The sequence below is a fragment of the Larus michahellis genome, chromosome 5 (assembly GCF_964199755.1).
Source record: "Larus michahellis chromosome 5, bLarMic1.1, whole genome shotgun sequence".
Lineage (NCBI taxonomy): Eukaryota > Metazoa > Chordata > Aves > Charadriiformes > Laridae > Larus > Larus michahellis.
Genome location: NC_133900.1, coordinates 63032158 through 63176336, shown reverse-complemented (window position 1 = coordinate 63176336; position 144179 = coordinate 63032158). Strand labels below are relative to the sequence as shown.

The following is a 144179-nucleotide window of genomic DNA, read 5'->3' as shown; positions in this document are numbered from 1 at the left end:
ATACCATAGAAGATTAATACAGATAAAAAGATAGTAAAGTACCGATCATTTAGGTAGTGAAACTCCCTAAGGCAGGTAGTAAATCTGATGAAATGTTTGTGGGCTTTTGCTTTTATTATTACTTTATAGCCACCTAGGCTGAGAGGTAAAAGTATGTGGGATATTGATAAAATATTATTTTAGCCTAATGGCTATAATTTTATCTATATTGAGTAACCCAGTTCATACTAAAAGGGGTTTAGTTACTGTGAGTACAGTTGTTCATATGCATTTGCAGAATACCAGCTTGCAGCACAGTGCTCTACTTTGATTTTGTTTTTAGAAAAGAAGGTTCAACTAAGGAAAAATATGAAAAAAATATAAAGGAAAAAAGTTCACTTTTGAAAAATCAAAGTTTTTCACAGCGCTCTTTAAACCAAAGAGGCTAAAATTTCTTACTGTTACTCAGAAACAATAATTATTTTATAATTTCCTGCTTCCATACTTTTTTTAAAGAAACCTTTGAAGACACATTTTTATAAGAAAAGAAAACATTTTGCTTCCCTCAGGACAACAAGAAGAAATTTCTATTGTGTAGCAAAAGTACAAAGTTCAAGCTCAGAAACATATGATATTTATTTATTTATTTATAATATTTTATCTTCTACCTTATATGGAATAAAAATAGCCTCAGAGTTCTTTCATCTTTTTAAACAATAGAAATTGTTCATGTACTGTGATATTGCTTCAGTGGTCTTCTAAAAATTGTTTTAGAACTTCTTTTATGAAAAGTATGTGTCATTTTTAACTATAAGAGTGTAATAAAACATTTAGTACAAAATTCTATAATTCTCCACTGAAAGGAATTATGAATCTTCAAAGGTCAGCTATAAATACCTTTTTTAATGCCTTTCTGACTGAAAAGAGATTCATAATAATGGCTATAATCTTTGTCCAGATTTTCTTTTTCAAGGAAATCACAAATTGGTAATTTCTACCTGTTAAATTGGTTTAACTCTCCTCTTTACAGGTGCTCTGCAAGATTCATCCTTTCATAGCAAAGAAAAAAAAATAAACCTGTTTAAAAGGAGCAGCTGGCATCATTGCAAAGTAGACTGAAAGACTATCTGCAGGGGGAACAAAAAAAAAGAGTTCAGGAAGACAGACTTCAGGGGGAAGAAAGTCAGTTCTGCTTCAGTGAGTGAAACAAAGTGAAACATTTCTTGATTAATACAGAGAAACACAGGAAAAACAGATTAACAGGTAGGATTGCTGTTTTCATTGTTTCTTTAGGTGGGCCTCACCCATAGTTGTTCCCAACACCAGAACAGATGTAAAATAAATCCTGAAGGACGAAAGAAGCTCCTGGCGTATCTCTCAAAATTATAGTCTTCAGCAGTTTTTATATGAAATCTATAATACTACGAACAGGTAGTGAAGTTGAAGACATTGCAGAGTTCTCATTCAAATGCATCTCATCTGCCATTTTAAGAGATCACATGGAGTATGTATTTCTCTGTCTATATAGTGCTCTCCTTAATGCAATAAACCAAACAAGACACTGAAATATGGAGCTTAGTAAATCAGAGTAAGGTGTATGCAAAATACTTAAATTCCCAACACCTACGGTCTGGAGTTGTTTGGGCATTTGGGCATTTCTGATTACCATCCCTTTCTTAATCTGAGCTGTAAAAATGTTATTTTGTGGCAACTAGAGGAGAGAGAAATACATTGACCTTTGTGGAACAAAAAGGTGTACTGGGATGGAGTTAGCCAGTAGTCTTACTGGCTATCTCACTCTACCTTTCCTTTCTTGTGAAGCAAAAATTCTTTGAGATATAGCTGTATAAATATCTCTAAGCATTTTCTATGTATCTTAGCTAAATATATATATATTTACTTAAGTCCTTACTGAAGATAACTATCACCAGGAGACAAACTACTCCTAGACCTTTCTGGATGACTCAAAAAGAATGCTCATGAAGGTGTTAATAACCAAAAAAAAGGACCTATACAGATAAAAGTGACAGAATTAGGAGCTTCAGTTTTATTTGAGCTGACACACTGAAAACAGTTCATTTAGCCTGTACTTAAAGACATGGAAGAACATAATTTTTTATGCCTCAACTACTTAGCCTTTAGACCCGCAGGGTACCGGTGTCTCTTTCAGGGCACTGGGTCGGACTTCAATGAGAATAGGAATCACCCTTGAGGAAGTTGTGATACGTACACTTATCTAACAGCAATCAAATAAGGGAAGATGAGATTTCGATCTTTTCCCTTCAGTTTGACTCAAAACTAGGCAGAAGAGTAGCATGGGTTGTTTTTTTTTTCCCAGAAGTAGTAGCACAAGTAATCAGTTGGCCCAAAAATCTTGCTTCTGAAGGCCTGCCAGCAACAAGTGGTGCTTGAAGGCTGTGTAATGAGCCAGATATCAGCCCTCAACAACCTGCCCAAGGAACGACATGAATATACAGCCGGAAGCAAAGTAATGCACCTCAAAATAACACAATGCAAGCGATCTAGGGGATAAGTGATCACTCACCACCACATGATGCCAGATACAAAAATGAAACTCAGCTGCAAAGTGGATCATCCCCAACCACAGCTGAAACTCAAAAAACAACCAAAGAAGTGCAAAATACTGCTGAAGTTTTTAAGTACAAGCAATGGGGGTTACAAAAAACAGATTAACTGTTACTTTTTTTTTTCCTGAGATGTCTTTCAGGCATTCAGTGCATGAAGCTCTGTTACAGAAATCTGAGGATTATTTCATGTCAAGGAACTGTAAAAGGGCACTAATTTTAACAGAGTGCTAAGTACTGACATTTCCAGTGCTCAGGTCAATGCAGCAATAATTCATTCGGTCTGAACTCTTGCAATCAGGAATGCAACATGACGCTTTATGTCATGATTCCCCAATTAGTTTAATTCAGTGTAGATCCACACTTGCTGTTGAAGGGGTTGAGCCTGTCTCCTTCCCCCCTTCCCAGTTCCTGTCCCCTCTCTTGTGCTAGCACTTGCACTCAGGAAGACACATGGTGCACCAGACAGAGATCTCATCTCCGTGAAAATTACATTTGGGGAGTTAGTTTCTAACCAGATCAGTGCTGGATCAAGCCTACCTTGCAACTGCATGAATGTTCACGTCTGCTCAAGGGAAGGGGCAAGAATAAACAACTAAGGCTATGCCCTTCAGTAGAAACAATGATTTATGCCAGTTAAATTGCTGTCGGATCCCCAGGTAGTGGTTGCCACAGAAAACCTTAACATGGAGTAAACAGGCTGTTGCCTACTGTAGGTTTGCATAGGATCAGTGATGGTAACTCCTCAGCCACCTCTCACAGTTTCTTTTTCTATCTGACAGTTCATATATTTTCCCATTATTTATCCAGTTGCAGTAATAACAGTTATTCCAGTCTCATTAACTAATGAGAATAATTGCCTATTCTCATCCTTATTAAATCCCTCCTTTTACTTCTTTTTTTTAAACAGTCATGTTTCTTACAGTACTTCTTTCCCCTAAGTTGAATAGGACGAGTTGATTTCCATAGCAGCTGCTAGAATAGGATGTTGGCTTAATAATTATGGATTAAATCCCTGTCCAAATTAAATCAAAAGCATCTCTGTCATTGCATTGCTGCTTTGATTAACCCATTGCCACTCAAATGCAACAATTCTGCTAGAACTCCTCCAAGCTTCTATTGTTTTCTGTCTAGGAATCAGCATCCTTACTTGTGTTGTAACTTCCCTGAGTCAATGCAGATTTTACAGTGCCTCCGACCTACTGTGAAGGGAGTTGTATTTTCCACCCCGCGAGCACACAGATCTTCCCTAGCTGCCCTTAGACTAATTTAAGGACACGTGGAGAATTGGGCAGAGACTATTACAGTGCAGTGAATGGAACCACTGTAGTTACTAAGGGCTTCATGAGCAAGCCCACATTACAGTATCATAATACAAACATATAACTAATTAACTAAATTATGAAGGGGAAACACAAAAACAGTTTCTTATGCCTGGGGAATTATAGAGCCTAAGGCTAAAATGGCAGCTTTAAATAAGTATTTCTTTGCTTTTGTTAAGACAGGTTGCTTTATTTTAATATACATTTATATTAAAATTAATTATAATGTATATTGGATTCTGTGGTTATAATTTGTATTTTCTGCCTTACGTGTCACTCTCTCATTAGTTTCCTAAATAACAGAGAACACACTTAGTCAGTTGGCATTTTCCAGTGTTTTAATTGCCTGCTGTGATATAATTATTGTGACATTTTGGGATGTTTTTAACATCCTGAATTAAATATTCTGACATCCCACAGAGCACTTCATGAAAACAGTCAAACTGCATTCAAGTCATTAGAAGTCTACAGTTGTCCTTTACTATTAAAATTATTTTTGACACAAAAAATGCAGTTAAAATTAAAGTATTTAACAACTTATGTCAGTTTTCATCTTTAAAATTGTAAAATATTATTAGAATATAATGAGTAACCACCGAGCTCAAAATACTGCATTAATTTGTATTTTCTTTTCTTTTCTTTTTTTTTTAAGAAGTAGAATACTATCTATGAAATCCTATCTACAAAGCTTAATTTTTGGTGAAGTCTCAACAGTAAAATATGCTACACTTATTTTCAAAGATAAAATAAGTAATTTATTCTATTATTTCACAACAACGGTCGTGAATCTTTAAAAATTATTTTACTTGCCACAAAAATAGTTTATGACACAACATAAAATGCTTTGACTTCCAGATTAAACTTCATTTCTGCAAACATTAATTGTTTAATGGATTAAACGAGAATGACATATGTCAAATAAAATTTTGTGAATTAGCTCCTAACAAGATGCAAGAATATCTAAAAATAAGATAAATTTACATAATAAACAGCCATTTCGCTGTCTTGGTCTTTGCCGCCTGGTTTTGCAAATGCATTGGAAGTTTCCTGGTACGTGCTAGGAGAACATGGAAGAGGTTTTGGGAACCAGAGACGACCAGGTCAGCTCCATTCAGCCCTCCATTCTAGCCCCTTCTGCCCCTTCCACCACTGATGCCGAAATGTGTAGGTCTTGTCAGGGATAGAAAAAGAAGTAAGGAGGCTGACGGAGAGTGATATTGCACACTGGCAATCTCCAATTAATACCTGGTCCCTAAAGACTCATATGCCGGCTTGTGCACAGCACTATATTAAATTGCACTACGATCAAGCCAGAAAACCAGACAGGCATAACCTGACACTTAACTTCCCCATGTGAAAGTATGGCTCTAAGACACAAATTGTGCCTTTTTATTAAATATACTTTCAAAGAGAGAGTCAATGATTTAATATATACCCAATGTTTCATTTATACATAGCACTGACACCCCCAAAACTCAAACAAAATCCTCAATTCATATTCTCACATTTCAAGAGCTTAATAGTGGGTTTTTTCTTAACTGCAAATTCAGTTAGTCTGTAACACCAATCAATTAAATTTCGAAAGATTGTCTGAATTTTCCTATAATAAAAATCAGAAAGGAATGCAAAACTGTAACATCAAAGTAATATTCCACAAATTGTAAATGCAATCATGTATGTTTATAAAAAATATAGTGGGATATTGAATGACCAAGACACAGTCCATGCAAGATGAATGATAGAATCAAGACTTTATAGCTTGTGTGGAAAGACAGTAGTTGCTAGTTATCAGAACTGAAACTAGAAGTGAGGAAGCAACAGTAAACAGCCCCATACTACGTTGGCATCAGTTTAATAGCAAGAATATAGGAAGTGAAGTTCTTTCTATTTCTTCGGCACAATACGGCAGAAATCTTTTAAATCAAATCAATTATCTGATACAAGTGAAGACAATAACAGCATTATTGAGCACAGTGTGTGCAAAATTAATGTCCTCATAACTTTAGTGAGAACCTGGAGAGAGAAATAATGGAGTTATGACTAGGGGACAAATCTGCAGCAAGGATGTTACTTTTATGTATACGATTACCTGTCTCTTCTGTGAATTATAGCTTTACTTATATGAGTATTTATTTACTTTATATCTTTCTGATAGTACACTGATGATTCATACTGACTTGAGCATGCCCTAGCGTATTTACTACAATAAAATGCACTGAAACAATCCCAATTATATGATCAAAATCTTCAATAACCCATCTGACATTTAATGCTGACACTCCATCCTCACGTCAAACTTCTATACAGACTTCAGAGTTTCCACTTTTTATATGTCTTTAAAATGCTTTAAATGAGTTAATCACCATTCCAAACAGCAGATGTGGGTTTTAACAGCTGTAGGGTTTGCACTAACAGGATATTTGAGCAAATATCTTGTTAACTTAAGTGAAACTTAAGTTTCACTTGCTTGCTTCACTTCGCTCTTGCAGAGTGGCAAGAATATGGAAATAAAAGACTACAAATAACATGGTTAAAATTAAGCTCATATAAATACTGTCCGTGTTCATAGCCAGGAACAGATGGGCACTGGTCTTATTTTAGCCCAGTTCAGAATCTTTCTTTAATATAAGATTGGTGCAAGCATCATTGACCCTATTGATCCTATTGAAGTCAAAAGTCCTACTACTTCATTTTAGCTGCTGTTTGGCCAGGCATCTAAACTAACTGTGCTAAATACATCCCCGTTCAAGAGAGTATTTAAGTATATGCTTTGTGCAGCTGAATCCAATGTAGATTTAAGCACCCACTTATAATGAGTGCAGTAATACATGGCCCTGAATTTGCTTTTCCTTCTACTTGTAAGTATTGCCAAGCATGAAGACGGTGACAGATCACTGGGACTGGGAAAAGATTATCCAGAACATCTTATTCAACTGTTCATTTTCAGGCACAAATTCTGAGGGGACAGAGTCATTTAATTTGAAATGTAATCAGCTGACATTGTACTCCATTGTGGTGTAGTATTAAAAAACAAAGAATAAACCAAATAACCATTAAGTGCCATAAACAAGCCTTTAAAAAGGCTTTCCAAAAGTTTTATGAGTGGGGGTTTTTTTGCAGGAACATCTACTAGAAAAAAATATTTTTGTATTTGTGCGTTGAAAGATGCTAAAAGACTGTCTCTTCATTTCGTTAGAAAATAAGCACCCATCTAATAAAAAAAACAATGTTCTAGTCATTTCATTCATGACTTGCTGAGATAGCATGGAGTTACCATCAGACATATCAAAGTGATGCCTGAGGTTATAAGTAAAATCACACTCATGTTTCAACACTGTCAGACAAGTTATTTTGCTATTAATAAATCAGAATTGTAACATTATCTTTACTGAAGGAGAATTATATTCGGACCACCTACATTAGCATTTTAGTTCAATCAAAAGTTAGTGTTTCAAGCATGTTTTCAAGCACGCCTCCCACTCATTGCCATGTACTATGCTCTGCTTCACATTACAGAGTTGTTTTAGAGTGCAAAAACTGCACTACTTTCAGATGAAACCAAGCTAGAAGGTATGTTCCAGAAGCACACCTAATAGTGTCCACTCCTGACCAGACAACTAGTCCATGGGGTCAGACTACAGCAAGTCCAAAGTTAAACCTCCAAAAATATAAATAATGGGGACATCAGACCTGATCGCCAGTCTGTATCTCCAACAGGTTCAATGGGCGAAGCCACTTGCTGATATGAACATAGCCATTCGGTCCAGAAAAACGCCACAGGGAGGTTTGATGTTTAAATGTATAAATCACTGAAAAACAAGATTTTTCAGAGAAATCATAAGCGTTATGGTGAGTAAAACAGCTAGCAGCAAGTTTTTCTCTTTTTAAGAGGTATATGACAATTCAGTGCAATATCATGTCCTCCCTTGCCAATGGTTCGGCTTCTAACTCCATGGGTTTCCCAAAATATCCAGCGATAAGCCATCCCAGAGACTTAAGCTTCCAGGTTATCTGTGACAAATCCTTCTTGTCAATGCATCTTCACCTCTTGAATAACAAACCAAACAAGGTGATCCAAACTCTACTCCTGCCTCCATCTGCAGTGATTTAAACCTCTCCTTCTCAAGAAATATGTATAACCACAAACTGGTGGGCAACCTGGGGGAGAAGGTGCTCTCTATCCATCCTACTGACACTGTGACATCACGCAGAAAGGAATTTCTGATAAATTGGACAGGAAAGAGAGAGCTCAACTCTAACTTACTGAATAGGAAATTTCTGTTACAGACAGGAATACTCGGTGACAGTCTGCAGATAGTTGTAGCTGCCATTACAGAAAGCGATCCCTAGAACTGATTTTGAAAAAACATTACAACTGCATTTTACTAAGGGCCTAATCCCGTAGAGGAGTATTAGGTATGCTCTGAGAATGCCTCCCAGATCAAGCTGCTTAGAGGATTTGGGAGAGAAACAGTTCCCAGATTGCTGCCAGGCTGAGGTAGAACACGGGCAAGCCCCCAGCACTCTTGGACATGCACAGAAACAAAGGTTTTGACACATTTGCACGTTTAAAGGCAAAGAAGCAAAGAAAGACATTCAAGTGCATCTAGAGTGAAACATCTACTGAGTGAGGTCTTTTGGTGTCATATTTTAGGATTCATGATCATAAGCCTTTTATCTGAGCTACTATGCTTCCTCTGATTTTGAAGTCTATTAGTACTTTCCCTACGAAAGAAATAGCAGGATCTTAGGAAAACAAAGAGAGGCAACGGCTTTGGAGAAAGCAGAGCAGACCAACAGAAGGAGGTGCCCACTGCAAGCTCCTGAATTTAACAGGCTTTACCAAGGCAGCTTGAGCTCTGCAAGCAAGTCAGTGAAATCACCCCAAGCGCCAGGCAGCTGTGGTTAGAGACTCTTACCAGCACCTGAGCAAGCTGCTTTCAAACTACCTGCTCTGCTGCAATCAACAGGCAGAGCCTAAAAATCGATCAAGGAAAGAACTTTTGGTATGCGCTTAAGTTCATTTCTAATTAGGAAAGTGGGTAAGTGGATGCTTGAAGTTAATCACCTACTTAAGTGCTTTCCTGAATTACAGCCATACACTGGTATAACCGATAACTGTATCTTTATGTAGACTCCATTTTATAATTCTATACAGAAGCAGAGAAGGAAAGTATTCAGATTAAAGGAAGGGGAATGAAGCTGAGTAAATTCTACGTGTGCTAGTTTTGTTGGCTTTCTTAATGCTGTCACACCAGTGTGACCTTTATTTAGAAATCTGATTTTTCTCATTTAAGATTGATATGTTTCTAAGCAATAGACTATTTCTGGAAAGAAAAACATTTCTTCCTTTCCCCCTCTGGGTTTTTTTTCCCTCAAATTATAACAATTTGTACCATTTCTTACTTCTATTCATAAATAGATACCGTTGTTAGGTTTGCAATAATTCCAACCGTAACTGTTCAGTGTATATGGCAGAGTGCTGTTTCCTGTCCCTCATCCTGGTGAAGCAGCTTTCTGAGTAAATATTTACAAAGAAATAATTTCAGTACAGTTTAATTAAAATGTTAATTTTAAAGAATGAGAAATATATAAAGATGATATGATTAAATAAAATGAAAAAAGCAAAACAAATAAGAAAACATGAGCCAGAGTTAGTATAATCCTATTGATCGCTGTAAACAACAGAACATTTATTCTTGAAAATAATCATTCAGTACAGAATATTTTATGTTCACTGAATTCATACAAAACCCCGTCCACACCTTTGTCTTTCCGCTTTTTATGAGGTACGGTGGGGAATGTTTAGTAGACAACATTAGTTAACTATTCTGAAAAAATCACAGGTTTCAGTAAAACACAGTTTATTCTGCTCACACCAGAATCAAGCCAGATGCAGTTCTAACCTCAGCAAGGGTACCTGTTAGTCCAAAGTTTGATCTTCATTCTCCAAAATTGTTGTTCAGGTTGTAAAATACTCACTGCGTTTCATTTCAGGGATAGGAAAACCATCCCTGTGCAGATTATATTTCACATTTGGTGTTACTCGTTTCTCCAGAACAAAAGATACCATAGATAGCCTCAGCCTTGCATATTTTAAACCAAGCTTTACTAAAAATTCACCTGTGAAAAAGTCACAAAAAAGGCTACAGAATGACAAAAGAAATAATTATTTTGCAGATACAGATCTGAGTAATGAAATGAGAATACGAATATCTTTATTTTTCAGCTATGTGTATATCCATCATTTTGTGGTCCAGTAAACTAGGATGGAATTTTTTGAAGATGGTATAAGTGCAAACACTTATCAACATAAATTGTCTATCAGGATCAAGGCCTAAACTTATTCAAAAAATGAGCCCAAATTCAGCCAGAAGCTCAATTTCAGTTTTTTTAAAGATAAATTCACCCAAAGATGTTATAGATTTATAATCCCTAAAAAGAGGTTCCATTGGACAAATAATAATGAAGCAGAACAAACTAATCCTGTAACTAGAGCAAATTCAGAAATATTGAGACATGTGTTTAAAAAATGGTTTGAGAACAAATCTGTCACCTACCTGCTGAGCCCCTAGAGGCTATGACCTTTCTTGCAGGCCATTTTTCTTACACAGAAGTTTCCCAAACTGAATAAACTCTGCATGATCTCCTTAAGAAAGCCAACCTCTTTCTATTCCTTCCAAGACTTAACTCTTTGAGCATTCACATTACCGTAACTTAACCCTAACTCTTTCACAAATTTCTTTCCAGTTGCAAATTCACTGTGTCTTCTTCCTCAGACTCCTTCTCACACTCCTAGAAAAGGCAAGATTTTTTTCTCATTGTGTAGTAAAGAAATCATTTATTGTAATGAACCTATTCTTTCACACCTAAACCTTCTCCCAGGTGAACACAGTTAACTGCTCCCAAGGGAACTACCTCCCTCTCCCCTGTGGGCATCACCTGCTCAGAGTGCAACAGCCAGAGCAGTACAGGTAGGCAGCTACTGTCTTTGTGCCCAGCCACGGACTTATTAACAAAACACAACACACAATAAGCTGTGAACTGAAAGTTCAATTGACTCTCGTAATAGGACTGGTTATAACTCTAAGTTTTGGTGAGCAGGTTAGATAAAAATAACCTTTGTGTCCTGTCTTCTGCTGTGAAATGTATTTCAGAGAAAAAGAGGTGCTGATTTATAGGCCTCGTTTAGGGAGTGATTAGCTTGTGTTTTGCATTATTCTGTGCACATACTGGGTGAGTACTTTAATATTTTTTCCTTTGAAGATAGCACATTAAAGTTTTTTGATTCTGTATTATTATTTTTTAATTTTAACAAAGATCTGGTATTGCCTACAGGGCAGACAGCATGTGCTGGAGATAGGAGCATTGGATATGTTAGAGGCAAGTTGGCAGATCCTCAAGCAACCTTTCCATATACTCCAGGATCCTTACCCCTTCTCAGGGAAAGAAGCAAGATGGCTACCAGATCACTTAATGTTTTGAGGAAAGATGATTATTAAGTCGTCATTCCTCAAGCAAGCTATATCAAAATGAAATAAAAAGTTCACTAAAATGAAATCTCAAGAAGCTTATATAGCTAGGAGGCTTGTGTAGCTTGTACCAAGACAATTTCCTTATGTTGTGGTTTAGGCTTAACTGAAAAGTAAAATTACTGAACCAAAAACTGATTCTGTTCTACCTCAAACCAGGAAACCTTACAACCTCTTCCTCTATCTACTCTTGCCTGTCACACAAAGAAGCAAAATTTGTTCTCGATATACAGAAGGAAAAAAAGTTGTCATAATGACCCTTTCTTTATATACTTTTGCTGAATTGGTAGGAGCATATTCCCTTCTCTCTCTAATTCTGTCGTATTTATAAGAAGCAATGTGAAAGTGGAAAAACTGTTTAATAATATGTTTCAATATTCCTTTCTCTTGACTTTTGTTTTCATACTGAACTTTGCTTGCATGATGAGGGATTGCTACTGGTTTATGTGTGTGTACATAGGGATGTGTGTGTGTATATATGTGTATATGGCTTTATTTCTGAAAGAGAAAAATGTGTTACAGGTCACCTGGATTCTGCATGGAGCTGAAATGTTTCTTCACCATTATGGTTGTTTTGTTTGTTTGTTTTTAATGTTACAAACTAGCATTTTAAGGACGCATATTGGCTCTTGAAGACTTATTTTAAATGCATTTCCCTGCTCTAAGGCATGTTATTGCTTGACTGAATACCTCTGTAACTCAGAGGAAATGTCTTTACATATGACCAAAAGGATGACTGTTTCTCATATCTAGAGTCGCCACCATTACTTAAATTTTTATCTTTAGATAGACCTACTACATCATCATTTCTGTTTCTAGTGGAAGCATAGCTGTGCTTCCAAGAGTAAATTCTAGCTGTAGATGGTATAGCCACTTCCTGTGTTGGCTAAAACAGTTGCATCAGACACTGTACAAAGGGTCACTGTGAAGTGCACAAGAGAAAAACAAAATCAAATCAGATGTGATGCCTTAAACATCTCGAGTACATCAAAAGTTTTTGACAAATGAGAGATAAAATAAAGGGGAGAAGAAACTTCACATACCTTTAAAGGAGAAGGTCTTAACAGATATTGAATTTATTTACCTCATAGTATTATTAAGTCCAGAAGCCCAGACTTGCAATGGTGAGTGAAATTTCATGTGTTTTACACTAAAGCATTTTTGTCTTTTACATTTTGAAAACTATTTAATGCTCTACTTACTTAACTACCATTCTCTCTACATTAAACCACAGATAAAGTTATTGACTGTTGAAATAAGAAGGGAACAATTTATAAATTGTGACACTTTATACTTTTGTATTTGATTTTATCTTGAGTTACATTGTTTTATTAGAAACATAGCATATTTTTTTTTAATCCTCATTTGAAGATGTGAAGCATTTGACAATATAGTGGTTAATAGGGAATCTTTACTGAATAATTTTGTTTCTGAAATGACATCTTTGTGCACTTTTAACAAAGGCTGGTCCAAGGGGGTAGGAGGGGAAAGGGCAGCTCTGTCATTTGGTCATATTTTCCCTCCTAAATAGTCTATGATGTTCACCCAGATCACGGGAGACACAAAGCACGTTATCCTCCACCCTAGGAAGTTAGAGTAGACATCTCTGAATACCGAGAAGAGCCTAATGGCTAGCGTATCACCGAGGGCTTGGGGCAAAGCTTGCTTTGTCTGCTGGCTCTTGTGCTCTTTCTTTTTACAGCTGCCCACTTTGTATGGATTAGCTAAATAGTTGCATTGCCTATTTGGTGACTAGCTGTATATCCGTGTAAGGTCCTATCATGAGGGCTGATCTTAGTTCAGGCTTCTGCTTCATTTGTTTCTCCAGCTTGGTTTTGTTTCATACCTTCCCCTCAGCTTTTTGTCCTCTACCGTGTATATGTTTCTCATCTTATCGTAGACATGGTTCTTGTATCATCTATCACATCACTAACATCAGCATTATTTTATTAGGAAACTCCAAGGTTTCACTTCTGTGAAACAAATAAAATGCATCCCAAGTAATATGCCCTGTACAAATTGGTGATAGAAGTGGTATAATAATACTTAACACTTAATTTATATTTTTATAAATTTATTTAATTTATATAATTTAATACAAGGATTCTCCATATCAAGATGTCCTTGGGCAACATTGATTTGTCACTGGGTCACATGCTATATAAGACTTAGTTTGTGGCAGTTTTGATCAAAAGTACTCAAATTTAACAAACAATAAGGCCACAGATGGCAGTTAATCTAGTCTTTGACTAAATTAATTGCTTTCATAATTGGGTACACATTGAGCTGTTTAAACATTAAGCACAGTGCTCTCAGGTATCTTTAACATGAGAAAGTATGGGGGTTTTGAGCAAATGCTTTCAGCAGCTGAGAATAACAGGAGAGCATGTGTCATAGGAAAAAAACAGAATGCTGTGGCTGAATTTAGCTCTGCAGAGACAAGAAACAGCAAGATTAGAATTGGCATGTTTGCTTAAATTTGAGAAATGTTTTGTAACTGCACAGAGGTAGGAAACTCGTTATTGTTATCCCCTCACTGAGCACAGAATTAGCTTAAATGTTTGGGAGATAACATGTTCTATCAGTTTCCCCTACCAACTGATTGCCTGCATATGCAAATAAGGGGAGAGGAGTTTTAGTTTCTACTTGCACAACCTTTCTAGTGCTGGAGTGTGCAAACCTTGTTGAAGCTCTGACATATCTAGCCAGGGACCCTTTGTGGGGAGGATGGTGATAGCCAGGGTTAAGCACGATAAGCTGTGGTAAGGGAAACCTCATAAGCACTAGAATACCAGGGAGCGGGGATTTTGCACTGATGAACTTGTACACTTACGTAGCACTTTACACGTAAAGTTACTTGCGCGTTACAGCAAGTTATGCTGATCTTGACTGGTTTCTACCTGACAAGTCAAGTTCTGTCTTGGCTCATCAGGTAGTTTTGGGGAGATCATTTTTCACATACGCACAAGCTCCTGTCTAGCGACCTACAGATCTATACAGAGCTACAGAGGAATTCCCCAGCAGCAGACCAAGCTCCTCTCTTGCAGGCCACACCTGGTAAGGCTACACCAAACAGAAGCACATCTCCACTGAAAGTCCTAATATCCCTGAAAGCACAGTGAAAATTCTGTTACTTAGACGCTATTTATATTCCAGCTAGTATGTTCTTCCTATCCTTTCCTTTTCTACAAAGGACATGCAAGATGTTTTAAAATATAATATTTTCACTGATAAGAAATATTGATCCGAGCAGTGAAATGATGCTATTTCCAATAATCTGTTGCCAATAATCATGCAAAACAGTTGTACAAGGTCAACGTGGAAATGGAGCTGAGATTTATTTTAGAAGTAGCACTCCATGTATAAAAGGAGAACTCACAGGGGACAAGGCCACTGCTGAGGAGCTTAATGAGTTCTTTGCATCAGTGTTGGAGGTGGGAGAAGCTAGGGAGATCCTTACGCTGGACCTTTTATTTCTGGGAGGAGGGAACTTGGCAGAGGAGTTGTTTGAAATCAAAGTGGCTAAGCAAGAGCTGTGGAACAAGTTGCTGAAATAAACACTAAAAAAAAATCACCAAGACTTCAGTAACCACTAGAGTTCCAAAAGAATTCCAGATTGAAATAGCTGAATTACTAGTGGAAGTGTATGACCTCACAGCTTTTCTGAATCTGAGGACTGGAGATAGCATCCCTAGAGATTTGCTATCTTCAAAATAAATAAAATTTTAAAAGAGGCAAAAATCAAGATCAAAATTGCCTTAGATTTTAAAAGCTTATGTGCTTTCTACAATGAGTTTGTAGCTAAATCTATTCCAGTTTCATAGTCCTGTAGATATAATGATAAAAGATTAGAGCCTGATAAAAGATTAAGAGCTCTTTAAAAGAGCCATTCCTAGCACCTCCTTTGATTCTCCAGTGTGAATGACTAGTTGAATCACACTGCAATCTGTTTTATGGCAGCAACACCTGGTTGATAAATGTTGAGAAAAGCTGATTGTGAGAATGCCTAAAGCCTAAGAAGATGAGAAATAATCTAAGTGGGGAGGGCTCGTTATAGGGTATGAAAAGTACTCAGTATGAAACCTTGTCAACCAAATCTGATGAAGTGGTGGTACAGCCTTGGCTTGTAACAATATTTGTATATAACTTAAGTCTATGGTTAATTTTTCATTTTTAATAGTAAAACACTACAGTTAAGATAAAGTCCCTACCTTAAAGAACAAAACATTGTCCGCTCTCACACTTGTATTATAAATTCTATTGTTTCTTTAAGTGCAAGACTGTAGAATCAGTGAAAACAGGAGCCTCTTGGCTTTCCTTTGAAAGAAATTACGCATATAATAGTGCAGAAAAGGTTGAAAACATACCTTGATTCAACCCTACGCAGAAAGGCAAGAAAAATTGCACAATGGTTAAATAATACAATAGAGAGACGGGATAGGGAAGGAATATATTTGAATCACTGTGGCACCGTGCCCAAACTTGAAGGAGCAGGATCCCAGCATTGCTCTGAAGTGGTTACAGCACTTTTAGATCCACACCAGTTTCTTAGCCATCTTGCTCTGCGCTGTGGGGAGGCATTGCCAGGGTATATGGCTAGCTAGCTGTGAAAGCATCCTTCAAGGCAAATGGTGGGACCTTAACCACTTAAATTTTAAACAAGGGGAGGAAAGGGAAGAAACAAATATTTGGGGGTTTAGAGGAAGTGGACTTCCTTAAGAAAGATACAGAAGGAGAAGATTAATTCTGCTTGCATCTGGACCCATGAATACTTGGAATGAAAAAGGCCTTTCCAGGGATGATCAAATTATGGGAAAGGACAACAGTAATGTTACATTTTTTCTTATGATGATCTGCAGTAGATGTACACTGCCGTCTGCTTTTCTCAGCAGGAATCCAATGAGGAACTGTTCAGTCTGTCGTATTCAGCCTACTGTGACTTAATTTTTTTTTTATTAGCTGAGGGGATTACTTCATGTAGCCCCAAAAAGGAATGCTTTACAAGAATCTATAATTATTCTGTTAATTTGTCTGCATTAACCTAATACATAGTCAAAAAACAATGTGAAAATGGTCAGACAGTGTAAGAAAATAATAAAATCAAGTTTTAAAAAAGCTACTTGAGAAATAACATGAACCAAAAAATCATTCCATGTGGTTGATTTTAAAACTTAAGTATGAAAAAAGGTACAATAAGAAAATATCTTGGTTATGTTGAATTAACTGCCTTTGCAAAATAGAAACGTTATTTTCTGTCCTTTTGCAGCACTACTGAGATTGATTAAAACCACATGAAAAGATACCTATTGAGAACCAGCAGAAAAAAAAACCCCAAACATTTCAAGAATGCAGTTATGTGAAGCGATAGAAGGCCATAGCAAACTAAAGCCCCCAGCACTGATCTAGTAAAATAGCTGCATTTCAAAAATAACCAGGTCCTTATTTTCAAATTATTTTGTGTCTGGGAAATCCTGTTGCTCTCCACTTATTTTGCTAAAAGGGTGGTGAATTTCATCCACAGTATTCCTCCTTTCTTTTCCTTCTCCTTTTTTTTTTTCCTGATTCAAGATGTTTAGCTTGAAAATGGAAGAGATGGAACTGGTGGGAGAGGAGGTAGAAGGGTGTTGAGTGGGGGATTCAGAAAATAACATAACCTAAACCACAGACAACTCTGCTAAAAGAAAGGTTATAGATAAAATTGATAAAATGAAGCTTATAGATGTAATAAAAATGGTTGTTCTAAATCAAACCATGAAGAGCTCTAGTTCAAGAGGCAATAATTCTGCAAGTGATGTTACAGGAAATAAACTGTTTTGCTCAAGTGACCGATGAGCCATTCAGTCTCATTTCCTACCGCCCTTCCATGGTGGATGTTGGTTAGGTTGGCAATAAAATTCCAGCCTATGCTGGAAACCACAGCTGGAAACAGTTGCCAAGGAGTCCAAAACATGAATTTCTGGAGTAAAGACAACCCCTGCCCCCCCCGCCCCCAAACCTGCTACAGGCATACACATTCCTCCTCCCAGGATCACACACACATCCCCTCCTGGGGAGATGCTAGAGACCCAGGAGGTGGTACCCTGTGCTCTGCTTCCCGGGCAATGACTCAATTGGAGCAGTCAGCTTGTGAACTGGGTGTTACTTATGCGATAGTCTCCCTCTCTATTTAGATTGCAGTCCTTCTGGGAGAAGGAACCACATCCTCTGATGCTCCATGTGGGCTGTATCTTGTCACATGCTCTATTGGCACTACTGTCATGCAGGGAAACCCACCCAGTGTGGCATTCCACACAAGGAGGAGCAGTACTGGGGGGAAAAATTTCTTCTTTAGCTTACATGGTAATTAATCTGTGGTCTATAGCAGAACTAGCAGCCCTTGTATTACTTAGCTCAGCAAGTACTTAGCTAGTGTAATTGTGAAAGTCATTCATGAAGACAGTAAACAGTTCTTTGTCTTTTCAATAATAGAGTAAGTTTGGATTACCAGCGCATGCTCTGATGGCTGGCTCGGTATTTCATGTCTATCTCTAATATTAAGCTGCAATTAGTGATCTATTCTCTCTGGGTTTAATAGCAGTATATTTTCAGCTGCAGAGTTGCTCTGGTGATGGCATACTTAAATTCCTTGGCCACTTGGGAAACTTTAGAGAGAGTGAGTGACATTATTCAGCTGTGTGGAACATAGGATAACAGTTTAAATGGAAGGAAAAAACAGCCATATTTGATAGATAGGGCCATGGAGACATCACTTAGGAGTATATATTGGATTTTACCTTCCCTCTAAATTTAAATTTAATAGTCAAATAATGACATGTTAAAACAGCAGTCTAATCTATAGAAGACTAATTTGTTATATTTTGGCATTTCAAGCTGGCTCCTTTCACTTACGCACCTTTTTCTGCCTGGCTAGTACTGAAACATAGGATGTATCATCCTCATAAGAACATTTTAAGAATAATAAATGTTTTAAATTACTACTGAACAACAGTTTCTCTATTTCTAGTTGAAAAATATTGGTTTTATAAGCTAAAACCATAGAGTCTTTCCTGTAGTTTGCAGTTTAGCATTTGATTTCAGCTTACAAGCCTGTATTGTTTAAGCTGTATTTTCTCTACATTACCGTGCACTGAAATGTAGCTCTGCTTTGTGAAGTGACTCTGTAAAGTAACATTTTGGATTCCACCTGATCAAATGTGCTCAGCCCACCATAAAAGTTGCGTGATTTATTTTTTTTTCTTCTAGCCTAGAGTTTTGTCTAAATGTAATGGAGCCTTCATACATGTGTGCTCTTGTGTTGCAGATCATGTGTGTGTTGAGACCACGGCCCTTTGGCCACAGTATCAGCAGACCCTTAATCTCTAAAGAGCAGTGGTAAACAAAGATCTGAAAATAACCTATGAAAATTTCACTGTGTATCCTAAAATGGCATGAACTGAAAGCTCTATGCACGTTTTAGTTACCCATGTAAAACAGAGTGCATCTGTTTTATAAACATTTACTGTAGAGTTTTATTATAATGTTTGCTTGCTACAAACAAGGCTAGTTTGATACATGGAAGTGACATCTCTATTAAATCATCTAGTATCGTTAATGTAGACAGGACATGAAGAATATTGGTGTTCTTGAAAGCTTGGCTGCTTTTTGCTAAATTAATTAGATGGTCTGATAAGAAAACATCCCCTTGGATAAAAACTTTGTTCTGCTTATTTAGATCCTCACATCTTTAAGAACACTACTGCTAGAACATATGGTAAGAAGCATTTTCCCATTTTTTACCTTCCTGTACAAGGGATAAAGATATTTGTGGGAAATGGTCATGTGCCTGCCATAATATGTTTCATGTACTTAGAATTAGGTCGATAACAGGGATGCAAATACAGTGCTGACTTGATTGGCTTAGTGCTGCCTTTCTACTTGTGGAAAACTTCATTAATTTCCTGGTACTTTTCTCTAGGTAGAGATTTAAGGAGCAGGGTTTGGCTAAAAAAAAAAATGTTATTGTGCACTTACTTAGAAATTCACTTTGGCTAGCTTTCTGTTAACCTGGGCATAGATACAGTTGTGCACATATGTTGAAAGACAGTGATATCAACTAATGCTGATGAGATTCACAAAAGCAGACCCTGTAATTAAGAGACAGGAGTACTTTTCATTGCAGATATTGCTGAAATACGCAGTCACTGAACACCAAATGTTATACCCCAAGATTTCAGATGTAAAAAAGTGACCTTTCTTTCTTCATCTGTAAGATATTTGGTATTAAATTATAGCAACTTCACACATCACCATTTGTGAGCTATTTTGAATTTTATAGGAGCACAGGGAGATAAAAGGCCTAAAACTCAGGAACCTGGAACGTTTGCAAATCTTACTTCTTCCTGGTGATCTAAAAGCCAATGAGTAGACCTGAAGTTGCCTGACTTTTCTGCCCTGTTAAAAAGATCATTCTTTCACCTGTGTGTGAAATGGAAACTTCTCCAATTGTTCTTATTTGAGCTTGAGCTTTCATTTTCCTTGCTAGAACTGATGACAATGCAAGGAAATGTTTTGGGTTTAAGTTTCAAGGCTCACAGAGCCCTTAACCCAGATGTTTGCAACTAACTGTGAAGGATTTTAGCCATTTTTAAAATAATTCTGTTTTTTAAAGGTATTTTTGTGTAACAAAACAAAACATTGATTGAGGCCGTTATGAAAATTCAAAGTCAAAACTATTTGATTAGGCATAATCTTTTCGGCTGGGCTGTGTTACTTGCCACCATGGGTGGGGAAGAAGTACATAGCAGGATGGCACCGCTCTTAGAGCTCTCTTGCTGTACTGCACTACATCTGCTACTCCAGCTTCTGCTGGAGGTTACCTTCCTCCTCCACTGGAGGAAAAAGAATAGGCTGTATATCAAACTTGGAACAGTGGAGGTATCTGCTGGCAGCAGGTGAAATAGTAGGTGGAGCAGTAATGCCTCAAACCATAAAAATCCAGCTGCAGTGGCAAAATAATTATCATTCCATAGCGCTCTCTGCTTACCTCTCTTTTAGAGGTTGCCAACCTGTTCAGCCACAGCATTTTACAGTACAGTGTATCCATTTAAATCTCTGAAATTCACGGTATTCTAGCTGATGGGATTGTGCTCTTTTGCATCTTGCCAGGCTCTCACAGAACTGCTATGTATGCTGGCTGTCCACTCATCACGGCCTGAATCTAAGGGTGAGATTGTGCCTGAAAAATCCTGTTGCTTTTGAATAGGTGTACTTTCCCAGCTCCTGACTTTGAAGATCACTTTATGCAGGCAACTCTAGAGCAACTTAAATACTTTGTATGAATGCACCTTTAGGAGTGACAACAGGGATTCTGCCTTCAAAGCAGGAATAAAAGCGTACGCAGATCGCTGAACACAACTGGAGGGTTTGCTTCTCAGAGCTTCTTCTATGGAAGCTATGTGCTAAGTTCCCTAGCATTTTTTAAGATTAAGTCCTCAGTGATCAGTGAGGAAAAATTAATTTATTTTTTTTTAAATGGGAAAATGGCCTATATAATGGATTGCTTAAAATGACATTTTTCCTACATCTGACACTCCAAAAGAAAGTGGTATATCTTATGAGCATGAGTTCTAAATTCTTTATAATGTGAAAAATTGTTAGAAAATGGATATTGCAAATAAGTTTAAGTAGCCATATATTGGCAATACAGTATTCACACCGATTACTAAATAACCCTTATTCAGTTTGGCTACATGTTCTATCTAAATGATCATGTTAGTGTTTACAGTGAAATCTCCCCTAGTGTTATTTTTTTTACCCTTCTATTTTCTGCCGTGGTATCTCTTTCAGGTATGAATGATTCTCTGCAATATTCACTCATAAAGCTATCACACAGTTCATCATTTAAATCTTTCTGTTTTACCAAGAACAGTGACAATTTCCAGGTTTAGAAACTGTTCATGTGAGACAGGGAGCTGCTCACCACTTTAGGATGTATTCACTTAAAGATAGCATCTGCGAAAAGCTTACTACAGGGTTTTGACTGTTTGAGTTAGACTGTTTTAATTACACTTCATCCTTACCCCCAGTTTCCGCACAGCAGTACTTATGCGACAAAGAACTGTGCAAAGCTGTCTGTACAGGACTGAATTTCACCTTTGGGGATTAATTATAAAGAGGTTTTGGTGATGAACAATTTTGCAATGTTTCAATAAGATAGTTAAATCTCCCCAATGTGTGTTCAAAAAAATTAATTCAAAATGTCAGATTTTGATGGGGCTGTGGTATCAAACCTTAAGCATCTGTGACTATTTGAATTTCTCTTTACCTCAAAATTAATAAGAGATGAAACATACAGAAAGAACAGCAGTAATAATTCCTGTAGCTTCAAACAAAATTGTACTGGACTTTGCCTCCAGAGCCATTTCTAAGTAACTGACTCTCTGATCCCATAAAAATTAGCTAGGATAGGCAGCTAAAATTAACTAAATCGAAGTTATCTCTCACTGCTCCAGGTTCTGCCCTCAATCAGCCTTGGAGTTTTGATCCAACCCTTGTTCAGAAAAGTGGAATCGCTTCTATAAAATCAAGTACAAATCCACAGAAGAAGTGGCCTCTTGGCTGGAAAGTCATTTTCATAAAGAAAAACCAGTAAAGTTAATGTAAAAATAATACCCCAGTGGTTTACAAAGGAGGATCCTTGGGTTGCCTGGTTCAGTTTTAAGTTTAGAAGAATGAAAAAATCTCAAACGGAGAGAGTGGTTCAAAACCTAGTCTCTAGAGCGCATCTGATGTCTAGGCAGTATTTTCAGAAGGCTTAGGAGTTCAAATTCTAAGCAACTATAAAAATTCAGTTTGAAATTCTTTCTTTCCCCTTTCCTCCTCCTGCTCCCTGAAATCTGCACACCAACTTTGTTCACCAGGTTTACTTATTTTTTCTTTCATGCATGGAGAAGTCTTTCAAATGTAAGGAACCTTGAAACTACAAAAAAAAGTGTGTTAAATGAACAAAATGAAGGGGTGGTGTAGTTTCTTCTCTTTATTTAATCAAAGACATCTCAAAACTCTTCCGATGCAGGGCATTTGTGTCCCTACAAAACTGATTCACGTCAGATAACCTCAGTGATTCAGTTAAATTTATAGTGTTTAAAATTCCTGTGTGTTGAATTCATTGAATTCAATTAGCTGTTTTACAGAAGTGACAAAGTTTATTTTATGAAAATAAAGAACTGATTTTCAGGGCTGTGCTCTACAGGCAGTCCCTGAGTATGTCCTTCACCCACAAAAAAAGAATATCTTTAAGAATGTCAGAAGGAAATATCCACCATGGAAGGTTTTCAGGAGAAACAAACACATGACAGGACATGGATCTATTGGAGCGAGTCCAGAGGAGGGCCATGGAGATGATCAGAGGGCTGGAGCACCTCTCCTATGAAGACAGGCCGAAACAGTTGGGGTTGTTCAGCCTGGAGAAGAGAAGGCTCCAGGGAGACCTTATTGCAGCCTTCCAGTACCTAAAGGGGGCCTACAGGAAAGATGGGGAGGGACTCTTTATCAGGGAGTGGAGCAATAGGATGAGGGGTAACAGTTTTAAACTGAAAGAGAGGAAATCTAGATTAGATATTAGGAAGAAATTCTTCACTGTAAGGGTGGTGAGGCACTGGAACAGGTTGCCCAGGAAAGTTGTGGATGCCCCATCCCTGGAAGTGTTCAAGGCCAGGCTGGATGGGGCTTTGAGCAGCCTGGTCTAGTGGGAGGTGTCCCTGACCAAGGCAGGGGGCTTGGAACTAGATGATCTTTAAGGTCCTTTCCAACCCAAACCATTCCATGATTTTATTTTTTTAAGCCTATTTTGTGGCAAAAAAGAAATATTTTTAATGGAGTCTATTACTAGTTCAAAACAGATGCCTTCTATCCAAATAAGGTTCCATTTTATTTTGTGTGGGCTCTGACAATGCCTTACTGGAGTTGCCTTGGTTTTTGCTGTTTCTCTGAGATAAGGCAGATAATCTTTATTGCTTTTTGGAAGTCGAGTGCAAATAAGAGAGCCAAGGTACTCACAGTAGATCTGAGGTGAAGAAGGAGGAAGCCAGGAGGCTGAGAAGCTGCTGCTTGCTACGTAGTGCTGGCTGCTGCGATGAAGAGCTAGAGGAAGCCTTTTCACCTGCACTTCCAGTCTTGCCATTCTCCTGAAATGCTCCGCTGAATGGTGGTAAGGGCTCTATTCCCAAATAGCCCTGCGTCTGGTTGCACTGACGCTCTGCACAGATATGGAGAGGGATGAATGAGTGGAGAATGGCTTCCCATTCTTTGTTCACAGTTGAAGCCCCTCTGCAGCTTTGATACAGTATCGCTGTTCCTAGCTCTGCTCATCCTCTAGCACAAGAAAAAAAAATTGTGTCTAGATCGGGGTGACATGACTCTTTCCAGTATTGCTCCTTCAGCTCTTTTGGGGAGGGAGGAAAGAAACAAGGGTGTCTTTTCTACAGCCTTATTAAATGATGTTTTCTATCACGACCTGCAAATAGGGACAGAAAATGCCATTTCTTGCTGAAGTAACGCTGCACACAAAGACTGTTGGGAGGTGGGGGCTGTGGGGGAGGAGGAAGCCCTCAAAGACACACCAGGATCTGAGAAAACTGCCAGATCTTCATAATTTTTTTTTTCTGTCTGGGGAATTCAAGACTACTAATTGCTCTCTTGCAAGGCCCGGGTAGCGACTGTCACGTTAGATGGGTGCTGAGGGATGTCTGTGTTGTGCTGGAGCGCGGGGGCACAGCTCGGGGGTGACTGTGTGGGCCGAGCAGCGCCATGGGCTCCGTGTAATCCCGTCTGACGTGCGTGTGTGTCTGCGTTAACTTTCTCGGTGGGATTTGAATCTGACTTTAGTTCCAAAGCCCTTCGCAGAACAAGAGTAAGCTTTCTCAGGCGTGTGCCCTGATACTGAACTGAACCGACTGTGCTCCTGTTTTCCAGGCCAGCCGCTTCCAAAGGGTGGGCTGGGTGGGAGACAACACTGTGTTTTGTGTGAGGCCAGCTCCCAGCTCACCTCCATGTCTAACTCCATGGGATCAATGCCCTTATAGAAAAGTAGGCTGAAGGCAAAGCCATTAGAAAGAGTCTGGTGAACTGAGCAGTAGCTAAGGAGAACTCTGAAAATTGATTTGGTGAGCTAATTAGGAAGGCATTGCGCCTTCTCTTGTGTGATGGCCGGTGATGGAAGAAGGGGTGGAAGTGGGGAATGGGCTGCCATAATGGGGATTCTTTATGAGGGAGTGGAGCAATAGGACGAGGGGTAACAGTTTTAAACTGAAGCAGGGTAGATTTAGATTAGATATTAGGAAGAAATTCTTTACTGTGAGGGTGGTGAGACACTGGAACAGGTTGTCCAGGGAAGCTGTGGATGCCCCATCCCTGGAAGTGTTCAAGGCCAGGCTGGATGAGGCTTTGAGCAGCCCGGTGTAGTGGGAGGTGTCCCTGCCCAGGGCAGGGGGGTTGGGACTAGGTGATCTTTAAGGTCCCTTCCAACCCGAACCATTCTGTGATTCTATGATGGGGGCTCAGGTGTGGGCGAGAAGGCTGGGAGCGGAGGCAGGGGAGCAGGAGGGCTGTGAGGGAGCCCTGCTCCCAGCAGCCCCACGGGGGTGAGGGCGAGACGTCAATTTTTTTTTTATTTATTTATTTTTAAATGTAAATGCTCTTACCTTCGAGGTACGCCGTTTGGGGCCGTCGGAAGGCCGCCTTCACCACAGCAAACTACAACTCCCGGCGTGCATTGCTGCCGCCGGCCCCTGGCAGGCCCGGGTCGAGGTAGCGCGTTGCCCTATGGGATTTGTAGTCCATGGGGGCGGGGGCGACGCGGGGAGCGGGGACACGTGTCAATCAGCGGGGTGATTGACACGTGTCCCCGCTCCCCGCGTCGCCCCCGCCCCGGATGCTGATGGAGAGGGGGGGCGGCGGGGGGGATGTGCGCGTGCACGCGCTCGACGAGGCAAAGGGCGGGGGGGGGGAAACGCGCGCGGCGGTGCTGGGTGGCGCGCGCGCCCGTATGTAAATGAGCGGGCGTGAGGTCAGAGGCAGATGGAAAAGGGAACAGACAGAATGGCCGCCGCGGCTCCCGCTCCTCCTGCCGCCGCCGCCTCTGCCTCTCAGTGCCGGAGCCCCCGCTGCACGGCGGAGCGCAGGGGAGTCCGCCGAGAACTCGACTCCTGGCGGCACCGGCTCATGCACTGTGTGGGTAAGAGAGAGGAGGTCGTGGTGGTAGTGGTGAGGCGGGGGACACGGCGGCTGTAGAGGGGGGGAACCGAGGGGCAGCGGGGTCCTTGAGGGGAGTGGGGTGTCGGCGGCGGGGGAGCGGTCTGAGGCGCCCCGAGCCCGGGTCTCTCGGGTGGGCGGATGGGGTGGGGGGGTGGGGGGCGGCTTTCTTGGAGGGCGGAAGCGGAGAGGGGTCTGTGAGGGGAAGAGCGAAGGTGCCCAGCCGCCCGCGGGCAGCGGAGGGTGGGCGTTCGGGGCTTCGGTTGGAGCCGCCCGGTCCCTTCCCCGCGCCGCCGACCGAGCCCCGTTCTGGGCTTGGGGTCCTTTTGTCTCGGCTTCTCGCCGTTGGCGCGGTGAGTGCCGGTGGCTGCCCCCCTCCTCTCCTCCTCCATCGCCAGCGCCTGGGGGGCGGAGGGGGGTGGGGGGGAGGGAGCCCGCCTGTGCGTGTATGTGTGTGTCTGCGCCTTTAAGAGGGAGCCGCTCCTGCACTGACGGTTGGGATTTGAAGTTTTCCCTCCCCCCCCCCCCGCCCCCCCGCCCCCCCGCGCGGAAGTTGTCATGGCGACGGCAGTTCTCCCCTCGCGCTCCCCCCTCCGGGGCTGCCCCGGTGTCTCGCGTGCCGCGAGGGTTCCCCCTCCCACTCCTGGGGGGGGGGTGTCACGTGACTTCCCCGCGTACCGGTGCGGGGGAGCGCGGTCCCCGGCGGCCTTCCCGCCCGGGGGAGGGGGGACCTTGGGGAGGGAAGGGGGACGGGGCCGCTCCGGGCGGGCGGGGAGCCGCGCCAGCGGCCCGCGTCTCTGCCCGGCCTCCCTCCTTCCCTCCCGGCCCCTTCCCGGCCGTGCCCGCTCCCAGCGCTGGCATTCCGTACCGTGCGCCGCCGCGCTGCCACCTCAGGGCGGGGGACGCTTGGGCTCGGGGGCGTTTCTTGTTGTTGTTCGCGGGGTGTGGGGGGGAGAACGCTCTGCTGTCGGGAGCCGCTCGTTTTGTATCGTTTCAACAGACGTTTCCCTTCTCGGGGAAAGAGATCAAATCCTCGATCTTCAAGTAGCGCGGTGGGGTCGGTGCTGGCCCGCCCTGATGGCTGAGCGCTGGAAGCGCATCCAGGTGTAACGGGGAGGCTGAGCAGCATCAGCAGCTGTTCATTCAGTGTTTCTGCCTCTGCTTGAGGCGAGATCGCAGTGAGGAGTAAATATCGGACAAGTAGGTGCGCTTATAATTACAGGCGTTTGGCTTTGTCCGGATTTGCAGGGTGTTTATATATTTTCAGTAGCCTTGTAGCTTCTTTGTGCACACAGACTTCTTGTTCTTGCGGTGTTGCCCCAATAACACTTTGAAACATCTGTTGTAACACCTGTGTATATATTGCGATACCTCTGTATGCTTGCACTGTCTTTTTAATCCTTCAAGTTATAAACGTTGTTTTCCTAAACAATATTATGGATTTCCATACACTAATATACCATGTAACACTTCTTGTGGAAAGAATGCAGTTTAATTAGAATATATAGGGAGAACTAGTTCATTGGTATAGATGCTGTGTTAAACTGTTAAGTCCGATTGACAGATATCACTCAAAAGATATAAATGGCTGTTCCTCTGGTTACCTGTTATTTAATGGTATTTAAGTGTTAAATTTAAACTAAAATCCTAAATATTTGCTTGACAGTTAATAGCTGAAAGGACGGGACGTACAGGTGGTAATGATATGCTGCCAGATGTGTTCTGGAAACACGGTTGCGCAGCATGACAAATGCTGACACGGACTGCAAGGAAATGTAATGAATGCTCCGTAAGACAAAATTTCACTTAAATTTCGCTTCTTCAAAGTTGTTTTTTGGGTTGCTTTTTCACTGAGAGTTTCAAAGTGTAAAACCATAAGATACGACTTATATTTTACACTGATTGCGCTGTGGTGTTGCTTCATGCTCAGTTTTCTTTCCCTTGGAATAAAAATTATTTAGGATATGATTTCTTTATGTGTTCATGAGGCAAAATTCAGTTAATAGAAAGGAGCCATGAAATGATTAGCAACTGCTGAGGAGGAAAGACATTGGTTTAATAGTCAGGAGTTAAGAACTGTTACTTGGCATGCCTGTTGAGCAGCCCTTATCTGAGAGAAAGTGTAAACAAAGTGTCAAGAAAGTGAGTAGTCTGGATAATGGCAATAGAGCACGCTTAACAGGTTTGGCTTGGGTTTTGTTTTTTTTTTGTTGTTGTTAGTTGATTTTATTTTTTTTTTTTAAATTCTTAGCATTAACTTCTGTAAAATAGCCTCCTACATTAGCTGAAATTAACTTCCAAAGTAAAAATGGTTAATTGTTCTCATTTGGAAAAGTATTCCTAAGGATTCAAAGAGTCTAACAAAGTTATTATTAACTGGAAGGCCTGAGCAATTGTCCGGTTGATGGCTGAAACAGCAACGTGGTGGGAGGGAGGAGTAGTGAATATGATGGAGTAGGCACAGCTTATTTTTTCTTTCTCTGCCCTTCCCAAGAATCATACATTTGCAGTGAAGTGAGGAAAACCATGTGGTAAAGTAGTAGCACCCCAATTTTTGAACTAGCTTGCTGTCAAACCTAAAACAAACAAAAAAACCACCACTGACAAAAAACTTGTATCATTCTACCCTTAGCATTTTTTAATTAAAAAAAAAAAATTTTTGAAAGGTGATACGGTTCTGTGGACTATCGTTTGTCAAGCATTATGTTCAGAGAGTCAAGTGGGAAAGTACAGACTCCTTGAACATGTTATATGGTTTCTGCTAAACCTTTCGGATTAATAACTTTATTTTGATATCTTGTATTGTATCACTGTGTTGATACTAGATTTGATATTTGCATTTCTGTAGTATAATCACTTGAGCATTTTAAAATCCTTTATCTGTAAAGGATTTCTCACTCACTTTATTTTATGGAAATGGTAAACTGAGACAGAGATAGTACCTCCAAGACAGTGATTGTCCAGCTTGAGGCTTCTAGTTAATAGATTGTTCATATCCTCAACATTGAGACAGAAATAATACTCAGTTACCTGCAGTGTACTGTTTTCTTGAGGGTCGGTGATGGTTAGGGACTTCTGCTCAAAGGGCTTGATTGCTGAATTGTTTGTCAAAACCTGGTTGCAGACTTGAATATTTGCATGGGCTTTAGAATTAAAAGCTGGGGTTTTGCCAGCCTGTTACGTTAATTTGTGACCTGTGGAATATAATTTAAAGTCTCGTGTCAAAATGTTCAAGCATTTAAAGAATTTGAGAAGAAAAACAGCGATAAAATTTCACTGGCATTACTGAGAATTCTCTTATTTGTTATCTAAACGTATTTGAAGGTATGAAAGACTTTGCGTTGTAAATGAATGGAATATATTCACAGAAATTCTGAATAGGTGTTCAGCACAAAATCGCTGTTCAGATGGTAATCTTTGTGTGTGTTATGTTGAGCACTAATATTCCTAAGATGCCTAGACTTGTGCTTATGGATGTACCTTAACTCTTGCATGACTCAATCAGTGTTCAAAACTAGATGCTCTTAGAAGGCACCTGAAGATCTTGATTCTGTTGTTGTTCTTACAGCATGCATAATACGTGCTAACAACTACTGTTTACAGCAGCACTTACTGGTATGTTTTGTCCTAGGGATAGTCTTTGTGACACAACTAACAAACAAAATACCCTAATTCTAAATTCTGTGTTTATGGGAAAGTGGCAGAAAGCTCAGAGTTGAAGTACCTTAGCCAGCAACTGAGTTCTGTGGTGGTTTAAACTGAAGTTATTTTATAGAGGTGAATATTAGAATGGTTGAAAATTGGTTCTTTGGTTCTCTGATTAAAACTTTGTAATGTGAATTTATTAAATGCATTCCATTGGATTGAGCAGCTTTGGTAGTATGGAGCTATAAAAGTCCAGATTCATACTGTGGTCAGCCTTAAGAAACAGGTTTTATGTAGTTTTTCCAAGCAGTCATTGATCCCACTGACGAATTTCATTTGAACTTTACAGGTAGAGTGTTGGCAAGTACCTTGAGTCCCCATAACTTTAATGAATAGGCACAGAGGAGAGACCTAGTAGTTGCTTGGGTGCAAGAAAAAGCTTCAGTATGAGGTGGTGCTTTTTACCATGTTATGACGGTATCCTTAGGGTAAAGTTTGGAGCAGTAACTTGAGGCTTTTTAGTGGGAAGTGCCAGGTAACTCCAGTTGTGGAAGTTGAAATCTTCTTGCTAGGACCTTGCATTATATTGTGAAAATATAAAAGGCTCTGAATAAATCTTTTGCTGTGAAAATGAAAGTTTAAAATATTATCTCAACTACTTTTAAAAAAAATAAATGCATTGCTATTTTGGGGGAGGGGAAGAGTAGAAGTTTTACTGTTCCTCTGCTGCAGCTCAAGGGCACGTATTTGACAGGAAATAGCTTCAGTATGGCTTTCTTATGAAAACTGAAATTTCATCAAAGTGAAAATCCATTTTTGTATGCTTGTGAGATCTAGTGTACAAATACTCCTTTACTTGTGTTATATTTTTTTCTGGCATTTTTCCCGCTAAACTAGGATACATTGGGGCATCTAATTCTGTTTTGTTGGATCTAGACTTTCAGTTTTATTTTTAAGTATTTGAACTCCTGCTCCAGCTTACTATTTTTGAACCATCTGTCTCTCAAGTGCACTTTTCCAGGAAGAGGAATTCCCCTCCAAACAGAAGATTTGTAGCTACTGCATTTGGTGTTATCCCCAGGCTTGCAATGCTCCTGCGTTAACTACTTCGTATCTTTATTCCCACAATATGCAGAAGTGTTATCACTTTCACTGTGGCTGTAAGTACTTTGCAGTACGTTAGTGTCACATTTTTTGTAGTACTGGTGCTGGTTTAGGTGATTTTTCTATAGTCGCACAGTAGTAGTGTCAGCACTAGTTATTTTACTGTACGTCTATAGTGTTCTTGTCTGTCTGTGATTGTTTTGATGTCTCTGCTCTGTTACCTGTCAAGCCACTAATAGACTGTATGCAAGAATGATTTCAAAATTATACCTGCTTTGAAGTCTTTTGCTTCCTAGGCACTCCAGCTTTTTTAAACGGCAAACAAGCTTGCTATCGCCATAGTGCCGTCATCCAATATGATGGGCAGTAATACTGGTGTAATGTGTTCTTGTGGATCTGTCATGCTTTGAGCTGTGATGTGAAAATCTTGGTGTGATTCCAGTGTAAAACAGATCAGGGAAGTAATCGCTGTGTTACTGTAAATGTTGGAAGAAGAACAGAAATTAAATCTAGATCAGAATCACAGCACGGGTTCACAGGCGGTTTTTGCTGCAATGGGGAAAGATGGTATAGTGTAAGGGAATAGCTCAAACTAGCATTACAGAGGCAGGTGTTCAACTCAGCATTAGCACTGAACACTTAATATGAAACCAACAATCTAAGAAAACAGCGAAGTGCCGTATTGCATCATCAAGTCTCACAGAGCTATTACCAGAATAGAGAATTCACAATCATAACTGCATGCTCCTGCTGCTCATATGCTTGCATCAGCACTCATCAGACCCTTCTCTGATCTGCTTTAACTCGGTAGCTGGTCACTTGTCTGTTGAAAAGAGGTAGGGTCTTGCAAAAAAAAAAATAAAAAAAAAAATCTAGTGGATGCTGGTACTAGCACAAGGACGGGGGTGGGACTGCATGACAGAAGCAGGATGGGTATTAGCAGAAATAAGCCATTGGATTGGTTTAGCTGCCTATGGCACTGTCAGCTGCCAGGAATGGAACACAGCCCTAAACATACCATCCTGATCTCCCCTGAACTAAGCGGGTTAAGAAAAGAGGAAAAAATGGTCAGTGTGTTAGTATGTGTCATTGGAAGTTGCTGCGGTGTATGTATCACATTAACTGTCTTTAGATTGAAATAAGAGAAAACACGTGGGGTTTGTTTTGCTTATGTTGGACTGTCTTTGTTTCAAATACTTAGTGTTAAATCAGCTTCTTTTCCATGTCCTCTCACAATCCGTTTCAACTCATCAGCTTTTCTCCACGAAGTAATTGCCTACTGCTGTTATTATGTATTTTTGAAGGGATATCTTATGTTTGACTCCTGAGAGAAATTTTTACTTGGGAAAATAGTGTAAGAAAAGTTAGAGTAATGACACTCAGAGGCTTAGTTTAAAAGGCAGAAGGAGGAAGTTTTGTGTGTCTAGCCCTAGATGCAGTACTAGTTCACTGTTCTCTTGTGAATCTGCAATTGTAAGCATGCATGTAGTGTAATTTTATGAAAGATAAAACTACCTGCTACACAGACTAATTCATGGACCGTGTGGGATGCAAGCAATACTGTGTTTGAATTTTTTGCAATCAGAACAGAAACATGTTGCAGAGCATACAAGTAGATATGCGTATCTTCAGCAGTGTTGATAAAATCTGTGATTGTTTTTGGTGCTCTTTATGTCTAGATACTGGTATATGGAAGTAGTTCAATTTATAAGTGTTCCAGGAACTACTGTAATCTTTGTTAATGTTTTTAGGCATAGCTTGAACTTTCTTATTGTATGTTCTTATATGGTAGCTGTTTACTTTTTATGTGGCTGATAGTGAGTTGAGAAGCTTAAACTCTGATAGTTTGTAGGCACTAGGAGTTACTTAAGCTGGAGCTTGTGTAAACCAAAACCATGAGTAGAGATATTGTCACAGCAACTCAGTCTCAGTTCTTCCCTTGAATTGGCATTCAGTAACTGTACTAATGGTTGAGGTTGGTAACTTTTAGTTTTTTTGTTGATACATAACATAATTTTGTTCTTTTTTATTTCTGGACTCGCTGTAGCTACCCTGATGATTTCTGTGGACTGGTATGAGCGTTCATTTATTATTAAACAGTTCAACAAACTAGACTGTAAAACTAATCTAGCTGAAAACTAACCTAGAAAACAGCAGGGGGAACGTGGCAAGAGGAAGAATAGGAAAGAAAAGGTCAGATCTAGTTTAACTTGGATCAGTTTCCTAATCAGGTTTACTACATACCTGCTTTTTCTCCTCAGTCAAGTGTAAGTAGCTTTACTGGAGAGAACAAGGCTTCTGATTTTTAGTAACTGCCTATTTTAAGAACAGTTTTTTGGGGGGTTCTAAGTGAGCTGGAAACTAAGTTGACTGAACAGCATCCTAATCAACAAGATTGTTGACAAGAGTAAGAATAACAAAACATCTTTCCACTTGTTCTCCCTTTGTAGTGGAACTTGTGTGATGTAACAGTGAACTGCCCTTTTTAATTTAGTCTGGGGGGCCTACTTGTGGTTTTTTTGTTGTTGTTGCTCTGTGTTGGTTTTCTGTTAGTTGAGTCTCCTGAACTGTCTTGATGAGGTAATAAGTACTAGTAGTTGTGTAAGGAAAAGAGTAATAGGAATGTGGTGTGCTGATCAATTTATTAGATCAGTGTATGCTTTTGAGGAGCTGTACTCCAAAAGCAGCAAGTAGCCAGGGCTTGTACTGCCTACAGCTAAAATGGGAAAAATTAGTACCTCTTCCCCTTCTCCGCCCTTGCCTCTTTTATTTTTTGTCTGTATTATATGGGTGTTTTGAATAGATAGTTCCAACGGATCCCTTCTTCTTGAATATGACTCAAGTATTAGGGCTTCAAACAAGGTTGTTATTCTAACCTTTAGAGTTCAGTGTGTTTATGGTAAAGTGTAGAGGTCAGCCAGAGCTTTATAGACTTCACTAACTTAATATTTTTTGTCCAAGTTAGGACCACTGTCTTTTGTGTTATTCTTGAACCTTGTTCTCTTTGATGTGCTTGGAGGGAACTCTGATAAGATAGCTTGGAACACTGATAGAGGTTGGAATGGAACTGAATTTGTGTGATTCTCATGTCTAGCATGACCTCCTGAAAAATAGATGGCATTACAAATTTAGCTACCATACATTAAAACAAACAAACAAAAAAAAAAACATCAAACCAAACCAACTTTGTTTGAGGGTGTGAAGTTATTATGTGAGATAGATAGATAAAAATTTTTTTTCCACTGCTAATCTATCACTTTATCCTCCGTCCACTAGAGGCATGGAGAAACCAGGAAGAAGGGAGGAGAGAGTAGGAAGGGAAGGGAAGATGGATGGTCGTGGCTCATCTGTTTGAGCCTGTGAAGGGGTAGAAGATGTATTGCAGAGAAAGGGGCTTAGAATCTGTAGAAATGCATTGAGAGGTACACTTCCTTTTTTTGGGGTGTGGTCAGCAGCATGCAGATCAAAGACCCATGTGTCAGGTTGTCATCTTTCTTTTTGTTTTCACTTCTGGCACAGGCTAGGTTCCTGTGTAGTATTTTGAGAAGCTGGATTAACTCCTTCTTAGATAAACATTCTGTTCTTTGCAAAATTCTTTTGGAGTCTCAGCTGCTGCTTTTAATTGTGTTTGGTTCTCAACATCCATCCCGGCTTGCATCTCCATAGCAGCATGTGTTGTTTTTGTAGGAGTGAGAGTTGGGTAAATGTCACTACATGTGAATTTTTTAATTTTTTTTTTTAATGTCTGTTGGTAAATGGAAGCTCACAGAATTTGTGACCTCTTTAACTATGTTCCTCAGCTTTCAGTTTTTGTATAACTTGGTAGGGTCCTGCTTTCCAATGAGACATCTTAGCTTTTGTGGCACCTGGGGAATTGATCACTCCTGTTTAAAGAGCTGTTCTGTGGAAATATTTGTTGTTTTGCAATGTGTTTTATTCTAAAATGCTACCAACTGCTTTTAAAACTGCTTAATTTTCAGATTATAAATATTTATCTTCCTCATTCCACAATTCCCAGCTTCTTCATCTTAATTAAAGGCTAGTTAAAATCTTATGTATGAATAATAGTTCTCACCATCATAATTCCACTGCCTTATAAACTAGCTTTAGTGCATTTCTAGTCTGCTGAGCCACTAATAGGTCAGAGGGCAGTGCAATTGATCTAGGGTTGAATATGCTGCTGCTTTTCATAACTACTGTCAAAAAGCTTTGTGCATCTTATTTAAAAGTGTTATTTTTCATTCTGAAAGCACTACACAAGTTTATAATGTCAGGTTAAAATACTGGTGCAAAACTGCTGCACATGTTTTGATTAATAATGAATTTTGCTGCTGTACATGATGTAGATTATAGAAGACTGCTTTAAAGGACTCCAATTTGAGATTGCAGCTGTTTGGCTCACAGAACAGAAAGTGTGCCACGGCAAGGCCCAGTTAAATGTGAGCATTTGACTTCACCTAAGTGAAGCTATTAAGCCTCCTAATCTGAGTATGGGGGAGGATTATCAAATGGCTACTGCTTCGTGACCTGTAGTTCAGCTGCAGGTCATTCTGGTGTTAGCCATCTGATGAGGGGGAAGAAAAATAGGATCTGCTTAAGGTCTACTGCTGCCTTAGACTGCTCTGTATAAGGGCTCTAGTGCTAACTGTGTCAAACTGTCTCAAAAGTTTCCTGTACTACCAGCTGAACGATGTGGTGACTATGGATTTACCTGTGTTCTGCTTCATGCTCCTTCAATTTTCTTACTCTTTATGGACCACCCTATCCTCTCCATCCTTCAACATTCATAAGCAGTCATTTTCTGTCTTTGAATTCTCCTTATAACCACCCATTTGTCTTTGGTTTCAAACCATTATTTTTATTTATTGTCAGTGATGTTAAAGCAATACTGACAACCTTATCTGTGTCCACAAATAGTTTTCTCTTAGTTTTTGATTTTTATATGTTTTCTATATGGAGTGTCTTCACAATTGACTTGCATTACATCACAAACATGCTCACCAAGGCAAATTATACTTTCCATCTTTCGCTCCGGGAGACTTGTGTGCTGTCTTCCTCAGTGTCTAATCCCATCTTTCTACATGTACTGCTGCTAGGTATCCCCTCTCATGGTGCTTGAGGAAAAGGGGGGGTGTATGTGTCTTTCTATCACCTTATTCAGGAAATGTCTGTCTCCTGTCTCCAACAGTCTTGCTAGATCAAGAAGTCTACTGCCTTGTTATCAGACTTTCACATGCTAATCAGTAGCCGTTTGGACAATCCGTAGCCATTAACTGTTCTTCTTTGGAAATGTATCCCAAACTCAGTCTGGCTAGAAGTGTCCTAACTTATAGCCTTAATTTATCCACAGTGTTTATATATTGTGCCAACACTGTCATTTAGGGTTTTTCCTTATGTTTTCCCCTTCTATGTTTATTCCTATTCAGATATTATTGCTTATTTAATGTAGTAAAAACTGAGTGTTAATGGATAATGAGCACTAACGGCTCAAAAGTTGCTGTAGTGGATTTGAATTTTAAACAAGTGGTTCACAGACAAGTGGGGGAAAAAATGTATCTACAAATGCACAAGCTAGTGCAAACAGTTAATAGCAGTTATTGTGCAAAGTTTACTATCTGCACTGTGGTACAATCCCAGTCACAGTGTAGACGCTATAATAAGCTCTCTGTTCTTGTGATCTGTATTTTCCTTTCCTCCTGTTCCAGTTTGAATGGGTTTTACACAGTCATGTTAAAGAGTATTTCAAACAAAGTATTTCAAACAAAGTATTTCAAACAAAGTATTTCAAACAACGGACCGTGTTGAATGAGGGTCATAATAATCTGTCCTTGCATCATCAGATAAGAACAGCTCTATTAGATCAGAGGAGGTTTGTCTAGTCTGGGATGTATTGTCTGCAGCCAGTTGATGGACTGCTAGGGAAAAAATATTAATACATAATGATGTTTGTTTCTGAAATATCTTCCAGCCTTCAGTGACACCTGTCTTGATCCTTGGGAGAAAAACAGTGTTCTTGCTTTTTATAATTAATTTACTAGATTATTCTACTATGTTATTGTTGATTTTGTGTGAGTGAGTGATTTTTGAAGCAACATAAACTTCAGTGGGTCTCTGGTGTCCCCTGGTTATATTGTGTTATGTCACTCTTTTGTTTGTCTTAAAACAAGAATTGAAAGCACCATATGAAACCATTACTTAAAAAAGGCAAGGGATGGCAAAGGTGTTTCCTATTCATGTGGTTGTGGGGTTTTTCCAGTTTTCTTTTTTTCAAAAGACCTGACCTATCTTCCTTTGGCCATCCCTCAAGCTGAAGAGTTCTTATGTGTTACCTGTGGAAAGGGTGTTTGTTAAATTTGATCATTCTTTTGTCCTTTCTTGTATTTTCTTAATTCTGCTTTGTTCTTGAGATGGGAAACTAGAACTACACGTATTCAAGATCACATTAGTGTGGATTTATGTGGTGGCAGACCAGGGAACAACACAGAAGATCTTCCTTTAAGAAGTCAAAGAGTTTGAGATGCACTTTACTGAGCTCATCCTCTCACAGAGCTATGTATTTTAACCCCAAAATAAAATTTGAGTGATAAATCAATTCAGAGCCCATTGTTGGCTCTGTAATATGAAGATGTGATTTCTTCACTATTTAGCTTAGTATTTACTTGCTTTTGGTAATCATCTTCAATTTTACCACCTTCAATATTTTGAAGTTCCCTTGATGTTCTCGTGATTTTATTTGTTAATACTAGACTGTACTGGGCAGTGGATTGTCACTTTATTAGATAACCTCTTTGAGTGGAAGAGCAGAGGTAGCCCTAGGACACTGTTGTTTGTGACTTTCGGCTGTGAAAACTAACCATTTACTTCTGTGTTTTAACCAGTTACTTATCTATGGAAGGACTTCTCTGTTGCATGTGAAGTTTTTAAAGCTTTTGGAGATGGATGTCAATAGGTGTCTCTTTTGAAATCTTGATTTATTATTAGTGTCCCACGTCTACATGCCTGCTGACATCTTCAAATAACTCAGTCATGTTTGAAGTATGACTCCCCCTTCACAGAAGTTGTATTGGATCTTCAGTAATACATTACAATTCTTTATGCATCTGGAATTTTATTGTGTGGATTTTATTTGCCCAGTTATGACCATTTGACTTGCTGGCTCATGAAATGGCCTCAAGTTGCACTAGGGGAGGTTTAGATTGGATATTAGGAAAAATACCTTCACCAAAAGGGTTGTCAAGCATTGGAATAAGCTGCCCAGGGAAGTGGTTGAGTCACCATCCCTGGGGGTATTTAAAAGGGGTGTAGACGTGGCGCTTAAGGACATGGTTTAGTGGTGGAATTGGCAGTGTTAGATTTACAGTTGGACTCGATGATCTCTAAGGGTCTTCCAACCTAAATGAGTCTATGTATGCATTTGCTGGCATATATTCTAAGCAGGCATCTGTCTGGTAGGCATGTACAGGCCACTACAAGATGGGAATACACAGTTGCTGATTGTTTTTTGTCGATTGTTGTGTTGTCCCTTTCCTGTCCTTTGGTGTTGAGTATGACTAAATCGGGTAGGCCCTCCAAGGAGCAGGAGAGGCTGCTCCTTCCCTGGCATCAACTGAACTTGCTTGGCAGAGGGAAAGTCCTAGTGGCTATAAGATGTAGCAGATGATCATGGCAACAAGCAAGTTAAATGGGGACGGTGGAAAAGGATTGGAGAGAAAGAAGGTTTGGCTGCTTGGCCTGAGGAGTTGAAAATGAGAACTTCTGTAGGTGAGGCTGTACAGAACTCGCAGGTAATATTTAGCTGACTGAAAACAAGCTTGGAAGTGATATAGTACAATGTCTGCTGGCGAAACATGTTTCCTGTTCGCTTCGGAATTCTGCCACCCATTAAGTTGTGTGTTCCACTTTGTTGTGGTACCTGGCTTTTGAGGTCAGAGATCTTCTGGTGACATATAGAGAGTTTTGCTATAAGGAAGACGTTCAGAAGGCTTTGTTTCAAATCTCCCCTGATTAAGGTCTTGCTACACCTTTTTCTGTTCATGCCTAAATCCGAGCAATTGTCTGACTGATGACTTATAACTGTCCTGTGCTCTATCAGTAAACAAGAGCCTTTGGTCAAAGTAATTTCAACTGTGTAGCTCTTAGTGGGTTCTCTACTTATTTCCAGGTGTATGTTCCTACAATTCATGTAATCAGATGTGAAATGAAATGTCATGTGTTTAACTTTGAAGGCCACATCACATTCTGCGCTGATGCAATCAGTCAGAAATTCAGGTATAGTGGTACGCTTCTTTTGATTGTTGGTAAAATGCATTTAGCAAGGTAAAACTTACTCCTAAGGTAATGATCTAATAACCCTTTTCTAGGCTGGACCATCTTCTTCAGCATTGCTTGTTGTTTTCTTCCTTTTTGGTCAGTTCCATGACTGTTTTACATGTGTTGTGCAAATTCCCCTCGGGCTTGACAAAGCTTTCTCTTGAGATGACAATTCATATGTCTGTCTTAACTCTAACTGATGTATACGCCATAGGCACTTGATACCAGTCTGCTGTAGCGGTTTCCAAAAACATGCACTCCTCTTCCATGTCATCAGCTCCTCTCGGCTGTCTTAACATGGAGCTGAGAGATGTGAGGTGGCTCTTGATTTTCCCTTTTTCACTAGGTGCCTTACCATAGTTTATTTTTATTTCTTACCACTTTTTAAGCAGCAACATCCAAAAAACTCCAAAAATTATACTGGCCTTCTCTGTTGGAATGCCAAATGTTATACCTTCTTGGAGAGAATTTCTTCAGCAAGACCACCAGACTGGTTAGGATATATCAGAAAGTAGTTTTATTTCATGTCTGCACTATTGCCTAAGTCTACTGTCTCCTGAACAAGTCTGTTCTACCCTAGGGAAATGAGATTTAGTAAGAAATGCTCCATTTATAACTTGTGGCATCAGGAGTTCTTATCTTGAAATGTTGGAAGTGTCTAGAGTGCTCTGAGCTTAGTGCTGCTGTGGAGAACTGCACTTCAGCACTGACCGTAGATCAACTTTTGTGCGCAGTCCTCAGAAACAATCGTAGATTACTGGATACTTCAGTGTTTAGTACCTCACAACTTGCACAGAGCGGGATGTTTTCTTAAAACTAGGGCTTCTCAACAAAACACGAGGGTTTCACTGAAGAATTCACATTAGAGAGAAACTGTTTAATAAATCCTACAGATACCAGAGTTCTTGAGGAAGCATTTGTAAATTGGTCATGTCTGAATTGTTCTTGCGATCTCTGGCAAGCACTCTTCGTCCCACAGACCTTTAGGGAGTGAACTGAAAATTCAAGGGATCATGGATTTCCTATTTAACTAGTCTGCTTTCTGCAGTGACTCTGCAGGAGAAAAAGCCATGAGAGAAACCCACTGCACTGTGTCCTGAGGAAACTTGCTTATTTAGTGTGATAATGTCAGTTATTGAAACCTGTGGTCTTACCTGATGAATATGCCTCTTAATTGGTGACTTTAAGAATACTTGTCTGGTGGTTCAGAAAGGGGTTTTTGTAAGGCTGTTGCTTCAGTTTGTCAAATACAGTAGCATTTTGAGTACTTCATGTGACTGCTTGTTTTCTCTAGGCCTTGCTGTTAATTTCCTAGGTAGGAACAATGGATTGCACACCTTCTGCACACCTTGGCTGCCTCATTTGACCACCAGCATTGCAAACTCAAAAGAGCCAGAGCAGCCTCATCTACTGTTGCCTGCAAGAGTAGCTACTTGGTAGTGATTTGGGTGGTGAAGAGTTGTTAACTGTCCTTTGTTCTGTGTGCTGCTGTACTTCTCCACCTGCCCTTTAACAACCAGCTGACCTGATTATGTGGCATACAGAACAACTACGAACTGGATACTCAACAGCTTCCGTCAGTTGTACATCTCTAGTGGTACTCTGGCATTTTTCCCTCCTTCATTCTCAACCTTGCAGATTAGGAATAAAGGCTGTTATGCTCTTTGTGTGGGGTATGAGTGACATTGACCTATGAGACTGATTAAAAAGTTTGGTACCAGGTAAGTAACTTCATATGAAGTTCTCCAGAATGCTGGAAGCGAGATTTTATCTGGTTCCTGCAGGAGTTTCCCTCTTGCTGGAAATGCAGACTGTAATCACACCTTTCTTTTAAGAAATACTATTCCTGTATTCTTGACCTTGTAGTTCCATTGGCTTCCCTAAGTGGTTGCTGTTGTCTTTCTGAATTGTTTCATTAAGAGGGGAAAAGGTGCCCTACTTACAGATCGGCTCAAAGTACTGAAGTTTCCTGTTTTGCCTTCCTTGAGACTTGTGGGAAGCAATAGGATATGGCTGTCTTGGATCAAAGAAACTCACTAGATTGTGAATGGAATAGTGAAGTCTGGTAAAGATTCTACCGTTTTCTATTTATCTTAAAATTCATGGTTCTTCGGGGGGGGGGGGGGGGGGGGAAGCCAACAAAAACCTATCTGATTCAAATGTTTTCTTTTTTATCTGTGTAAACTCAGGACAGAATTTGTGCCGAGTTTTTGCTTGTTTTAAGGATTGAAATGGGGGCATAACTTTTTTCCTTTTTTTTTTGAAAATGAAATGGTAAAAATAAAATGAAGAGGTATCTCTTCTCGTTATTTTTAAAGCAGGCTAACAAATTTAGAACTGAAAATCAATGTCTGTCTGGAAATAATGAATGTTCGCTAAGGAAGCGCCAGTGCTGGAATACAAAAGGAACAGAGTGTTTCTAAGACAGGATAGCCCTCTGTTCAAACCTGTCTGTCTTGTGTAAGAGCTCTTGTCTTTTCTACATGTGACTAATGTGTTCAGAATCTTGCCACTAGGGGCTTGAAATACATACCTGTTTTTCCTTTCTGGTGTTCCAGCTCCTGCTCCCCAAGTCAGGTTGTTATTATGTTCTATAAAACTGACATTACTCAGAAATTAATTACAGAATTATTACAAAAATTTATTATCTCCTAATAAATTCTCAGAGCTGGTATATGGCTTCATTTGAGTAATATATGAATTCTGTTCTACAGCAGATAAGAGTCTGAGTCCCACACTTAGAATCTTACTATTTTGTCCCTTGTCTTTTGCCATTTAATGATTGGGAGGAAGTTTTTCAAAAGTTTGTACAGATATGTGCTAATCACTTTAAAAAAACCCACCAACAATCAAACACAAAACAAACAAAAAAAACCCCACCCGAACACACCTGATTAATCTTTGAATTGTGTCAATTGTTAAAAGCAAAAACAAGAGACTAATTAACTTTTTTCTTATATTTGACATCTTTTATCTGATGAGAGTGCCTAATTTGAAGCTAAAATTTGTATTCAAAGTCTCTGTTTCTATATTTCTGCTTTTTCAATTTCTAGTGGGAAATGAGAGAATTCAGCCCTCTTAATCAAAGGATTGGATTAGATTAGAAATTTATGTGTGTTCTTTTCAGTATATTATGCAAATTCAATAGAAGTATGCTTAGAACATGTAGATATACAGGTTGGTTGTCTGTAACATATAAGTTGAGATACACTACCTACCTACTTTGAACAATGTAATCTTTTCTTTCATGCACCGAGCATGCTTACAAACTGATTTGAAATCATAGTTCAGCTGAATTTAGAGTTCTTTGAACCCAATTGGAGCATCTGAGGTACTTGCAATTTTAATCTTGAATTCCAGAAAATCTTTTAGAGAAAGGAGGCATGGTTAATACTTCTTATTTCAAGTGAAGGTTTTACATAGATAAGAGTATCCAGTTCTTGTTGACCTAGTTGATACGTTGCCAGCTCTAACTTTTGTCTGATTTGCCAAGCCAAGTTTTGGCTGGATACAAAAATTATGTCTGTCTGGATGGTTTTTGGGTGTCTTGGTTTTGTCGGTTTATTTCTTTAAAACGAGGTATTTATAAAAATAAGCTGTAAGTTAAAGGTGAAACTACATGGCATAAGAATTATAAAATGCAGAAAAGTAAACTTAAACCAAACTTAAATAATTAACTGATAGTTTAAAGGTATGTTGCACACATTTCTTGGTAAAATTGGGATATACCTGGGATTATTAAAAATTTTTTTAGTGAACTGGTTTCAGCATTTGTGTTAACGTGTTTGGAAATAAGTACTGTGAAGAATGCAGCACTGAGGTTTATTGGGTTGATAGTTCACTTACTGTGTTATAATTTGGCATCTACACACAAGATGCCTTTTGTTCTGTAGTTTCAGCAGGTAAGAGAAATGTCAAATGGTCTCAGGGAACCACTGTATTAGTGCAGTCTAGATGCAGGATTTAATTCAATTTCAAATGTTTTTAAAAAAATAATAGAAACCAACAGTTTCTGAATATGAAGGAGTTGGATCCACTGGGAGATAAGAATGACTTTTCTCTTGTTCATCATTTCAAAACAGTTTCCAGTTTCCGGGAAATAGACAGGTTGTTTGAATGACACAGAAATGATAATTGAAAAGAAACCTCTTGAAAATTCCCATGAAACTTTGAATCTCTTAGGAAATTCCACTTACTTGTTAAACTTACTGTCGGGCATTAGTTTCATGGAACTCTCCTGAAGGCTTGCAACTTCATTAGCTTGTAGTAGACGCACAGTACTATGGAATCCTAAGCTTCGGTTTCCTAAAAGCCCATCAGGCTAGGAATGTTTTGAATTAAATGTTCTTTTGGGTCAGTGAACTGGCATTTTCTGATAACAGTATTTTTCTCTAATATCTTTCAGCTAGTTCTCCCTTCTTATCAGAAAACTTCATGTTCTTTGATTCTGATAATCTGTGAAGTGTGCCAGACCTGTTTATTCATTAGTTGACTGCTAGACTTTCTCCTAGGTGCTGGTTAAGTGTGTGAGACTACAGAATAGTAAATCAATATTGTGATCTATTAATTGTTACAGATTTGCTGTGGACTTCACTTTTCTGCCATGATTTAGTGAACATCTGACTAGGGCTTCATGTAGAAAAGCAGCCTTTGTCTAGCAATCCCAAACTTTTTAGGTAAAATAGCCAAACTTTTCAGTCCTCTTGTACATCTTAAAATTATAGTTAAGAAACAAGAATATGCTTCAGGCACATGGTCTTCTGAAAGTGACAGTTGTTTCTATGTTTTCGTCTTGGGCATTATTCTACTCATGTTGTAAAATGGTAAATTAATACCATGTGAGGAACTTGCAAGCATTTTTCCAAGCTGGATGTTATCTTCCTTTACAGTGACTTACTCCCTCTGAATTTTCTTCTGTAAGGATACAAACTATAAATTAGCCCAAATTATAGCCAGAACTGTTCTGAGTAACAGTTGGTATCTAGGTAACTTTTTGATGTAGTATCTTGAAAAAGAAAGGCAGTAGGATAAACTTCATTGTCTGAAGAACACCAATATTCACACCAATTCCATATCTAAATGTCCCTGTGTGACAGCTGGGATTACATCACTGTTCAAAGACAGAAATTTTTAGAGAGAACAGAAATTTAGTTCTAGTAACTGTCACTTAGAAGCATTTTTCTCTCCCCCTATCCACAGAGCAGCACAGTCACTTCTGAATTGTTTTCCTTATGCCTTTTAAATTATAAATAACACAAACCTCTCAAAATATCTTGCTACTACATTAGAAATCTAATTTTAATTTTGACAGTGTCTGGAAGCTGCGGTAAAAGATGTCACATGGGCTCTCCTTTTTACAAGTCTATAAGGACGGATTCTTACTGGCATAGAAGATTACTTTGGAGTGTGAGATACTTCCTTTCTTATTGAGCTTTATTTTTCATACTGTTACTTATATAAATAAGTACCTGAAAAAATAGACCTGAACTCTGAGTTGGTGCTAACCTCAGTCTTTACTTAACCTACAAATCTTATTTTTTTATTTTTTTTCCCTGTTGGCTGCCACCCTTTTCTTTAAAATTGTTAAACAATTTGGGGGGGAGGCAGGATATTTCCTCTTTTTGTTTTGCCACTGAGGTATTGCCAATTTTGGTCTTCCTAGCACTGGAATATTACTCCCTCTTTGTATTCTGCTTAATGCTTATAACTGCTTAATGTTATAGCTAGTTCTTTTGATGTATACGTTCGTTTTGGAAAATATATTTCATTGCTGTCTGCATCCCTTCAATAAAGCACGGCGTAGAGAGTTGAAAGCACAGATTTTTATCCTAAGTGAAAAGCAGTCAATTAGAACTGAAGCTCTTCTGTAGTCTCCTTTCAATTTTTGGTCACCCTGTCTCTTCTCAGTGGCAGCAGCAGTGTCCTCAACTACATTAATTCTTGGACTCGAGATTTGCATTAGGGCAGGACAAGAATCTTTTTTAGCTATGTCTCAGAATTTGCACTGGAGTCTAAATAGAGGATTTCCTCCCTTTCACATCGGAATCTCTGGTATGTTCGTTCCTCTTTGCTCAGGCATCTGAATTAATATGGTAAAGAAAATGAGTGTATTAAGTTAAATGTTTAGAACTTTCTGTTATGAGAATACTTTTTTTTTGAGTCTTATAAGCAAAAAGTAGATTCAAGCTAGACAAGATAATCAACAGAAGCCCCCTCCCTACCCTGCCCATATGTGAACTCTGTTCTAAATTATGTCGCAAGATTTTTTTCTCCAAGAAAAATGGACCAGTTTTTCACCTGAGAATCTGGCCGGCATTTTATCAAATAATGAATTTTACTGAATAGATATTCTGTAGTGACATTACAAACAGGAAAAAGATAACAATTGGATAAAGATTTATTAATTTTTGCTTCTGTTGTCATGTTCCATATCTTGAGTATTCTGCCCAGCTAGCTAGTTTATTTTTTCTTACCATTTGTATAAATGGCAAAAAGGTGATTGTTTGAGTGTTTGTTTGGTTTTTAACTCAGTGCTTCAGAGGTTTCATAACCTGGTCTATCCTTTCCAAATTGTTGTTACAGTAGATTTAAAAAAAAAAAAAAAAAAAACAAAACCAAAACCAAACAAAAACCCCCAACCAACCAAACAAAAAAACAACACCCAAAAAACCCAACAACAAACCAACAGCAAAAACAAAATCCCTGGGACTTTGAGAATGATGCCAATATATAAACAAGACTAATGAATTATGAATCTGTCTATGGCTGAGGTGGGGGGACAGGACGACAGGGGCAGAGAGGACAGCTGCTGACCTGTGGAATGAAGGGAGCAGCAGAAGAAACAGATGGAGAAGTTAACACATAATTCAAGTTATTCTGTTAAGTGCTCTGTTCTACTCTGATAAATAAGAAAATAACTGCCTTCTCTACAGAGTAGTCTCCTTTAAGAAGTTGTGAGGGAGTTGCTGCTTGTATCGTAGTGGTGGGATAAGTGTAGCTAGGTGTAATAAAAAGATTGAGATAACTACTTAATGCTTTTCAAAATTCTGAATTAGTGCTACAAAAAAACTTCTAAGATGCTTTCTAAATCAATGGAGAGTGGTCTGACATATCAAAGAAACTTGGTGATGGCTGAGTAATAAACACAGATAGTATAAAGGGGATTGAGTTTCTGGTGCAACTAATTTTTTTTCTTGTCACTTGGAAGCAGGAGACCATTTCTTTATCTGGAGACAAAAAACTGCAAAACTTACAAGCAGATAGCCGTTTTTCAGGGGAACCAGTAACCTTTTACAGTGTCAAACGTGGTGGAACACGGAGTGCAAGCTGCACCTGTAAAATGGGGGCATATACTTCAGAAGGTTCTAAGTTTATATTATCAGAAAATAAAAGGTGACTGAACGTGAGCTCCTTTCTTTAGAAAGGGATAATTTGTGAGAAAGGCAAGTGACTTCTTTGCCTTCTTAATTAAGCCCAAACAAAATACTGCTTCCAACTTCTGCACCTGTATTTTAAAATAAATATTGAAGTACTACTGAGAGACAATACGAAGAGAAGCAGAAGGGTTTTTTTCAGAGAAATTAGGGGCTTGGTGCTTTATCTGCCTGGGTTACTTGTTAAAAAACAAAACCAAAACACTAAAAGCGGTTCTAATGCTTGATGAAACTAATGAAGCTGAATTCTGTCTGTGGTATGATTGTTTAAATCCAAGATAGCTGACTTAGTAATGCAAACCACAAAACTTCCTTCAGATATACTTCTGTACTGAGCCAAACTAAATAATGCAGTTGTGAAAATGTATAGATGGGGAGAAGTAGAACTGAAGTTTGCCATTTATATATAATACTTTATCGAATTACACGTAGTTTTCAGAAGAGATCACTTTTTAGTTCAGTGAAAGAGGGCAAAGAAGGGGAAAAATATATCCTTTAAGTCATTGGTCTGGTGTGGAAGAACAAAGCTTAGTTTTTAGCTGCTTATATATTCTTTCTCATACAAAGGGAAACTTTTACTTCTCATGGTAATGTCAGTTACATTGTTGAGTTTTAGCTCTGAACTGCATGTTTGTGTGTTGTACCTTGCCATGGAGTTACTGCTATTTAAATAAAAGTGTATGGGACAAAGGAGACTAGCAGTTACAGAGATTAGCCTGTTGGTTAGGGCAATAAACTGGTGCGGGCAGGATCTGTATTTTGGTCCTTACTTGTCCATAACTTCTTTCCATTGTGACTTTTTAGTTTCTGAGACTCCTCATACAATGTGATAGAATTACATAAATTAAGAAACACCACCTCAAAATATGGGTTGCGTGACTTCAGAATGGGAGCAGAATCTATACGAAAACTAGGTAACAATGTTCCTGTGGTCAAAGGAAAATGCAGAAGCAGGAACTGAACTCGTACGAAAGTCTCTTTAACAATGAGGTAAAGTAACACTAACTACTATTACAGAACACCAAAAAATAAAAGAAGGAAGTTTCATTTTAATGCCATGTCTTGGCAGTACTATGCCCAATCTCATTAAATGTAATCCTATTCTTTGGACTTTCCTAATTACATTTTAAAGACCATTTTTTAAAGTTTACAATTCTCTAAGAATTGAAATCAGCAATTCCGAACCTACTTTCACGTCAGTTTTGATTTAAAAAGCAGCACTAATGGTCTAGACTCCACAGGGCTTAGAATGTGCAGTTTTTTACTACTGTAACTTTTCGTTCCATTTGCTCTGCTTAGAATATTGAATAACTGCAAAAAACAGGGAGACATGAATCTTCCTTGCTGATGTATGTTAATTAACAGCATCTTTTTCTTAAATAGGAGGGGTGAGGCCTGATTTTACTTAAGAATAAATTAATAACAAGTGATTTGGACTTAAGTAAAACAATTTGAACTACCATAATTCAGATGTAATTCTAGGTATAGTAGGCCACAAAGTGGAGGGTGATGGAAGTCCCTGTGATAAGTTAATTTTTAGGCATGTGGAAGTTGTGAAGATTCTGATACCTGGTTCTGCTAACTTTGTTAGGTGGGTTGACAAAGGTATGTTTTACAGAGCCTCAAGATTCTTTTTTTTTCCTGCAGTGCCTCCACAGACTGTAGTGCTTTAAGCTGAAAGTTTCATTTCATTGTAGTAAAAATACACATGCATGCCCCGTCCTTTTAAAGTATTGTGCAGCGGTCTTACCCTGTGACTAACTGAGGATATGCTGGAGAAGAAGGGAAAAAGCAGAACTTAATTTGCATGCACCCAGTATTTTCCAAATTCCTTAACACATAGTTGGAGAGAACAATGTGATCCCTTCTAATGGGAGCCTTTCAGCATTAAGATGAAAAATAGAGCAGTAAATATGAATCAGATGAGCAGTATTAAGATTTCCCTCTTCCATTTAAATTTTGTCTATCTATGTAAGGAACATTCATCTGCCGTTTCTGGTATGTATCCAGAGATATGAATAAAACAGTCTTCATGGCTTGGAAAAATATCAAACCAAAAAGTGAATTTATTTAGAAATATTTCCACTGAAAGCTTTTTATCAGTTCATCAGCTCATACCTTCCTAAACTGAAAAAAGCTGCAGGAGATCAGGGGAGAGGGAAGCAAGTATAAGCGAAGGGTTTTCTAGGTGGCTTATTGTGAGACTATAGGTGTGATGAGAAATTGAGTTATAGGGTTTTTCTTCACCAATTTTTTTTTTTTTAACTCAGTGGCTACAGTGTGGTAGCTAGTTACGTGGATTCCCAGTTGTCCTGCTACGAGTGGCTAGACGAGTACCTCAATATGCCTCTGCATCAACTGTAATTATCATAGTTTGCCTAAGTCTTGTGAGACCCCTTCTTGAGATTTAGTGGTTTTGTGTTCTAGCACTCAGGAAGAGCGCAAAGAAAAAGTCATTTATTTATTTTACTAAAAAGGATTAAATTTTAGTAAAAGGTCTCAAATACAGTGACTTTAACAAAGGGGGGGAAAAAAGACTTGTAGCTAAAGCCCTAGAATTGGATTACTTCTGAAACAGAAACATGTAAATGGAAAAAAAAAAGGTCAAGGGTGAATGGAAATATATCTGCTTTTATCAAATGGACTTTCTTTTCAAAAGAAGATACAAATACTGCAGTTAATATGGCTGTAAACAAGACTAGGGTAATCAAGAAATTGGTATGATGTAGAATGTGCTAAACCTATCAAAAACATTTTCATATAACCTGTGCATATAATACTGTTCTCTTTCCCAACTGTATAGTAATTACCTCTCCTATCTTCAAACTTGCCAAGTAGTACATTTGAAAGCAGTACTCAAATGTCAGTTTCCATTTAATACATTATATTTATTCTTTCTTGGCTATTCTCCTTACCTGTAGCCTGAGTCATTCAGACAAATTTGTTGAAAACCTCCTTGCAGTCTCAGTTGTGATCACCTAGAGGATGTGGGGGGGGAAGGAGGGCAGGGGTGGTTTGTGAAGGTACTGAATTGGGATCAACTGTGAGGCTGAAATAACTTATTTCCTCTTGGAAATATTATGGAGGTGCAGCTTTTGGAAAAACAATAGCCAATCTATAACTAAACCTGTTTGACCTCAATCTGTATTGTACAGTTGTTTAGTTACATCTGTCCGAAGTTAACCTAGGCCAACCTTGTATTAAAAGTTCTAAGTCTGCACCTTGTGATTTTTCTCTAGGCTTGGTGCAACATAGAATCTACTCTATAGATAGCTTCCACAGCGGCAGGTCCAGCTTAGCAATTTATTAGTTTCTGGATGGAAGAGGCCGTCATAATATATGGCCACACTATTGCTGAAAAGTAGATGAAAAATGGCTGTATTTGGTCATGCAGTGAGGAAGAGTCCTCGTGTGTTCCTTGAATACCTCTGTAAGTCTGTATAAGGTGCCCAACCTGGGAAGCTTCCATGGAATGTATCCATTTAATCTTTATTCTGTTTTATTCATAACAAAGACTTTTACAGCCTGTACTGTTGATAGTTGGCAACATACACTTTCTAATGTAGATAGGCTTTTAAGGTGTGACAGACACTATGCAGTTCACAGTGATAAGATGTTACAGAAAACTTAAATCATAAAGTTCTATGAGCACTTGAAGGGTAGTTTTTCTTTAAGAAGACTTTAACTAAAAGTTGTGAAGGCAGTCTAAAGACTTATTTTGTATTTAATAATCCTGTTGTAGTACTCTTCTAAATATGAGTAAACTTGTAGAGACACTTAAATAACATACTGGAAATAATTCACAAAGTAATGGTTTCCCAATTGCTCAGTAGTGGTAACTACTCTTACCTTTTCAATTTCCTTGACTTTGGTGAGCTATCCTGCTAACTCTTTCTAAAAATCTTGCCATAGGGCCTTGGACTGTTTGAGACTTACCTGGTTTTGACAAGACAGTAGTACAGCAGTCCTAGCTTCATTACACTGTGCCCCTGTAAATCAGTGACTGCTAAGCCCAGGGTCATTATTCAGCTACTCAAGTTCCTTGCTTCCCTTGGGATCTTAAATTCCATCTCATGGCCGCTGTTGCCAAGACCGCTGTTAACTGTGACACCACCAATCAGTTTGTCCTTAATGAGTAGTAGGTCTAGCAGAGTGCCTTCCCTATTGAGCTTGTCCCACCACCTCAATCGGGTTTGTCCTTCAAGCACCGTAGTAATCTCCTGGGTTGCTTGTGCGCTGCCATGTTGCATTCCATCAGCTGTCAGGTTAACGAATACTTTTCATGAGAGCTAAGGCCTGTGATTGTGCATGTTTTCTTTTTTTTTTTTTTTCTTTTTTAAGTCTTCATCTATTTACCCTTCATTGGGCAGTCTGTAACAGATGCTCACCATGATGTTCCCCTGGTTGAATCTTGACCCATGGATTTTCAGCTGTTCTGTATCCCATTCCACACTAAATCTCCATTTCTTCAAGTTCTTTGCATAAAGTCTAAGCACTGTCCTCCTTAACTTTCTCACTTCTGCTTTTTTAAAAGCCAGTATCCATCCACTGCAGTTCTCCAGTTGTGTGAACTATCTCACCATAACACATATTCCCAGTGAGATTGTTATGTGCTCTGGTTTCTAATCCCCTGTGCTTGCTTCCTGTGCTGAATGCATTCACGTACAGCTACTTAACATGTGTCCCTGCTTATGCCACTTTTCCAGGATGACAGTAAGTTCCTCACTGTTGTGTTGTCCCTCTCTTTGCAGCCCTCATCATGAGGGAAGCCTGTTAGCAATGGTGATTTGCATTATCAAATAGATCCTGTCTCTCTCAAGCACTCTTTGTTTCTCAGAGGATCTTAATGTCTTAAGAGCTGAAGTCCTGCCTGTTATGTAGTCAGATGTTGATCCACAGGATGTGTTTGCTCCTGTCAAAGCTTTTCCCCTGAATCAACACGTGGGCTCTGGTGTCATTCACCACTGTCCCTGAACTCCTGTAGTTAGCTTTGATCTGCTGAAGATCTCTTTTGGTGATATCATGGTGTCCATGAAGATGGACGGCAGAGATGGGCAGCAGAGCTTTTAAGACAGCCAGTCTGGCTGCTGTGCAGAAGCCTTTATTGCCCTGGGAGCCTGCAATTATTGTCACACGTTGCTTCCTTTTAGCGACATTGCTGTGACCCATGGATCAGGCTTAGGTGCCAAACATGACAGAATTTGTTCCTCCTCACCTGTTTCCTGGGTTGCATGCCATTTCAGCACTGGAATGGTTAGCAGTGGAGAAAGATGGCCTCCTTCCTCTTGCAGGAGGTCACAACTTCCAGCCTCTCCTGTCTGGGAGTCCTCATCCAAGCCCTAAGTGAGGAAAGCAATAGATATGGTAGAGGGTGGTCGTGGGGATGGTGAGTGTTGAAGTGGGCAAAAGAACTGTTCCCAACTTTGTTCAGGAAAGCAAACTGTGGAAATTTTAAACTGGGTTAAGAGACTAGCTGTATCATAATTTTCTGCTTTGGAAGACTGCTGAAGTAGTTTTGAAAGGTAGTTTGGAATCAAGGAGGTAATCAGCTGCCAAGAGACATGAAAAATTCTGTAAAATGAATTTAGAGCAAACTTTTTTTTATTGGTGAATCACAAGAGGTATAAGCAAATATATTTCTGACTGGTATCTGTAGGCTTTTCAGGTTCTTAAGAGTTCCAAAACTACTACTACTATTTGTTTATGCATACTATCTCATAAAATAAAACAAAGGTTTATTGAAATGCCTGGGTTCAGGTGGTTATATTTTATGAAACAGTGCCAGCACGTATTTATCAGTAGCTGTAATGGAAACTGACGTGTGTCTTCCTGTTTAGGCTAAATTAAAATTGTATCAATCCTGCTGAAAAGGGGCAGAACAACTTTGTAAAAAAAAAAAAACTGCACAAAGTGGAAGTAGTACATGTGTTTTCTGGGAAAACCGTAGAATAGGGGCTGGAAAAAGATCCTCTCTATGTTGTTAGGTTGTACAAGTAAACCTTTTAAAAGAAAGAGATCCAGTATCCAAAGGTGAGGAAGGAAGTGATCACATTGAGTAAGTCTAAATTGTGGATCGATGGGGAAGTTCTTGGAGGACTTGTAAGTGTCACTTTGAATGGGTGGGATGGAACTAAGTTTGAAGGATTAGCAGAGAAGTGGATTGGTGTGCCCAGGGTTCAGGGGAAAAAAACCCACAATGTGCTATTTGACATCTTTAATACAAGCTGTATAGAAGTCTGGAAATTGCATTCTTAACAAGCTGCTGTTTCACAGAGCTGGGTTTTCTGTGCTCACGTTTTTGCATAGGCAGGAGCAGGCAGTAGGGCAAGGAGATATGTGTAAGCACAAATGTAAAGACAGAAACTAGTAACGCCTTCCATGCCCTGGGGGGAGGTAGGTGTACAAAAAAGAAGGTAGTTTTGGGTACTGACTAGAATGGTAAAGAAGCGTCCTGTTGTTTGATTTACAAAGTGCTAAGAAAGGGGAGATAAGTATTTGTTCTTTTGGAATAAGTACAGCTGTCTCCAAGAGATACTTCATTCCATTCTTGTCTTTACCCAGTGACCATAACTTGCAAGAACCTATGTATTTGCTAGCTGCTGAGATAAGGTGGCTTGCAGTTTATAACATTAATGATCATAATAGTACACACAGTGTGTGTTATATTTCTAGACTGTTGTGTTTGGGGAATTGCTGTCTTCACTTCAGACTTCTTCATCTCTCTTGCTTTTTTTGTCCACAACTCTTTGAAGCCAAAAGAACTGGGAATTTGGACAATGCTAATATGATGTGAGTTTATATTACACTGAATCTAAGAGTCGGTGGATAATGCTTTAAGGTAATTTTTATGGTATGCTTGGGCCTTGGATTTTTGCTTTCTAGGTTTTGTAGACTGTGTTTAAAACGTGTGTGTATATATGTATTTGTGAGAGGACGGTGGTTTTGTCCCTTAATTTGTGTTCTCATATAGGACTGTATTTATTACAAAGAAAAGTGGAAAATTAAAACAGATATAAATACATTTATAGCTCAAAGCATAGTTTTGTAGCAAGTATAATTATAATCAATTGTGTTTGATAATATAAATATAATTCATATCTTAAAGTTATAAAATAATACAAAATTGAAAGGTAAATTTTAGCAAAATGTGACCTGTCAAGCTGAACAGCTCTGTGTGTTAAGATAGCTTCTCTAGTCTACATTAGGATTCCAGTGTTATTTAACATGCTACTTAAGATATGGTACATATTTATTCTTCCTTATACTAGTGTACATACGCTCTAAAAAGTATGTGTCATTTTTGATGAGAGAGCAGTATGTTTTATTGTCTTAGAGAGCATCACAGCTGATGAGCAAACTTTTGATTCTAAGTGTTCTTTGGTGATGATAGTTGTTTCCTGAAGATACTGGTATCTTTTACGTGGCATGATGATAAAATAGTCTCTGCAAAGTACTGTAAAATAGCTACATCTTTAATATAGGCAGGTCTCGAGTATGAAGAATGAGGATCTTCAAATGCTGCTTTGAATTATCCTCTTAGTTGAAAATAAGCTTATTATTTGTAAGGAGAAAAGAGGGGGCACTTGGAAACTGTTTCTATGTTGAACAAAACTTCCGTTATATTGATGGGGATGTAAATTCTTACCATATTTCATCAGTTGTCATGCATTTCCTGTTCTGTTTTGGTTTTTTTTTTTGTTTGGGTTTTTGGGGGATTTGGGGTTTTCTTAATCATTTGGTTTGCTCTGTGTCTCTTCTCCCTTGTTACAGTAAGTGATTTTACCAAAAACGTAAACAGACTAGCTGGTAAATCTGGAAAATAATTGGATTTATCTAATCCTCAGTTTTAAAACGTTTTTGTACAGATACGGAGAACTAGAGAGAACTGTTATGATATCAGAAGCAAAGTAAGCTTTCTTCTTTATGTTTGTAGGAATACTAGCCTACGCAGATTATGTAACTTCAGGTGCTCATAAATGAGAAGTTTCTGATTTTGAAGGTTTCCTTCTGTTTTTATCTTTTTTGCCCTCCATACATGATTCTAATTCTCAGCGTAAGAGAGACTACACTTGTGTAGAGCTATGAGGCTAATCCTCCCACCTTTAAGATACTGTGGTAGTTATTTTAAGTCTAATGAGGTTGTTGGGCCATGGCTTAATAGGCTGATTGTGTGCAGATGGCAGTTGCCTTGTTTTATTTTTATCTTCTAATTCTGTTGAATAGTACTATAGTGGAAGGAGTAAATATTTGTGTGATAAATGTAACAATTCTTGGAATTGCTCTCAGAATTTGGGAATACTTGTTGCCAGTGTTCTCCAATTTGATTTCTTTTAAGAAACTTTTGATTTACTGTTTTAAATGTTTCTTTTGTCTCCAGGTTTTGAAAGTATTTTAGAAGGGCTTTATGGACCAAGGCTACGAAGAGACCTCAGTTTATTTGAAGGTAAACGAGCCAGCTTTTAGTGCAATGACCTTAATTTACTAGTTTTTAAAGGTAGTTTAAAGTATATATTGAATTCTAAAAAGGAAATAATCAATTGTTTTTTCTTTCTAACATTAATCTCATCGTGTTCTTGTCAATACTGTCAATATAGGCAAAACACTAGGTAAAATAGTACATAGATTTTGTTCCTATGCAGGGAAATTTTGGATTACTTAGGCTTTCCTGGGAAACTCTCGTGAGAAAGATTTACTTTTCTGCAATACTGCATCTCCTACTTAATTTTTTGGACATTAGAAAGGGAAGACAAGCTGCTCAGCTTCCTATCGACATTAATTGGGAAAAGGAAGGTAATGATTGCTAGTTTGGTTTTCTTGCAGTTGTCAAGAAAACTTAAGCTTTTTATTATTCTTTTTTTTTTACATCTTTATGTATGTAAATTAAGCTTTTTATTTTTATATATTTATTATATAAGTGTGTGTATATATATATATAAAAAGTATATCTATGTTTTAAGAGAGTGTGTGTGTATATATATATATAAAAATTATTTTTTTCCCGTTACCCTTATGAGACCTAGCCTTATTCCAAATGGGTTTGATTTTGCTGGAATAACTGTCAATAACACCCGAGTCTTTAATTGTTTAAGTAAGAAATGATTCATCTGTCTTTAGCGAAAGCAAAGGAGGAAAATCCAGCACAAAATTGCTTTGAAGTGTTGAAAGAAGTGTTCTATCGAGTTAATTTTCATGGCTTTAAAAAAATGTTCTTTCTGTTATCGAACCTTCAAAATGTTTCATTTAATTTATTTACAATTTATTATCTGACAGTATAATTTGTAAAATTTGTAACTTATATACTGGTAGTACATGAAGCAGAGCGTCATAAGATGTTTATGTTTGCTTAGAATAGGTTTGGAATGATTGCTTTAACTTGGTTATGGTTTTGTCTTATTAATATTGTGCAAGTTCCTTGGCCTGTACCATAGGCATAACACAATATTTTCAAGGGAAAGGAGGAGAACTTGAAATAGTACTTTACTGGTGTTTTAGGAATATTTTTTTGACGCTTATAAAGCTCAGCGTGCTACTAGTGAGGCTTAAAAACATTTAAGAAATGTGTAAATTTGGGTTAAAGCTTATTTTCATGAGTAGTGAATCGGATGTGATAAACAAGCACATTACTGGTCTGGAAAGGGAATGGGGCATTGTTATGGTAGTGTACATTATCTTTTTTTTTTTTGTTTTTTTTGGATTGCTATGTATTGGGCTTTACACTGATCAGCGATTACAGCTTTATTATTCCTTTGCATCAAAGGGTTTACATTTCAAAAGAGAATTCAGGACACTTTGTTTTGTTTAAGGAGGCAGAAAGTACTGAGCTAATGACCAGAATACGTGTTACAGTTAAAGGAACCTGATAGTTCACAATAAGGTGTTATATTGCTTCTTTAGAGTTCCTGCATTATATATTTGAGCTGTATTACAGGAAAATTTTTAGCTTATTTGCCTCATGCAAGTGAAGATTTCTTGTAAACTTGTTAAGATCTGCGATTTCCATTGCTTGCAGAAGGTCTTTGATATCTGATGCCCCAGTGACTTTATCCTGCAAATTAAATCTGTGTTTATATAAAATGTAAAGTTTTAAACCTAATTTTTTTCAAACTTGCAAGAATATCTGTCAGTCATGTGCCTGAATCTTTCAACGGCTAAAGCATATTTCCATGTTTGACACATCTATAAAATTGATTTGACTTCTGGAGCAACTGCAGAAGAAATGAAGGAGGGTTAGGTTGGGATGCCCACCTTACCTTACTATTTTTGGTTAATTTTTATAGATATAGTACCTGTAACTTAAATAATCCTGTTTGAATTTGCCATGTTTTGTGCAATGGTAGAGGTAGATCTTATAGTATGCAAGGCTGTTTCTAATTTGGGTCTGAATTGCATTATAATGATTAATACAGAAGTCTTGAGTAAAATTTGTTATACGTTTTTCCAGTGTCATAATTTAAGTGCTACTTTTACTTTAAGGATAATGAAACTAAGATACAAAGTAAATAATCTGCCTTAGTTAACAAAATATGAAGTTGGTAGAATGAGAACCCAAATTTTGAGACTAGCAACATGCCTAAATCACTGCATCTTGTAAGGTGTCCATTTTTCCCATCGTAACCACTGAACCAGTATTGTCAACATGCAGTGTTATGCCTCATTAGGAGGAGTGTATATTTCTTTGAACATAGCTCAAGAAATTATATGGCTTTGTTACCCAGAAATGTGTGAGATTCCGCTGATGTACATGCCACTTAGCTACAATACCATTTTTTCTCTTACATTGTTGGTTTTATGTATTGTTTGTAGAAAAAAAAATGTGCAAAAAATGTAACAAGAGTGTGTTAATTGATATATTTCCTCCTTATTTCTGTCTTGAAATAGTATTTGAAGTATAGATTAAATTATTGTATTGTATTCTCTCAAAGTTGCTTGAGAGAATAATAAATGGTAATAACAAATGTAAATGGTAAAAGGTACGCTTCAGTCTTACTACGTTTTTTTACTTTTCAAAGAAGATCTCTTGTAAACCTCAGAAATGATCTTGCTGAGAAGCCAAACTAATTAACTTATAATAGCCGCCCACAAACAACAGTTACCTGAAGATGGCAAGATTTTTTTCATTATCTTGAAATTCTTATATGATGCATATGTAGGACTTACCTTGGGCTTGCTTAAATGGTTCTCATCATCTCTGTTATTCAGCACCAGGTTTTTTTTCCCCGACTGCTTCGATGGTGCAGCTTCTGGTTGTGAAGGTGTCAAGTTCTGTAGCTTGGCATTTGACCTTGGTCATGCTCTGAACAAGCTGGAGGCTTCTTGTGTCATTGCATCCTTAGGGCTTTCTAATTCTTTACTTATACCTGTTTTCAGTTAAGTAGATTCACATTTAAATTGTTACTCTTTACATTCTACTTACAGATATTTAGCTAAACTGGTAGAAAACTTTTCCTCTAATCATCTGGTATGTGTGTATTTTGGGGGGGGATTACACACTGGTTCTGTTCTCTTGTGGACAGAAGGAAGACAGTGTCTTTTGAGAGAAAAGGAGCTCTCATTCTTTCTTTGCCAGCAAAAAAGCCTCTTCATACAGGATGAAAGGTTTACTTCAGGTGTTTTCTATTTTTCCTTAGGTTGTTCTGGAATATTTATTCATATATAAAGTAATTGGGTGAAAACTTGTATTAGAAACATGAATCTCTATATTGTTCAAGTTTTTATGAAGTTAAAAAAAATGAAGGAACATGAAAAACACCTTAGGTATTTTGATGTACTTATTAGGAAGCAGTGATGCCATATAAAATGGAAGGGGATTATTTGCTCAAAATTGCGACAAATAGCTGGAAAATTTATTAGGACATTATCATAATAATGCAGAAAATACTGGAAAGTAAGGGTTCAATTTTTTAAGTGATCTCTTACTTAGATTTACTAGGCAGTTATTTCACACTTTAAGAGTGTTCAGTACTACAGATGTCTATTAATTTGCTTAATTCAGCATGACTCTGGGAAAAATGGTTTGGGGAAATGAAGATTTGAATGGCTTAAGAAATTAAAAAAGGTAGTAGTTTTTGTCAAAGTTCACTGTTTTATTCTTAAAAGGTGGAAATAGGTTTAACAGCTTTGTACTAAGTGAATGACTGTTTTCAAGTAATAATCTGTACCATGCTTTGTATTTAAATGCACTTTGCACAGTCTTAACAACTTTTTCCTCATGGGCTGGCTAGTGTTGCAGGTTGTCAGCACATCTTTCATCAGCTGACCACAAGGAAGATAAAACCAGGAGGGGAGATGATCGTGATCCTAAATTGAGTGCAGCTAAGAAAAAGCTTGTCCTGCTTAAAGTGCCATCCGTGCCTTTGATCTTTCTGAGAGTATGGTTGTCTATCTGTAGTTAAAAACTTAATACTGGTCTTGGTATGTTTCCTGTGGTGGTGAGCTGAAACTGTTGGATGCCTGGCATTTGATGTATCTGGTATATATCTGCTATCTGATGACAGTTTTGCTTAGCTCACTGGCATACTTAATACGTTAAGTTCTACGTGGTTTATACTTTGAATAAATTTGGTGTTACTTAGAGATGATGTTTCTCAAGGTTTGCTTTTTTGGTGACACACAAGGATTGCTCTCTAGCTAGACTTTTAACAGTGGAACTTTGGGATTCCAAGGCAGAAGAATTTCTCTGAAAATATAAAACCTGTCTTGTAGTTATGTGCAGAATGCCAGCATTCATAAGTAGATTTATTTTGGTTGCAAGGAAAACTATGAAAACATGAACTTTCTATGAAAGAATAGTGTGGGGTTTTTTCATCTGTGGACATCTTAAAGGAATAGCTCAAACAGGCTGGGACAGCTAGATTAATTCAGCAAAAATAACTAATTTTTTTTTTTTTGTCCAGTCAAGGAAAATCCCCTGTTGTTTTTGATCATCAGTTGTCCAACCTGTCAAAACTGCTGGTTTGCATCCCTGGAAGCAATATTAACACATTGTTAATGCAGGATTCCGTTCCAAATTAGCATTTTAGAGCTGAGTAAAATAGATTTAAGTAATAATACAGAGTTACTTGGTTTATGTTCATGCTCAAGAACCTAATTTTTTTTCAGATTCGTTTTATTTCTGGTGGTGCCTCTGTGCTAATATATTTAAGAAAGAGTAAAAGCTCAGCAGTTTTGGGGGGAGGAGTGGGAAACCACCCCGCAGACAGCAAGGTCAGAGAAGGAAGAGGGGAGATGTTGGTGATCCAGGCATTGGAGGGAGAGATTCCCCTGCAGCTCATGGAGAGGACCGTGGTGAAGTAGGTAGAATCTGAAGCCCATGAAGGACCACGTTGGAACAGATAACCACGCTGCAGTTTATGGAGGACCCCACAGTGGAGCAGGTGGAGATGCCCTGCAGGAAGCTACAACCTATGGAGATCCCACACAGGAGCAGGTTTTCTGGCAGGAACTGTGGCCTTCCTGAAGGACTGTGCCCTGTGGAAAAGACACATGCTAGAGCAGTTCGTGAAGAACTGCAGCTGTGGGAAGGAGCAGGAACACTGGAGCAGTTCATGAAGGCCTGTAGCCCACGGGAAGGACCCCACGCTGGAGCAGGGGAAAAACATGAGGAGGAAGCAACAGCAGAGAGGAACTGTTATAAACTGAGGACAGCCCCTGTTCCCCATTCTCCTTGCACCGTTTGGGATGGGGGAGGAGGTAGAAGAGTCAGGAATGAAGGAGTGAAGTTGAAGCCAGGGAAGAAGGGGTGGTAAGGTAGCTTTAGTTTTGCCTTTCTCATTATGCAAACCAATTTTTATTAGCAATAAATGAAATAAATTTTCCCCAAGTTGAGTCTGGGTTGCCTGTGACAGTAATTGGTAAGTGATCTCCCTGTCTTTATCTTGACCCACAAGTTTTTCCATTTTACTTTTTCCCCCTACCCTGTTGAGTAGGGGGGAGTGACAGAGAGGCTGGGTGGGGGTTGACAGCCAGCCGAGGTCAACCCACCACAGTGTGTTATTGAAAGCAGATAACCTCAAGAACCTTCTTAATGGAGCTGCGATTGTAATTTAGTGGGACAGAGAAAAGGAGGAAATAATGTTTGGTGATTATTAAGTGGGGGGAAGAAGTTGTTTGGGCTGTAAGTGCATGAACTGGAAATGAATGGGATGGAGAAAGACCTTGGTGTTGTAGTTAATCGGGGGTTCATATTCACCTGCCAAAATGCTGCAGCTGTGATAGACTCATGCACAACTAGGAAACTGTAGGAAAAGTACTGTCTACAGTTTAAGGAAGTCTGATGTAATTGTAAAAGTAAGGCATCATCTTGAGATCTCAGTTGTCTGCGCTCAGGAAACGGGTGTTCAAATGAGAATGGTACAGAAAAGGTGGAGTTGAATCTCATTAGAGAAAACTGGGTGGCCTAGATTAGCCTAGCAAAATGAAGCGTAAAGGAGAGATAATGACATTATGGCGTGTCTCCATTCACTAGGAGAAGACCAGATTTGATGTAGGCAATCTCTTGAAATCCTGTATTCCCTCAAGACCAAATTCTGTCTTCTGATAAAACATATAAAGTTATTTTAAAGTTTTCTAAAAAAATAAAGTTTTACAAGTGAGTATAGGTTTTTAGTTAACTTGTAGTGATGCTATAAAATAAATTAAAATATTCTAAGTACAACACATGTAGCTCAAACGGCGAGGAGTCTGTATGCTAATTCCTAGCTTAGTTTGCTACAAGTTTGTGCACCTTTGTTAAAAGGAATGATGACCAGAATTCAGAGCTTGATTTACAGTATTCAGATGCCTCCAGTAACTGCGATAAGTCATCAACTGAAATGTATGAGTTTACCTTTCCTTTTAAGAAAGGTGCCCTCTGCTATTTGTAATTTGAGCCATGTGTGCCAGACGACTTTAGAAATATCTGAAGAATTGAATACTGCTGACTATGTTGTACTAATAAATGCTTATTGGATTATGATGGAAGTTATTTAAGAGACTTGTAGGATGTGTATTTTGTTCTCAAAATCCATTTTTACTTGTTTAAAACATCTAGCTTTTTTTCTTCTTTTAAGACTGTGAGCCAGAAGAGCTAACTGACTGGTCTATGGATGAGAAATGTTCCTTTTGTAATTTACACAAAGAAACAGTCAGTGTAAGTATGAACGTGATACCAAGCATGACTCCCCAACACCCAATTTTTGGTATGAAAGTAAGAATCAGAGAACTGAATTTTGCACATAGGTTAATACTGCTTTTTGACTTAAGATGGTTTGGCTACGAGAGGGAATGAGGTGGTTTGGCTTTATAGTAAATGTATTTTTAGTGGTTCTTTTTCGCTCAGTAACTTAATTGTATATAGTACTACCAGTAGACTAACTTCTGAAAGATGTTATAATCTTCATATGTCTTCTAGGATCGTGCATCAGTCATCGGTTCTTCACAGTCAACGCCTACAGAGGAACTGTCATCTCAGGGCCAGTCCAACACTGATAAGATTGAATGCCAAGCAGAAAACTATCTAAATGCACTCTTTCGAAAGAAAGGTAATAAAAGCATGTCTTTTATATTAAGAGATCTGACACAAATCCAGAAGAATCAAATGATTTAGGGTTGATTTTGATTCTTAAGTAGGTTTTATTTATCTACTGAATGCTGCTTCTCTTTATTCCTTTTGTTTTCCTTAATCTCTTTCTTTGCTTGCTTGAATTGCCAAATGAAGCACTATTCTTCCTACTTGCCATTGCTGTTAATGCTATTGTGTTGTGTGTTCTCTTAAATCCCTATTCATTATACTTTATTGTTTGGTTTTTTTACCATGAGCTGCTATTTTGTTTTCATGCCACCTTCACGTGCCATTCTGTGGAATTTTAAGCTTTTAGACATTTTATGTTCCAAAACTTTCACTTTTAGTTTTCAGCAGGAAGACCATTTTAGGTGAGAGAATGTCTTACACATTACAAAATGGGATTTGGTATCTTCTTGCACAAATGGTACTACTTCAAATACATCCCAGTCAGAGGTTGAAACTTCTTGTCAAAATATAGGATTTAGTAACTCATTCATTCTTTCACTATCGTTGTTCTTTGGCACTCAGCAAGTTATAGCAGTACGTGAGTGACTGACAAGCCAGCTTGGTTTGTATAAGTTACTTAGCCAGTCACTGTCAACAGCAGCAAAAATACTCATTTTCCTCATTAAATTTCTGTGTAAGGAATATGAATGCAGCTCTATTCAGTAACTTCAACTTCCACAGGTTTTTCTTGGGTTTACTAGATGTACTTGACTGTCAAAATAGCAGAGGATGATTAGGGTGACAGTGCTCTCTTGTTCTAACAAAGAATTAGAGAGTCAGATACATTCTCTTTGCATAGCTAGGAGGAAAACAAAATTAATTTTCACTCCTTTACCTTGATATAGCAGGAAGAGATTACTATGCCCTTGAACCTGAGGTAGGTGGAATCTTTTTCTGTTTCTGGCATTTGTCTGTTCAGCCTACCTCTTGCTTGAGGCTTTAAAGAACTTTGAATGGAGTGCAACAGCATTTTGAGTCCATCTTTCTTTCTCAGCTTTCTTTAAAACCAAGTATTTTCCCTTCGAAATAAAATGTCCAGTGAAGTTGCCACCTCATCACTTCTAAAATTCTTACTATATTTTCGTCATAGGCCCAGTTACATGGCATCTTCCTAGACAGGTATTTTAATTCCTTCGGATGTCTAGTTTCTCAGATCTTTTCTTGGTCTTGATGTGCAGTGTTTTTCAACATTCACCTGCTTTACGCTTCTGCTAGAGATGCAGTCTTTTGATTCTCCTTGAGAGGAACTTTTATCATGGGAGCAGTGAAACTTGGCATGACCTCGCCTTACCAACGTGACTGACTTCTGTGAAGTTTCTCACAAAGAGCATTTGGCTTTTAGCATCTTCCTTAGACTTTTTGATCTGCCAAATCAGTAATGCTAGGTTAAAAAGGTTTTGTCTATTGAAAAACAAAAATAAAGTCTCTTCCGATTGTTTTTGTGATTCTCTGAAGGACTTGGGTAAGTGGTACTTTGCTGAAGAGTTTTCTAAGAATATTGCTTCAGTTCAGGTTCCAGCTAAGTCTCTTAAGTTGTGCAAATTAAGGGAAGCGAAAAGGAAAAAATTATCTGCAAAGGGCATGTGAAACCAATTGATGAGGTATTGGCTTTGTAGGAGGAAGGTGAAGAGTTTTTTACTAGGAAAATACGAAGTCTGCTCTCTGAATTTTTGTAAGTTTTTGAGATCAGTTATCAGCTTTGGAAAAAAGGAATCAAAAATTTTCAAGAAATTGTTTAGCTAAGGAGCAATTCTTATACCTGGTACTAAAACAGATGCCCTTTTGTTGTCAAAAAAAATTTAGAATTCTTCGTTGTTTGTCTTTAAAATGTAAATAACACTTGTTTTGCTTGTTCTGATTGCAAACTCCTCAAGATCATATACGGTCTCTTACTATGGTAGTTAACACAGTTTCATTTAGGGCCTCTGTGAACAACTTCTAAGACTAGCAAGCCCATTTGAGAGTTGTGTTTATTGGTCTTGTTATCCTTTTATTTTAGAACAAGTTAGTATATGACTGGGTTTTTTAATTTGCAGACTGATTTTGAGGGTTGGTGGTTTGGTTTTTTTCTGACATCAGGAAATTAGTTCAGAAGATTTTGAAACATGCAGCCATGTTATATCGTCTACAGCATACAACCTTCAGGCATTCATCAGTGAGGATTTGTCTGCAGAATATTAGACAAAGATGACTTCTCTTTCCTTTTAAGAGGATGATAGAATTACTGCCAAGATGGGTAAACTCTTGAGAGCCTATAAGTAACAAAGTGTTAGTGAATGACCGGTTTGGTAGGTTGTCTGTAGGAAAGTACTATCCTTGACAGATACCTCAGTAAATTCAAAGTAATTTTGGTCCTCAAACGTTGATTCTTTCTATTAAAAATATCTCTGAAAAACAGATGCTTTCTTCCTAGATATGACATCTCTCTTTACCCATTTGGTGTTGTAAGCAGAGTAGACTTTTCCACCTACATAACATTAAAATACATCAATTTTCTTTTGTCAAAGAAGTTGTTACAAGGAAAAACAGTGATGTGCTTTAAAAAAATACATTAGTCTTCTTTTCTTTTTTTTTTTTTTTACTATGAATATTATAGAATGTGGCATATGTGATCATGATTACATGGCAAAACCGTAGGGGTTTTTGAGAGCTTGATCAGACATTTTGATCATGGATTATTAACTTTCTGGGTTTCTAGTGATCTACATTGTATGTTCTTGAAGTGTGTTGTTTTGGTTTTTTTTCCCCATGCAATACTAATGGGACCTCTTTAAGCAAAAACAAAATGAAAGGTCATTTAAATACATTCACGGTTGTAAACCGTGATCAAGTTCTATCTTCAGGACATGATCCACCAGGAGAAGACAGAAACCTGTAAAGCTTTTGTAGAAATTAAGGCATTGAGGCACAAAATTAGAGGGAGTAAAATGGGTCAGAATGACTCAAATCTTTCCAGTTTCTCTGTGCAGCTCTGTCAAGTTTCTTCAGTGCCATGTTTTCCATACCAAAATAATTTCCCTGTGAGCCTTTTTAACGTTCTTCCTTGTTTCTAGGTATGTCTCGTATTCTAAAACACCTACGTTCATAACTGGTTTTCTTACACCGTACCATATACCTGCATGTAACTCTCTGAGTTCTCCTGTTCTTTGCTTAGTTATATCATGAGCTGGTTATGCTACTTGGACAGTGTATGTATAACTTGGCAACCTATGAAAATGTAATCTTGCACGCATAATGTCGGACTACAAAAAAAAAAAAGGTGGTATTTTCTGAGGTGTAGTTTTGAGGTGTACAAACTACTTGGTCCAATACATGCAGTTCCTTTTTAGTAATAATTTTAAGAAATCTAATTTATCCTTTCAAAATCTGAAAGATTTTCTGTAAGAACAGAGAACTCTGTCAAAGCTTGTGCAGTAAACTTGTATGACATCCTTGCTATCCTTCTTCCTCAAGTTCATCAGGAAAGAATGTTTAGGATTTCAGCTGCTTTCTTAAGGAAATAAAACATACTTCTTGTGTTGACTGCCTGCCTGCTAGTATTACTGTCTTTGCTGACTTCTGAATTTTTTGGCCATTTTCAACTACATTTAAGAAAATCCTTAGAGATATTACTGTATATAGGGTAATCACATTACCATCTGAGAAAAGAAAAATATTGAATGTTTACAAGAATAGAAAACTAGAATGAACTTGGCCCTTATTCCTTCTATTTGTTGATCAGTCAAGTTAACTAAACTAATCATGATACGTGGTTCAGAATAAATTGCTGTATTCTGCTTTTAACTTGCTGGTGATTGGATGGTGAGCTGGACAAGTTTATGCATAGAGCTAAGAATATTGCTGTGACAGTTTGGTGGCTGTTGAGGTGGGGTCGTTCTAGAAAACATGTGGCTTTTTTGTGAAAAGGCAAGAAGAGCTGGAGTGACTACAGGAAACATGCTGATAAGCAACTGGGTGTTCTTAGTTCTGCTCATGCCAACTCATACATGTAAGGTACAAGGGGGGTTGTGATTCCCTATTGATTTCCACTGCCTTTTGGAATTGTATCAGAAGAGAAATGAAGTTTTTTTTTTCACTTTTTAATTAAAAAAATTCTGTTGTTCAAGAAATAGAATATTGTGGAGCACTATTTTGGGAGCTTTTAACTCCTCGTCCAATGTCCGGACAAATATACGTGTAAGTCTGAACTATCAGTTAAATCAGTCGTTACTTTGTGCATTGCAGTCTAACGATCACACATAGCGTTGGTGTGCAGAATAGTTAAGAATACGGATTTGAATAGTTACAAGGTGGTGCAGTGCATAAACTGAGGAAGTCTTAATCCTGAATGTTAACTTTGAATGAAAATAAATTATTGCAATTAGTCATGATTATACATCATCTTTATTACTGCCTTCTCTTGCATTCTGACTGAAATTTCACAATCACAAGCAGAAAATATCAGATTACGTCCTATAAACGTGTAATTTAGCCTTCTCTTATCCTAATAATATCAGGAGGTCTACAGTGATCAGAGAGGAACTAGAGGAACATCAGAGCCACCTTTACTTCAAATCCCAAGAGGCTGTTCTGCTGGGTTTGAAGTAGTATGTATATATGTACATGATCCATGGAGTAAATACAGCTGCCTTGTGCTGTAAATCAACTATGCGAAAAATAGAAATTTAAACAGATATAAGCATGTAGATTTAAAACTGTGAGTAGCTATAGTCATAACTCCTAATAAAACATCTTAGAATAAAAATTTTTTAGGTCATACAAAGTATATCTGGTGCCATCTGCTGATAATAATTAAGAAATATTTGCTAGTGATGCTAATCGAGGAAACCTAATACTTTTCTTACCCCAAAGTGCATTAAATTACATTTAAAAATTTTATATGATTAATCATAAATTTCCATGTGTAGTGAAATTTTAGCACCGTGAACTTAAAATTACAGGTCTCTAGATGTTTTCATTGCATACTTGTATAATAATACAGATTGACAGCCATTGAATGTAAGTAATTGGACTTTATATAATGCACTTCAAGTGTGCGTACCCTGTTCTGATCACTGAGGAGTCTTATATTGATACAGCATTATATGAAAGTTGCGTTTACCCTTAAAATTTGTTTTCTTTCAAAAATCTACAGTGTGCAAAAAGAAAATCGTATATGAAACTATATAACTCTTTCTTCTTTCCTTTGACTATCTAACATCTCTCATTTCTGTTCTGTATGTCATTTGGAGAGCTGTAGGGAATTATTTCTAACTTCAAAGTACTCTAAATTACTTTTTCCTCATCATAGGAGAGAGGCACTTTTTCATGTGAGAAAAAATAAGGCAAGGCAAGCAGTAGAACAGCCTACCCAGAAAGGTTGTACAGTCTCAATCCATGGAAGTATTCAAGACCTAACTGGATAAAACCCAGGGCAACCTGATTTGATCTCAGTCAACCATGCTTTGAGCAAGCAGTTCTATTAGAGACCTCTCAAGGTCCTTCCAACACGAATTAAGATTTAATGACTTAGACAATAGAACAGTCGATATTGAAGATGTGATAGTGTCACTATTTGCATTTATGGCAGTTAAAATTAGACTTAACTGTGGTCTAGCCCTGTAGATTGAATATGCGTTAGCAGCAAGAGCACTTCAGATGCGCTCCTGGAGCACATCTTCCAGATTATGTGCTCCAAAATACCTTTTTTATTTTTCCCTAGTATTAGCTTTTCAGAGTAAATGAACTTAAAATCTGTAAACTGCCAGTAGCTGTAGCAGTTGAATATGTGAGAAATTTTGCTGCATTTATTCTTCCATAGGGAGCACTTAGAAATTATGAGGAAAAAATTAAAACTAATACTAAAAAAAATATTATAAGAGCAAAAAAATAAATCCTTTGTTATTCCAGCTAGGTCAAAAGATGACTTTGCTCCTAATGGAAAAGCAAGCTTCACCTGCAAGTGTCTAAAAGCAATTCATGCTTGGATATTACCAGTGTGAAGAGTCTAAAATGGAATAGAAAGGCAATAGAAACTTGGCAGTTCTGAAGGTGTTCTGTCTTGCAGTTTATAATAATTGATGCTGGGGATGGAGATTAATAACCAGAAATTTATTGCAGGCTGTTGTGTTTTCCAGCAAATGGAAAACAGCCTCCCCTGTGCTCTGTGATCTTTTGCTTTTTAAAGGTGTAGATCATACCAGGATGTAAAATAACCATCTTTCCCATCACCTGTTTTCCAATAATCTTCTAAGGAAGCTTTTCATAGGTACATGCAACAAACTTATTTCTCTGTATAAGCAGGGTCCCTCCGGGCCAGATACACAAAACATCAACTCTGAACAGTCTACCAGGTATTTTGTTTTGTATGAGTTTCTTGATTACTGGCTGTCAGATTTTTGTTTGTTTGTGTTTGAGTTTGTTTTAGTTTTTTTTAAGCTAAGATATTGATCACTAGTTTCTGTTGTCTAAAGATACAATTTCTCTGTCATGCAGACATTTACTTTTGTTGCTAGATAATTCAGTTTTTCAATCCATCTCTAAACTTTCCTTGTTCTCCTGTCACTTTTGCATATACATTAGCATTTTTACACCTATTGCGTTACAGCCTCAATATCTTTTGTTGAATTTTAATCTTTGTAAGTGGGTCTCTAGGATGATAAAATTCCAGTTGGACGTTTATTGGATCCATTCTTTAAAAATCGAGAAATACCAATAAACAAAGAATATCTGTGTCTGGGTGTTACATGTTGGATACCTTCATGGGTATCCTCCATCATTTAGAATTTCACCTCGTATGTCTCTTCTAGAAACTCCTATCAATTTTAGAAATTTTGGTAGAGATCCCATTGAAAAATATTTCAGAAGATAGAGCTTCAACCATAAGCAGGCTTATTTTGTCAGGCCTTGCATAAGGTCTCTTGAAGCCAAGATGTCTAGCATATAGTCAGTCTTTGAAAATGTTGGAAATTCCCCTTATCTCATAAAGCATTACTGAAAGGCCAACCAAAAGGTATTGACAAGAAGCATCTGAACAGTCTCATATCTGAAGCCCTCTCGTATGCTTTAGACAGCAGATCGTATACGTGAGTGTTTGCAGTTCCTTGCAATACTCTGTTGGTGAAAATGAATTCTCAAAATGGAATAGGTTTTGAACAAACATGAAACAAACAAAAAAATCTTATATGCATTCATCCTAAACTTGAGCAGCGTTCTTTGATCTGTCTCAGTGGTCACTCTCTTGCCAGTAGATGGATAAAGCTTCATTGACATAAAATGCTCGAGCAGATATGCTGTGTGATCCTGCAAATTACCTATTAGGGAATTTATACTTTACATGCAAACATCTGCCTGATACTGTCCTTTTAGTTTCTCCACTTCCATGAAAGCGAAACTCGATTTGTTGTCTATCTTCTCATTTCAGGCTAATTTAAGTACCTGCCACTATGTCCTTTGGCATTTCTTTCAGGTAATCAAGGCTGACCTAAAAGATGATTCTTTTGTATCACTTTCATGCTTACTTTAAATTTTTAAATCTCTGTCCCTTCCTGATGAAATCTGTTTCACTCATTACCTGTGAACTCAAGGATGGGCAGTGGTTAAAACACTGAAAAGGGTATTTTTGTGTTGTGTGTATGTGTAGAGTTGAAGGAAAGAGGGAAGAGTGGGATAGTGAAATGAGTACTAGTGCTGCCACTTTAAGGAAGAACATAGATCTTTGAGTATGGGCCATTTGTGCTTGTCTTGTGAAATGAGGTATTGCAGTCATTAATGCAGTATTGCATTAATGAGTAACACAGCTTACTTTAAGTGAGTTTCTTAATTGCATTGTTATTTATACTAAGTTACATGTCTTTATTTTGTTGATCTTTCTGGTACTTCTGTTTATGTTAGGATTCTTTTTTTAGTAATTCACAAATGTAGTTTCAGCTATGCTTGTTAATAAGAGGTTTAACTTTTTTCTAACTGACAGATAATATAGTAAAATAAAGTCAGAGATATCTCATGCTTGATACTTCTATTATTTTTGTGTTTTTAAAATTAAACGCTTCTTTTCATGGGACTGTTACATACACAAACAAAAAATAGGATACGTACTGTTTAGAATAGGAAATAAAGCTTTTCTCTCAGCTGTTTTCATTGGTAGAACTTTGAAAATGTCCTGAAAATCCTGTAAGATTTTATAATAAAAATTTAGAACTTTATTGTAAAATTCAATGGCTTGTATTAGTACAGTTTGTATGGGACATTTCAAGTAGCATCATATCAGTTTTGACATTGCAATCCTGAATCTATGATGGGGATTATAATGTAATATGTAGGTGAAACAAATGTTTTCTCTCTTCTTTTTTTTTTTTTTTTTTTTTAACATTAGCTCTTCCAAAGTCCAACTCTTCTATGTTATGAACAGGACTGATCTGTAGAACTGCACTTTAATTATTTTTGTTACAGTTGTTCTTTGAAAGTAACTTCTTTATTAATGGATAGCTTTATTTAACTTTCATTTTTTTATGAACAGTCTGCAAATGAAAATTCAACTTATTTACCAACAATAAATACAAATTCTGACTCCCATACTTGCGTTATTTATCTACCCACATAGTTTGACTGCATGCTATGACAGAGGAATAAGGTAAAAATTACTGATGGATGCTAAACATGTTCTTCCAAGTGATGTCCAGTTGAGAATGCTCACAAGAAAAAACTTACTAGACATCTGAATTAATATGTTCATTACACGTGTATTTATTACACACATTTATTGTGCTTATAGGAGACATTTACTTGAAGAAAATAATTAAGTTTGTGGGGTTTTTTTAATACAGTTGTTGCCTGTGTTGTTGTTTTTTATTCCTAGATCTTCCTCAGAACTGTGATCCTAACATTCCCCTAGTTGCTCAGGAATTAATGAAAAAAATGATCCGTCAGTTTGCGATTGAGTACATTTCAAAAAGTAGCAAAATTCAAGAGAACAGAAACGGTTCATCGTTTGAACCAAGTCTGATATGTAAAAGCATCCAAATGAACCAAACGGAAAACTCCCTTCAGGAAGAACAGGATAGCCCTCTAGACCTCACTGTGAATCGAACTCAAGAACAGAATACTCAGCAAGGTAAACTTCTGTATCTGCTTTATGTGTTTTGTTGCCATTTATTACATCTTATTCCCTTAAAAAAAAAAAATTCTGTGTCAAATATCTATATGTTTTGTCTTTCCAAAGTAGTTATCGGTATATAGGAAAGAAAACTATCCCATGTGATTAAAATAAGGTTGAAGGAAAATTGGCATTGCATCAGGTTAACACTTAATACGTTTTATAAACTCACACATTTTCATTTAAACACCAATAAAAATGTTATAACTGTTAAAAAAAAATAAACAAAAGAACCTCCGCACAAACCACCACACACAAAAAACCCTCACATTCTTTATTAAAAAACTTTTCATATTATGTGTTAGTGGATAAATATTCTAATTTCTGAGTGCCTCTGTTAAATAAGTGGCATTGGAATTTCTCAGCTTTAGAATACTGAATATAAGCAACCTCACCTGTCTCTGTCACGGGTAACAGTGGTTCAAGATTTTGTTGAAGAAATGGCTGTTAAGAAGCCTTCTGAGAAAAGAGAAAGATACTGGAATTTCAGAGAGCAAAGGTCATTCTGTCTGTGTCAATTCATGGACACTGATTTTTTTAAATACAGACTGATTAGAATGATGGAAAGAGAAAATAAATTTGGGAGGAAATTTCCATACCTCATGTCATTATAGATCGGTGCAAGTTTCTTAATTGAGAGTAAAACTAGAAAAAGAAAAATAAAGCCTGTTTCACTATCAATTACAAAAAGGAAATAATTTCTTTGCCTCGAAGAATATTGCTATCTAAAATTGATTGCACTATAATCACGAGAGCGTTTTGAACTTTGAACTTGATTTGGAGTAGCAGCAATTTTCAGGAAGGATTATGACTGTCATGCACAACTAAAAGCAGTGGCAAAAGCAGCTTTTGTCTTTCACAGATACAAGGATCCATGTTAATCCAGTAATACTGCAGACCAAAGGGAAAAGTTTACATTTATGTCATGTACCATACTAAAAAAGTTAAAAGACGGGAGAACTGCAGAATTACTCTTTTTAAAAAATGTGCCTTGGTCAGAAGAAAGCAGATTTTGTATGTGTGTAATTAACAATTCTGGCATGGATTTACCTTGCTAAACATACCTATTCTAGATTAAATTTTAAACATCTGTTCTCTTTGACAGCAAAAGCATTAAGAAATTGTGGAATTCCTGCATTTATTCTTTGTGGTCAGCAGAAACCAGTTCATGCCTGGGTTTAGCGAATACCTTGTGCAGATTAAATCCTGAGAAAATATCTGTTGTGCTTTGACATTCCTCTGCTGTGGATGAATTACAGATTTTAGAGATTTCTAATTGGCCAGGTTGAAGCAGGTTTTTTTTTTTTGCGAGGGTAATAAAAAGTACTTTACTGATATCAGCACTGTAGCCTGTTGCTTACTTCAACAGCTGGTTATAAAGAGGAACTAGTTTAAAATGTTCCTAAGGGAGCAAAGTCCCCAAAGACAGGTTCTGGTCCTCATTGAACCCAAATAAATCCTTGAGGAATGAAAGGCAAGGCAGAGGGTGAATAGGGCAGGGACGGGAAGAAAGTTCTGCTGCCACCCTCAGCTATTTAAAAATCCATTGATCTTTTGTCCAAAAAAAACCTTGAAGTATAGAGAGATTTAGGTATTTCAGTCTTTTTTTTTTTTTATCACCTGAATTGTTCTTACAATGAGGGTAAACGGCGAGTTTAGAACTGTGTGTCTTCATCAAAACATCTGAGGCTAAAATAATAGTTTACTATGTAAAACTTTTATACTGTGCAAGATACTGTAGATTCTCAAAACTTGCACTGCCATGTTTGCTGGAGTGCGTTGTAGATACTAGTCTTACTGTGAAGTTTAGAGCTACTGAATTGAGAGGAAGTATTGAAACAAGACTGTAGCTGGAGAAAGATTTCTTATCTACCAGGGAAGCTGTATGGCACTTCCTGTTTCCCACAAACGTAGCAATTTTGAGCTATCTTCACTTTCTACTGTAGTGGTAGCAACACAAGCAAATAAGATCAAGATGGAAAAAGTCAGCCTGCTCTTTTTATTTGCATTGTGTTCTAGGTGCAGTGATTCATTAAAAGTTCTTTCAATTAGCTGTTGTCAGGGAAAATGTATTATTATTCTACCTGCCCTTCACTTTTGTCCTTTTCCGAAAAAAATGTTGCGTATATTGAAGTGTTACATGCTTACAGTGGGAAATTGTGAAATTTTTAAATTAGATAATTTTTAAAAATACATTATTCTGTGTCTAAGAGTCTGGAGACTCATAAAAGCTATGCCGTGGTTCCCTTCTTAGTAGTCTTTTAACTGTCGTGCAACTCTTTTTATTAATTGCTGTTTATAATTCCTGTTACAATTTCCAAATGAAGTGGCAGTAACGGAGTAGGAAGTTCAAATTTGTACATTGCTCTGATGGATCCTTGAAGTTGAAATCTTTTTAATTCAAATCCTTTGAAGTAGATAATGACCTAAATATAAATACTTCAGGCTCATTTTCTGTTTAGGTAGGTGCTTTGTATTTACAGTATTAGTCTTTAAAATGAATGATCTAAATAATAAAATAGACAGTCTTGTTCCTTTGCTATGGCAATGATTCTCGGACTCTAAGTTGAGAGGAAGGAGTAAGCTTTACTTTTCAGATCACTAGAACCGTTTTTTTGCATGGAGCAGATCCGAGTTAAGTACTACTAGCTCTATACTGGAAAAAGATTCTGCCACTGAAGATGTCCAAATGATCTTGACTTCATTTAAGAACGCTTCTTACTTTCTTCCAGTATCTGTGGGACATCTCTGAAGTACTCCCAAAATTTTCTGGTCTGACACTTCCAGACCTGATACCCCTGTGTAGTGGGCTTACATGGTAAGGTTTTGGTAGTTGGGGAGGTCTGCAGGGGTGGCTATCTATAGAAGAGGTCAGGGGCCGCCCTGAGCTAGGCACAGCCAGCTCTGGAACAGACCCACAACAGGCCAAAGTGGAGCACATCAGTGAGGTTTGTGGTGCCTCTGTGAAAGCAGATTTCAGAAAGAGCAAAAATGACAGACATGCAGAGGAGTGAGAAACAGCAGAGCAAACAACAAGGTCAGAGAAGGAGGGGGAAGGAGGTGCTCCAGGCACCAGAGCAAGTATTTCCCTGCAGCACATGGAGAGGACCATGGTGGAGCAGGTATTCCCGTACAGCTCCTGGAACACATGTTCACACTGCAGCCCATGGAAGACCCCACATTGGAGCAGCTGGGTATTTCCTGAAGGAAACGTGACTTGTGGAGAACCCACAATGGAGCAGGGGAAAAGTGTGAGGAGGAAGGAGCTGTAGAGAGGAATTGTACTGACTGTACAACTGGGGAGAGAGGTGGAGGAGTTGGGAGTGAAGTTGAGCCTGAGAAAAGGTGGGGTGGGGAGGTGCTTAATTTTTGTTCCTTTCTCATTATCCAATTTTCTCTTAATTTGCAATAAATTAATTTTCTCCAAGTCTGTTCTGCCTGTGATGGTAATTAGTAAGTGATCTCCCTGTATATATCTTGATGACCCTTATCTAATTTCTCCCCACCCCTGTTGAGGCAGGAGTGAGAGAGGGGCTGGGTGGGAGTTTAGCTGCTGGCACCCCTGGTACTGAATCATTTAGTACTGAGTATTTAAGCACTGGCATCCACGTAGGTCTAGCTGGCATCTGACTGATAGCAGAGTCCCAAATTATGTTCTGCTTTCTTCTACATGTGGAAGTATGGTAACCTAGCAGGGTGCTTTAATTCCTGTGCACCTTGCTGGTAACTAATCAGACAGTTACTTCACTGTCAGTCACTTAGAAGCAACTGTCTCCAGTAATGCTTGTATCTTACTCTTTTTTCCTAACCCATGTAACTTTAAGACTTTTCAGACTTTGAAAAGGTCACTCTGTCTAGTGAAAGAAAAACTATTTTGTGTGCACTGCATTTAACAAAAAAAGGGTGGTATTGTGTATTTTTGCAACATTACCTGTCCTCTAAACTAAGCCAATGGAAAAGCAGCATCCTTGCAAAATAAAACATTGAGAGAGGAACAGTCTTGGAGTATCCTGCAGCAACTTACTATTTTCTTGTGCAGTCATGATGCTAGATCTTTGGGGAGCGTTCTCAGCAGCAGCTAACTTAGGTGCAGAGGCTTCTTTCCGCTGATAGATATGGGACAGTTGATCACTCTCAAGCTGCTGAGCAAAGTGACTTACAAGAGGCAGAAGTATAGGCTGTACAAATAAATAATCTGTTAGTTTAGCTACACAAGCTTATTCTTGTTGCTCTGTCTTCTAGGAACAATGACAGTGTGTAAACATAGCAGAAAAATGCAAGAGAATTTGCGTAGATTTTCTTGTTTCATTGATCTGTTATAGACTTGAAGACATGAGAAGGTAGATGGCAATTTGTGACATTTTGCTGCATGAACTTTCTACAGCTATCTTGTAGTTTTGTCACTGTGACTGAAGAAGTTGTAGATGCCCAATTCCTGGAGGTGTTCAAGGCTACCACCTTGAAGGTGTTTATTTCCTCCTTGGCTGCCATGGTGGCTAACAGCCAAGCTCCTTGTCAGATGCTCGCTTGCTTGCTTGCTTCCCCCTCAATGGCATGGGGAGCAAGTGGGAAGAACAGGAAAGAGAGCTTGTGAGTTGAGATGAGGACATGGTCATTGCTTACTGCTTGCTATTGTGGGCAAAACAGACTCTGCTTGCAGAAAATTAACTTAAATTATTGCCTATTAATATAAATATTTAATTATTAGTTCAGATAGTGTAGAAACAAAAAGCGTACAACACCACCTTTCTTTCCCCCCTTCCCCAGGCTCAGCTTCACTCCACATTCCCTTGTGACCACCACCCCCTCTGTGGTCCAAGGGGAAGGAGTGTGGAGTGTCGACAGTCTGTACCTAATGGTTTCTCTCTGCCATTGGGCTTCTCTCTGCTGTTTTCTCATTCCTTTTTTTTTTCCCTTCCCTTTCTCTCTACATCCAGCACTTTTTGCCCATTCTTGACTAGGTTCCCCCCAAATGGCTGCTGGACTTAGCGGTGCCTTGCAGTGGGTCTGTTGGAACTGCCTAGAAATGTCTGTGTCCAGCACAGGGCAGCCCCTGGCCTCTCCTCACAGATGCTGCCAAGACCTTGCCATGGGTACCCAATACATAGAATCATAGAATAGTTTGGGTTGGAAGGGACTTCTAAAGGTCATCTAGTCCAACCCTCCTGCAATGAGCAGGGACATCTTCAGCTAGATCAGGTTGCTCATAACCCTGTCCAACCTGACCTTGAATGTTTCCAGGGATGGGGCATCTACCACCTCTCTGGGCAAACCTGCTCCAGTGTTTCACCATCCTCATAGTAAAAAATTTCTTACATGTAGTCTATATCTTTATATCTTCCCTGATTTAGCTTAAAGCCATTACCCCTTGTCCTATTACAACAGGCCCTGCAAAAATGTTTGTCCTCATCTTTCTTATAAGCCCCCTTTAAGTACTGAAAGGCCACAGTAAAGTCTCTCTGGAGCTTTCTCTTCTCTAAGGCTGAACAACCCCAGTTCTCTCATCCTGTCCTCATAGGAGAGGTGTTCGATCCCTCTGATCATTTTTGTGGCCCTCCTCTGGACTTGCTCCAACAGGTTCATGTCTTTCCTGTGCTGAGAGCTCCAGAGCTGGATGCAGTACTCCAGGTGGGCTCTCACCAGAGCAGAGTAGAGGGCCACTTCTCAAGCTTGTCCAGGTATTCTGGATGGCATCCTGCCCTTCAGGTGTAACAACTGCACTGCTCAACTTGGTGTCATCTGCAAACTTGCTGAGGGTGCACTTGATCCCATTGTCTATGTCATTGATGAAAATAGTGAACAGTACTGGTCCCAATAAGGACCCCAGTGGGACAACACTTGTCACCGATCTCCATCTGAACATTGAGCCATTGACTGCTACCCTCTGGATGCAACCATCCAACTAATTCCTCATCCACCAAACAGTCCACCCATCAAGTCCATCCCTCCAATTTACAGAGCAGGATGTTGTGGGGGACCGTGTCAAAGGTCTTACAGAAGTCCAGATAGTATATATAGCTATATACTTTTCATCTGGCAGTTTTTCATTTTACAAAATAGTACATCTGGTCAGCAAAAGGGGGCTAGTCAAAGCAGTAGTTAAGAATTAATAAAAGGTTTTGTCATTCTTTCCAACAGTTTTCTGAAAATATTGTTTCCGTGTGCAGCAGCACAGGAAATAACCAGCAAAAGGCAAGGCATCATCAGGAAAGTTGTTGAAGGCAAGACAGTGTCATTTTTTTGCTATGAAAAATCTTATCAAGGTTTACCACAGTATTATGGATAAGGCAAAGGAAGATTTGTTATTTACTGAATCTCACAAAATTAGAACCAGGCAGGGCTCACTGAAACTTCTTGGAAGGGAAAAACAGATATGGGGCAGCTTTTGCACAGCAGTTTGTGAACATCAGAAATTGCTGTGACAGGAAGTTGTGGAGATGGACAGTGTCGCTAGGTTCAAAAAAGGTCTTGCACAACTTCCCAGCTAACAGAACTAAGGCCAGAACTAAAGCTAGAGTAGGCAAGGATATATCTCTGAGATCCTTGATCCAATGATACCAGCTACTGGGGGAGCAGGAGGGGAATGAGCTGCAGGTAGCGTGCAGGCTGATGTGCTCTCCTGTGCTAGGAATGGAGTTTTGCCCATGCCTGGAAACTGCGGACTGGGTAGAGGGGATTGTCTGACCTAGTAAGGCGGTTCATAATAGCCTCTCATAGTGAGAGGTTTCCGGAAACCCAGAAAAAAACCTGAGAAGTTTGCTAGAATAGGTACAGAAATACCAGTTGTAGGAACTCAAGGGTGACCCATACAGTTTCTGTTACTTTTTCTTCTGTCCCTGCTTCTCTACCATCAGTACTCTGGAGCAGTTTCAAGTTATTGTGGTCCTGATTATTTTGAAGGTGACCTTTGATTACGCTTAGTTATATCTTGGTATTGCTGCACCTGATGATCTGGTGCTGCGAAGCAAAGGCCAGAGGTTGAGCCATTTCTTTGAAGATGAAAATTATTTAATTTGCACAGAAATAACTTCATTAGGAGGCCATCAGCAGCAGGCCTGAAAAACTTCTAATATTTTTTTCTGTGTTATTCAATGTTGGGTAGTATTGTTTATGAAGACTGTCATCTTAGTAGTCATGGGTTCAGCTGAAGAAGGGAAGTAATTCCATGTCTTTTATTAAAACCACCTTACAGAGTGGTTTTTCTGTTCCTGATGTCATTCAGTTCTTAATACCTATTTTGAGTGATTTGATAGAAGTAATAGAAAGTTCTGTCTCAGTTTAACAGAAACTATTCATACTTTGCAAGTAACAGTTTTTCAAGGTTCGTTGTCCACCTGTAGGATGCTTCTTTGCAAACTTTTTCATCTTGTACCTAATGAACCAAAGTGAATGTCTCTACTGTGTATATATACATATGTTCATTTCATTAGGTAGCATTTCATTATGTCTTAAAGTTTTATAGCAAATGTTCTCACTTTCCCACTGCTCCTTTGTTATAATAATAACAATTGATACTAACTACAAAGCAGGAAGATCTACCAAACCCAGGAACTACTGTGTATTTTTAATTAATCTTTTTAATTTATCAGCCCTTTCTACATCAATTTTGTGTTGTTTTGTTTGGGGTTTTGGGTTGTGTGGGTTTTTTTGTTTTGTTTGTTTTTTTTAATTTGAGTGAAATCACTGAGTAAAAGCTTGGTGTGTTCTGACTTTATGTGGTATTTTGTATGTACATCAAATTTCTTGCATGGTTCTCTTTCACTCTCTTTACTGAGGATCATCTTGCCATAAAGCATTGTCTTTAGGGAAGCGTCATATACTTACTGAATGAATACATTTACTGTGTTGGAAGCACCAACTGTCTTGAACCTGAAATGACTCTTCAGTTCTGCTTACCCTTTAGAGGCCTAAAGTGTATCTAATTATTTTGTTTCAGGAGACAGCATTTCCCATTCTGTGTTCTTTTTAGTAATTTTTCAACTTATTGGTGGCCTTGTGTTGTCAAAGTCAATTCTCAAATATTAGAAATGAAAATTATTTTAGTTAGATTCTATTAGAGAATCTTGTGAGAGTCTTCGGGGTTTGTTTGTTGGGAGGTTTTTTTCCTAAAAATCTAGTTAGCTTCAATTTTTTTGTAGATGGAATACAGAAAGATGATTAGCTCGTCATAACTTGATGAGTTGTGAACTTTAAAGTGTTTTTTTTCTCCTGTGACTTTGTCCAGTGATCTCTTATAAACTTTTTTTTATCATAGTGCCTATGAATATCAACTGAAGATGGAGAAACTATTGTGAAAGGGAACACACAAACACTTAAGAAAGGGAGATGTACTTTGTATGACTGACAGAACACAGCAGACAAAATCTGTCTGCACAGGACTCGGGGACATTGTGAGCTTAGGGATTCAGAATACCTTACAGCTGGGTAGGCCAAATAGTCCCTGTGGAATATTTCTGTAGTGTTTTTAATTGTCTTTTCCTTCTGGAACATCACTGCATCAGAAAGGTTGATTAGCATTAACTAGTCCTTCCTTTAACTTTCTTAGGGTTAAGGAAGACTTTTAAAGGAACATATTCAGGAGAAAAGGAGCATTTTTGACAAGTGGCATATTTAAAGTATTTTTTCCCATTATGCTGACTTATAATGCTACTTTTTCTCTCTTTGCCCTTCTTTAAATAATAAAACATAGTTGGGGAAAACCAGCCAAAAATTGTTACAAACAATCCAAAGCAAATAGCTGGATTTGATTATTGCACAAAACTCTCTTTCTTTGGAGTATTGGTATAAAGGAGAGCTATCCTAACAATTTTTCTGACTACTTACTTGAGTGTTGGCATTGGGACTATTCAGCCAATGCTTTATGTTTGCATCTGAGGCTGTGGGAAAATACGTACAGTTGATTGCTGTTTTAGAAATAACACACACTAAGATGAAAATGACACTAATGTAAAAAGGGCTAGCATAAGGTTATTTGTAGAGTTGAATGTTGATCTAGATGTTGAAACTCAAAATTGGATTCACAGAGCTCAGACACACAAAACAGTCCAAGTTTGAAACAGAGAACCAAGGAAGAAAGGTATGAAATCAAATATATTTAGGGGTTTTATCTGTAACTTAAATGTGATTTTTTTTAAAAAAAGAAAAAAATTAAACTAGAAGGAGTATTTCAGGTGCTAATTAGTTTCTTTAATTTTCAACTTTCTTAAATATGGATTTTAAAAAAACATGGTTTTCTATTTCCAGTACTCCATAGATTTCAACAGCCAATTGTAAATCTTGAATTTAACATTTGCCAGCAAGTTAACAAAGCAGACTCCCACCTCAGTTTAGGTCTTTCTATATATGTGGGGGCGGCAGGGGCATATGTATAAAGATACTGTTAGAACCTTTAATGACATAGGTCTCATGCTTAAAAATCTGTATTGGGCTCAAGCTCTCTTCCCAGTTATTGTGGTACTACTTTCTCATCCAGTAACCTGGTCTGGTCTCATAGCTGACCCTGCTCTGACCAGGAGGTTGGTCTAGAGACATCCTGAGATCCCTAGTAGTCCAAATTATCCTTTAGGCCTATGATTTAGTTATGTCAGTTTTAACTTCAGTATCAGGCTTATTTGTTTACAGTATGTAAATATGAATACACTTATAGTAATATTAATAATAATGTGAAGTACTTTGTGTTGGTTGCCTTGAAAGTAAACAGTGCAATATATATGCTTATGTGATTTTTAGGACAGCAGATGCATGTTTCTGTTTAAGACAGATTCTTCTTTTAAATTTTATTATTTCTGATGGGTTTATTTTTGATTCTAATTCTAAAATTTTTGTTACAAATCAAATATATAAAACCATTTGCTGACATTGTTAAAGGAATAAGATGTCAGAAATTTTACAAGATAAAGTAACTGCTTAAAAATTGTGCCACAGGTACAAACATTTGCTAACAAAATTTCTGAGATCATCTTTAAGCAACTGCTGTCATCCCTACTCGTTCTTTGCAGGGGATGGAGTGCTAGATCTCTCTACAAAGAAAAGCGCAAGGTTGGACGAACCAAAATACGATCCATTGTGTTCTGAAAACTCAGTGTCTGGGTAAGCAACGTTTAGGACTCTCTTCGGCTTATCTAAAAAACAATCCAGGTTTCTCTTCTCTGAAGTCAGATTTTATGTTCATAACATATTTGTATATACTGACACACACGTGTGGTTCCTATTTTGCTTTTGAAAGAATTTTTGTCACTCATAAGTGTGTGTCTATGTATATATCATATGTTTCATTTGTCTTTTTCCTTTTTTTTCTGTTTAAAGAAAAGTTATCAGAACAATCACCAAACTTTAGTTCATGTTACTAAAAATGAACTGAAAATTGATTACATAACACATTAAAAGTAATAGGATAGTAGAAGAAAATGTAAATATATTCTTTCAGAGCTTATTTAGGAAACTTCAATTTTGGACAAAAAAGACCATGTTAATATTTAGATTTAAAATATTCTTCAACTAACATGAACAAGTTAAATGACTATTATCTATAATATTCCTTAATATGAGAGAGAGCGAGCAAACGCGCGTGAGAGAGAGCTCTTAATCATCACACTTATACTTACATCATGGTTCTGACTATGGTGTGTGGTGGCAAATGGTTAAATTTCTCTATTCAGCAAGAAAAACGTTATTGCAGCTGCTGAAAGCTACCACAAAACTAGTGAAACGCATTGTTTTGTTGGATTTTGTTATGATCTTGGCATCCTCCCATCCACTAGCCATAGCAGGATCCTTTTTGTCACCTGTACGTCTCACCGAATAACTTATTATGAATAGGACTACAATAGCAGTATTTGTTGAATTGATGTAAAATTGCATTTCACTAATTTGCTGATCTGAAGAAGTTTTAAAATGAATACGACTTTGTAAGTAGAGAGATGGAATTAGTGGCTAGAAGTTTTTAAAACTGTGTTTTATTTTGCTGAAATGGACTTGTTAACTACAGCACTTTATCTTATTGTTGTAGTAAGCCTAGTTTTGTGTAAGTCTGGGATGTATGTGTGTAGTTATGTACTTATTGCTGCAAATTTTCTATGAGGGGGTTGACTCTTTTATTACTTGTTTAGCGGTAACGTCACGTTTCTACTAACAAAAACTCCTTCAGGATTTGGGTATTTAATGGAACGTTAATTGTATAATTAAAATTATAACAGTGTTGCGCTGCAAGCATGTGAACAAGGGAATATAGCAAGCACATGAGAATATTATCAAATACTGAGCTAGGATATAAAGTTCTTGGAAGGGCTGCTGTAGAAGCCACCGTATGATTTTTGACGCGCTGTCCTACCAGAACTGTAACATTTTGCTAGGATAATCATTAACTACCACATCTCAAAGGCTTAAAAGTATCAGAAGCAGTGATGTTACCGAAGCAAGGAGTATAATAAAGGAGTGGACCCTTCCCTTCCATAGCTGTGTGAGAGTCTCTCATACATCAGTTTACCATCGTTTCATTCCATCCATCCAGGAGACTACACAGACACAGAGAGGACTATGTGGAAAGAAGTGCTGAGTTTGCAGATGGTTTGCTCTCAAAAGCTTTGAAAGACATTCAGTCTGGAGCACTGGACATAAATAAAGCAGGCATACTTTATGGCATACCTCAAAAAACTTTACTTCTCCACTTAGAAGCCTTACCAGCAGGAAAGCCTGCACCTTTTAAAAACAAAACTCGAGATTTCAATGATAGTTATTCATTTAAAGACAGTAAAGAAACTTGTGCAGTCCTACAAAAAGTAGCCTTGTGGGCAAGAGCTCAAGCAGAGCGCACAGAAAAAAGTAAACTCAGTCTACTTGAAACCTCAGAATTAAAATTCCCAACAGCTTCCAGTTACCTCCACCAGTTAACTCTACAGAGAATGGTCACTCAGTTTAAAGAAAAAAGTGAAAATCTACAATATGAAACTTCAAGTCCTACTGTACAATTAAAAATTCCTCAGCTAAGAATAAGTTCTGTGGCCAAACCACAGTCTGATACTGCCGGTCTTCTGGATGTTATGTACCACGTTTCTAAAACCTCCTCAGTCTTAGAAGGATCAGCTCTTCAAAAATTGAAAAATATACTCCCTAAACAGAACAAAATTGAATGTTCTGGACCTGTAACTCACTCAAGTGTTGACTCCTACTTTCTGCATGGGGACCTCTCTCCTTTGTGTCTTAATGCTAAGAATGGGACAGTAGATGGAACCTCAGAAAATACAGAAGATAGTTTGGATCGTAAAGATAATAAGCAACCAAGAAAAAAACGTGGCCGCTATCGGCAGTACGATCATGAAATAATGGAAGAAGCAATTGCAATGGTAATGAGTGGGAAAATGAGTGTTTCCAAAGCACAAGGAATTTATGGGGTACCTCACAGCACTTTAGAATATAAAGTAAAAGAAAGATCTGGAACATTGAAGACTCCGCCGAAGAAGAAACTCCGATTACCAGATACTGGCTTATTTAATATGACAGATTCAGGGACTGGCAGCTGCAAAAATAGTAGCAAGCCTGTGTAGAATAATTGTTAGCGAATTGTTTTGTGTGTGTGTATGTATGTCTATATACACACACTGTGTGAGAAATACATATGCTCACTCTGACAGAAGACGTGAAATTATACAGTTCAAAAACCACATACATGCCTTTTGAAAAATAGTTTTATTCAGGGTTTTCACTGTGGACAGAATTATAGAATTGCTCACTTAATTCTGATAGTGTGTATTTAATATAATCCTTGTATAAATAGGTGAAAAGATTCAGGTTTTATTTAGTAGTCAATAGCATAAAGATGTTTTGGGAAAACAAGTATTTGTCATGTGAAGCATAATTTTTAATTGGTGAAGAACCACTGTACCCATTCAATAATCCATCTTATTATGGAAATACACAACCAAGGGTTAGCAGACTTTTATACTTCACAGAATACTTGCCATAAATTGTAAGTAACTCAGATCATACAAGTCAAGGGATTTTTTTGAAAAGCTAGTTCCTCACGAGGAAGTGGATTTGTGAAGTATTAGTAGGATATAGTACATTCTGTGAAAGAAAAAAGAGTTCATCATTACTTAAATATCCAATACAAGTAAGAAGAACATTTCATTACTAAAAATGTGTGTTTAGCAGGCATAAACTGCATTTTTTATCATTTTAAGAAAATTTTGTTGTTGGTTTTAGAAAGAAATTGGTGTTTACAAAGTGTACACTTATGAAATCTGAGAAATTACTGTAGTTATAGAATTATTAAATATGAAATAAGATGGAGTACTAAGAGCATAAAATAATTTAAACTTTAACATAATTTTCCTTTTTAGTTTTACAAATAAGGTGACTTGTAAGGTTTAAAAAGAGAGTTGGAATGCAACTTAGAGCATGTTCATAATATGCACAGAATGAGCTTGAGAATGGTTTGGGTTTGTTTGGGTTTTTTTGTTTAAACGTGCTGGTTAGTTGATGTTATGACTACTTAAAATTTATTTAAGGATTGTGTCACACTCCTATTGAAAAACCTCACTGTAACTGTAATGTATTTGCTGCTGTGACATTTCAAAACATTTTCAGTTTATCAAAATGAATACCAAGTTACATTATCATTTTGCTAATAACCAAATTTGCAGTTCAGGGTCTTGATAGAAATACAAATATTAAACAATGAAGCTGTTTTGAACTTTCGATAATATAAATTCTTTATAAATTTGGTAGTTAGAAGTTAGGCAGTTCACTTTAAATACGTAACTTTTAATAGAACTTAAGGGAGACCAATTACCTTCATATTGCAGTTTTTACGTGATTTTAAAGTATTCACATTGGACTTTATATCATACTTAATTTTTTTGTCTAATATCACAAAGCATATGTCTACATATGAAGAATGGGGGCTTGCTTCATACATTCAATACTGAACATCAACGCCCTTTTCCTCTCAAAATGTAATTTTTTCTGTATGCATCTAATTTGGCATAGAAAAAGACATTTTTTTTCCCCCACTTAAATTTGCATGTGTATAGGTTAATTATCTAAAGGAAATGGGACATTAGATTCATATGGGCTACATCAGGTAATTTCATTCATAAGTAAATTTGCCATTAAATTCAGTGGAGAGCATACTCCAATATTGATGGCAAAATCTAGCCTGTATTTATTAACTCTACTGAAAAATAACAACTTCCATTTTAAAACGGAATAGTCCTTTGAAACTGCACAACCAGTGTCTCAGTTCTTTGGTCTCTCAGATCTATACTGAATCTTCTTCAGTGATTAAGGTTTACTTGCATATTACAGAATGAATCCTTTTTTTTAAGCAGAACTGTACCTGATAACAAAGAGGTCACAAAACAGCAGATGTCAGGGTCATCTTTCATTTTAAAAGAATTAAGCCATATTTTGTGAAGGCCAGAAGGATTAATTTATGAATATACCCCCTCTGAAAAATGAAGTTGAGAAAACTTTAAATGTTTCAAGATCTGTCTTTATACAGTTTTACTTGCAAAAATTTTGGGCTTCAATACATTGCCTAATATTTGTACCATACTGATGTTTTCTACTCCTCAGACAATGTTATAAATTTGAGTCAGAAGTTTATACTGAAGGCAAGTTACAGTACTCTTTTTATATCATTTAAAAGATGACCTGACCAAAAAGTTAACAGGATTCATAAAATCAGGGATCATTTTACTATTGACTTAACAGTACTCAGTAGTTTTGTATGTAATATTATAATTAATTTTCAACATTTTAGTACTTGTATTTATTTTTTGGTCAGAAATAGTATATTAAAATATTTTTTGATAGTTTATAGATGATACTCAACCTGTAAGTGTTTAAAGGAACAGAATTATTTGTTTCTAATTATTAGGCTAACCTTTGATTACACAACTAAGGAAAGGCAGGGAAATGTGTAGATTCTCCTTCCCCAACCCCTATGTATTCCATTAAATGTCATTTAAATTACACATTTTGAACTGTTTTATAAATTCAGTTGCCAGTCACTACTTAGTAATTGACAATTTCTGAAAATTCCTGTTTCAGCAGAATTTTAAATGAAGGCGAAAGCAAGCCCTACATGCTTTCTACTTATTTGAATGTTTCTCAAGTATTTTATATTAAAAAACAGTGCCTCTGTTTTTAGAACTACTGCTCAGTAAAGCTGTTTAAACCATTTCTGGTAGCTAACGACAATTTTATATTAAATTGTATATTAACTTTAGTGAGACTGATTTTTTTAGTTGTTTACAGTACAAATACTTGTATTTGTTTTTTAATTGCAGTATTTCCATTGTCGCAGTAATTTAGTAAAACTCTGTGGCTGCCTTGATTTTTGACAGATTTTTGTTAACAACTGATTTTTAGGCAATTAGTTATATTTATGCATAAATCAATTGCACTATAATTCATGAATTATTTATTACAATATTTTCTAATGAATTCCATGTATTTGTCTTGTGTTGTAAATGTACTGTAATTCTGTTTCTTCTTTGTGTTGTTATATTCCTAAATCTGATTGTATGAATTTAATTGTTTAGTTAACGTGTTTCTACGTTGTAATTTGTAGTAAAGCACTTCAATGCTTTTGCACATAAATTTACAACACTGATGTGTGATTGATTTGCTCATTCAGTAAAAAAAAAAAAGAAAGAAACAAAAACCTGTACACTGACTCATTTGACTTACTCCTGAGGCATAAGTTCATTAGCAGTGGCATAAGATCGAGAACTGTACAAATTAAGCACGTAACAATTAAGTTACTATGAGAATTTTATATATCAGAAACAGCAGCTTTAAGGAAGGATGATTTCTCAGAATTGATGCATTACTCATAAATGGAAAGAAATTTGGAAAACTAATTTTACAACAGTTACATCCTTCAGTTTGCAGCTAAAAATTATCTATTATATATTACAGATCATAATAGCTTTTTTGAAGGGTTTATTTACTTAGTAACTTCAGAAAACAAACATTTCTATAAGCTAAATTCATATTTCTGTAATAGTTCTATGCTGTTCATATGAGTACTTGAAAGGATGTTCTGTTCCCAGTTTTGTTCCTGTTCCCAGTCTGCAAAGAAGTTGCTGGATTGATCTGTCTTGTCTGTGCCTGAGGCAACAGAGGGTAGAATGTTAGGGAAGGAAATCTTTTGGGAGTCCTCTGATAGAGCTCTTTCCTGATAGTTTGTTGGGGTTTTTTGGTTTTTGGTGTGTGGTGTTTTGTTTTTTTTTGATTTGTGGAGGAGGCAAAGGTTTACTTTTTTAGACATAAAATGGTATGCTGAAAGGCTAGTATGTAACTTTATCACATCTTAGCCTTTTTGACGATTTTGGACTCCAGTCAATCCCGGCTCCATGGTATTAACTGCCCCTGCTCTCCAGCAGGGAAATAATGTCATTCCATGCTTAACTTGTGTCTCCAGAGATAGTGTGCACAAAAGGTACTGGGGGAGCAGCGCGTTGATCCTCTCACCTCTCAACCCCTCCATTTCCTACCCATGCACTCTAGCCATCTCTTTGTGTGTGATTTGTAGGAAGTGAAAGACTGCTCTGTGAAGGAAGTACGCAGTTGTGAAAGTGATAACTCTTCCTTCTGTGGAATTATTGTTTAAGCCTTTTATTTTGAGGATAGTCTGAACTACTGTGTGACAACACAAATTTAAAGGGCTTTCTATAGGAAGGAGTCACAGAAAACTTAAATATAATTCCATAATTGTATTGAAAAGCTACTAAAATGTAGTTTGTTTAAATAAACATCTCTATAGGGAGACACTTTAAAGAAAATATGTTGCTTTAACGCTTTAATTTTTTTGCCTAGTAAGTTCTGTTCCCAAATGGCGACCGAGTAAAGGGTTGATGTATTTTCACAAACTTGGAAGATCATTTGGAGCGTGGTATTATTACAATAGCATAGATGAAGTTAAGTTGTCTGTCAGGTTTAGAAACTAACCCACACTAAGGAAAGCAGATTATAGATGTTACACAAGGGTAGATAACCAGGAAAGAAATTGTATTAGAAGAACATCCAGTATGTCTGTGATAACCAGCATATCACTTCATACAGCAGGTTGATCTCCACATAGCAAATTCAAAGCAGTTTTGAGGCCTTTGGAAATTTTGGTAACTGACTTCAGGAAGGCTCTTAGTCTCTGGAAGTTTCTTCCAGCAGTGAGCATATTTTAAATAGCGTTATGGATACAGGTTCTCTACAATTAAAGCTCTCCAGTGAAGCTCCATTAGACGTACCTCGTAAGTCTAAACAGCAGCTGTCTAAGATTCAGTCTAAAAAGACTGTAATATATTAATCTTTTTAGCAAGTCAGTATTTTAACAAATTTACTGTGATTTACAAACAAAATATTGAAAACCTAATGCCATGTTCATTTTTTCTCTGTCTAGCCTTTCAAAACATTATTTATTTAAAGTTGTGGTAGCAGGGAGGATAATTAGTATTTACCCATAACTGTGTTACTAGGATAAGCTTTGTTTTCACAAGTGTAGCGATACATTTCGACACTTTGTGACTCCTGAGTTTGTTGGACTGAGTAACACTCCGATTCTTCTCAGTGTAGTGGCATTTCAAAAACAGTTAAATCCTGACAATGACATGCCCTTGAATAAAGCTGGTTTTACTTTAAATGGCAAGTAAATTGCAAGTAAAAGGGGGTATTTTTCTTATTAAGGCTTCAGTTGCAGTTTCAACTAGCGCCATCATATAATTATCTTACTCTTTTGTGAATTAATATCATCTAGATGCTAGATTTTTAATAGATACCATTTCATACTAAATATTAGAGGAGAAGGAGAAAACATAAGGAATTATTAAGCATAGTTGGCTGGTTTTAAGCTCTAAACTTTAAAATCTGCGTGGGACAACAAAAATACAAATTTGAATGTATAACTTCCAGTAAGAAACCTGAATCTGAAAGTTATTATTGATGCTAATAACATTGGGTATGATCTAATTAATGAATAGATGACTTCATATAAATACAACATATTAAATTTTAAATTTGTTCCTTGATCAATACAGTTGTAAACCAAATCAAAATGAAATTTCTCCAAAGTACAGGCTTAAATGCAAAAAAATTATAGGAGATAATAGTAGGGCAAAAAGTTAGTGTCATGTTCAGAGTTTGGTGATATGTTTAAACAATACATACTTTTCTAAAACAGAATTCTTGTAACATTTTCTGCGCATGCAATTGGTTTCGGTAAAACATTTGAAATGTTAACTATCTGTTGATAGTTGCTATCCAGCATAAGGATTTTGTATTTAATTGAAGAAATATCTGTATTAATTTCTACCATGGGAAATTTTCAGCTTTTCAATATAAATGATTGATTAGGTAAGTAGTGACATTAGTTTTAATAACTTATAAGAATTAAATAGTTAAGGTAGTATTTTATAAGTTCCTTTATTTTGAATTAATATCTTTTGAGAACAACTGCTCAGAAGTCTTATTTAGATATAGGCCTACCCTGTATTTGAGATTTAAAGAATATTAACCTTTATCACAGAAATTATTTATTCCAGTGGTGATTACCTCTGTTTCTGTTTAATGAGGGAATCTGTGTGTGTGTGTGTATGTGCGTGCGCACGTGTGTGTGTATGTGTGTGTAATATATTGCAATGAAGAGCCTGTGATGCACCACTGCATTTTATTTAAATACTAGAAGGGAAACTTATCTGCAAAGAACAGTAACAGTAGTAAGTGGCTATTTTTTCCATTTTCTGTTAGCCTATTAAGTATTTTTAAAAAATAAATATTTAAATAAAAATGTCTTCAGAAGGATCTTTAAGAGTATCCTGAAGAGCATTCGATACACTTTGGTATATGAATATCTTAGGGTGGGATTCAGGAGAGATGGATCCATTCTTGCCTCTGCCACAACCTTGAATTGTGACCTCAGGCAAGGCACTTACCCTCTCCGTGCCTCAGTTTGTGAAATGGGAGTAACACTAAGCGTACCGGGTTCACGGTGAGGTTTTCCTTCGTTCATTACTAAGGTAGTTTGAAATATCAGAAAGTTAACGTTATTGTAATTGCATTTAGATACAAGAAGCTGTTTCAGACTATTCTTTTTGTCCCTTAATTTCTTCCTAATTATTTTTCTTATGGTAGGGCTATCGCTTCTATAAATAAGATGCACATCATTGCTAGTGACACTGGCAAGAATGATTGAATAGTGCAAATAGAACAGAACTGTTTTGCAAACTTCAGATTTTTAGGCTTGAGTTTAACCATTGTAACAAACATTAGATATGGTGTTTTACTGTAATTTATATTTTGTTTTGATTTGTTTTCATTTTCAGTTCAAGCTCAACAACTGATGCAAATTCAGAGGAAACAGCTAATTTGGAAAAAGGAAAATCAACCTTAAACAAGGTTTTGGAGTCTTTTTGTTCATATCACTGGCAACAGACTTTGGCTATGTTAAAATTTTTAATACAAGATGAAAACGTTCCTATAGTTTGCAGTTGCAAGCAAACACATTTGGTCCACTCTGAACCTCCCAGTTCCCTTACTGAAGAGGATGTTAACATTTCATTTTGCAATTGCAATGGACATATGCTGACAAAAAGGTGCTGTTTACAAAATCAAAGACCAAACACTTGTTTACCACCTCTGTCTGTCTGTATTAAAGATTTCCATTCTTTGTCATGCCAAGCTGTAGCAATTGGATGTATTAAGACAATGGTGAACAAAGCATGTAGTTCTCATAAGTATTGTGCTGAACAGTCGCAAAATTGTAACAGGCATTCTGGGAAAGCAGCAGCAGGTACTTATTCAACTAAGGATTGTGATCTCTTGAACAGCATTAAAAATTCAAATAGATCTCGCAGCCCATCACCGCCTCCACTATCACCTGTACAGAGTAAAGAATTTGAATCATCGGATGGATCAGTTATAGATTTTCCAACTTTAGACAATAACAAGCTTGAAATATCCATCAACCAGCCTCCATCCCTCTTGCCAGCTGAAGGAAGCGAAGGAGAATTGGAATATGCAGGTAAAACATGCAGAGGAAGAGAAACCGAATATTCAGATGGAACGTTGCTATCTACAGACCTAGAAAGCAACAATTACTATATAAATTCTGAGATGTCTGAGAAAGGTGAACATTCTGCCATTTTTCAAGATTTAATGGACCGCATTAACGAAAAGTTAAAATCAATAGACACTACAGATATAGCAACAAATCTTGTAAAACTTTCTAGCAGTGACAGGGCACCAGAAAATGATGTCAAATTAGGAGACTTCATAACCTCTCTTTTGCATAATGCTAAGGCAAGTGATTACAGCTTTATGGAATTACTTCGCCAACATGATAAACAAATGGAAAATAACATTATCCAAACAAGATTTCGCAAGCGTCAGGAAACTTTATTTGCAATGTATAATTCTCCTGATTCACCATTCATTCGGCGACAGTCTTTGCAAATCAAGAGGGAGCTTGCAAGCCTTGATGAAACTCTTGTGAGAAAAAAGTCAATTTCTGAGAGAAATGCAAAGAAATCTACAAAACATCTTGATAAAATATATCCAAGCAAAAGACACGGCTGTACTGTGGTAGAAGATGAGGCTTTGCAACATCTTGAAAGTAATCCATGCTTGAATTGCCAAACCAAACCAATGTGCTTTCCAGTACGCCAAACAGAGTCTTTCAAACTACCTCTTACTAATTTTCCAACCAGCTCCGGCTTTCTAGTTCTTTCAGAAAACAGTGCTATTGCAGCCAGCCAGCCGAAACTCACAAAAACACAAGGAGATTGTGCAACCTTAAAAGAGACTGATCAGATTCCTCTAAAGGATGAGAGTAATGGAATCTTGAGCAGAACTAAACGTAACATTGTGCCTCCTGGGTGGTACTCAGTGTATGTAACAAACAATATTGTATTTAGAAAGTCATCCAATGCAAAGAAGTCTTTAGAAAGTTTGGAAAAAATGAGAATAAATAAAGAACTTCATGCTGAAAGATGCAGTGATATAAATATAAGCAAAATTGTGAGAGACACAAATCTGCAAGTTGTTGTAGAGCGTTTAGAAGATACAATAAACTTAGCCAGAAAGACTAATAACTCATTGCTGGATAGTTACAAAATAAGCCAAAAATTAAAAGATAATGCTTATGAGCAGGTTATGAACCCAGCTGCTAGAAGAGGCTTACCTTTCACTCTGAGTGAAATGGGATATACAGGACAAAACTTCCTTCCGCATTCACATGTGCCAAGTGGCAGTAAAACCAAAACTATGTGTGTGACAACAAACAAACAAGAAATGGTTATAGATCAAGAAATTAATGATGGCCTTCTAAAATCTCTAACCTTTGGTTCATCCAGTTCAACTTCCAATAATGGGGACTTGCATACAACTTCAGAAGCTGAGGAGATCTCATCTCCCTTAAACTACTCTAGTCCTATTAAGCTTATGTTTGTTTCAGAGGTTAGTAGTAGTGAAGGAGTCAAATATACTTTGACATCTGCAGCTGCATCTTCGAAAGGAAGCACAGATATTTGTTTGTTTCAGAGGCATGCAAACACTTTGTTAGACAAGCAGGCCACAGGAGATCCTCCTCGTGCAATCTGTGTCAAAGATTGTGATTACAATGAAAATGATACCAAGGAAGAGTCGAGTTGTGTTTATGCGGAAGCAATTACAAGCTCTTGTCCGGATGGTGAAACTAACTTAACTGACTCGAAACAAAATGACAAAGTTGTGGAGAAATCAAGCAGCAGCAGTGAATCGGTTTTGAAAAGAAAACCTGGCAGACCAAAGAAAATAGGTCCTCAAGTTGTTAAACAGGTTAAGAGACCTATTGGACGGCCTCCAAAACCAAAAATAGATGTGACTGAAAGCACAGAATGTAGATCTGGACTTTGCAGTGATGGTAAAGGTACCAAATCTGGTGCAGCGGTAATGGAAGAAGTTAACAGCAACAAAAACATTACTGTGACAGTAGTTTTTGGAAGGTCAAGAAGAACTAAGAGACATGTTTCTGAAGGTAATCTAAATGTAATCAGCATTCTGCCCGCACAACACATTAATTCTAATTTTGCCAATGACCACAGCAAAGTGAGGCACAATGCAGAAACTGAAAATGCTTTGAATGAAATAGTAAAAGCCTTACAGAATTCTTCTACTGAAAGCGAGGTCTCTGGTTATGACTATGTCAGACCTATCAAGAGTAACCTGGCATCACCACATCCTTGCAGTAATATCATACGGCCAATTAAGAAACCATTAACCACCATTCGAAAACCTGGTAGACCAGCAAAAGTAAAAATCTCTGGCATATCAGTGACTGTTAACAGAGTTTCACCTCAGGAGAGAAAAGTGAGTATTAGCGACTGTTTGGCTCCTTTACAACAGCAGAATGTGTTAGACAAAAACATACCACAGGAGAGAAAAAATCAACTGTGCAATAATATGGGTCAAGTAAAGAGCATGCAGAAAGATTCTAGAGAGGATGGAACAAACAATGTTATGACAACAGTGTCAAGAAAACGTGAAATTCCATTGAGACATTCTGCTAGAGACAGAAAACCCTCACTGCATTTTTTACACTCATTAGCATCGTCTAGTGCATTAACTTGTAGAAGTGCCTTACTACATAAATCTTACAAACTCCATTTGAAAAAAGCTAAAGATCGAAAGGAAAAACGCAGGCAATCAACTCGGAGCACAGCATCCCAAGATACCTCAGAACTGAGAAATTCAGGAAATGCAAAAAAGGATCTTAAGGATGGTGAACTTGGGCCCATCAATGAAGTATCATCAGATCCCATTTTTTCCTCGAATCCCTCGCTCAGGTGGTGGGCTACTTCCGCTTCAAGTGACACTTTGTTGGAAGAACTAAATAATAGATTTGAACGGATAACTAATACGTGGTTGCGAGTGGGGGGAAATGAGTTCGATAAATGTATATGTGAAAAAAGGGATCCCATTGAACAAGACTGTAATACTGAAATGTCAAACCCTTTAGACTCCTGCCTTGTAGAATTTGAAACATCACCTATAAAAATGCTTTTTCAGAAAAAGTGTAATATGAATGAACTCTGCACCTGGTTTATGCAAACTACAGAAACACAGTCTCTCTCTCTAGTGAGGAAGGCAAATGCTCGCAATCCTTTAGAAGTAGTTAGTACGAGAGAGATAAAGATGGAAACTAAACAATCTGACCTTAGTACTTGCCCTTTCAGAAAGCACTTTAAAAAGTTTGCACTATCCTCTCCTTCAAAACCAGCAGGGAAATTACAAATATTGCATAACATGGTGAGGTCTCCAGTCTTAAATATGAAAAGCAATTTCTCGTTAGCCAGATTAAAAAGAAACGAGTTTAAGAAGTTACCGCGTGATAGGTGGGGACAAACGAAAAAGCTCTATAATCAGGCTCCCGGAGGCTGGAAATCAAAAAAGAAAAACTTACAGTTCTTTTGCCAAAGCCAGTTGTTTAAAAGTACAAGTGGGGAAACCAATGATGAAATACTCAAGCTCCAGGAAAAAAATACAGTAGAAGTCCAGCCCACTCAGACTTTGGTAGAATCTCAGAGTAGCCTCTTGCCAACTGAAAATGAAGCCAGAGATGCATTTGTTCAACAGATGATGGGATCTTCTGACTTTAACCCACATCCTGGTTTAGCAAATATACTTAAGTCACATGCAGAGACAAATGGAACAATTTGTTGCCAACAAAACATTAGAAAAGAACAAAGCCAAGATAAACTGTTTCAAAATACTTGGAAAGCCAAAACCTTTAAAGATTGTAGAATATTTCTGAGAAAAATCAACCATATTGAGCAGCACAATTCATTTAAGTTAAATAATGCCATTTATTCTCCTGAAGCTGTTGAAAGTAAAAGCAGTCAGGCCTATACGGAAGAAAAAAGACATCCTCTTTTAAGGTCCCATTCTTCTAAGCAAAATGCATTAAAGAAACAAGAAAATGAAATGGAAACATCTAAAGGATCTAATTCTTCTAAAGTGACTGAAAGGCTGGACCACGGCAGAAAATTAAGTAGTGGTGTAAACCATGATGATAATCCTGCTGGTAGTTCTGAAGTTCTTATCAGAATAAACAAAAGAAAAAGTCCACAATGGGAGACCACTGATACAAATATAAGAAAAAGGCTAAAGAGACAATCATGCAGTAGTGGACAAATGGCAACTTATTACCCAAAGTACCAAGTAGGTAAGTTCCTGTTTCCACCTTCATCTTAAAATTGCAATCCTAAAAAAATTGGAGAAGTCGAACAACTAAGCACTTTGGATTTTTTTATTTTTTTTTTAATTGCATGATACTCATTTTAATTTCAGAGAAGTCATGAAATTAAACATTGTATAACATCAGAATAATGCAGAAAGTGCCATTTCAAAACATATATAACATTTTACACAAATTTTTTGCCTGCAATGGGTGTGTTACGTTCTATTATGGCTATAACACACCAAAATGAAGGAAAAAGAGCTAACTAATATAGAACAGACAGACAACAAATCAAGTTCTGACATATCTGAAGTCAGTCGCTGCTGGTCATTGATTTCAAAAGGAAGAATTTCATTCCACTGTGTAGTTTCTCATATTGTGAGGAAGGATAAATTATAAAATGAAACAGAAAATCAGTGTATTAACATATAGTTGTTTAAAAATAAATGGTCATTGAATGATTTCTAATGTAAATCTGTAATGCTTTTATAAGTCTATAGTAAAAAATACGAACTTCTGAGAAGTATTTATTCAGAGATCCGTTTTAGTATCCATTCAATGCCAAATGAAATCTGCTGACTCTAAAGGGTTTGTGCATTGAATCCTTACGGAACAATTTAAAATACAAAATTATTCTAGACAAGTACAATATACGGTTACTATGCTAAGTGCATTGGCTTGGAATCTTTTTAGGCTAGTGTGAAATTAAATCAATTTTTAAAGGTAGATATTTATAATACATTGTAATACAACTGTGATCTCAGAAAGGCCATTATATTACTTACAAAGAGGGTACACTTCTGGAATTATTTCTTCTGTTGGGTGAAGCGGTCTCCTAAAACAGAAGTCTCAATTCGTTTCAATAAAATAACTAAGGTGTGAAATACTCACCAAGTAAAAAAAAAAAAAGTTCTGCAATAGGAATTAAATTACTGCAGAAGTATTCATTTTTAGAAACAATATTGTATTAGCTAATCTGGTTATATTGCCTGAAGAATAAAAAAAATATTCAAATTATCAGAGCAAAATCTTATGTCCCCCTTTGTATTCTATATTGTGGAAAACTATCCCTAATAATAAACTGAAGAGTTAATTTAAGTTGTAATATAAACAATATTATGGCTCTTGTATACTTTATTTCTTTTGTGCTTTATGTGATATATGAAATTCTTCATATTAAGCTCATTCACTGTAACCCTGCTTTTCTGCAATACACTGTTTTTTATCTTTAGGCTATTATTTTGTGTTTAAATTCACTGATTTGGGGCCACGCTCAGTATAAAAAGCTTGTTTTTAAGGAGTTCAAAACTTGACACAAGATTGCTGTAAAAAAGCCAGAACTAGAAAAGGAAAGGGTAACATCTATCTGTTTCTTTTTTGCAAATGAAGAAAGAGCTCTCTCATACTTCTATTTCATAATTTTGACTGTAGTTGAGAAAATTTTGCATTCAAATTATATTTACCTTTAAGCTTTTTCTTGCTATGGCAATCTAAGACCTATTACTGTGATACGGTCTCATGTTAGTTTTAATTGGGACTCAGTTTTATTTACCTGATAACTTTCCTCCTTTAGTTTTGGATCCTTAGGAAATCTGATAACTGTTTTGCTGTTTTACATTACTTCATTTATAATTTTTGTTATTTTCCCTTTTACTCATAGTTTCTCATATCAGTCGTTGTCTTTAGAAAGGATATGACAAAAAGTTCATTGATAAAGGAAATGTTAAAAGACAAAGGATGATGATTCTGGAATTTTCTCCGCACTTGTAACCCCAAATCTTTTTTAGGGGTGCTGTTGCACTATCGGGAGATTGAAATAGAAAAGGATATCTTGTTTTGGCAGGTTGATTCAACGTCGTGTACTGTCTGCACTAGCCAAGGAAATCATATAAACATTTTTAGTCTACAGTGTAGCTACTGGCTAAAAAGAAGCAACATGATTTCTAGCTGTGCATGCATGCATTTTCAAACATAATTCTTGCATCTGGAAGTTTAATGCACATGAAAACATCATTATTCATTCATATGTTCTTTGGACTGTATTTTTGTTGATGTGGTATCATAAATTATATCATTGTTCTGTTGTCATGCTTGAGATGTTCTTATATATACATTTATGGTCAATATTTAAAGTTTTTCTTCAAGTTTTACTGATCTTGGTGTCTTATCAAATATTCTTCAAAGAGAGGTGTTGTGATGCTGTTTTATTGTAAAGCGTTGTGGCAGGTAGGCAGAACGTTGTTATTGAATTTTCATGTATACTCAATTTTTGTTAGAATGTGCAAGTGGGAATAAAGCATTTGAGTTTTTACAGCTCAAGGTAGTATCAAGCAACTCAAACTAGTCGTGCTCATTGTAGCAAGAGAAGAGAGTTAGTTGCCTTTTCCTATTGCCTGTTTTATTCAAGATAAGGTGGATGGTAGATACGTTGGTCTCTATGCTGTTTGTTAATACTTGACTTCTGAGCTGTTGCTTCAACAATGCATTTGATGTGTTGGGGCAGTTCCCTTTTATTGTAAACCATTGTTCTGACCATTTTAATTTCTTTAGCAACACCGAAACATTATTACTGTCTGTGGTGTCAAAGAAAATTACGTAAACATGTTTTCAGGAAAGCGTATTTCTCTCCATGAGGGTGGTTCAGTGTGTTTCCTCACAAGACTGAAGATCACATTCACGTGCTTTGGACTTGGCCAAACTAGATCCAAAAAGGCTTCAAAAGACCCAAGCTAAAATAAAAGAAATTATCCAACAATAAAATGTGACACAATTGAAGACTCCATTTTAGGAATTTACAATGTAATGAGTGTTTTAACAATCTTCTTCAGGGGTGTGGATTTATCAGAGATGCAAAGGATGCTGTGCGCCTACTACAGTAGCAGGCAGTACTGCGTGCTGTGATGACATGACATTCCTTTGTATCAGGGTGGGAGTTCCCATTGAAAAGCTTTTAAAAATAACAATCAATTCCGATCACTTGAAGCTAGGATATTTTCTTCATCTAAGATTAACTTTTCCATTTTCTTCCTTACAATTTGGCTTTTCTTCAAGTAGTCTGGAGTTTTAGAAGAAAATCTATTGTATTTGTTGGCAGGGAATATAAATTCAATTTTAAATTTTCATTCTGTTTGAATGCTGTTTTTAAATGCTATCTTAATGAGATCAAATTAGTGCAGGTCTTAAAATGAGAATTTGCTAATCTTTGTAATAATTTCAAAGTTGACTACTACAAGAGTTACGAATCTAACTGAAAAGTTGGTATTTTTATGAGTCTAATTGGTCTCTCAGTTGTGCGTGGAAAATAACACCTATGTTAATACAACAGACAAAACTTTTCTTAAACTTGACTTCTGTTACCATAAATTTTCTTAAAATCGTAAGGGAAAATTTTATGATCTCTTTTTACATATCGCTATTAGTATGGCATTAATATGGCATTAATATTCCAGTATCGTTGCAATCCAGTGGCGATAAGGCTACACTATAGGAATCGCTTTCCTACTCCTGTGGAAGACGTTAGTCTCACACCAATGACCTAGTGACAAAAAAAGATTGGTTTTAGCAAGTCTCCACCTCTGTCTTTCATGAAGGAGCACTTTCTACACTCCTAACGTGAAACAGATTTAAAATATTGGGTTAGGTAAAATGCGAGAGAGACATACTGTAAGTCATTGTATCTGTTGATTCTGAGAAATCCTTTTCAACAGCCACGTCTTAGCTCTTTTCGCAAAGGCTTTTCATCAGAAGGTTACTTGGGTTCAGAGTAAGTTTCACCTGTGATGCAGAATAAGCAGATAGAAATTTTCATAACTGTAATTGCCAGACAAGAAGTTACTTTTTCACAGACAGTCATAAAACAAAGTAAGAAAATTAATAGAAAATGTAGAAATGATATTGAAATGAATGACTGTTCTCAGTAAGTGGGCCATTTGTAACGCAGAAGTATAAAAGCAGAAAGGTAAACTTGATATATAGTTGACTATACGTGCATAATAAATCCTGAGCCATTTAATGAACTTAATGGTCTCTGCCTCATTCCCCTTAATGCCCCAAGAGCAGCCCCAGTACCACAGTCTAATACTCCATCTTGGTTACACTCTGGAATTCCACTTGCCGAACGCAGTTCTGTAGTCTGTCCTTCCCTTGTCTTTCGCTCTTTTGGGTGCTGTTTTGTTTTAAACTGTGGCCATTTACATATTGCCGTGGGTATGCTGTTCCTCGTGTTCTTTGGGGGTTCTGAGCTAAGGAACTTTTGCTTTTTTGAATAGTAGACTTCTTTCAAAGAACTCAACCCTGAAGTCTTTCATTTTCTCTACCTGCAAGGAAATTTCTGTAGCGTAGTGTCATGATCATTTGCCTTTGTGTTTTATACATAACTGGGGTGTGTTTTTTCATCATTTAATTAAGTATTGTTTAGTTATCTCTTTTTCATTTTTTTTCCTCAAAAACTGAGAAACTCATATTCATTGCTTTCCTATTTGTTCTCAGTCCTGAGGAAGTGGTTCATTTTTTCAGCTTTCTTTAGGGAACTGATAATACTATATAAATGTAGGCTTCTGTCTTTTTGCTTAAGCCTTTCTCTAGAAGAGAAAATGGTAGTTTTCCCAGGCCTGCCTAGTGCTTTTGAAAATACGACAAGTACATATCCTTTTTAAAATCCTCTCTTCTGTTAAGAGTTTATTGCCTTAAAGAGGAGCTTTGACTGATGTTAGATAGAAAAGGATCAATCAAAAGGTCGATCAATACAGCCTGTGTTGTAACTTGTAAATAAAGTATTCACGTAGTCTGACCAGCACAAAGCAGGTTAGTTATACTATATATATATATATATATAGTATATGTATATATACTATATATATAACTATATAACTATAGTTATACTATAAAATATTCCACATTTTGGTGTTGAGCTCTGGGAAAGTATTCCTGCTCAAGGAAGATGCTTTAATTCCTAGAGGCGCGTGTACTCTGCCTCACTTTGTGTTCCTCTATTGCTATCTGCTAAAGCTAGTAGTAAGGGGCGGATGTTCACCAAATTTCCTTCCCTAATTCCTCTTTCACTCAATCAAAAGGTAGTTATAGCCTGTCCTTTGATGATTTGACACCTCCTTCAGATTGTCAAGCCAAATATAATGCCGCATTTATTCACTGTTTATCCTTTTGATAGCGGTGTCCGTTTGTTTTGCTATACTTACACAGCTGTGCCTTAAAGCAATTCTTTAAATAAGATTTGAGACTAATAGACGTGTTTTCATTATTTTAAAGTATTTCAGGACAAAGTCTAAACATTTGTTTGTAGGGCTTTGCAGAGTGGTGTTAAATCTTAAATCTTATGAACTTACCCAAAATTTTGTTTCAAATGTAGGTAAATATTTGGCAGCTGTTAGAAATTATATTTCATTTTTTATGTTCCTTCTTCCTTGTATTCATTTGGTAGTAGGATATTAATTCAATACAAATGAGATTTTTGCCATAAGAACAGAATTTTCTTATCATAAGGCTTTTTATTTTTTTCTCTGGTGTTTCCTATGGTCAACATGAAGGACACTCTGCCCTTCAAAACAGCCTTGACTCTTGGGTGTTCCCTGGCACGCTCAGCCTTTCTGAAAGCTGTCGACAGCCTTCAGGTTGCAATTAAGCCAGATGTTTTTACAACGATCAACACCTAATTAGATGGATGTATCTGAATGGACATTGTTTTATCTGGGAAGCCCAAGATTTTTAGAGCAGCATTTTGCATTCACGTGCACGCACCACTGCACCGTCCTGGCCTGGCGCTTTTGCTCTCAGTGGTAACTGAGGTGGTGTCACGCTCTGTGGCCTCAGTCAAATGGGAAACATGGTGGTGTTCTCGGGGGTGTCATCCAGCAAAGAAAGGTTATGGGGTCCTCATTAACAAAGTTTACTTCCTCGTTATTTAAAAGATATTATGAGATATTTTAAAATAAATCAGAAGAAAATGTTTGGAAACCCAAGTTATGTTTTTTAACAAATACAAGTATATAGAAATGTATGATTTATGGACCTATACCTATGTGTATTTGTATAGGGGTATCTGCTACCTATGAACCGAGAACATTTCTAATGTACCATTTTAAGAGAAAAACACTTCTTTGAAATACAGCAAACAGAACCTAGATTGAGGTCCTAATTTAGAATTTAATTGGCATTTTTAATTACTATTTAATTACTATTTTCATAGCGCCTTATTAAAAAGATAGAAAAGAAAATATAAATTATTTCAGTGCTAGTCAAATAAAATATTGAAGTTATTGTAACTGAGCAGTAATTAAAATGTACTCCACACGTTTTTATCAAGTTCCTAACCAGGTTATGACTCAAAATTATGTTTTGATTGGTTGCAGTGTACCTCGATAAAATAATGCTGTTCTTGAGACACATCTCTCTCCATCTTCTCCTTTCCATGCCTAAGGTATCATCTTGAATTACTTCAGTTTTCGTATCTCTTCCGTCTGTTATTTCTTTTTCCTCTTTATGGGATTGCCAGCTTTCATCTGACCGACTTCTTTTCTTATGTAAATGCTTACTTTAGTAAGGCAGACCACCTGTTTTCCTTTCTACCTTTTTTTCACACAGAATCACAGAATGATGGGGGTTGGAAGGGACCTCTGGAGATCATCTAGCCCAACCCCCTTGCCAGAGCAGGTCTCTCACAGAAGCCTAGAAAGTTCTCAGGGAGGCTGATGAGCTCAAACAGGATGTCTAACTTCTCATAACGCTTGAGCTCCCACAATAAAAGTTACACCGTTGTCATTGGCTACGTCTGCCAATGTTAGTAGCTATCCCAGCAGTATAGCACTGATTTTTGCTTCGTATGTGATCCACTACAGCCACCTACACCTTTGTTAAAGAACTGCCTGACCTGCATCCGTACTTTGCCATGGTCCCTGCCGAACTGTTTATTTCACACCATTGCTTTTATGCATTTATTTTATTCAGAGCCACGTCTGAACCACCATTCAGACCATTAGGCTCTGTTTGTTCCACATCCTCGTCTCTGCATCCTCTCTTCAGACTTTGTTCTCCTTTAGTATCAAACTCGATCACGCATCAGCTTTCTTTTTTCCAAGCTGTGTGTTTGTGAGTGCCAAAGTATGCTCTCGGAGCCCTGCGGAATGAGGGCAGCGCAGTTCCACTCTCTTTTTTGTTTTTTACTGTATATTTGTCATTGTGTACTTATGTTTTTCTTAATCCCCAAAAATATTGTCTTATTCTCACTCAGCTGGTTCTTTTTTATCTGTGTGTCATGTTTTCCATTTGGAATGGAGCCTAAATTTTGGAGAAAAAGAGTAAAGTTACGTTTCAATGTTCTTATTGGGGCACTTACTTAGCATAAATTTCAAAACATTCAGTACCAATCATTTATTTTTAAATTATAATAAATTTATTTACAATACAAATATAAATTTAAAAGCTATACTTAAGGTATCCATTCTTAAAATTGTGGTGGTGTTTCTTACCCATCTTTCTAGTTTAAAGTTCGAGACCTGTGTGTTTGAAGAAATTCTTTTGTATATCGTCTTTGTTCCTGAGACATTTCATATTTATCAGTTTACTACTCACAGCTGTTCTTAAATTATATTTAAGTATTAGAAATTTCAGAAAAGGAAATGACTTATTTGCAAATTATTGTTTGACCTTCCTTAATTCAGAAGTCTGGTGGCTTATAAACCTCCCAGGGACTGTCTCATCATTTTTCTGAGATGATCTCCCTCCATAATATGATTGCATTTGTAATGTCAAAAAACTATTATGAATTGAAGATTTGAGATTAATCCAGCTCAAATGACAAGATTTACGTGGCTGTCTTCAGCACAGTATTGAGACGGTGGCATTCTGTTTCCTCTGAGAACAGCCCGAACCAGCATACTTGGTTCTGAACCTCCAAGCCTTACCTCATTCAAAACCATTTTTAATTATGAATAAATAGAATAAAAATAGCAAAAAAAAAGTTTCTGTTACAGAATGTTTCTAAGGCAAATGCAACACTTCTCATCTGCACAACAGGTGTTTAGGGTTTTTTTTTAATTTATTTGCATGCTACTAGCTTCTAATAATGGGTAGAAATTAGGGAGTTTTCTTTCATGGAACTGATGGTCAGAGGCAGACCTGTTTCACGGTGGTGCCTAGATGTTAAGAATTAATTATGATGTTCATCATAAAATTAATGATGCTTCCTTTTAACTGATAGATTCTTAGCTGTTTTTTTGTTTCCAAGATCTTTAAAGACAGCATGCTATGAACGATTTGAGATCACAGGGCTATATTTTTATTTAACAGGTATAATACTAGTGTCACTAGTAAATTATGCCCTAAAATTTTATCACATCCACATTAATATTTTGCTTCCTTGTTCTTGAAGAACCCTGTGCCTTCTGTGGACTGCTAAATAATCTCTATTGCCACGAAACAGTGATATTTGTCAAAAAGATCACAGTTCTTCAAAACTTTTGAAGTCAAGCTGCTTTAAATAATTGTAACTTTAAAAGGGGGCAGGAACATTGTCTATACTTCAACTTGTCAACATACGTTCAAATCTGTCCCGTATTCTGGGGAGCCATCAGCACTGAACTCTGTACTTCATGGCTGCACAAGTCTGATTGATTGATTAATTTCTTTTTTTAGTACTTGTTTCAATTCCTCATTTCTGCAGTGAAGTTGCAATTTAAACCTTTTATGTTGCCTATGATCTGTTATATTTAAGGGAGCGAAAACATTTTCTGTAGCTGACTGGTTTGGGGGAGAAAGTCGTGTTATTTCTGTGACTGCACTCTGAAACTGTCGTCATCTGTTCCACTTGCCAAAGCTTTACCTGAAAATGCGTGCTATGTGCTGTTTGGTTTTACTGCTGTGTTCTTCAACAAGGAATTACTGATGTAAAAGGTGCAACAAGCATCCACCGCTATATAATTTTGTCTCTGTGCAAGTTACGCTTAAAGCTTCAACAGCGTGTGGCTATTTCAATATATAGTTTCAGGAAATAGCGACCAGTAAGTAATCCTCTTTCACTGATGTGCCACAAGTGCTCAGCAAATTCCTACGAGCCTCTTTTAGTCACATTTCTCATGTGTTTTGTATGTATGTATTTCATTCCTATATCCTTGTTTCTTCCCACCCTTTTTTTTTTCCCCTCAACCCAGGAAAACATTTCTGAGTCAGTGTGAAGAGCAAAAGAAACTTTTCCACCATAATTTCAGTCTGGGACTATGGCTGATTCTGACTCCTCACCCTGTCTTTTTGTCTCCATTCAGTCCACCTCCTCTCTTGGTTCTGTCTTGCAGACTGTTTTATTTGTTTTACTGTTCCAGCTGTGTTAATCCTAGCTCTTATGTCTAATTTTTAAAAGACTCCCTGAATATAGCTTATCTCCCCAGCTGCTTTGATCTAGTTGAGTACGCCATCTACTTCCAGGGCATTTCTTTTTTTCTCTCTTGATTCCCAAATGGGATTCCACCCACTCATCTGAAAAATATTATTTCTTATTATGAAGACAGAATCTATTTGATAAATGGAAGTGAGACCTTTCTTTGTAGATTTCTTTGTTGTTGCATTTTGGCATTGTGGAAAGATGAGTTTAAATTTGAGAGACAATAAATCTGACTGTGCGTGCTTGGTTTGCTTTAATTTCAACGATGTATGTTGCATTATCAAATCAATCTCTGGTGGAAAGCATGCTGAGGCTACTATAGTCACCGTAGACTTTAACCTAATATATTCCACTATTTCCCTTCCTGGGAAATGTTCGAGTAATTTGTACAGAAAAAATTTTTTTATGATGCTGAAGTTTTATTATTTCTTCTCAGTATTTTTTTGAAACCTTTCTGTAAAAGCCTTAAATCAGTGCTATATATCACGAATGCTCTTGTGCTTTCTGAGCTATCCATTGGCACATCATTGATGGTGGTGTTTAACAAGTGCAGTTTGCAGAATTTTTATCAGACAGAAGGGTAAAAAGCAGTTTGACCAAGTTCTCAGCTGGTTGGGAAGGAGACGTTTTTATCTATGAAATAAGTGTTGCAAAAGGTTTAGAGAAACCTGACAGTGGTACTTTCATAGTAATTTTACAGCGTAAAAAAACCACGATGTTTGATGGCAATCACTTTGGTAGGTGACAGATAAGAAACATTTATCCCTATTCCTACTTTTTCTGCATGGCCTTGACATGTTGTAGACACAGATTAACTCAGCAAAAGAACCACATTTTTTTTAACTTTGTAATTTTCATAAAACAGGTGTCAAATTCCTCTTTTTCCTGAAGAATACAGTTTCAAACTGTACAGAAAATAAGACGCTCAAAGCATGTTGTTTTCTTTTTGTGCTTGGCAGCCTATCGACTTATCCAGTATTGCTCTCGCATCCTCCTATTAAAAAGCAGTATTTCTGTTATCATAACAATGATTTGGGTAAAACTACAGAAACGCACACAAAATGTCACAAAGCAATACTTGTATTCAAGCAGTTTTAACTGGAAGTGTGGAAAAGAGCAGGGTTTGCTTTAGCTCTTTGGAGCATGGGAAGGCCCCTTGTTGCTTGTTTTAGTAGAAGATTGAATTCAAAGAACTTTGTATTTAATTCCCTTTGCTTTAATGACACGAGGAAAATTTTATGAAGAGAGATGATCCTTTTAGGCCCTAGCAGACCTGGAGACTTTACCACACATAGGGTTGTCTGCTTAGCCAGGGGAGACTAGATAGGACTTCAGCATCCATCAGCATTATTCTGAGTGGGCTGCTATGATTTGTTAGAATAACATATGCAATTGCCTCTTCTTCCTACGCTGTTGAAAGATAGTAAATTGAGAGATGATTCAGTAACGGTGATTTGGGAATTGAGAGTTGACACATGAAAAAAATCCTGGAGCCATCGCTGACAGTTGTCCAAAACCACGTTGGTTTTGTGTGCAGTAGCATCCGAAGAAAGCCAAGAGCACACGAGGACATCCTCAGTTTGCACTGACAAAACAGCGTGTCCTGGCGCTGTACAGGACCTTAGTGTGTCCACAGCCTCGGTTATGCATGTTATGGTTAATCCAGTTATTGTACACTCTGAAATATGAAATCTTTTAAATTAAGCAGTAAATACTCTTCAAGCACTTGAAGAGCAGTTAAGAGGACAAGGGCATAGAGGGTAGTGTAATTAAAGATGAAGAAAATCATTTGAATTTTGAAGAAATAGCACTAGTTTATGATACAAAGAAGTTAAAAAAAATAAAGACTACTTCATTCTTTTTTACTAGGCTTTTAGCAGTGTTAGTCTGTCTTCAAATTCACTAGTGAAAGCACAACTATTGAATATCCCATGTTACAGAAGCACCTGTAGCTGACTTCCACAAATCACATGCACGGAAGCTGCTTAACTGCATCAATCCCAAATGAATAAAAACAAAATAGATTATAATTGTGGAATAGTAAACAGATGGCTTGAGAATTGGAAATTTTAACCTTTTTAGAGACCATTATATAAGATCAGTAAATGCCTGTTGTCTGGGAAGTTAAAGGCACCGCCGTCCTCTCACTGGTGCACTCCGGGAAGATGTGGAGTAGAGATACTCAACAGCTTAATTCCAAGCTCTACCGAAACAGAGTTCATGGCTTCTGGTAGCATCAGGCTGTAGCCGGCAGTTCTTCCTGACAGGAGGGTTGTTGTATGGAACATCTCTCTTTCGTAGGAATGCTTAATGCACAGTGCACCTTTTGTAAGCAGAGCGGAACAAAATCTAGAGTAGAATCTATTGATGCATCTGGGTGGAGAAATTCAACTGCTTCTATTTAATTTTACACCTTAATTACATTCTCTGCTTTAAAAATACTATTTAAATACGCCATTTGCATACCTTGTTACATTAACAGCTAGAAAATAAATCACTGCAGGTAAAAGAATTAAAAGTGAGATTAAAGACTAGGTGGTTCTTCTTGGTTAACAAATATATTAATGCAGAAGTGTTCAAGGCCAGGCTGGATGGGGCTTTGAGCAGCCTAGTCTCGTGGGAGGTGTCCCTGCCCAGGGCAGGGGGGTTGGAACTAGATGATCTTTAAGGCCCCTTCCAACCCAAACCATTCTATGATTTTTATCAAGGTAAAATTTCCTAAGATTCTTAGGCTTTTTATGTTGATGTTACTCATGCTCAGGAGTTGAAAAAAAACATTAATTTAACATTTTTCTATTCCTGTTTTTATGCATTCTCAACATGCCAAACTCTCGAGTCTCCTAGAGTTCTTCTCTAAGAGGTAGATTGCTACATGACAATTACCAGCAAAGATTTCAGTTCTAGTTTTGCAAATTCAGTCCTGCCTTGTACAGAAAACTACAGCAAATCCTAGTACACACTCTGTTACCAGTAGCAGTGTTTGGAAAATGGGCCATAACCATTTAGTACAATTCCTAGTTTATATACAGGAGCAACATGCCAAATCACTCCAGAAGCCTGAACCTTTAGGTTTTTCTGTCTGGCACTTGCCCAGCATTAAACACAGTTTATGTATCTACTGCTTTAAATGCAGCAGAAGTACTGTTCTTTAAAGTACTTTGCAGGTATATACTACTTTATAGCTTGGAATTTCTTGATTCCCAAGGCATTTACGTTCCTTTCAGATAACAACAACAAAAAACCCCAAACAACAAACCCCCAAACAAAACAACATTCCAGCCCTATCTCTTCATTTAGCTGTTGATTATTTCTGTTCTTTGCCAAGAGTTTAAGTTTTGCTGCCTGGCCACGCCTGGAAAGCACGTAAGCAGCAGGGGTGAGGAAAGCTGCAAGACCTCAGGAGTCAGCCCTAGCACCATCTCATATCCACACTTCATCCCATGGTCATAGGAAAAGGCTTTGACTTTCCTCGCAGCAAGTGAGGGCAAAGGTTCAAGTCTAAAGAGGTTGTAAATTCCAGAAAGTAACCTTGCTGTCACCTCCACTTGCACTGTGTTTCCTACGGGAAGGAAAAGATCTGAGCAACAAGAGTGTGTGCAAACAAGAAAAGAATGAAGGAAAAGGGTACAAGGCAAAAACAAGATAAAAGATAGAGGCAGAAGAATAAGGACACAAGGAAATGCAGGTTATGGAAGCAGCACCTCTGTTACTGCAGGTTAGGAACTAGGGTCAGTAAGTTAGAAATGCATTTTACTACCATGTCAGAAAGGCACACTGTCTTCTACAGAGCTTGCATAAAAATGTAAAAGAATGACAATTGTGTTTCAGATGCTCTGTGAAAAGTAACAATGAATTGTCACTTCAGCTGTTACACAAGCTCTTTCCCTCTTGCCATGACATTGGAAGGTTTAATCAAAGTCAGTCAATAGTATTTCAGTAACACGAGCTAATGTGTTTTAGGTTATAGTCTTATAGTTACTGAATGTCCTCAGCTAGACTGTTCACCCACTTCAGCAGATTCAGTCCTTGAGAATTTGCACCCAAGTCCTGTGGTGGACCTGGTTTCCTGAAATGCAGCAAGTCAGAACCATTAAGAGATATTTTTGCTACTTAAGCATCCCTTTTATAGAAGAAATTGTGTGCAGGTAGTTTATTGCATGATGGTTACCTCCTACCCTTAGTTACAATACACAGAACAATTTTTTTTTATCTCAGTAATTAGAAATATTTCCAACTTTGTATCATTCTTGCAGTTCTTAAAATCTTTGAAAAGGATGGTGAGAAACAATGAATTGCACATAGGACACAGATCACTGCAGGAGGTAGGCAGTTAAAAAAAGCAACAATCAAACCATTAGCAGGGATGGAGAGGTTTGAAATTAGGATTTCCAAACTCTACCTTCTTGTCTTCTGAGTGTGGGCAATCACAGTGCTTTTTATATTAAGGAAGAAATTTTTAATGCTGAAGGTGGTGAAACTGTGGCACAGGTTGCCCAGAGAGGTGGTAGATGCCCCATCCCTGGAAACATTCAAGGTTGGGCTGGACGGGGCTCTGAGCGACCTGATCTAGTTGAAGATGTCCCTGCTCAGTGCAGAGGGGTTGGACTAGATGACCTTTAAGCGTCCCTTCCAATCCTTATCATTCTGTGATTCTACATGGCAACAATGAGAGTATGATTCAATCCACGCTTCCGTCCTAGTCTGTTTAGTGATCCCCACAAAGGGCTGAGTTTCCTTCCCTTCTTGTATTACTTACTTTCCTTGAGTTGAAACAAAATAAAAACTGTCTATATATTAGTCCTTTCATGGCTGTACTGAATTAACAGTGTCAGCAAAAAACCCAACCTCAAATTCTTGCCCAGTTCCTGCTCTATGTTTTTACAGTAGTCAGCTAGACGCAAATTAAGAAAGGCCAGCCCGCAGAACACACCTCTTCCTGTGCAGAGCCATAGCGCCAGCAGGAGAGGGACCTGGGACAGTCTCTGCGCCTCACCAGGACCTCAGCTCCATCGACTTTTACAGCACGGAGTGCAGCACAGCCAGGTTCTGATCTTGGTGTTTCTGGAACACAGCGCAGTAAAACAACAACAAACCCCAACAGTGTACACAATCTGCCACCACCTCATCTTGCCTCTTACCAGTTTGCTTGCTTGCAGGGGAAGAGAGAAGTGTACTAAACTTTTTCTCATTTTTTTCCCTCTCCCACCCCCACCTTCTTTTCTCACAGCACGCTACAAGTGAAAGTCTCGGAGCCGCAGAATTCAATAGACATGAACACAGAAAATGAACATTTGAAGTCCATAAAGATGTGCCTTAATCAGCCCACTGAGTGGAATCTGAGTTTTTCAGCAGCATCTCTCGCCAGCTGTAAAGTTTTTAACCAAAATCTCAAAACTGATGAGAACAAATAGGTTGCAGCTGTTCTTGCACTATTATTTTGTACATTGTTCCTGATTTTTTTTTTCTGCTGAACAATAAGCATTTATTACATTGATCTTGAAATGATCTTGTGTGATTTGGCTTTATATTACTACTAGCATTATTCATTTTGATGTACTTTTTCTTTTTTTTTTTTAAAGTTTCACATCTGACCATCATTAAATTCTTGCAGTACAAATTTATATCAGATTCAGATGTTCCCCTTTAATAGTATTGTGATTTTACTATGTTCTTTAAGTTTAATTATTATTTCCCAATTTTATTTTTGTGCACGAAAGTTAATATACTATGTAATTTGTGGCATAGGTCACCGTGTAAAGATTTATGGTAATAACAATTCAAACGAATCTGTAACAGGTGGAGACCGACTACCTCGAAGCAAAGCAGTAAAAAGGTAAATTATCTGAGGAGATCTTCACAAACGGATTGAAATGTATTGAACAAGCAGTTTGTTTCTGCAGTATGCTTTCATCTTCATTTATCTTGAGAACTTTTGTGTGACAGTGTTTAATGACCGTAATGTCTAAAAGAAAGGCCAAGCCTACAGGAGAATCTCTTGAAAGATTGTCATTCAATGAATCTGTATCTGCACTTTTTGAGGTTTCTGCTAAATGGTCTTTCTTCCCCTTTTGTTTTTATGAATTTATGCCTGACACCAATTAAAATGGATGTAAATGCTCTTCCTATTTCTTTTTTTTTTACGTGTACTTTGGAAATTCAATGTAAACATCAAAATTTTAAACTCTACTCAAAGAAGTAGTAAACGGTTGTAGCTGACTCCATTGTAGACATTCCATGCTGAGATCAGCTTTAGCAAGGTTCATGTACTTCATCAAAACTTTATTATTAATAGAGCTATAACAAAAGTGTTAGAATAAAACCGTATGATCTGTTTCTCTTTTCTGGAGTCATACATTCGATAGCTAGAGTAGAGGCTTCTTAATTCAACTTCTTAAGATGGTATCTGTCCTTTACTTGCCTAGAGCTAATTTTCCAGAAGGAAATGTCCTTAGAATACTGTATTTTATAAAAGAAAGGTTTTAAGGGTTCACTTAAAATTATCATCTTACTTAACAAAATGAAGATGCAGTTCTTCTGTAAAGAAGTTTGTTGGTTTGCAGGTGCAATCCAGTAACTGAAATAAAAGACTGTTGTGAATTCCACAAAGTTTCACAAGATCCCACAAGGATTTTGAGTCACTGAAGTGTCAGACAGCGCAGAACATGATTAAAGAATGAACATTCATCATCACACCACACTGCCTAGAGGGTCTTTATGTATCTCAACAATTTAATGCATTTGGATTTTATAGGGCAAGAAAGCCAAAAAGATAATTAAGCTTCCTGGGGAAGAGGGACTGACATTTACTTCAGTGGAGCCCCACCAAAGCACAAGGAATGGTTAGGAGTCGGGGCTATCCAAAAAGGGACATAAAAACAGTCTTACAAACAGTGGAACTAATGCAGCTGGTATCTTGTTTGTGTGCCTGAAAGAGGAGATGCCATGTGGATTTTCTCATTTCAGATGGTTTAAATACCAGAATTCTGTTACAGGCATGTCTCACCTCCAGGCAGCTGCCTGTTTTCATTAGCTTTTAACAATTAGGATCCCTTCCTTTGTGTCATATTGAGTTTCAACTGGCCAAGGAGTTCAAAAGTTTTCAGATGGGAGTCAGACACAGGCATAACCCAAGCTTACCAACAACTTCCCTAAGTCACACAACAGACAACAAAACTAGAAAAAGAAATGGTTTTGGTGCAGCACTCACCCTTCATCTGGAGATAGCGACCAGCCAAAGGAGACTCTTAGCAAGAGAAAAATCTTTTCATTTATAGCCTGAAGAGACCAGTTAGGCAAGCAAACAAAAATCACCACAAAACTGGTTTTAATAAACAAAAATAGTGTAGGAACACGCACCAGATGATTTTAAGTTTGACAACAAATGACCACTGCTATTTTGTCATTATTTAATACGGAATCAAGTCATCTAGTCTAGGTCTTGTTTGGCTCATGCACTCTGGACATCCTGTTGTGTTTAGACAGCAAAAAGAGAGGATGCACGGTAATTGGTTTAGAGCAACAAAGAGACTGTTTTTAAGTCAGTTAGAATATTTTAGGGATTAAAGTTTTATTCCTTAATTAAGGAGCCAGGAAGTTAGGTACTTTCAACCGATAGAACTGAAGTCAATAAAAGTCAGCAACATTATATTAGCTAGAAAGAATAATGCCTACTAAGTCAAGATTTTTCACTGCAGATAGTAAGATACTTCCAGACTTGGCTCCTTATCACCTTCGGATGTTTCTAGCCTGAAAGAGGATCACAGGGTAATTCAGGCACAGAAGGACCTCAGGAGGCCCACAGGTCCACATCGTGCTCAAAGGCAGGCCAGCTGTGAGGTCAGAGCAGGTTGTTCAGGACTTTACCTTGTCAGGTCTTAAAAACCTCCTAGGACAGAGCCTGCACAGCCTGTCCGGGCAGCCTGTTCCAACTGTTCTCAACCTCTTCTGCTGCCCCTTTCTCCTTATATTCTGGTCTGAGTTTCAACTTACACCCATCGTTTTCCATCCTCCCATCATGCACAACAACAAAGAGCCTGGTTCCATCTCCTCAACAAACTCCTTGTAGGTAAGTGGGGCTCCTCCCAAAACCTGCAGGCTCCCAGCTCCCTCAGCCTCTTCCCATAGTGCAAGCACTCCAGCCCCCTGGCCAGCTTGGGGGCCTCCACGGAACTCACTCCAGTTTGTCTGTGTCTGTCTTTGATTAATACACACCAGTGAAGCCACATCCACAGCAGAGACATCCACTGATAGAGAGGTGACTTCAGAAACCTGATCTTTTCAGTACAGCATTCCTGAAGAGATGCCAGAGACAGAATGTGCACGTGTGGCAAGGCACGACAGACCAGCAAGAAGGCAAAACTGAAGGTCTTCAATTTTTTCAGGAAGGCATTCCCAGAGAAATCTTTATAAAATTTTATTGCTCTTGCTTTTCCTAGAACTCATTTTAACCAAAAATAAGAGTGGACTAGCAGCAGTTGTTGAAAGTGTATTAGTGGCAGAAAAAGCAAACTATTAATGAAAGTGAGGGTGAAGGGGAACCTGTAACTGAAATAATAAAAGCAACAAACCAAACAACTTTAAAGCACAAGGGACGCTCTGATTGACAATCAACTCGGAAAAACTGAAATACATACTTCACCCTTTAGAACTATGTTCAGGCTGCATTCAAGGGAACAGACAGTGTCTCTGATCTCAAATGGTTGCGTGTACGCAAACACACTAGAACACAAGTTGGTGATCCGAAGAAAAGAATTATCAAGAGAGGGAGCTCACGGCTTCAAAATTGTGCTTAAAATGATGAATAAAAATAATTCACCACAGTTACATAAGCTTCTGAATAGCAAATATCAGCAGAAAAGTGTGTCATGGCATTTTGTGGGTTGACAAGTTTCCAACAAAAACTGAAAGGGAGGAAAAGCAACACAATCCTGTCTGTTTTCTATACGCAAGCTTGAAAACAGTATAATAGTTTGGGCATTACACTTTGGGAGGGCTACTTTTCATAAGCGAAAGAAAAGGCCCTAAGCCATTTCTGAGAATTACCAAAGATCATTTACAGTACATTTACCTATTTTAAATTCGAGTTCCTTAGAAAGCTACATTGGCACCAGTAGCTGAGACGCGCATGTCAAGCAATCAACACGAGTTTTCTCTGACTGCCTTGGAAATTACCTGTGTTGTAAGAGACAGACACAATTGACAGATTGATTGACGAAGTGTTTCCAAACCAAAAAACTAGCATTTCCAAAGTGAATCTGCTCAGTCACCAACTACTGCATGCAGTTTAAAGTTGATCTTTTATTTGTAAAACTCATGACTATTCCTAGCTCTGTCTAAAAAAAAGTGTTGTGAACTCCAAAGCTACAAAGAAATCACATTATATGTCACCTTAAAAAGACAGTACACACAAACCTTACAAAGTATTTAATCTTTTGCCCTTTCTGTACTTAAGTATTCCTTTCCTTATTGGATTTTACTTGGTACCACAAATATTTTTATGCTTTTCTAAAAGCAGGTTACTGATTTTATATAATAGTGTCAAGATCAGTAGCAGACTTAGGTTTGTAAAATCAGTGACTCAGTTTTACCATTTTGACATTACTTAAAATAAAATGGATACATACCTGCAGGAAGCAGAATTAATCTTAATTGTGAATTCTATTTTACATTAACATGAGCAATAAAACCTGGTCAGCAGATGCACAGGCTAATAAATGAAGAAAGGAGGTGCATTAAAGATAGGCACATTCAAAATTGCTGCCATCACAAGCAACCACTCCAGGTCAAACATTCTGTCCAAATAATGTTAAGCAACAAAACAGCTTTAACTATTAAGTACCTACCACCAACAAGTTTTGTTCAGGTAATATTTTAATTACATGAATGATGTATTACATGAATGATGGACTTCATATCAGTAAAATCATCAAAAGCATCTATTTAAAAAAAGTAACAGTTCCTTAAAAAAAATTCTAGAATTATAAATTATCGCAATATAAGAAAAGTTAAATATGAGTAACAAAAAACCAAATCTTATTTTCCAAGTCTAATGTGAACTACCAGCATTAGCAAAGGACACTTTCTCTCCTTTTGTCTTCATTGATCTGCTTCCCTGTTCAGAAGTCCTGAAAGATTCAGTCTTGTAAGTGCCGCTGTTTTTGCTCGTCTTGAAGGCCTTGAACTTGACATTGGGACTGATTCTGGAATTTCATCACCACTGAAACGTAAAAAAATTAAAGTAAGGCCAAAAACTTGAAACATGGTCTTAAAAAGCAAAAGTACTTCTTAATAGTTATAAACTCCTTATTTTTTGAGAAGAATATATTAAATGTTTTCCAAGTGATATAGCGGTATCAGTAAGTGTTAGTAGTTGCAAAATAAACAAAACCCCCAAAAGATTAGGTGGTACCAAAGCAAACACACCCAATAGGCAAACAGGAACGACTGACCCTGGTCTCCCTAAAGTCTGTGGATTACTTGCTTGAGAAAGAGTGAGCACAGCTGAAAATTACAAAGATAATGTGATTTTAATGCTTATATCCTACAAGATCATAAGGGAAGGAATGCATTGCGTATATTCACTTATCAGTCATTTCTAGAAGCTTATCAACTACATGTTGAAAAACAAGCAACAAAAACGTGGAAGGGGAAAAAGAAATAAAAAATAAAGAGTTTGATTCCTCCACAGAACAGTTATTAAAAAAGCAGAAAAAGTGACTGGAAGAGTAATAATGTAAGCCAAAAACCTAACTTTTGTCGGCTAGAACGTATGTTAACTCTACGCACAAATGGTATGTGAAAAAAAAGAGAAAAGAATTACAGGCTCTTAGGCAATGATAAAATGTGAAGCTGTCAAACCTGCTATTGTTTCAGAAGTACCAATTCAAATAATATTTTTTATCCTTAAACATCTATCTGTGTATTAGCAATACAGAATATTAAAGATGCGGGTTTTGGGAAGGAAAAACATTTGAATTAAATTTCCTTGCTAGAACAGACATCATGATTCTGATAGTGGAGAGAAAAGGATTTACCTTTCACTACCGTATTTTACAGTTGTGCCAGTTTTTCTTCTGCTCACAGACCTCAGTTCTGCTGCTGCTTTCTGTGGTCCTAAGTATAAGCAAAAGTCTCTTTTCATATCGTGATACCATTTCTTTTCTTAAACTAGTTTTGTATCTGTCTTCAGTGTTTGATATTGCATTGAAACATATAAATATGCAGTCACCACAGACAGAATGTGGTGACAAAACAAAACCAACAACAAAAAACGTGCAATGTATCAATCACTTCTCCCATAAACACCTGTACGTTACTGTAAATGACTGTGGCCAAATTATCTTGAAATCCTGTAGTTGGAACTTTTTTTTTCTTTTTTAAATCTGTGTTGTTGGGAGAGGCTAATAGCCCCAAAATTTCCACAAAATAAACTATTTTAATCTTTTAACAAATAAAATTTTAAAAACTACAGAGTATGAAGACTGAATGGTTTTTATATCTATATGTTCACAGAAAGTTAGTATGAAATTATTTTATTAAAAACAACTAGTATCATGGCCGGAGAAAGCTAGTGCATACCTTTGCCAGCTTTGTTTCTTGTGGATTTTGATTTTGCAGTTGCTTTACTTTTAACTTCATTAACTGGAGTATGAAAAGCATCTTTATTATTTTCTGTCAAACAGAACAGCACATGCAGAAGTCATAATCAACTTTTAATTTCTCTTAAGTACCCATAATTAAAATTTTAGCTGTTACATAAAAAAGACACAGTTTTAACCCCACTTTTTCCTTTAACTTAAGGCTAGAAGGAAGCTTAAAATGTCACCACGCGGCTATAACCCTGCCTTCAACATGGGTCAGTGACACGTAAACTATTCCTGCCAATTGTTGAGCCCCTTCCCCTGTGTCAGAAGTCAAGCCAGAGGGGTGGAAGACAAGCTTGGCTGAACAGCTAATTCCTCATGGAGCTCAAGAGGAAAAAGTTGTACCATCTCTGGAAGCAAGGTCAGCCTTCAGAGAAAGATTACAGAGCTGTGGTTCACGTACACAGGGAGATGACATGAAAGGCAAAAGGTCAATTAGAATTGAAACTGGCCAGTGTTGTCAGATAAGAAGAAGGGCTTTCTAAAGTATGTTAAAAGTAAGAGGAGATCTAAAAAAAAAAAAAAAAAAAAAAAAACACCAAAACAACCCAAACATTGGACTGATAATTGTTGAAGATAGTCACTTGACTAATAAGAATGAAGAAAAAGCAGAGTACCATGAGTACCAGCAATGAAGCTGGTCAGGGGTCTAGAGAACAAGTCTTATGAGGAACAGCTGAGGGAACTGGGGTTGTTTAGCCTGGAGAAAAGGAAGCTCAGGAAAGACCTTTATTGCTGTCTACAACTACCTGAAAGGAGGTTGTAGAGAGGTGGAGATCGGCCTCTTCTCCCAAGTAACAAGCAGGAGGAGAAGAGGAAACGGCCTCAAGTTGTGCCGGGGAGGTTTAGATTGGATAATAGGAAAATATCTTCACCAAAAGGGTTATCAAGCACTGGAACAGGCTGCCCAGGGAAGTGGCTGAATCACCATCCCTGGACGTATTTAAAAGACATGTACATGTAGTATTTGGGGGCATGGTTTAGTGACTTGGCAATGTCAGGTTTACAATTGATCTTAAGGGTCTTTTCCAACCTAAATGATTCTATGATTCTAAGTCCATGAGGCCTGAGAGGATTCATCCCAGAGTACCAAAGGAGCTAGTGGATGTTATGACAAGACCCCTCTCAATCATCTACCAAAGGTCTTGGGAGTCTGGGGAGGTCCCCACTGACTGGAAGCTAGCCAGTGTTATTCCCATCTACAAGAAGAGTGTGAGGGAAGATCCAGGGAACTACGGACCTGGATTACCGACAGGTTAGTCTGACCTCAGTTCCTGAAAAGATTATGGAGAAGATTATACTGGGTGCTATTGAAAGGCATTTAAAGAATAATGCAATCATCAGGCACAGTCAACATGGCTTCACAAAGGGAAATTCCTGCTTAACTAATCTGATATCCTTCTATATCACCCACCAAGTGGATGAAGGGAAGCGGCAGATGTAGTTTTTCTGGATGACTTTTGATGCTATCCCTCACAGCAGCCTTCTGGACAAGCTGTCCAGCTGTAGGATGAACAGCTTCACAGTGCGCTGGGTGAAGAACTGGCTAAAGGACAGGGCTCAAAGGGCTGGGGTTACATCTGGCTGGTGACTGGTCACCAGCAGTGGTCCTCAGGGTTCAATTCTAGGGCCAGTTGTGTTCAATATTTATCGATGATCTCGATGCAGGAGTTGAATGCACCATTAGCAAGTTTGCTGAGATACCAAACTGGGAGGTGCTGTTGACTCTCTTGAGGGCCAAGATGCCTCACAGCAGGATCTACGTAGATTGGAGCACTGGACAATCACTAACAGCATGAAATTTAACAAGATCAAATGGCAGATTCTGCACCTGGGATGGAGTAATGCTGGGCACAAGATCAGCCCTGCAGAAAGGGATCTGGGGGTGCTGGTTGACAGCAGGCTCCACAGGAGTCAGCAGTGTACAGAAAACAGTACAACTATTTTCTCAAAAGCATACTTCCAACTTCCCATCCAATCAATATTTGAAGATATAAACATAGAAGATCCAGAAACAGACTAAAGCCCTGAAATAATCCACTGTAAAATATAAACAATTAAAAGAAATGTTAAAAGAAAAGGTGATTGCTTGAAACAGTTGCATGTTAATATCGTTGCTTTACTGCTGCAAGCAAACTGAACTAAGTTTCATCCAATTGCTTTTCTGCTGAAAAATGTTAGGCTTTCTGTGCCACCAGCGTAATGTACACTGCAAAGGCATGTGCAGCTGCATAAACTGTGCAGGTGGTGGAAAGTCTTCCAGCTACTTCCACTTCAAGCTCTTAAGTAGCAATAAAACCAAATCTGGCTCCAACATATAAGCTGGTACAAGGACAGACCGGTGTCAACACTAAAGATAACAGCTACATACTGCTTTAATACAGTCTGGAAGAAGCACGGGCAAACTCCAGGTAACTCCAAAGTCTAAAAACCCCACAAAGTACTTGTTTCTTCTTCCAAGATAGCGAGTCATATTCTAAAGATGAGGTACTCAGCAATAGCATTTAGCAGGCACGTGAGCGTGCTAAACAGCTGAAAAAACCAGCCCATTTTAATACTATCTTTGTTAAAAAGAAAGAGCTGCAGAGCAGACCTTAAGACTCAAAATACAGCACTGGTTATACTACAGCAATATTGAGAACAAGAACAGTACAAATATTTTAAACTGTATGCATATTTACTAGAAGTTACCTTGCCCGTTTTTTTCAAAAAGTAGATTAATGTAACAGAGGAAAACTAAAACTTATTTTCATACACATCTAAACAAGTCACTCAACTGTATACCTACTACTAAACTACACCTGTCCTGACTTACCTTCTTCATTTTGAAAAGTATTTTCAGACAACGTGATGTCAGTTTCCTGTGTCCTTTCAGAGTGGTCTTTGCACACATCAGGGTCTTTGGTCAAGTTCATCTTGATCTTCTCAATAGCTCTTTGACACAGTTTATCTTTCACTTTCTGGAGAAGAAACATTTAATGCTACTTAATTTTACAGCTATTTCTTTTATACATTAAATTTACCCACTGATAGGATTAGTTAAATTTACTGTATGAAGAACACAATGTGTGACATGAAAATGATTAGTCAAGCTGAAAGGAGAAACACTTTCCGCATCAACACCAGGCACTAAAAACCCAAAATAAGTTTTGGTTTTCTTTTTTAAAGGAAACGTAAAAAACATTAAAGCAACTGGACATTTCCAGCTGACTCCTAGAGCATTGCTTCCTCTGGATGATATGCCCATAGTGGATCAGCATTCATTTCAATATACCATTGCCTTCCTCCATCACACTCCCAAATTTTACTTTATTTTTTTCATATTAATAAAAGCATCAATGTAAAAACTTTCACATCAGCCTTGTAATCCCTTCCCACTTATCTTAAATCGAGCACCCTTTTCATGTTGCCTAATGATCTTACAGTTATGTAAGTTTAGGCATAAAAATTCAGCTGTTAATAATTAACTGAAGATAAGCTATCCAAACTGTAAAAAGACTTAATATTGAATTTAGTTTTAACATAGTAAAATTAACTACACCACAGCTATCAAAAGAACTTAACTCTACTGAAATGTATCAAGTTAGGCACACTGTTTTATGCTGGTTTTACTATCTATGGTAGCTGAAATACATAAATCACCCAGTAATATCAGCTCAGATTTTTGTAAATGACTCATCGAAAATTAATTTTCAAAGACTGGTTAAGAGAGAAATTCCAGTCACGTTGCCACAGTAAACAAAAGGCACTTAATCGTTAAGCTTATCAGAATATTAGATTGCTAGTGATTAAAACAGTAAACATGTTATTTATGTACTACCTGCAGAATCTCATTGAGGAGAACCAGAAGATTTTCTGTGGATGAACTACTGAGTTCTAGTGAGTTTAAAGCTTTTGCATAAATACGAACATCTGGTGCAGTTGGGTCCATCAAGATTTCATTGCAAATTTTCATTGCTAAACTATCATGCACTGTTAAGTCCTGTAAAGGAAAGAAATCAGATATCAGAAATTTTGCTGGGAACTATTTATAAAAGACAACAATGAGATAATTCTGATTTAAGCATCTAATGACTAATTTCAGAGAGTAAACATTTTCTTAAAATGCAGTATTTTGAGTATATACACCAACAGATTTTTATAAATACTATAAATACTGTTCCAAATATAGACAATTAGGCATTATGCAAGTTTCTACTAGCATTTTTTAATTGTAGGAGGGAGGGGAAATTGGGGGTGGGTGGTGGGAAGAGTTCAAGATAAAAGATTTAATTACCTGAACAGTCACAGGATCTCAGATAGTTAGCAGTAAGTGAAAGGGGTCAGTTTTTAATCTCTAGACACAAATACTGTTTTCCTCCAGTTTAACACACTGTACCTGGTAGTCCTGAGACTTTTTAGACTGAGGTTTCAGTCCACTTGGTCTGGTCAGGTCCACTAACAGTTCAGAAACATTACTGACATCTATTTCAGCCAAAGGTGAAGTTGCAGGAGCATTTAACAGTGTTTGCAGAGTTGGAAGATAAGCTTCTTCAAAGCATTCCTGGTTAGACCTGTTTCAATTGAGTCAAACGTAAGTAGCATAATGAGACAAAATTAAACCTCAATTCACCTCTAAATTTTCTATTCTATGATGAAAGTTCAGAAACCCATTACAACACATCAGTCAAAGCAAAGTGGGAGCAGCCACCTAGGTAGAGACAGCCAGCAGGAACAAGACATCAAAACTGCTTCACAGAACCAATTTTTTTAAGTTTTAGCACACAGTGTTTCAAGTAAGTTCTAAATAACACTAACTGCCTCTGAACAGTTTGAAAGTTCACCCTTACACCCTTACTACTGAAAATCTAACCGACCTATATAGATATATTGTCTCTTAAGGGACAGAAATACATTTGCTATAAATCTTTTATTTAGATTAATCTTCTTCTGCTCATTCCTCCTTCCTGCTAGCATTTTTCTTTACGGATACTTCTCATTGTGTAAGAAAGCAAGGAAGCCTGGCAAAAAAAAAAAAATACAGTGGCTAAAATTTTCGGAAGAAATACTTGTGCTTTCTTTTCTCAGAAGAGTTAATAACTCCTGCCAAGCAAGTCTAAAAATCATGTTACACTTGGTTCTGCAGCAAGTTGTCTAAAAACAAAAAGTACAAGGTACTAGTTGCTGAAGTTAAGCCTTTTTTGTTTCTGATACTTGTTAACCTTCTATTGGAACCCAAACAGATTCAGGAAAAAACTAAGAAAGTAAATGACTTCAAAAAAGCAGACTGATCGCTGCTGGATTATTGAGCCAGATCAGCTGACAAAAAGACCTTTTGAGCACTAAAACTGGGGCAAGAAAGAATGGGACCAAGAACTCTCCCCTTCAGCAGCTTTAAGGCTTTAGATTGGCTCAAGCATAACTGAAGCATCATTCAGATTATTTCCTGTAAATTAAATAAATAAATAGAAGTCTATCAGCATATAGGCACAGGAAGAAGGCAGAAGTTTCTCCTCTTAAGCTGCCAAAGTTTATTACTCTTCAGAAAACCCTCCATGAATAAGAATTTTTCCCTGGTTACAGGATCCTGTCCCTGTTGTTAGTGTGCCATGCCACTGTACTGACATGACAGATTATCTATAGAAGTCACCATCAACATTTTTTCCCCTCACAGAGTTCAAATACTTAATTTTAAAAAGTAAGCCTCTTGATTATATCTGTGACCAGATGAAGAGGTTAACAGAGCAACACTCAGAAAACAAACAGAATTTTAAAATTCGGTGAGAGATCAGCACCAAAATTAGGTATGAAACTCTGCAAAATCTCAATCATAACCCGAGTTTTCCTTTTCTAAATGTCAACTTTGCAGACAGTTCTGAATTACACATGATAATTAATAATTCTTGTCTGAAAATACAGCATTGGTAACCAAAGACACTCCATGATTCATCTTAAAATGAATCGTTTGTGATCCAGAATGCGGATAATGTTTTGAGAGAGAAAAATCAATGAGGTTTCCTAACTAAACAGAGACTCCAAATCAATGGGCCAGACTAAGATTTAGGATTTTTTTTTCACCATTTTTCTGATTTTTGCTGAAAGCATACACCTTGTTTTTCTTTTCAAGAAAAAGATAATCTAATGAAGTGCCAGAAGGAGTTCCCTCATTTGCAAGTGATTTTGAAATACATAGAATTACTCAGATGAGCAATCATTAGGACTTATAATTAAAAATAAATAATAATAAAATATATACTCACTGGGTCAGAAGACAACATTCATAGGTAAAATAATATCAATGTTAAATAAAAGCTTAAATTCATTACTTGATATCAGAGATACTGGAATCATACAAAATTAGTTTTTCTGTTACTTATTTTCAAAAGCATTTAAGTAAGGAAAACCCCATTCTGTAGGAGACTGGGTATTTTCCTCCTTTTTTTTTTTCCTGACAACATCAAAATCCACATTTGTTTGGTCTTTTTTCCTCTCCAAACCAACTCCTCTTTGAACTACTCCTCTTAACAGCGCAATTTATAAGCCACAAAAAATGTAATTCAATTTGTTTTGGAAAAATAGAAAAGGTAGTTTGTAATACACCTAAATTAAATCTTAACCATAAAAAAGCAGATAAAAACTCAGGTAGTTCAGACTAGCTAAACCCACTATCAACAAATGCAAGTTAAACATTTTTTTGCCTTTGAGCAAGTAAAAGGAGATGAGAATTACTATTTAAACTCCTATCCCCTTACATAACCTCTCTACCTCCTTTGTCCACTACCAAAATAAACAGGAGATTTTGAATCTCCTGTGAATTTAGACTGGAATACTATTTCATTAAAAACCAAACAAAAACAAAACCCAAACCACAACCAACCAGCCTGCTGCTTTGATATCTGCTGTGCACCGATTATTTTCTTTTGAAGCATTCTTGCTAGCTACTTTTTAGTAACACTTCAAAGTCTACCTGTAGTGCTCAACAGCATAAATAAGTAAAGCACATCTTTTTAAATTAATCTTTTATTCAGCATCTTGAAGAACAGTTTCAATTACAGGCTTAGGAAAGAAAAAAAGTGGAAGGCCACAGGGGTAAGAGGGAATTAATGGAAAGTCTTCAGAATAGTCATAGGTTGAGATTATATACGTTCAAAAGTAATACGCCCAGGAGGGAGAACTACAGCATTAGGTCTAATTTGCATTTGTGCTATTTCTACTTGTGCAAGATCAAAAGAGGTTCCTAAAGCTGCTAGACCAATGTATATTTTCACATAATTTACAAAGGCCATACCTATTTGCGTAAGCAAATAAAGGGAAGAAAACTCCCAGACAATGTCTAAGCCGAGTATCCTCTTCAGTCACAGGATTATACCACAACAAAACAAGACGAGAAAGAAGCTTGGCACTAATCAGCCTCCCAGAGAACATCAGTTTGGCTATCCCTTCTGCAGCTTCTGTCCTAAGCTCTGAAAACTGAAGAAAGAACTGATGATATACACAACACAGCAACAACAGCATTTTTCACTAATACTTCATAGTAATAGTCTACATCCTATTTTGCCAATCAGTTCCCTACATTCACAAATTTGCACCTGAACAGAATTCAAAGCTAACTCAAGATTAACATTAGTCTTTACCGGTGAAAAAGTTGTGGTCATTTTCTAGGACAACTATTTTAACATTAAACCATTAATCAATTACACATCATGTAATGTTCACATGCAACTTAATGGGATGGCAAACCTTCTGCAAAAGTTGCTTTAAAACAGAAGTAAAGCAAATTTTATAGTATTTCTTACCTCACTGTCTAAGAAACCTGAAAGAAGCTGCAGGAGGTTGTGAACCGTGGCCGTCTCTTCTTCTTCCTCCTCTATTGTTTTACTTTTTTCCTCACAATTTTCAGCTGTAATGTGTGCATCTTCACTTTGAGAGTCATTGCCTCTTCTAGCTTTAAATGGCTCAATCCCAAACAGCATTAGTTGATCAAAGATTGCCTTTAAAGCACTGAGCTTTACCTTTATATTATCTATTTGTAAAACCTAGGTTTAATAAGGAAAATACATACATCATCTTACAGTAGATCACCAATCATCATTAACATTAAGCATAATAAAATTTTTTGCTTTAGTAGGATTGTTTAATTTGGGAAGCTTTTTATAATACTTTGGACAAATTTCAGACTTTAGGAAGGTGTGATATGTGTTTAAACCTAGATTTATAATACAGTCTGTGAAAGAATTTATCGAGTCACCTATGCAATTTCCATTACATAAAATCAATTGACTCTCACTCACAGAGTGAGCGTGCATGTATGAGATATAATTTTATCGTTCAAACTTCTAAACAGACATTGGACAAATAGAAAGTCTATTTGCCTATAGTAGCTTCATAGTGCTAGGCACTACAGAAAAAAATACATAAGACAATCCCTGCACTGAAATACTGTATAGCTTAATTAAAATAAAGAGTATATAAAAAGACAGCAGGGAGCAAGATAGTGATAAACGTCAAAGTTGCATAAGTTACTATATGTATTATAGTTCAAATTAACGTTCAAATAAAGCCATACATAGTGATCTATGAGATCCTAGATGCGTTCAGCCCAACACCCTGCTTTTGATGGCAGCCTACACAAAGAATATGGCTTTTAGTACCTACAGAAATTAATTACTTAAGTCTAAACTAAGCTGCTAAAACAACTGAAATCCTCCCTAAACAAACTGATTTTTGATGAGATATACTCAAAGGCAGATTAAAAACAGTAGGATTTGCTAACTTTTTAGGAAGCTGAAGTTCTCCTGCTATGGTGACTGACAGCTCTATCATCTTGTCTGAGCCCAGTATATAATCTCAAGGACTGCTATCCGTTCTCTTGAACGTGTACATGAACACATTCTTAATAAAGCACAATGCCCCCCTGAACTTCTTTTAAAGCCAGGGTCTGAAAAGTTAACAGTAGTGTCATCCTTTATATAATTAGCTCAGCATCAGAACATTTACCAAAAAGGTGGGAGATGTGGGTATTGCAGCACACAATGTGTTCCATATTCATAGATGTTTGGCCATGCTATTGTTTGTTGGTTTGAATATTGCTTTATCCTCTAATTAACAACTCTTACTTAATCCATACAAAATTAATAATTCAGAAATTAAATTGGACACCCAAGATCACAGGTAAGTATGTAACAGAAATTAAAAACAAACCATCACAGTCATATTTTTAGTTTGGTTTCCCAAGGAAGGAAGGCTTACAGAATCCTACAGCTTCTCTTTTCCATGTTAATAACATAAATACATGACAGTTTTCATCCAAATCCATAAGACAAAGTGAGACCTTACAGGAAAAGAATTCCTACAAACTTTCAAGACAACAAAGGAAAGGCATGCTACTACCAAGACACCATATAAGCTTGAATATTACTAGACATCAGAAAAACCCACATAAAACCAGTCTCCAGATCCAGATCTTTAGGAAATCAGGAATTATTGGTGCTCAAATAACATAACTACATAGAATAGCTTGTTACAGATACAAGACTAGTTTTATTTACTTAGTCACACAGATCACCCTTCCATTCCCCATCAGACTTTTTACCTGTAACAGCAATGCAAGCTGTTGTCGGGCAAATTCTTTGTTCTGAAGGGCACAGCAACCCAAACACAGAACTGACATATTTCTCACAGCTGGATGGACATTAGTTATGCCAGGAAGTATCTGGAAACAACAGTATTAGACTTTACAGTTGAAATACATAAATCAAAAATAAGAAACCAACTACTAAGATGTGCTTACTGAAACTAAAAAGAACCTAGTTTTGATACAAGATTGGAAAGTGATAGATACTATATACTCTGTTTATCTAGATACAAACAGAAGCAGATTGAGTAGGCCGTTTCAAAGCAGTAGTAAAATAATGGCAAAAATTACACGAGTGTTTTGCTTTGTGTTTGTTTTTAATAAATATTTATTTTCAAACAAAATTGAACTGACCACTCATTATGAAATTTGTGAAATAAAAAAACAAACACCCAACAACAAACCTACGCATTTCTTCATAAAAGATATGAGCATTCTTGCAGAGAAACACCACCCAGTTTCAAGTTCCAAGGGCTAGAGCCCCTGGCCAGTGGAGACCAAGACAAAAAATTCATTGAGTACCTCAGCCTTGTCCATGTCCCAGGTGACCAGGTCTCCTGTTTCCTTCCAGAGAGGGCCCACATTTTCCCTAGTCTTCCTTTTGTCACAGACGTACCTATAGAAGCTTTTCTTCTTGCCCTTGACGTCCCTGGCCAGATTTAACTCTATCTAGCCTTTAGCTTTCCTAACCTGATCCCTGGCTGCTTGGACAATTTCTTTGTATTCCTCCCAGGCTATCTGTCCTTGCTTCCATCCTCTGTAGGCTTCCTTCTTCTGTTCAGGAGCTCCTTGTTCATCCATGCAGACCTCCTGGCATTTTTGCCTGACTTCCTCTTCATTAGAATGCATTGCTCCTGAGCTTGGAGGAGGTGATGCTTGAATATTAGCCAGCTTTCTTGACCCCCTCATCCCTCCAAGGCTTTATCCCACAGTACTCTGCCAAGGAGATCCCTGAAGAGGCCAAAGTCTGCTCTCCTGAAGTCCAGGGTAGCAAGCTTACTGTGCGCCCTCCTCGTCACCCTAAGGATCTTGAACTCCACCATATCATGGTCACTGCAGCCAAGGCTGCTCTTGGGCTTCACATTCCCCACCAGCCTTTCCTTGTTGGTGAGAACAAGGCCTAGCATGGCACCTCTCCTCTTTAGCTCTTCTATCACTTGGAGAAGGAAGTTCTCATCAATGCATTCCAGGAAGCCATTCCAGGAGTGAGGCTGCTCCTGTCTGTCTATAGAGGGCCTCATCTGCTCTGTCTTCCTGGTTGGGTGGCCTGTGACGCCCCCCGCAGGGTGACCCCCACTGTAATGTCACCTGTCCCTGCCCTACCTTTAATGCTGACCAATAAGCTCTCAGTCAGCTCCTCATCCGTTCCCAGGTAGAGCTCCATGCACTCCAGCTGGTCCTTGACATAGAGGGCGACACCCCCTTCTCATCTCCCTGGCCTGTCCTTCCTGAAGAGCCTGTATCCTTCAGTTCAAACACTCCAGTCATAGGAGCCATCCCACCACGGCTCCGTGATGCCAGTAAGACCAGATATGCACACATCTCTGACTCCTTTTTGTTTATTCCCCATGCTACCTGCATTTGCATAGAGATATTTAAGTTGGGCCCTCGATGAAACTTACTGGATGGAGTGGCTAGTTTTCCTTTATGCTGCACTCTGGGTGCTCTCCTGATGACCTGCAACTCTTCTCCAGGTTCTGGGCATCTGTTACTTGTATTGGCATCATATTGGTAGGAGTGGGATGGACTGCAGTTCTGCTCCTCCAGCAACTCTTGTTTAAAGTCCTCTTAACAAGCTTGGCAAGCCTCTGACCAAAGATGCTCCTCCCCTTCTCTGACAGGTGGACCCCATCAGGCCCCAGTAGACCTAGTTTCTCAGGGCAAGTCCCATGGTCTAAGAAGCCAAACCCCTGGCTGTGGCACCAGTCCTGTCACCATTTCTTGATTTGCCAGATTCGACTGGCCCTATCAAACCCCTTCCCTTTGACCAGGAGGACTGATGAAAAAACTACCTGTGCCCCAGAGTCCCTGACTGCTGCTCCCACCTTTCCTTGCACATGGAAGGGGTGAAAGAAAGGTCTATATGAGTTCCAGTCTTTCCTAGATGAAAAGTTTTTGACTATCAACGAAAAAAAAAAAATCTTAAAGTTCTCTATTAGCAATCTTATAACTTCAGCTGATAGCAAATGCAAGTAACTAAAGTACCAGCAAGGGCAGTCAGCAGATGCCTAAGCACCACAATTAGAACCGCATAATTCAGCACTGTCCAACAGTGTCATACATTAGTCAAATATTTACCATATTCCTGTTTTATTTTAGTATCTCTCTGTCACAACCAGTTCTGGCATAGGAGCTCAGAACAGCATATCTGGACTGCACCTCCAAGACACTAGGTTCTGGGAAGGCTTAAAAGCACCAGCCACAGCACTACAGATACAGCAAAGTGAGAGTGAAATAATCACAAACCATCCTACCAGCACCCAAGGCCTAGCTATGATGTATCCATTTTTATTATAATGTAAATAGTATTTATTCCGACATACCAGAGATTCGATGATTTCTCTAATGGTTGGACCGATTCCTTTAGAAAGGGACATGATCTTCAGAAGCTCATAACACAGCATCAGACACTTCAACAGTGTTTCAGGATCGTTCTTCAAGTGGGTCAGGGAAAAGAGAAAAATGTTATTAATACAAATGGTGGCTGAGTTAAGGAGAATGGGGAAATTAATAATTTTTCCCTACCCAAATAAACATTTCCTGTCCACTACACATTTGTTGTGCAAGAATATTAATCAAAATCTGTCTATAAACTATGATGAAGAGATTCAGGTTCATGTTTTCAGTTAAGAGTAAAATTAGTAAAAACAAGACCCTTGAAGAATTCTTTAGTTACTCAAGGACAAAAGAGCAGTTTAACTGCAATTAATTTTTTGCTAGAGCATACCATCAGCTTCTATACATAACGAAGGAGAATACTAATATCATAAGTGTTCATTTTCAATTTTAAAAATTTAGATGATACAAGGCCAAACTACAGTTCTTTTAAAACTATGAATAACCAACAAAACATAACCAGCACTTGGGAATACAGGAAGGGAACAGACCTTCTCCACACGCATTTCTTTAATTTCAGGTTGCTCTGCTTCTTTTATCAGATCGCTTTTATTGTGTTCCAACTCAGTTATTTTCTCTTTTAATACTGATGCTTTATTAAAATCCTGCAGAGTAATGCATTCTTCCAAAGCTTCTTTTGCTTCAAAAAGTTTCACTTTTATTTCAGCCAACTGAAATACAAAGTAAAAAGAGAATTAATATAATACCATAACCTTCATGGTATTAGCCAACAATACACTATTGACACTAGCCAATAATACACTACTATATAAAACTCTTACTAGGTGAATATGCTTAAAAAATATTTTTCTCATTAACTAAAATCTGCTTACCTTAAGTTCCCGCTTTCTTATTTCAGCAGCATCAATAGGCTGGTCGACTGTAATAATTGGCTCACGAATTTCTGATATAATTTCTGCAATCTATTGTTACAAATGTTATATTAGTGTGATTAATTTCAGCTCAGATGTCAGATACTAAGCATTTATCTTTTCCAAATTTAAAATACCATCCTTCTGAAAAAGTATTGAACGTTTGTGCAGTTTCCCTTAACAGCTAATTCAATGCAAATAAATTCTCAATTTGACAATACAGAGTCTAGTGTTTTCTACCATTTAGCTAGGTAAGCGAGAAAACAGAAGACTCTACACCCATGAATAAGTTAAGCAGTTTCTATGCCAACAGTTCACAGGCACCATCTCCTCTAGATCTGAACACGTGCTTTAAAAAGAATTACTGATAATGAGAGTGCAGTTTTTCATCTGCTACTACTTCAATCAAAATACAACTAAGAACACTATCATTTAAGGTCTATAAACCACCATGTGTAGTATAAGAAGCCATGCAAGTAATTTAATTTGAAGCCAAATACACGCATAGAACTAGAAGCAGAACTAGGCTGAGAGTTTTTCTGTTGGTTAGGGGTTTTCTTTAAAGTCAGACCCATTACATTAATAAAAAATGAGATGAAACATGAGTAAAATGAAAGACTGAATGAGACAGGATTGCCTTAATTTGATTTATCTTGTATCAGATCACCTCAGTTTAATTTCCTCTCAAGCTGTACCAAATCAACAGAATGCATTGAATCAGTGTATTTTACTAGAATAGAAATGCACAATTTACTATACTATTGTACTATAATGCTAAGATTACCACAGCTCTTCCATCATGATCATGTAACAAACCTATACCCTAGCTCTACCAACTGGATTGAGGTTTTACAAAAGTGGTCTCTGTTCTTAGGTCCAGGGTTCTTTTAAAATATTTGAGCAAAACCAAGTGTCTATTTTTCGGGAGTCAAGTTTAAATAATTATGCTATATATAAAGACTCTACTATATAAAATACTTTTCTTGTAAAGGTTTTTAGTACCTATCTCAGCTAAAAGGAATGAAGAGAAATCTAAAACCTGGAAATATATATTACCCTCACTTTGAATGTTCTGTTCTAGTGAAAACTGTTTGGATCTAATATGACAAAGGATTCTAAAACAGGCTGTCGAAGTGCAATACTTTCTTAATTTGAGAATTATATTTACAACACCAGCCAAATTCCTAAAGATAAAGATCTTTAGATAACCACAAAATGCAGCTATGAAAAAAAAAAGGGGGGGGGGGACACGGGGGACAGAACATAAATGCTTTTCCAAGCTAAAAATATTTTTAATTTATATATTTTAATATTTTAACTCCTGATATTTCTGTTAGAACGTCTCAAAGGCTGTTTGATATTTGGGGAGGGCAGAGCCTAGAAAACAATGAGCGTTTAGAATTACTTACAATTTGAATCCTCCTGTCATCATCCTTAACGATACCGAGTAATCTTTCCGCAAGCAGGGATACAAGGGCTGTTGAAGTTGCAGGTAAAATGAGAGTCTTTTGTAAAGTAACTAAGAGATGTTTTCTGCATCGAAGAGAAAAAAAACCCAATCAATCTGTTTGCTTATTCAAGAAAGTGGAAGACATAAGAGTTAATATTTTACCTACTTTGAGTTAGTGTGCTGAAGACTTTATAATACATTATAAGAAAACTTCTCTATAGCTATATTAACTGCTGAATGGATTTTCTTACTTAGCAGTGTTTTGTCTTTTCCTAATTTTACCTGATTTCTCTTGAATATAAAATGCTGACTCTTTTAATCAGGTGTCACTACTGTCCAATGAAAGGTCATACCAGCAGAAAACAGTCAGAATATCAGTACTGTAGAATGCTTTCCTAGACATTATCTGTCTGGAAACTAAAAAAGAAATTACAAGTTAAACTATCCTGCCAGTTTGGCATACATATAATGCATGCCACTGAGAGTTAGAAATTATTGCTGTGTTTGTACTAGCATAACTGCTATTTTTCACAAAATGCCTTTGATGGTATGAACTTCCATATTTATTCACTCTTATTTCTTCATGTCAAAAGGCTGTTCAAATTATAGGAATGACACAGTTAACACAGTGCAATTCAGCTTGGTATCTAAAACATCTGTAACCTTTTAGGCTTCAGCAGACTGGACTTAAAAACATAAGAAACACACATGCTACTTACTACAAGTCATCTGCTGAGAATTACTCCATTTATCTCCTTTTTTTTTGTATACTATGTTCCAAACGAACAGTCCTGTAACTTCATAATCTCAAAAATACGTTATTAAAAAAACTGAATTTGTTCTCCCCACACAATGTTGTATCTGCATTAAAACTCATTTTTCCATAAAAGTAAGCAGACAATACATTTGGCACACTTTTGGGAACAATTCCATTAGAGAGACTGTGTCTTTTTTTTTCCAGCTAGCAATAGAACCGTATTTTGTCTGTTTGATCAGGTTATTTTCCCAACAGAGACTCTATGTCTATCCACAGGCATGAATGCCATAAGCTTAATAACACAAATTTTATATTTGAGTTTACCTTCCTCCCTCTTCCATGGTATCCATGCAGCCTATGATAAGAATCAGTTGCTGGCCTATAAATTCTTTTGTCATCAGGTTTTCAAAACAAGTGAAGTCTTCCCTTTCTTCCTCACTAAGAAGTGGCATATTTTGAAGGTAACTGAATCCAAATAGAACAGATATAATTACATTCAGAATCATTGTTGGAAAGAAACAAAACAAAAAGCCCCCAAAACAAAAAAAAACCAACAATCCCCCCACCCCAAAACACACAACTGCAAACCCCTACCACTTTCCTGTCCTGCATAAACAAGTGGTTACCTTAGCTACAAACCTTTAAAATTAACGTTTGTGTTCTCTTTTTCCAGAAAGTTATTTTTACCAAATAATGAACAGTTTAAAAATAATGCACTTCTTTAAAAAAATTCCTTGTTTGAGAATGCAAAACAGTAAGAAACAGAAAATAACAAGTTATGCTTGTACATGTGTTTTCAGTTCTGCACGCCTGCATAAAGACGGCATCTTAGGAATAAATGTGTACATGTACCATTTTTCATATTTACAACTAGAATTTTTCTGTGTATTTAGGTACTATTTATTCTTCTACATGTTCAGAAGTGTTATATTGCCTATAAGACAAAATACAAGAAAATCATTAAAGTGTGCAGTGAATTTATAATTCTTTATCTAATCAAGTATGCTATCACAGAAGAACAACAATATGTTGTCAGATACACTCAGACACATCACATGGAAACTGTAATCAGTTTGCTCCTTTTTTTTTTTTTTCCTAGAGTCATCGTTCTTTTATCCATCAGTGAGAACATGCATGTTCAGAAAATCTGGAGTGAAATATATTGTGTACAACATTCAATACTGAATATAATGTAATATATAAAATTCAAATACTGATATGAGCTGTGAAAAAGATGTTTATTTTCACCACAGCTTTCCAGATACTTTTCATCAACAGCTTATTAAATTTAGCAAAATTTAAAAAATTCTTCAAAGTTAGGAAAAAAATGTAGCTACTATTTAAGAACATCTGAAATTACAATACTGTAGGCAGCTGTTTCCGATCATTTAACAATGTTACCTGCACCAGATAACAGTGAAATACCTACATGAAGCTTACAATGTTACATTTTTTCTTAAGTATCAATGACTTGCAATTTCTTGCTCCTCCTAACTGATACTCTCACAGTGCAAACAGAGACTCGGATTGTACAATTGTAAATCTTACCTGAAACAACTGGTGGCACAGCTCACCAATGAATAGTTTAACAGTTGATACTGCAAAGTACCAGCAAACCTAATCAATCTTACTCTCCCTCTTCCTGAAGGGGAAGATAACTGAAGGCATTTTGAGTAAGATCGGATGGAAAAAAGAAAATCTTTTTTTTGGAGAACAAATGTTTTATGGATTCTTAAATTAAGTATGAATGAATAAATTTACACCCACCAGACTGAATCCACATTTCAAAATTAAGGAAGCACAGATGCTTCATTTATTAAAAATTTATGAAACATGTTAGCTCATTCTACATTGAAAAGTAGCAATGATTTCTGTAAGTACTACTATAATACTACACCCACTGAATTGAGAAAAAAATACACATATTTTTAATTGGAAACATCTATCAAAAAATGCATTTTTCAGCAGATCTGATTTATAACCATTTCAGGAAGCTTCACGCTACATTTTGCGAGTACAATACCTTAGTTAAGATTTCTCAGCATTCTCCATGCTCACAAACATAAATTCTGTTAAAATTTTATGTTGAGAGTAAAATATCCCACTAAGACAAAAAAAAAATTACCTTTCTTCACTTTGGTAAAAAGATTGACTTAAGAAAACATTCCTTTTTTTTCCCCTATTAAGTGTTCTGTAATTGGCTCATTTAACAGCGCTGACACTGCCTTCAAATATAACTTTTTGGGAAGCATGCCTGCCTGAGCAGGGGAAAGCGAGGGGAATGAACTTTCAGTTTCAAAAGCACTTCTCTTGGGGACAGCAGCCGAATTTTACTTTATATTCACAAATTACAACACTGAAAAAAGTATTGGTTTCTGCAACCTTTAAAAACCTCTTTCTGCAAACTCTTTGCAAACACACAGCAAGCTACATAGTAACAGATGGACAAAGGATAGCTGCATACTACAGAGCAATTATTCTATTGCCTTAAATGGCAAAGTATTATATGCTATTGTTCTAGAAGTCCATCTTGCTGATAATTCATGAGAAAGGACATTCCAAAAATTGTTTTCAAGTTATAAATTTGCTTTTTACAGTTTTTGTTTAAACAAAGTAAATCCTCTGAAAAATGTTAAAAAGTTTTAAAAAAAATAAAATTAAAAAAAAAATCACTGTTCAAGCACAACTTTGGCTTTGGAGGAAACCTGAATAGTCGAATAAAAGAAATATTCTCTTCTCTAAAAAAATAAATCTATTTTTAGATTTATCTTTAAATGCGATGTACCTTAATAAATAATCTGCATATATAGCTGGTTCTGGCAACATCTGTTCTAGTAAATCTTCACCTTCTTCACCTTTTGATTTTAGATATTCACAAAGACATCTCCAGTACAACACATTCTCAGCTGTTAAGTCTTCCAGTGGAATCAGTTTTCTAAACAAAAATAAATAGAGCTAAATAAAATAAGGTCAAAGACAACAAATGCACAGACATAGACTATTTCCTAAAATGAAAATAAAATCCTGTCAAAGCTATTCCCCACAGAAATACTTAAAGACCGACAAAAATAACTTCCTCTTCCTTAAGTGAGGACACGGAGCTCCCTGAGCCTCTCACTACATTGCACTTTTCAGTATTTTAAATCAAGGCTGCTTATATCAGTTCGCAGAAAGGTTATGTTCAGCCCTTCAGACCTCCTAGCACAACCACCCAAGTACTTCAACTCCATGAAACACTGTTATTACTGTACAGGTCTGGAAAACTGAACTCCATTAATCTGCAGAAATGCAACAACTGCATTAAACTGTTTTTCAGCTCCTGTTTATGAATTGTTTCTTCCGTTCTTAATACAAGACCTTCACACAATATTTAAGTAGGAATCATAGTATGTCAAATGCAAAAAGTAATAGAACTGCTTCCCAGCATCTCTGTAAGCTCTTCCTCTGTCTACCTGTCATACACCCCCCACTCCTTTTTATAATCATAGTCTTTTCCATCCTAAGTATGGCATATAATCTTTGTTTTCAGAAGCAGAACATCAAGTTGTGCATTAATTCTACCTCAAGACAGAAGAGAGTATCACTCTTCACTCCCTTGAATCCCACTTTAGTTGCAAACTATCAATAACAATTATGGTTTTCTTTTAGGTCCTTCATACACATGCAAACAAAGAAAACAAAAAAGCTTCATTTTGTGCAGAATCAAAGCTCTTAACTATATATATAAAAATATATGGACATACATAAATAATACAAATATATGGACAAGTCTGTAACCATATAAATGTTTCCTTTGAACCTCTTAAGATATTGGCACATTTCCAGAGGCTATAATAAAGTTATTTCACCGTTACTGCTGCTTTTTAAAGCCACAGGCCCACATCTATAGCTCTGGAGTGCAATGCATGTAGCATCTACTGATTTCAAAACATCTGTCATAAGCTACCACTGGAATGCAAGACACTCCATACAATGACATAACAAAATTTTATTCTGTGTTTTGGGGGGAAAATGTGTAATCACTTTTTAATCAGTGACAATTTGTCATTTAAGTTTATCATCTGAGATTAGACTCCTACAACTGCTAATAATCACGGTACTCTGGTTGCCTCAATTAACTGGAGCCATTTCTTCTCACACCTTTTTGCCTCCCTTAGCAATTTCCTACAACTTCTAATTTCATTTTTTCTTTTGCCCTTCATTTTTGCTTTATGGAGCTTAATATTCATCACGCCACCTTCTTTGTAGCTTAGGAACTCACTTAGTCAAATTCTACCAAATATTAACACAGGAAAAGAAGCTTCTAAGATACCAGCTTATGTCAAGCTCTGTTAATACAAATAAAAAACCTCCAAAAGATGACTGAAACACAAGCCAAATAATTCCATTCTGATTGATTCTCCAAACAGTTCATGGATAACTGAACCAGCCTCAAATTGTGGTGCCTTTATCTCAGCAAAAAGGACAGAGGGAAGCCAAAGAGAACTAGGAAACGCGTGAGAAAAAACAGAAGCACTACTGAGAGGAAGGAGGAACAGGAGAAAAGGAGCTTTTCAGTCCCACAGGTTAAAAGAAGAGAGGAAATTACAGTTGTGGGGGTAAACTAGAGCATTGCCTTTATTGTAAGCTGTACAGACAATACAGGAAATAAAACAAATGCTTGTTTAGTTGATTCATTTACTGCCTCCTCTTAAACTCTAAGAGTGTGGTTTTTAGGGTGTTCAGGAGACAAGAAGTCAGATATTTTTCATTTTTTCCTCCTGCTTATCTGGCACAATTGTTTCCAGCTGGTGAACACAGATCTTTTAAAGAAGAAAAAAAGCATATCCAAAGCACTTATGTACAGAAACACCAGAGACATCATGGCTTAAACCACAATATCAGCCTTTTATCACAGGTAATAGTTGCTCTGCTCCCCATTTAGATATAGCCTTTAATTTAATATTCTTATACAAAATATTCATATTTTGGAAATGAAAACCTATCTGCATACCTGCTGTCAAGGTTTTTACATTTCTGAACAAAGTCATGAAGTGGAGATAATGAAAACATAGCATTTAGTACTGAGATGGCCACTTCTGGGCAGTTTTCCACATCCAGTCGATGAAGCAATTCTAAAACATCCCCTTCAGTCAATTGTAACCAGGCTTGAAGCAGCTTCTTCTTCACTACCTCCTTAACAGCATCTAATAATACAGGAATTTAAATGTTTTAAAACATTAAATGTCAAAAAATACCAAGTTTTCAACTTACTTTCATAAATCATTTTTCTAGAGAAAGCTTTTGGGAAAGAAGTTATTATATAGTTGAACTTAACACTACCTTAAAAAAAAAAAAAAGAAAGAAAACCAACAGTTAAACAAGAACTACCTATGGAGCACTACTACATTTTTGAGGCAGTATTCTTCCCCACAGGGAATAAAAAAAAATAAAAAAAAAAAAACAACCAACCTCTATCCAAAAACTGTTACATCTAAAGAAAGCACCTCAACCCAGAAAATATACAAACCATGAACTCTTGTAGAGCAGGAAATATTCTGGGGAAGCATTGTTATATACTTATTCTGTTTCGGGTATTTAGGAATTGGTTGCTTTTGGAGGCAGGATACTACTCTACAGACCTTTAGTCTGAATTGCCACACAGAATTCCTGTGTTAATTCAATTATTTAACTAGATTATAAAATTTACATAAAGATACATTAAGTCTCTCCTCCCCACTGCCACAATGAACAGTTTCTGGATCAGTAGGGTACTATTTAATCAAGGAAAAAAGTATTTATGGGAATATCTAGAATACATATGTCATTCACACATACACACAGATTTAAGCAGGGAAGTAGAAAGGCTAATACTCTGGTGTATGAAAAAACCATAATAACTAGGGAGCAATACAAGTATGCTCTTAGAACCTTTTAGAAAATAATGGAAACAAAGTACACACACACTGGACAACATTCATCTTTCCTCTTACATGTAACTTACGATAATAAAGACTTAAATATAATCAAGAGTTCAAAGAGAACTGTAAAAAGGCCTTGAAAGAGGTAAACTAAGGTCCTAAGAATGATGCAGCCAGTAGACAAGAAGCAGCTATTTCATCAAACAGCAAACTAGTTTATTGATAAGAAATAGTAATTCAAAACATGAGTTTTTCAGTGCTGGACTTCAAAAACAAAACCTGACAAACTTCATTAGACTAGTACAGAACAATTCAAGGTAGGTGGGGAACAATGCTAATTAAAACTTATTATACAGAAGGAAGACTTCCTTTTAACTGTAGTTCGATACTGCATAAGACAGCACTCAGCTGATCCTCTCTTCCTTTGCTAACATGATCCCCAACTAGCCAAAAAGAAAGGCAGATCAAAAAAACCACATGCATACAAGACACACCTGTAAGAGCTCCAGTTACCAATGAACACAGTACTTTTGTGTTTTAAGTGAATATCCGCATAGGTCGTATTTCTCACAGTTCACAAGCAGTACACCACTAAGCCAAGAAAATTCTCAGAGTAAAATTCAACAGGGCTTAGTACAGATTTTCCAAACAAAGTATGTGGATAACACTGTAGCACATTTAGTAAAACTGGCAGCTTTTATTGTGAAATTCATGCAAAAAAAAAAAAAAAGCCATGTTCTATGTAGGCAGGCCAGAATTGTCTCACTCAGATGCATGTGACCTTTTGATCTTTTGGCAACACCACCACATACAATTATGGATATATTCTGAATGGCTCTTTATATAAAAGTGATACAGTACAGAAGACATCAAAAACAATAAAGCTGCTTCATGATGAGGGTCAAATAAAAAATTCATTAAAAAAAATTTAAGCTAGTTAAATGAAAAACTAAACAGCTGAGAAGATTTCTCTCCGAAGACACACAGGAAACATTTTCAAACAATTATCAAAATTATATTAATGTTTATATTTCAATTATTAAATATATTAGTTACAAAAATACTGTAATGAAACATATTTCAAAATACATTGATTAAATAATTACATTTTTCTACTTCTGTGTTAAATTACATTGTTGCTTTTTAATTTTAATAGCATTTGGTCCTATTTTAGAGCTCAGTGTCTTTCAAGTTTTTTGAAAGTGCAAAACTTTTCTGGTTTGTCCACTATAAAAGGACTGGAAAACCAAAGCAGCAAGCAGAATTTCTTCTGCATAAACATTTCCATTATTGCCATTACAGCTTAGACATAAATCATCCCCAGAACATTAGAAAGTATTCTCTCAAACATTTATATTAAGATGTTGAGAAAGATGATCTCTTACCAGATCTGTCATTAAGTCCTTGTTGCAATAACTTTACTCTCTGTGCTATTGACAGAGCTCTCATGTGAACTTTTTCTGCCAAAACCTTAAAAAAAATGAAGACATTAAATACATTTCTACAAATTATAACAACTGTTTTCATTAACTACCTGTGGGTTTAAACTCTCAATTTTATCCATCCATAGAAACCGTAAGTCAACAAAACCCTGTAATACCTATACCATCGGCATCATACCAATACATTAGCAAGCAGATTCTTGCACATGGAAGCAAATGTAAAATAAAGTAAGAATAAAGTTAACAAAGAGCTTAGGAGCTCGGCAGCTCCACTTGAATGCAACACCTGGATATGAAAATTATTCTCTTTAAAGCTCCAAGAACAATGAATACCTGCAATGAAACAACTAAAGTATGTACTTTTCTCAAAGTCTACTAACACACAGATTCAGTTAAAAATTAGAATTTAATCAAAATTACGAAAGCACAGAAGATGGGTCTGTGTGAAAAAACCAAACATTTTGTTTGAAGATGCCTGTACAAGAAATATACATGGCAGCATACCTTCTTGCCCCTACACCTACACATAAGCATAAGTAATGGCTGATGCTTCTCAAAATTGGAATACCAAAATATGTAAATTTTTACACTAGTATTGCTGTGATCTTAACTTTACTGAATTATCTAATATGTAATAACAGAGAAGAAAAAAATGCTTCACAAACATCACAACATGCATAGATAGAAAAAAGAGATCGTATACAAAATATATACTTTTAATGTCTGATTCTGAAGATCCAAGTTCTATCATGAAAGTAATTTCTATCAAGCAATTTCTGTGGTCAAGTTCAGGGATTTTAACTTGAAAACTTGTATTAAATTACTCCCCCTCAAAATTATGGCAAGTGAAAATAAATTATTTAACCATTCTTAGTGTCTAGCCAATGACATATAATAAAAGTTTTAAAGCCTTTTTCCTAAGTCAGTCTTTCAAATGAATATTAAGTGATCCAATTTACCTCATATGCCAGCTTTCTGACAGCTTCCTTTACATCCATAGTGCGGCCTACAATTTTTGGCAAAGTCCTTGCTGATGGAGCAATACACGACAGCACTGCACGCCTCACTTCTGAATTTGAATCATTTTCAAGTAATATGTTGTAGACTGAAAGTAAAGTTTCATAAGAGTTTGAAACATTACAAAAAACCAGAAAATACTAAAAAAAAAAAAAAAAAAATCAGCAGTTATTATTAAAACCCCTCCTCTGCCCCTGCATAGCTCATAAAAATTTAGGGAAGAGTTTAGGGTCACAACCCTAAGATTTCACAGCAATTACATGCTGAGCTATGATCTCAAAAAAAATTCAACTAGGAAAAATAATATTTGCAACAATAAGTAGGATCCTCAGTTAATAACTCCAAAAATTGCTACTCTAGACTCCACCTATAAATAGCCACTTTGTCATTTTTGGGGCAAAAAAAATAAAAATAAAAAATAAAATGCTTCCAAATGTCAGCTCCTTAAGACCTCTATTCACTGGCTATACATCCTCATTACCTTTGGGGTAGATTCTCAAATTTTCCTATAGATGGAAAACTGCAATCTCCTACCAAAACTCAAATAGTCAATCTCATGTAATGCTTTTTGTTATGTTCTTGACCCTAATTAACAGCAACAACAAAAACAATTTAAGAGAACACTTGAATTCACCTTCTTGCTCTGTGAGACAATGATTAACTATGAAATTTAAGTGCTCCTAAATAAGGAACTTGTAAACAAACACTTAGAACATATAATTTCAAAGAAGGTTGCTTAACAACAAAAGAACCTCAACTAACTTACTCTCTTCACAAAAGAAAGTACGTAAAGTTTAATCAGGGCACAATTTACATAACAGCTGTGCTGGCACAAACCTGCAGACCCTCTACCCTGAGGCAATGGAAGTAGAGGCTTAGTCAAGAGTCATACCATACACAAAGAAACCCACAATCGGCACAAAAACAGCATCAAGAAACATGGTTTACAGAGGTGCCAACCTCTTAAAGGAAGTGATCCATGAACAAGATGAGACTCGGGACGGGGAGAGGGGTGGCTGGAGAAGGCCCAAAAAAGTTATAAGTCAACAATGTCGATAACCAGTTTGCCTCTCATGTAGCAAACAGCCCTTGTTTGAGACAAAATTAGTTTTTCTATTATCACCTTCACTCCTCTAAGTGTTTTTGTAGAAGTTCATTTCAATTAATAGTACAAAAGGGTCCTTAAGAGGGTAATAACTGAGCAAGCACGTATCATATCCCCATGGCATTATTCTCACCATCCCTCCGTTACATTCAGTTCATAGAATAGCCCGAGCCCAATATGATTTGTCTGTCATTTAATCAACAGTGGATCTCTCCTTCAAGCAGTTCTGTCTTTTCCCCTTAAACATACACAACTCTTGCATCTATAACCTCCTCTGGCAAGAAGCTCCACAGTTCATGAATTATTACAACAATACCCTCTAAGTTTGTTTACTCAATGCTTAAGAAAATGCTTAAAATGTTTTAAAATAATGTAAATCAACAAATGTTGTTCTTAAACAAAAGAAAAATCCAATACTACTTACTATTAATAACAGGACAGTTTTCATCCTTAGGATCTTGAAGTCTCGACAGGGCCAAGACAGCTTGAATTCTCACATTTGAAAATTTATCTTTAAGTCTAATCAGCATAGCTTCATTAATTTTATCAAATAAATCATCATCAATCTGGGCATTCTCTGGCATATTTCCCAAAATCTTATTAACAAGCTGGCATGTTCGAAACCTAACTGCATGGCTGTTCGCATCGTGAGACTTAGGGAAAGAAAAAACAAAAGCATTCTTATAATCACACTTTTCTCATTTACAACATAAGGCTATTAACATGCACACATAAGTATCACAGAATCACGGAATTTTTCAGAGTTGGAAGGGACCTCTAGAGATCATCTAGTCCAACTCCCCTGCTAAAGCAGCACTGCCTAGAGCACATCACTCAGCACTGCATCCAGGCGGGTCTTGAAAGTCTCCAGAGAAGGGAGACTCCGCAGCCTCCCTGGGCAGCCTGTTCCAGTGCTCTGTCACCCTCACCGTAAAGAAGTTTTTTCTCATACGTTCTTCCTATGTTCCAGCTTGTGCCTGTTACCCCTCGTCCTGTTACTGGGAACCACTGAAAAGAGTCTGGCTCCATCCTCCTTAAACCCACCCTTTAGATACTTGTAAACATTAATAAGGTCTCCCCTCAGCCTTCTCTTCTCCAGGCTAAAGTAGTTAATACTCTATACAGTACATGAAATATGTATTTCAAAAGCTCTTCCTATTTAAGGAAAACACAGTCCATCACTTATATCAGTGGCACTTTACATAATTAGCCATATCTTCACAAAGGAAGAAACATGCTTACCACTCAATGCAGACTACAGTACATTAGCTAACTTATCCCTCCATAAAACATTAGAAGGAATAAAAAAAGGTGCTAGACATGACGATTGTGATCTTGGCCTGACCAATAATTTTTCCATATCAAAACACTAGTTTAAGAAAATATAATTCTACTTGTGTTTTCATGCTGTTGGAACTGTCGATCTCCTTTTTATATAACACTTGCAATAGGCAGAAATGAATAATACATATGCCAACCATATGAAAGACCTTTTAGTATTTTCACTTATCAAAGAAAGAGTATAAATTTATTTTCACGACACTTCCAGAATTTCACATTTATAAATGCACCTATAGTAAAGCATCTAACATGTCTGACAGCCAAATAAAAAAGCAATTAACATTTTCTCACGGGCCTAACTTTTGAAATCCAGTTGTTGGGGCAGGGGGCCGGGGGTGGGGGGGAAGGTATTACTCGTAAAGCCCTAGCTTCGCCTTGCTTTCACTTTTTAAGTTCCAGTTTGTTGGTATCATCTCCAGCGCCAGTAAGTTTCTGCTGCATGAAGTTTCCATTTGTTATGTTAAAGCTTTAACAGTAAGTGTTACTATACCTTAAGCAGAAAGTTAAGCACATAATTCAGGAGCAAATTATCATCTTCTTCTTCCTCACTACCGTCCTCTTTCTCCATTTGATAAAATGAAGTAACAAATTTAGCCACAAAATCGATCACTTGTTCCACTGCTGGTTCCCGTCTGTAGATTATCATAGCATACTTAAGGAAATGAATGAATTTTTCATTAAAATCTTCTGTATCTTCCAACTGAAAAAAAGTAAAAATCAAACCACAACAAGCGATAACTACCTGGTTCATCTTTCTAAAGCAGTACCACAGAAAAATAAAATAAATTGTTTTATAACTGACTGCTTCCATTTAAATTTTTAAAGCGCTAAAGCCAGCAGCTAGGGCACGCCCGCTGTTGTGCACTCTTCACTGAATATTTTGCTTTAACTCCACAGCAGGCATATCTCTTGGCCGCTGGGCTCCGCTATGGAGTTTACATTTACCTGCTAACAGGTTTCAGAACGGCAATCGACACCCTCGTCCGTTATCACCTGTGTCACACCTACTTGTCGGGTACCCAAACACCTTCCAGCATCATTCATACCTGCCATAGGCCGTTCTTACACCCATGATCGCAGGAGACAAGAGTGTATAGTAGTTTAGCGTGTGGGTTGGGTCTTGTTTTTTTAAGTCGCAGGGCTTTTCTTAGTCATACTGGCCTCAACGCCTGTTTTACGGGGAAAAAAAAGACCGAAGAGGCCCCCTACCCTCCGAAGGAAAAGCCGAGCAGACCCTGAGCGCCCTCATTGTCCCCTCAGCCCGGCGGCTGACCGCTCCGCCCCGCCGCTGGCACGCCCCGAGGGCGGCCCTACCTGGTTATAGGTGCTCTTCAAATCCACGACAAGCTTCGCCTGGTTCTGGTGAGGTTTCTGGGCCAGTTGAAAGGCTTCTTTGATTTGCAGAACTCTCTTTTTCACCCCCATGGCTATAGGGAAAGGGGACGGTCACCCCTCCCGCTTCGCTCCAGACTCGCGTCGCAGAGAGCCGCCGTGGGAAAGCGGAGAGCTACTGCTCCCCACAGCGGCAAGGCCGCTCCTAACGGCAGCAGAGCCGCAAGCCGACCACCCCACAGGCGAGCTGAGCCCAGCCGCTCCTCGCCTCCCGCTCCAGCCGCGGGGCCGCCGCCACACACCGTCCTCCGCCCGCCGACGCCGCGCGCGCCAGCAACGGCCGCCGCGCCCGCGCGCCCAGCTTCAAACTAGGCGCGAGTACCGCTCCCAGTCTCGCGAGAAAGTCGGTGATCGGAGAGACTGGGGGGTGTGCGCGCGCTCGTCTCCGCGCGCTGGCGGCGGGGCGGGCCGTGGCGGGTGGGGCGGCCGTTAGCCGGGCGCGCGCGGCGAGCCCCTCGCCGCCATCTTCCTCTGGGGCGGGCCGTGAGGGAGAAGGCTGCGGCCGGCCTCGCCTCCGCCGCCGCCTCCTCCTCCTCCGCCTCCTGGGGCGCGCTCGCGGCAGGGGCGGCTGTTTCAAAGCAGGCCGGGTGTCAGCCCTGCTGCGGCTGAGG

The 144179-nt window shown here is 37.5% G+C and overlaps 2 protein-coding genes across 8 annotated transcripts; one reads left to right on the top strand and one right to left on the bottom strand.

The window, feature by feature from the left end:
- Window positions 1–25332: 25332 nt before the first annotated feature.
- LCORL (ligand dependent nuclear receptor corepressor like) lies at window positions 25333–110752 on the top strand. Of its 7 annotated transcripts, XM_074587683.1 has the most exons (9): window positions 25369–25630; window positions 54517–54582; window positions 61187–61266; window positions 61528–61657; window positions 70523–70777; window positions 80818–80908; window positions 90142–95018; window positions 101399–101466; window positions 109649–110545. In XM_074587683.1, exons 1-9 carry the CDS (start codon window positions 25474–25476, stop codon window positions 109706–109708), a joined length of 5784 nt encoding a protein of 1927 aa, XP_074443784.1. In that variant the 5' UTR covers window positions 25369–25473; the 3' UTR covers window positions 109709–110545. The 7 variants fall into 7 exon arrangements, with proteins under 7 accessions (XP_074443789.1, XP_074443788.1, XP_074443784.1 ...); XM_074587688.1 differs by lacking the exons at window positions 101399–101466; window positions 109649–110545 and adding an exon at window positions 82329–83160 and having other exon boundaries at window positions 25333–25630; window positions 90142–91159; XM_074587686.1 differs by lacking the exon at window positions 101399–101466 and having other exon boundaries at window positions 109649–110752.
- Window positions 110753–114280: 3528 nt separating this feature from the next.
- Window positions 114281–143861, bottom strand: NCAPG (non-SMC condensin I complex subunit G). The gene is made up of 21 exons (XM_074587678.1): window positions 143491–143861; window positions 142667–142876; window positions 141260–141488; window positions 139673–139818; window positions 138657–138741; window positions 136365–136557; window positions 134157–134306; window positions 131696–131836; window positions 130574–130697; window positions 129126–129215; window positions 128784–128963; window positions 128220–128330; window positions 125635–125754; window positions 123839–124078; window positions 123331–123512; window positions 120442–120616; window positions 119884–120045; window positions 118879–119023; window positions 115999–116091; window positions 115455–115533; window positions 114281–114637 (listed from the first exon to the last, which is right to left on the bottom strand). Exons 1-21 carry the CDS (start codon window positions 143599–143601, stop codon window positions 114517–114519), a joined length of 3087 nt encoding a protein of 1028 aa, XP_074443779.1. The 5' UTR covers window positions 143602–143861; the 3' UTR covers window positions 114281–114516.
- Between the last annotated feature and the right edge of the window lie 318 nt (window positions 143862–144179).

Excerpts from the sequence above, each read along its gene's own strand:
- LCORL (XM_074587683.1), top strand. The coding sequence starts at position 25,474 with ATGGAAAAGGGAACAGACAGAATGGCCGCCGCGGCTCCCGCTCCTCCT. Across the intron at positions 95,019-101,398 it reads TTACCCAAAGTACCAAGTAG|TGTACCTCGATAAAATAATG; the intron begins GTAAGTTCCTGT and ends GATTGGTTGCAG. Across the intron at positions 101,467-109,648 it reads TTCTCCTTTCCATGCCTAAG|CACGCTACAAGTGAAAGTCT; the intron begins GTATCATCTTGA and ends CTTTTCTCACAG.
- NCAPG (XM_074587678.1), bottom strand. The coding sequence starts at position 143,601 with ATGGGGGTGAAAAAGAGAGTTCTGCAAATCAAAGAAGCCTTTCAACTG. Across the intron at positions 125,755-128,219 it reads GAGAAATCATCGAATCTCTG|ATACTTCCTGGCATAACTAA; the intron begins GTATGTCGGAAT and ends TGTTGTTTCCAG. Across the intron at positions 124,079-125,634 it reads AGCTTGCATTGCTGTTACAG|GTTTTACAAATAGATAATAT; the intron begins GTAAAAAGTCTG and ends TATTAAACCTAG.